The sequence below is a fragment of the Scleropages formosus genome, chromosome 16 (assembly GCF_900964775.1).
Source record: "Scleropages formosus chromosome 16, fSclFor1.1, whole genome shotgun sequence".
Classification (NCBI taxonomy): Eukaryota; Metazoa; Chordata; class Actinopteri; order Osteoglossiformes; family Osteoglossidae; genus Scleropages; species Scleropages formosus.
In genome coordinates, this window is record NC_041821.1 from 8897245 (window position 1) to 9041194 (window position 143950).

The window sequence follows — 143950 nt, forward strand, 5'->3', positions numbered from 1 at the left end:
GTATTTTTCATTACGCTACACAGCTGTGACATTCACATTATTTATATTTTTGGTAGTGACACACTGACATTCATGTTATTTGCAGTCTTCTGTTGTACATTCTTAAAAATCAATAACATATTTCTTATTTACTCATGCAAAGTATCTGGGGATGCATTATCCTGCCTTATTTGTTTTAAAATATGTTGTAGTCGATATATATCAGATTACCTTTCTGTGCCCTGAGATTTGTGTTATTTCAAGTTACTGCTGGAATATGGCTGTTTTAAGGTACCAGATATTGCCTCATTGTTCAGTGTTTGTTTTTTTTTTTTTTTAATTCTTTCTGATTTGTTTTGCTGTCACAGGTACATAATAGGTTGTGTGGCTTGATGGTGTTTTTTAGAAGAATTACAGTTTATTTGGAAAATGCAAGGAAGTCATCTGAAGACATGAAGGCTGTTGCACGATATACTCTTTATAACCGTCCTTGTGTGTACAAATTTACCTCTCACAATGGGCCAAGGCGCATTCTTTACAAAGTGCAGAAAACATCAAATGAGGACAGATTACTCCCAATAGATAAAGGTTTTATTTTATTTTAATTAATTTTTTTTATTTATTTATTCGTATCGTCGTCTTTGATGTGATGCTGCTTCTAGCGGGCTCTATGCTGCCACTGCCGCTGCCACCGTATCCTGTTTCAGACGAATAAAAAACGTTATTACCTTCCAGGTTGAAACCCAGCTGCTTTTGTCATGTTGCCTTAAATTTTGCAAAAAAGAAAGGCCTTGCTTAGAGCGAGTTTCAGCCTCGTAATTATAACTGCCACAAAGGAGCGGGAGATGGTTTATTTCTCGTAGAACGAAGCACCATGTGTGCTCCCGCATGGAAGCCGCCATCGTGGAACACAATCAAAGTTCAGCCAAAACTAAATTCGTCACTTCATAATTCATAACTGTTAACAATCTCCCTAATCTCTTCTTCTTACATTCACTAGATACCATTGCTCCACAAAACTTACACTTCAGGTTTGTACACTAAGCTACTTACAATTATTTATTTGTCTGCACACTTGTCTAGTGCTGGAATGTCTGGACACTTTTTCGGACTTAGACAGCGCCGTGCGGTCATACCTGTGAAGTATCGGGACCTTCTGCCCTTGTTTCATGTATCTGGACGAGTACTTCGGTGTACTGTTTCTGCCTCTACGCTGCTGTGACCCACCGTTCATAAAATTAATAAAAAATACAGCAGTCTGATTTTTACTGTATTAATCCAGGGTCAGTTTCGTGCTCAAGCGAACAACAGCAGGAGGAGTCCTTCAGACTTCACCAGGGCAGCACTGATGGCTACAGCACCTGCTGTAGGTGTGTTAAGGTAGGCCTTGCTACTAGGGGAGGGCGGGTGTGTTGTGTGTGACCGGAGCCGACCCCGCGTGCCGTTAAAGAGAAATAAGCCGAAAGAGGCGCACCTCATTCGGCAGCGGGGAGCTCACGCGGAGCGGAGAGGCTCTGTCAGTGTCACTGCCGTCCACGGTGAGTGACGGCGCTCTTCTTGGCAGGATGTTTACCGAGAGCTGTTTGGTCCTGCCTGGAAGGCGTGCGGATCTGGGCGCCGAGCTTGTTACCCCCGTGCCTTCAGAAGCTTCGTCTCACATGTTTGCCGCCTCCCCTCCAGCGGCGCCATTTCCCGCGGCGGTCTCCCATGGGCGCTCGCTGCTCTGTGTGTCGCGGGCCGACATCACACGCCTTTCTGATCCCCCGTCCCCCAGCCCCACGCTCGGCGTTGGCAGCCGCGTCGCTCGCAACCGGCCCGTTTCATCACCTGCTCCTCAAAGCTCCGTGCCGCTGCCTCGTGCGCCATCAGGTGTAATTGTTTTCATGTGGCTCATTCAACTTCTTTTTTTTTTTTTTTTTTTTTTTTTTTCGCAAGCACTCCTGCCGAACACGTGCCAAACTTTTCTCAGCAGCACTTGCTTCTACACCCCGAAGAGAGGGGGGGAAAAAAAAATCCCACACACCCAAACTTTCTTTTAAGCAATTCAGTTCTTGTTTTCTAAATAAACAGTTCCAACAAAAAAATGGACCATTAAATATCTTAAGAAAATTTTCTAATAAGAACTTTTTCGTTAAAAATTTGCTGCTCATTTTAGCAGTAAGTTTGAATTCAGGATACTTTGAAATTAGTTTAATTTTAATAATTTTAAAAAAGAATGTGATAGTGCGCACTTTGTTGTTAGATGCAGAAAGAGACACGTTAATATTGCTCACAATTTCTCGACTAATGTGATGTGCCTGTTAATTTGCTAGCTGGTGTTTTTTACATTAGTTGTTTAACCGATGCTTTTCTCCAAAGTGTATAGCAATGATTTGCCCATTTAGGCAGCAGGGCAGCTCTTACTCTATCAGTTCAGGGCAAGTACCATGATCACGGTACTACAGCGGGAAGCGGGATTCAAATGCGGGTCCTTTGAGTGGAACTCGGCTGCAGCTTGAGCAATTATGCCACGTGTTCCCTTCGATTAATTTTATGGAAGGAATCCCCCCCCAAAAAAAAAAACCATCTCGCACATGTGCTTCTTTTTATATTTGTAGATGGGTCCAGGAAGGTGCTTTTCTGGTTGACAGACATATTTAATTTTATTTAGTTCTATTTTATTATCGAAAGTAGGCTCAACCGAGGCCATGGCTGCCAACGTAGCCAAAGTAACAAAGAGCCATTTCGGGCGAAGGCCAATGCTGCGGCAATGTGCTTCCCCGGCCAGGTGCTGCTTAGCTGTTGCTGCAGTTTTTGCGGCACCGTGAGCAGACACAGCCCCCCCTCCATCATATCTGTGAGTGCGGAAGGGTGGCTGGGACTGAACTGTCGGCTGTGATCACGGCGAGGCGGCAGCGCCCAGGGCAACCTGATTGAACCGTCCGACTGCCTGACTCGGGTTAGCGCGGCAAGTCAAGAGAGACGACCAGACTAATTTCCTGAATGCGCCGTGACGTGCTGTCATTATCTCCATGGGGACCAGTCGGTGGGGGGTGGGGGTGACAACCGGGCGGGGAGGGGGGGTTGGCCCTTTGTTGACTGCAAAGGCTTTAGGTTGAAATGCGCCCCCCTGGAAGTTCCTAAAAGTTTGGCTTAAAACTTTTCTTATGTAATGACACTTTGAACAAGAGGATGGATTCCTATTTTAGGCGCTGACCTATTTCGAACCACGTGGAAAGACTGTGATACACACAATAAAGGAGGCAAACGGAGACGGAGACTGAAAGGCAGCGTCGATTGAAGACCAGATTCGGAACCGTTATTCCTGTGACTCGCAGTTAAATTGCTTGTATAAATAATTAATACCCTAACTTTCTTTTTATGTTTTTTGAGTTGTTTTGCACTGAAATTGCAGGGGAAAGCACAAAAAGTCAGTGTGAGTCTAATAAAAATGTGTTTCTGGGGAACACACACGCTCCAAGCATGCATTCCAATACACACTCCTGATATACACAAGAAAAATATTCCCAAAACCAATAATTAAAGGATGAAACTGGACAGTGAAACTGGCCTCAAGTTAAAGCCCTACTACACTTGTGATTATTAATTTATTATAGTACTCCTCTAACTCAAAGTCTTCTGTTTGTTTTTTTGTTTTAATTTTTTTAATTGACATTCTACTGCTACTATTAACTGCCCATTTCCAAACGAGAAAGAAGGGGCAGAAAAAAAGAAATCAAGGTTTATTTTCAGGATTTTCTAAATTTAGAAGGAGAATAAAGTTCCTTCTGTCAACAACACTAATTAGATTAAGAAAGTACAGTCATTCCAAAATGTTAACAAACATATTTTAGGGGTCGGATGGTGTTGAAGTGAGAAGGCAGAGGTGAACTAAAAATACATTCTTTGCGCAGTATATTTGTCTGCTCGCAGGAACTCTGATTTAATGTGATGTCCGTTTATGAATGCTTTGCTTTCCTCCTGCAAACGATTCGTATTTATCCAAGCAGAGCGCATCCCGTTGCTTCTAAATGTGACAACTATATCTTACCTCGGGACATGAATGACAAAATGCAAAGAAAAATGAAAGCAAACAAGGTCACTGTTAAAGCGCTTTCTCTTGTGAAACAGAACCAGAACTTGCAAATGTACATGTTCAAAGTGTCAGACCAGCATCCCTTTTGCACTCACGGAAAAAGTATGAAGGCAGTTTAATTGCATTCGGAGTGTTTTGACGTGTCGTCTGGGTGGTTCACGTCTCAAGAGCAATTTATTTCCTATTTTTATAAAATTGTAATGCGACAGAATCTTTTATATATATAGCGTATACAAAATTCATTATTTCGCCTCTTTGTCATTACTGATAAAAGTTTACCCAGTGCAGGTTCACAGTGGTATGGAGCCTATCCCAGAAACATAGGGCATAGATTTAAGATTTGTTTAATTGGCAAAATGGATGAGATAGTGTAATGAGATGTTAAAAACTAATTTCCTTGTGAACGTTTCTGAACTGACCTTGCTGCTGCTGCTGCTGCTGCTGCTGCCTGGCTGCTTTGGGATGGTGACCTCACTTATTAAAAAGTGCTTTAGTCTTCCCCTTTTACGGTTTCTGCACTTTTCCTCACTGTCGATGCCCCGCTCTCAAAATATCCCATCGTGCCGTGTCCTCAAACGCCCTTCCGGTGCGCTACGGCCCGTGCGAAAGATGCCTCTTACGTGTCACGTCGCCACTTTCCGAGTCTCCGTCCGCACGGCCCGCTTTCGCGCCGTTCCGCCACTCCTCATCTGAAGCACTAATGACATCTTAATCACCAGCACCGAATACCGTTGTGCAAAACACAGCGGAGCAGGCAGGAGCGAGCGTGCCATTAAAGACCCGGACTTGTGATCCGAACGATTGGCGGCTCAAGTCCCAGGATGCGTCCTGCTTTTGGACCTTGGGGGAAGAGCAAAACACTTTGGCAAAAAAAGAAAAAAAAAAACTGCCCTACTGCACACATGGGTAAACTCGAAAAGGCCGCGTAAGAGGCGTCGCATGAGTGCCCGATACACAACTAAGTAAAGCACAGCTCACACACTCGCTCACACATTTGCATTCACTGTGTATCTGTTTAATTCCCACAAACTTCCGAGAGAACGCTGGCACTGTCGGGGGGTTCCTGCGCTCCGTGCGGAAATATGTCATGCGGAAAAACGAATGGCGTTCAGAATGAAGGCATTCTGGGATTTTCTCGGTGTCACACGGATACAGCTAAAGCTCACACTCTTTTAATCCAGTTTAATGCCGATACAATCCACTGCCCACGGCCTCGCAAACTGAGCTCAAACTTTCTTTCTTTTGCACAATCTTTCTGAAACACGCATTATAAAGTGCATTTTTATTCCTTTTTGCCCATGCATTCTATAAATAGGCTTCATCTGGCATAAGTGTTCGCAGCTCCCACATGTCTGACTGATATGAGAATAAAGTGGCTGGAACATATTGTCGCATGAAAGAGGCGTGTCTCGCATCACAAGATTATTTCATTAGCGGAGGATTCATTTCGAGGCACTGAAATAGATCACTAAGCAAGACAGGGATGGCCAAAGCTAATGAGTAAAGCTAATTTTTATAACTCCCCCCATGCAATGACTCGCAATGAAGAGAGAGAGTGATGGCTGGAATGTGTGTTGTGGCAACATATTCCTGCATAACTGTTAATGTGATTTATGATAGTACTCTTATGATTTATATTTTTTCAATAAGAGAACCGTTGACTGTCCTTATTTTCTCTATGAATCCGATTTTTTTTTATTTTATTCATCGTAGACTAACGGGCCAAATAGCAAAATTGTCTTTTGTCCTCATATGTCCGTTGTGTTAGCCTCCGAATATGTCTATAGCGATGGATAAATCGCGCGGCTTGCTGGAAGAGCACAAGGATTAACGCGGCCGTACCGATTTTCTCTCGTGCTTCACTGCTGCGTCGAGGTAATGTTATACGATAATAGATTAGCGGGAGAGTGCTGGAGGATCCGATGTTTCCCAGCTTCCTGATGGCAGCTGATGAATTGATGTGCTAACGTATTTCCTTAAATAAACCCAAGAACTGTCAGTGGCCCACGGTGAACAATTTGCAGGCATTGTCAGGAGGGGTTCGAGATGAAAATGACTGCTGTATCGCAGCTTTGAATTTCCACTGGTTTTCGCCTCTTGGTGCTCGGCGATGAAGTACGACGACAACGTATTTAACCCTTGGTACTGACACCGGATATACCATACATATGAGCAGGAATCTGTGCCATGTATCTAAACGCACAAGAGTGAAGATACATGGTCATCACTTCGTATCTTTATTTCTTACTATTACATCTGCCGTTTTAATAGCAGTAAAATCTGTGATTTTCCAGTTTGATTTTTGAACCAGTTCAGATGTTGGCAACAGTGTAAATCACAGTGTTGTGGAGGTTTTATTTATTTGTATTTATAAAGCCATTTAATAATGGACCAGGTATCCAGGCATTTAACACAGTTCAAGGGTGCAGTGCTGTCTGCTGGGTATTGAGATGCTAAGAAAGCTTTCATGTAAGCAGCAAATATCAGTGCAGGGGCAGCCGATAGCATGGTGGTTAAGGTGGTTAAAGTGGTAACAGGTTGCTGGTTCAAGCCAAAGGAGGGTTTTTCCTGACACATTGTTCGAGTATGTATCCTTGAATTGCTTCAGTGAAAATATTCATCTGTATAAATAAATGAATTAAGGAATGCAATCACAGTTACTTTTTGATCTTGTGTGATGCCCAGCTGTTCCATTTCATAGGAAGGAAAATTGAAAACTAGCAGGCAAAAGTCCACATTTGAAAACTGACAAATTTGTGCAAATGAGCCCGTAATGAAAAATTAGTCCACTACAAGATTTTGTTTTCTTTTTTTGAAAGTATTAGACCCCAGGGTATGTAGATGTGCACGTATTTAACGGTTTTCTGATAAGTTGCTGCCGCACGAAAGTTACCGATGTACTCCTTCCTCTGGCGCTCTGACTGCTGCAGAACGCTTTTCACTCCCTGAGTTTATATTCCAGGCCAAAAAAAAAAAAAAATAATTGCAGTTTATGCAAAGTGTGAAATAAATAGCGAGAATGCACCTGTGCGATCACTAAATGTAATCTCCATCAGACCTTAATGAAATCCAATATCTCGGCTCAGGAGCTTATAATGCTGACGGGGGTGGCGAAATCAGGCCGCGTGCGCGCAAAGTATCTGCCGCAATACGTCTCTGTCAGCCTGCCTGCGTTGCTTCAGATAAATGATGATGGAGACGGCCTGACGGGCCCTTTTTACCTTCAGTTATTTGATAAGCCGAGCCCGTCAGCCGGCTACGAAACATCACGCTTTGGTGACTTTTAGCTGGATGCCGCTAATGAGTGAGATTAATTATGCTTCAAGGAGGTTCGCTAGACTGTCAGATCCCGCGACTGATACACCGGGAATGAGACGCGCGCCGAGACGCACGGGCCCCATCGCCGACAAAGGCCGCCCCATTTTCATTTCCCATTTGTGGGAATAAATAAATATATGAGTATATAAATAAACAGCTCAATTTAAAATGGCCGTTCGCAGGACCCGTGTTGGGGAGAGAGGCCGAGGATATTCCGGCGCCATTTGATCATTTTGCGCTTGGGGCTTTTCGTTATTATCATCGAAGCTTTTCGTTTTCTCAATCGACTAAATAAGTACGCTAAACTAAAGAAATAAAGAAATAAAAAAGTTTGAAAAATCCGTATCGCTTGGATAGCCGCGTGATCTACTTTAGGCTTTTTTTGAACCGTTTGCATCGGAGGGATGTTTCCGAATTGGATTCAGCTGCACCGGAGGGAGGAATGCGGAGCGGCTCCTTCGCCTCGTCCCTCCCTTCGTTTCCCAGAACTGTGCCGGGCCCTGTTTCGGCCTACAGGCCAAGCAGATGCTGGAGGAAGTTGAGTCGAGGCCTTTTCACGGAAACCGTATTTACCGTGCAACTCGGTATCTCCTGCTTGGAGATAAGGTGGGCCGGCGCTCGACTCCTCCAGCCCGAGTGTTTGTGTAGGTTCGCACGAATATACTATCTTTAGAGTGCCTCTTTTTTTCTTCTCGCGCGCACGGCGTCTTGGCGTCTCAGAACAGGCCGGCACGACGGTAGGAAGTGGGGATTGTTATCGTCTCTTGCTTCATCCTGCCCCGTCTCCCACAGCTAACCTGCAGAGTGTGTGTACAGATACCCTCCTACACAAACACAGAGGAACCGCAGCGCCGCCATTTAGGTCGCAGACAGATTACCGAGCGCTCGCCACAATGCATCCTGTTGCCGTGAAATACGGCTCGAGGTCGCCGAGCCGCGCCGTGCCGCATTCGCAGGCGCCGTTCTGCAACTTTCCATCACGCGCCGACACCGCAAAATGTGTTTTTTTTCTTTCTGGGTGCCTACGTTTTTTACACATACGCTAACTATGGATGATGCTGCAGTCTTCTTTTGTCAGTGTGTGAAGGGGAAGTGGGACTCAACTTCTTTCACAAAATTTTACTTAAAGATAGTCTTCTTTTTTTTATATATTTAGCTGGGGCTTCCAAAGCAATTATGATTTATCCATTGATGTCCTTACGTACACTGGGTAATTTTTCCTGTATCAATTCACATAAACTACAACTGCCTGGGACAGACCAGGGGCATGGGGGTGCGGGGGCACGGTGGTGCAGTGGGTTGGACCACAGTCCTGCTCTCCGGTGGGTCTGGGGTTTGAGTCCCGCTTGGGGTGCCTTGTGACGGACTGGCACCTTGTCCTGGGTGTGTCCTCTCCCTCTCTGGCCTTACGCCCTGTGTTGCCGGGTAAGCTCCGGTTCCCCTGTGACCCTGTATGGGACAAGCGGTTCTGAAGATGTGCGTGCGTGCGTGCGTGTGTGCCTGGGACAGCTGGTAGCATAGTGGTAAAAGATATTGCCTTCGCATTGAAAGGTTGTAGGTTTGATATCTGGATGTAGTACCCTCAAACAAGGTGCTTATCCTAAATTACCCCATTAAAAGTTTCCCAGTGGGGTAAATGCTTGTAACTGTAAACTTAACATTGTAAGTTGCTTTGGAGAAAAGTGTCAGTTACATGAGCAAATGTACCCTGATCAAGGATAGTTCAACAAAGGTGGGATTTGAACCTGTGTCTTTTAAGGGCAAGGCAGCAGCAATAACAACTGAGCCACCTGCTGCCCCTTTTCACAGGTTCTTAAGCCTCTTGGTATGAATGAAAATATACTCGTTTTAATAAGTACCGCTGAATGATCTTGTGTGGGATCGCTCTTTCCTAAACCGTAGACTGTATGTGGAGGACATTCTGTTAGTGTTCACGGTTAGTTGTATTGCTGTTTTTTTTTTTCTTTTTTAACATGCCTCTGTCCAAGACAATTTGTAATGTCAGGATAAACACAGTACGTTGCGGGTTATACGGGCACCATGGTCACAAATCATTTTGGAGTACAGTGCAGCATTTAGGGCTTTGGAATCAAAAATGTGAACCAATTCAGTAGGAATGCACCTAATGATTAATGATTCCCAGCTAGTACAGCTGTTCTTAAAACATCTCGAGGTGTCGCAAGAAAATACACGAAACCATTTTCAGTGAACAAAGGCTGCGCGCTCTGCACTTTTTTTCGCTTCCTCAAGTTAGCGCCCGGAGAAAGAAGCGGGTCGCTCGAGAAGTGCGGCACACTGTAGCCGTGTGAATGGCTGAGTCGGAGACAGTGTAACGGCTGCAGAAGCCACAGAAAAACAGGCTGCCACCTCGGTGTCACTCTACATAACCTCAGGTGGGAGCCGTGCGAGGCTCTGCAGAAGGGCAGGAAGGAAGCTGTAAGTCATGAGAGAGTCTTGGAGAGACAGAACCATCAGATTAGCGCTGCCCGCATGGCTGGAGCCTTCTGGACCAGACGCGGGGCTCGAGCGGCCTTGCGCCGGGCAGCTGCTGCAGTGAGCCGCTCGTCCTGTGACAGCAGTGCTCCAAAAGGCACGGGCGCCATGTATGCCTTGTGCATCATGCGCACAATGCCTCAAGCTCTGCTTACGCCACGCCTGGGCAGGTGGGGGGCTGTTGACGGGTGTCCATTCTTCTCAGCCGCTCAATTTGTCACCCAACTGGTGTTCGGGGGCTTTGTGCGTCCGTCTGGAAGCTGAGGTGACGCGGGCAGGCGAGCTTCCGGGCTTGGGTGATGGCAGCCACAGACACCTGCATTGCTGCAGCCGGTGATGGGCAAAGCCTCTGTCCATCTTCCAACTATTTATTTGGCTGACACTTTTCTACCAAGCAACTTTTAACATTAAGGTTGTTGGTTATTTATTGATTCATTTTATTTTTTACCAAGAGAATTCAGGCTAAGTTTTTCATTCCAGTTGAGCTGAATACAATTTCTATTTTCCAGCAAGTATCAGGTAATTTTTTTACATAATTTATTTATTGATGATGATGATGATGATGATGATGATAATAATCTGGACTCATCGGACTGGTGCAGGTGTGCTAGGGGTTTTCAGTCAAAGACCATGGTTCGAATCCCACCTGCTGCTGTAGTAGCCTGGAGGCAGGTACTTACCATAGACTGACACAGTGAATGTCACTGCAGCCCAGAAATGTATCAATGAAATGGCCCAGATGTATAAATGAGTAAATCTTTGTGAGTGGCGATGTTTTAAGTTCACAAATAAGTCTGAACAGTAACTTTTCAGCAGCAGCTGATCCTGCCTTTCCCGGTGCGGCCTGGGCCATATGCCCCGTGTGCGCAGGGCTCGTTTCCCAAGCACAACCGGCTCTGGTGCGCGATCGCACAAAGCTCTGCGCGCTTTGGAAATGCGCCCTCGCAAGAGAAGCAGCGTTCAGGCCTCCTTCCCGGTGGCATCAACAAATGCTGTAGCGTTATTTAAATGCAATTAAAAGTGCCTCGAAAGCTCCGCTGTCTTAGGGCATCTTTGATAAGGCGGGATGCGATGTAACCCGCGCGCGACCCGCGAGGCGAGCTGCTCTGTGAAGCGAGGCCGTGTCCGCCCACACGGAAAGCCGCGGTGTCGCTGGCTCCGAGCGCACGCTGCTTCGCCTGCCGTTTCTGCTGTGTTCCACGGCCCCGGCCACGCTGAAAGATTTGTTCGGCGCGCTCTCGGGGCCTTCCTAGGCATCTACTCATTCAAGGCCTGTTTAGCATCGGACAGAAGCCTTGCTTATGGATATTCATAAATGGTTACTTTCTTCATAGAGGGGGAACCCTATCAAGCTCTCGGTGCTCTCCTGCCCGGCATGTTGCGTGACTCACGGCGGAAACCAGCGAACCTCCTAATTTATTCATCCCGAAAAACAACGGTACGGGAAACAGGGAAAATAACTCTGGCATCTGAAGGAGGAGATGTGTGCTTAGCATTTTGAATGAATTTCAATGAAATATTTATCACGTTTTGTTCTTTGTTTGGAAGTAAACCGGGTGTCTTCAGAGCGCCCGGTGTCCATTTACCGGCATGACAGCAGCGCGCGCCGTGTCAGGTACGAAAGGTGCTTTGAGGACGGTGTTTCTCCTCCGCAGTGAAAAGGCTGTGCCTGTGTTAACTGCCATATCCCATCAGCCCGGGATCTGAGGCTGTATTATCATCACAGCTAGAGAGGACTGTGATTTTGCATAAAAATCTGGGATTTATAATGTCAAAAAAGGCCTTGCTTAAGTAGAGATTCCGCTTCAAAAGCGTGAAACCAAAGTTTCATATCTTCCATTTATTTATTTGTTTACTTTTAGTTCTTTAAAATTGAATTAATTCACAGAAACAAGAATTGGATCTAACAGAAGATCCATCGCGGTTTTGCCAGCAAAACCGACAGCTTTAGACGGAGATGAAAATCGTCAGCCTCTGGCCTCCGGTCCATAGCGGATGTCTTCGTCATTATTTTATTAGCGTGACCACATGTTCTGCGATTCCGTGTCCCATTAGAGTGTGACCTGCCTTTGCACGCCGCCCTGCCTGGTCTGATTACTTGGAACATATGCGGCCTTTTGTTTTCTTCAGCGACAATTCTAATTTCTGCGCGATTCACGTGATTCATCTTCTCAGGTCTGCGTGAGGTCCACCAGGGAGGATTACTGTAACTATAATAAGCCTATAGCGCAAAAACATTACAATATAAACAGGGAGATGTGTGAAAATGTGCCACAAGTCTTGAACAGTGGACGTCTTACCGCATTTTAAGTCGACCATGCAGTGCACCGTTGCATTATTAGCCCAAGTGTCTGGGTTGGTAAATAATTAAAACGTCTATGCATCGACGAGCACTTCACCGTAAAGGTGCATTAATGTTGCAAAATAAACTCAAGATTTCTTCAGAAAATTGTGAGCGAAATCCGAAATGCGGTTTTAAAAACGTATTTCGGCGTTAAAAAAAAAAAGCATTTTCAAACCCAGCGTCGCGGTGGCTGAAAGACACGCTTAACGATCAGAGACGTGAATCATCCCGTACGCGCAGTGCTGCTGCGGCGTCGTATCGTCTTCACCGCGAATCGCAATTTGCCGTTAACGTAAACGATGGCAGACGACGTATCAACCGCGGGTACCGTTAGAGAAGAAGCGGAATGATATTCAGAACTGGTGTTTCGAGTCAAACTTCGCAGACTCAGTCAGTTTGCAGGAACACGGTGCCTCAAATGTATTTGAACGGCAGCAATTAATCTCACCGCACAGAGGTGCGCTCACGAACTGGCTTCTCCCCTCAGGGTTTCGCACAACTTTTCCTCTCACGCTCCGCCTTCAAGCTCTGACTTACGTTTTTGTGCTAAAAAAGACAGATGCACCCAGCGAGCGCGTATGAGGTAATTCCAGAAGCGCTGTGACACATTTGGTCGCGCATTACGCCCGCGTGCACGTTTTTTTCTTTCCCTCGTATCATAGCCTGCGCCAGGCATATCCAGAATACGTGCTATGAGTCTTGCATGAATTATAATTGCGCAACTTATCGTTTTCCACGTATGCTTTTGTACTGTTGTCCTCTCTCTGCGGTTTCGTGTTTCTAGAGGGGCCTCTCTACACTCTTATGGACTGTGTGTGGAGGAGGGGGCCGCGGAAATGTGCGCGCGTGAAACTTTGGCGCCGTGGAGATACAAAGTCTGATTTGATTTATTTATTTATCTATTTATTTATTTATATATTGCGCCTAGCCATCTGCATCCATCTGTGCTCCGTGCAGCTAAGGAGTACAGTGGCCAACGGACCCCCGCCGGCATTCCTTCTGTAACCGCCTGGAGGTCGTCGGGTCAAGTGAGGACTCCCCGAGGGCGCATAGCTAAGATGCGGCCGCTTCCTGGGTCCTTGCTCGATCAATCCGGCGTTCCTTCTCGGGACTCATATCGGTGGAGACCATCGCGGAGTATCAATTTTCGCAGCGGTAAAAGTGGTGAGAAGCGGATCTGCTGCTGAGGAGTGTGCAGGATTATAGTAACGGGTTTGTTCTCTCTTAGTTCTGCATAGCTGGTTTCCCTCAGATATGGATTGTGATTTCTGTCCAATCCTAACGGGTCCAGTGAATTGTCGAAAAATCAACCACAGCACTTTTTAGGTCCTTCTCCAACTTTAAAAAAACCAGCATGAGACAGAAGAGAAATAGTCCCCGTTGTGCCAGAGCTGTATTTTAAATTTAGAGTCTGGGTCACACCATCGATCAATTTTGGAGCGCAGAGTTAATGCAAAGGGTAATTGCATTGTTTCTGTTTATTTTTAATGGCCTTCCAAAATAATAACGAGCTAATAGAAGTTTTTTTTTTTTCCTCTGAAGCCTCAAGGAGGCGTGACAGATAGGGGACATTACTGTTCACCGTGACAGTTTGCGCATTGCTTTAAGAGGCCGAGGAACCCGTTCTCGGTGCAGCGTTATTTAAAAACTGTTCCGCTAATTAGACAGGGACGCCTGCTTTACGCTTCCCTCTCGTTTGCTAAACTAGGCAGTTTTATCAGGAGGTGGAACACGCTGTCGCCGGGGAGCAACTTTATGACGGTGCAAAAATCACGAGCGTATGAGCGTGGCCGCAGTGGAAATGTCAGGACCCTGGTGATTATAACAGTGGCAACTCAGGTGGAGGTGTCTGCAAACAGGTCTTCTTTCTTTCTTTTTCTTTCTTTCTTTCTTTCTTTCTTTATTAAAATATGGGAATTTAATGGAATTGTATTTCTCTCATCCAAGTACAATGACAAGAAGAGATTATTTTATTTGTTGCCACATGGTGTTTATTTGACAGCAGCATCACACTTTTAGGACCACATTGATTTTTTTTTTTTTGGCCAAGGCATGGCTGTTTAATTACATTATCTCTACTGTTCAGAATGTGCTGCATCCAGCATTATATTGATTTGTGTCTTTGGAATTAATGACATAATATGACATATGACAGCCTGGTTTTGTTTTGAAGATCTGCTTCATTTCTATCAAGTGAATTTTTATTGTCCAGCGTTAATGTGATGATTTATGAAAATTTGCCATCGAATGAAAGCCATAAGGCCTGATATGAATTGAAGTCTGATGAATTATTCTCCATAAGATGATCATTGTGTTTTACCAAGTATCGACCGACTCATCCTCTTCGCTTTATTGAGAGCAATTTGCAAATTGCTATGGTGAAGGGGGGGGTGCGGTGGCGCGCTGGCGCAGTGGGTTGGACCGGGTCCTGCTCTCCGGTAGGTCTGGGGTTTGAGTCCTGCTTGGGGTGCCTTGCGACGGACTGGCATCCCATCCTGGGTGTGTCCCCTCCCCCTCCAGCCTTATGCCTTGAGTTTCCGGGTAGGCTTCGGCTCCCCTCGACCCCGTATGGGACAAGCGGTTCAGAAGGTGTGTGTGTGTGTGTGTGTGTGTGTGTGTGTGTGTGCGTGTGGTGAACGGCATTCTGTTAAGCTGCCGAAATCCACAGTAGGAGCAGGAGAAGGAACCAATGCAAGAAGGACCCTCCTCCACCTGCTTGGTGGTTCTAATAAACATCTCAGAGAGCCACCTTCTTACTTTTACAATTGCATTTATTCGTTAGGAGATGCTTTTATCGAAAGCGATGTACTCAGAAAATAAAAGTGTATTTCACCAACAAATAGAGAAATATAGATACGTATCTGTGGTGCTCAAAGTGGACTCGATTTGTCTGATGTCACCTTTTAAACCATCATACATTACATAGGTTGCTGCATATACAATTGGTTGAGAATGCAGTTTCTAATCAAATAACGTCAACAATAACATCACAAGTAGCAGCATATAGAACTTATGGGATATTTGAAGAGAGTTGTGGCAAAGATGTGAGAATGTGAAACCTAGTTATAGTGCTTTTGTGAAGTTACCCATCTAGGTGATTTTTACTGTATCACTTCAGGGTAAGTACCTTGGTTAGGGATAATACAGTAGGATAGGAGTGGGGATCAGAAGCCAGGTCATTCAGTTGCAGAGCAATGGCTTTAACCACTACACTCATGTATAACTGTCTCCAAGCTGACCTGGGGTGCGCTTACAGTAGACCTCCTTTTCTCATCCTAGATGCCTTGAGATTTTTTGGGCTTCTTTTAAAGCGTAACAGAGACCTTGTGACATAGACCATAAAATTTGGGTTACGGTCTATTTTTATACACAATATAAATCGAGATTTTCAAGCAGATCCTCCCTATACTGCTGGATTGTAGCATGTTTTATCTCATAACAAATGTATCATTTGTCTTTGAGGAGTAGTGAGATTTTTTTTGTCTGAACCTTTTAAATGGAACCAGAAGTGTATTTTGGATGAAACGGAGCAGGATGCCGAACGCGGCAGCGAGCGAGAGCGCGGGCTTTGACGCAAATACGGGCAGACGCGAGAGGCGATGGCGGGAAATAAGCAGTGGAACAACATGTGAGAAGCAGCTAGGGCTTGTCAGGGCGGTAATACGTTGGGGGAAGGATGCGGGCAAAATGGAGGCTGAAACCCGAGGCTTTTAGCAGAATGGCAGCAGGAGAGAGAGAGAGAAAGGGAGAGAGTGACAGACTCCAGAGACATGGAGAGGTTAGCAGCAGGGATCCACCTGCAAGAGCAGATAAGAGGTCACTTTCGGAAGGTTAACTTTAAGATGCTCGGAAAGCGCCGGGCAGAGGACATCTGACAGACCTGCTGAGGGTCCAGCAGCAAATCCCACATATCAAACAGGAGAGGCAAGGACTCGCCGGTCCTTAATTGTGCAAAGCATTATTTCTTTGGAACATGTAAAATATCTTAAACAGATCTGATGTAAGATGTAGTACTTTGATGTTTCTTAGTAGCGCAAGTAATTCAAAGCTCCTTTTCAATGAGAAAGAAATCCCATGTAAATTGGACATACTGTAAGGTTTCTATTTTTTATGTGTACCATGCCTGTTTCAACAATATGTAACATGTTTAGACACGGTGTGTAATAGGGGTGTCATGGTCAGAGCTGCCACCTTGCACTTGAGGGACCTAGGTTTGAATCCCACCTCCTGCTGTAGTACCATTGATCGAGGTACTTACCGTGAAAATATACAGTAAAAATGACCCAGCTGTGTAAATAATACCTGTAAGTCACATTGGGAAAAAATGCCACGTATTCCATGCCAACAATTACCTGATGAATTTCGAGTCACATGCAAAAAGCCCCAAAGGCACAACAGTAAGGCATGCTGAGACTGTCTGCACCTTTGCAGATTCATCAATATCTGTGCTTACATCCCCCAGCAGGCTGGTGTATTTACTGCTCAGGTGGAGAACTTGTAAGATGAATCAAAGGGTGAGAGCTGATGATCTGCTTGCCAAACTCAAGCGTGATCCCAGGCCTTAATGATCAGTTTCTCTGAGGAAGACAGAACTTTTAGAAGCAATTTTCCATACGCACTTACCCGCGGGTTACGCCAAGCCAACCCCCCTTGTTCAAAGGACTCGAGAAGTAATTATGTAACCATCACCCACATTTTGTATGGAATAATGGGTGCATATAAAGGATTTGCATGTCGTCAGTCTGCTCCTCCAATGCGTGCAACATGAAGAGAGGCGTTGTGATGAATAGTCCTGTCAGAATGCTGTGCCTCCAATTTCTGGTCAGTCATACATTTATCCACGGCTCGATGGGCGAAAACTCTTAACCTTATTTGTTTCCGTCAGCGGGCGGTGGGAGGAGGTCTTTAAGCGTCCTGCACCTACAACGTGATTGAATTGCAGCAACGCCGGCCCTCGTAGAAGCCCGGCTCTATTAATGTCAGCTATTACAAAGTAGCTCGTTCATCATAACCCGTTCTTTATGAAGACGCTAGCCGCAACGCCGGGAACGTATGTATCGGCAAACGAAGAAAAAACAAAAAGATTTAGGTGGCTAAATGCCCAAACAGAAGTGAAGGATGGATTTCTGTCAAGCTTGTTCGCCCAGCTGCTCCAAAGGGCCGAGATTAAGCGAACGCGCCAGTGCCGCTCTATCCTTGGGATTTAAATGCAATTTGAGATGGCTGCCCTGGCGTGTCATTCTAAAGCAACACGGCACCCACTTGATGTCCAATTGCTTTTAATGGTAATGCTCGCTTTTGGGCCGGGGCTTCCGTCACCAGCCATGCCGCCTGTGATGATGGTGAGGACCTCGCCTGGTGACGGTGATGCTATGTGACAACTTCGTTCCGGGCTCTGCCGGCCGCACGATGACTAGCCGCGCATTCCGCCGCTTAATGGGGGCTAGTCTCCGCTCCCCCAATGGGGTGCCACCAGTGGGGTGGTTCAGCAGGGCGCTAATTCCGAGGAACAGGACTCGATCCTAATTGTGGCCAGCCTCAGCGAGTCACCCTGGGGTACCTTTGTTAAATGCACAATATCACCACTGCTGAATTTCCCAACCTCCTGCAGGAAAGACATACGTATAATACATATGGAATCGACCTTATTGTCAGCACCCATAACAATTATCTTTTCATATTAAGAATAAAATGCATCCAGGAATAAAAGCTGAAGCTCATTTGCAGAATTTACTTTACGCAGTACACCTTCATGGGCTGTTCCCTGGGACAGATCTGCTGTGATTAAATTGAATGCCATTTCTGACACTTTGGCATATCTACTTTGGGAATGTGATAGGATAGGAGCCTTCTGCAGAGATAGTCATCAAGATATTCAAAAAATATCGCAACATTTTGCCCTTGCTTTATGCATATGGATTTTTTTGGGGTTTCTCGGTGTACTGTTTTTTCAGTGCTGTTCTGCTGTTAAAAAAATTTATGTGTTTGTCTTGTATATGTTTTAATTTAATTCGGAGCAATGAGCTTTGCTCTCATTACTGATAAATCACTGGGCCATTTTTTTAATTTTTTCCAATCATCACTTAAATACACACACACACACACACATTTTCAGAACCGCTTGTCCCATACGGGGTCACGGGGAACCGGAGCCTACCCGGTAACACAGGGCGTAAGGCCGGAGGGGGAGGGGACACACCCAGGACGGGACGCCAGTCCATCGCAAGGCACCACAAGCGGGAATCGAACCCCAGACCCACCGGAGAGCAGGACTGCGGTCCAACCCACTGCACCACCGCACCCCCTATCATCACTTAAATACTGGAGTGGAAATGGTCTGTATAATATGTATTTACTACCTGAACTTCATATTCTTTCTGTCTAAAACTTTATTGTTGTAAATGGGCTAATGCTGACTGTGCAAATTAACTATGATGAATAATTCTGACCTGATTATTCACCTTGCCATCAAACGAAAGGTTAATGTAAGACTGATTAGTGTTAAAGCAGTTCTACAAATTAAGTGTTTATTGTTGTAATTGTTAGTTCTATTTATAGTATGCTAATACTGACATTTTTTTTTCCATTTCTATACTGGACATGGGATGTTGTTAACTTGGTCTAATGGGAAACTTCAGATTTGCCTCAAGCTGTCTTGCTCATCTTTATTCATCTGTGAATCACTTAAAGGGTGTACTACTATATGTTAATTAACTGCATTTTGCCCTGCTTCATAACGAATTTGACAAGCCAGTATTTCCTGGTTCAAGCTAGTGCTCTGCACACTTTCGGTCGTCTGTGGTCTCCTTGTTAGCTAGTTACACATGCAGTTAATTGAGAAAAGAAACCATAACTGTTGCTCAATGCATGAATACACAAAATGAATGTCCCTCTGTAAAAAATGTGTATAATTTACGGTTTACCTTAAGGCTAGTATAATTATATAAATAATTATTACTTCATATTTTATATTGTACTTGGGAAAGCTTAACTATTCAGAATTTCTTTGTGTCCAGAGTAAAATGCATAATTTTATGTTGAAAGGCTACACGTGTAATTAATTCAGATTTTCATTTTCGGTTTCCATTTTTTAATAAAATAGTCTATAGAGCCAATTTCAGTTAAAACAATTTTTTTTTTTTCTGTTATTGTGTTTCTTTTTACTTAGTGTTTTGACATTGTTTGTTGAGGTGTCAAACATTATATTTGACCTTATTCTATTGCTAGAGGTTTCCATTGAGAAACGGGGGGCTAGCAGGTGGCATTATGGTGAATGACAGCTGAAACATTCCCTCAGGGTTATGAGTATGTGGGACAGATATATTGATTTAATACATTAAAGTGATTTAACATTTTAGTTAGCGTGCAGTCTATTGTTGCTTCCGTAGACCAAAATGTCATTACGGCACTACCTGGGATATACAGTAAAAACAGTTCAATTGAATTGAGCAATAAATTTAAAAATAGAATAATAAAAGTTGAACTGCTTTATCAAACAATACATTACTCAGGTCCTGGGTGTTCTGTAAAACGCATTGTCCACATTTTTTATGATACTTATTATTGAATAGTCAAGTGATATAAAGCATTTTAACGGGCGTGAAAATAATCCTGTTTCTCAGGAATGAAAGCAATATTGTGAGGTTATGAATCAAGGAGTATATTTCATCCTCTCCTTCTAACAGGCTAGAGGAGTGCACAACTAATTTTTTGTGACGGTTGTAAAATAAGCCTCACATAAGGTTTTTAGTAAAAAAATAAACGATTTGTCTGAAAAGACCGAGGAGGGCAATAAAGAGAATTCCACCACAGTGCACAGAGTTAGTCGTCTTTAACTTTCTAAAGTTAAGAATAATGAAAATTTGAGGAAAGTCAACTCAGCGATGAGAAACGAAGCCTTTTTTATTCTGTGATCTAAGCAGTTAAGAAGGCAGCTAGAAGCATATCACTGTAGACTTGGTTCTCCTCCACTGGGTACCTTGATGCTGTTAACTCCAGAAGAAGTGTTTTTACATTGTGAGATGCAAAAAAAAAAGAAATAAATAATAATAAATGCATTTTGATGCTGATAAAACAAGATTCCATTTGTTCTTGGAACTCAATGTTCACTGGTACGTTTGCAGGAGATGCATTTATTTCCATTGCTCAATGTGCCACTTCCTCCCACACATGTTCTAGTACTTCTTTGGACTAATTACAAGAATTAGTATGTGAGATGAACTACAGAAGCAAATTAAAATGTAACTTCTCAGACTGTAATGTGTGCTGTAATTAAAAAATTTGGCCATTTAAGAGCATCTCCATTAATGTGTAATGAAACCACGTCGTCAGTAGGCAGTTTACTGATCTCCCGATGTTTACAGCGACAGAATTCCTCAAGGTCATCAGCGGTGATATCAGACTCGGTTGTTCATTTGTATTCAAGCCACACGCTCGGCTGTGGATTTTCTATCAGTGTCAAACCCCTGACATCAAAATTAATCTCAAACTTGTCTCTTGTTTGACTGTTTCTATAAATGATATGTCAGCCCTGAGCCATTGCGTGCACTTTTCCCAAGCCTCATGTCATTGCCGACCGGTTGCCGGGCGCAAAGCAGCTGTCTCTGCTTACATGCTCTCGCACAATTAATAACCTCTCATATGACTTCTTAAACTTCCTTATATCTCAGAAGCCAACGCCAACAAAGCGGCTGTAAACACTGTTATCTTACTTAATGGCTTGTAAGACATCAGTAGTTTTATACCCATTGGGCTTCAGTAGTAAGTGGGTAAGAAGAGTGCAGCGAAACCTGGAGTTTGCCGGCTCATGACCCTTGAGATGTCCTGTTTGTATCCTTGAGAAAACTGACAAGCTGTGTAAATGGGAGAAATTGCGAGTTGCCTTGCACTAAAGTGTCAGCTAAGCAACAAAATAATAATAACCGGCTCACCCGCGATAACTCTAGATGTAAGTGGCCTTAGCGGTTTTCCGTGGTTCAGTGCTTTTCGATGTGCACCTCATTCTTCGGCGTCCTTCTCTACTACTCTGCTTGGAGCTGGAGTCCATGATCTCACTGCTCGGGTTACTGCTGCGACTTTCGGTACAAGGCATGGCTTTTAGTCGACTGCTTCGCACCTGCTGCCCCTGCTCTTAGCGCTCCTTTGGTGTTTAGTTGGGATTCACATGGGCAGGAAAAATCTTTGGGCAGCTTTGGTCCATTAGTAATTCTCTATAGACTTCTCTTGGTTTTATGGAGAAAGCTAGCTGGATTTAAAAAATAATAATAATAATAATAATAATAATGATAATAATATAGTTACCTTTCTGGCAGGAACTGGATCAGTTGGTCCAAAATACTATAAATCAACAAATAAATAAAGCTCAAATAAGCCATGATGAATAACATACACCAAGGAAAGAACATTTAGACGGGGTACAAACTGTCTGATCGGATCATATAAATGGGTACAAACCCGACCAAAGTGCTACCCAAGGTGTGGGTTATAATTCCATTCATACATCCATTATTAGTTACCACTTGTCCAATGCTGGCTGAGCCACCATGCTGCCTTTGTTGTTTTTCACTACCCACTGCGCCAGCGTGCCACTCCTTGAGTGGATGGAGCTGATCAACATACGATAGTTTACCATGTTGACTGTTCTACAGCTCCAGCCAGACCTAAACAACATTTTCCACTGAGAGGAGTGAATTTATAGGTCTGTCACATTTAGAGCTGAAGGAATGGTTTGGGGCAAAGTAATCAATTGAATGGACTGCCACTTGTAACTGTCACTTGAAACAGCCAAAAAGGTTAAAATGACAATTACGGACCTGCCATACATCATTGTCCTCTTAACCTTTTTCGCACGAGTCCCTGACATGCGGCGCTCCTGCTCATCAGGTCGCCCCGTTGGTCATCGCGTTGCAGGTGCCCAGGCAAAATGAAGCAAAACAAAACACACAAAAAGGAAAAAAAAAAAAAAAAAAAAACAGCAATATCTAAAACCCATTACTGCACACTTCAGTACGTTTGTTTGCCTGCATTACCCACAACAATGGTGTGCAATTTATTGAAAGGGATAGTTGGGAAAAAGCCGTTACAAACAAGCTCATGATTTATTTAATCAATCCCGTCAGTAGTCGCTGGGCTCATCGAGTATGCAGAGCACTGCCGCCTTGTAGGACAAATGACGTGTCGGTGCGAAAGAGGAATGGCTGCACTAAACTCGGAGTAATCAACTTGTGAAATTAAACATCAAAAATGCTTAAATTATTGTGTGTGGCAAAGTGATTTGTCTGCAATTAAGCCACAGCACATTACTCAAACAGCTGCGGTATATGGGATGTTAATGAACTGGCGTTCCCTATTAAGATGTTTAAAATACAGCATAAGCAAATCATAAAACACAGAGCATTAATAAGCAAAGGGACGTTAACAAGACTCAAGGTAATTAGTCCCTGGCTACTCTATTTGTCTGTGACCTATATCGAGTGCTTTTTTAGGGAGGAAGCTGTTGGAATTCATTGTCTTGTGCGTCACATTGATTTTGTTCTTAATTATAATATCTCACAAGTATTTTTTATATATATATATATATATATACACATTTAATTATGCAACAGCTTGTTTTTCACATTAACAGGATAGAAAATATGGAATAGGGTAGAATACAACATTCACTGCAGTGAGACATTGGATCGCATACAAAAAAGTATTTGTGTTTTACATATATTTGGTCTGAAATTGATATGTCTTACAGTAAATAGATTAAATAATTAATATCCTGCAATGGACTGGTGTCCCATCCAGGGTGTACCGTACATAGCCAGCATCTCCCTTTGCTTGTTGAATGGACAGTTACTGATAACAAGTCGGTGAGATTTTCAAAGTGAGAGTGAGCAAGATCAGTCAGATTCTGTAAACAAGTTAAGATGTATAACTTTATCATTGTATGTTACTTTTGAAAAAATGCAGGGTACATTTTTGGTAGTTCAGGTTAAGTATGTTGGTCAGGGGTCAAACGGCAGAATCCCTCTTTCTGGTTTCTCGTTGTTAACATTCTTATTAAGTTTTATTTTTCGGACTCCTTTTTCCAGGGCGACTTACACTGTTTGATCATCAACTTTACAATGGTTTTGTCCGTTTATACAGCTGGGTATTCCTACTGCATCATTTCAGGGTAAGTACCTTGATCTAGAGTACTACAGCAAGGAATCAAACCTGACTGCTCCTTTGATTGCAAGATGACAGCCTTAACAAGAATCTGACCCTCCTTCCACATTACATGTGTACCCCCACCCCCGTGTCCTTAACCACTGTGCTGTTCTTTGACACAAAACCGACTGATAAAAAAAAGTGTACAGTACAAGCCAAACACTGTTTCCATTCCATCTCATACTTTTTCTAAATCTCAAGTTATTAATATATTTCCTTTGCAGTGTGAAAAATAAAAGTTTCCCCTACTGTGAGGAGATCTTCTATTTTGAAAAGTTAAAAGCACTTCTGCCCTGTATTTTGGTGTGTATTGCAATTTTGATCAATATAATTTAGTACAATGCAGGGTTGTAACTCACAGTAAAGTGAGACACGAATACTTTGAAACAAGTTTAGATTTGCAAACACTGCATAATTCTGTCGTTCCCCGGTAATAAATTTACTACTTTATGAATGATTTGAATAGTATTTTACATAGATGGCTCATCTCATTCTATAATGGTGACTGCACTTTATATATTTATTTAGCTGTTTTATTTATTCATTCATGAATTCGTTGACGTTCTGGCAAAGTGTCCGTTTCAGAAATTTCCACCGCTGAAAATTTAATTGCAATTATGTCTGATACTTAAATATGTAGCATTGACATGAGGGGGCTTTTATTGCCATATGTGTGTTAATATGTGCATGTAAATGGTGAACACATGTTTAACAGTTTTTAATTCTATGTACTATTTTTAAGATTAACATTTCTCAGTTTTAACTGCATAACAAATTACTGTGTTAGTCAAATAGGATGTATCCTCATACAATTAGTCACTGTTGGCCATGCTAATTTGCTGATAAACTCTTACTACGCAGCTTCTACAGCTCTCCAGTGATGCGTGAGCACTGAGTACGTGTGAATCGGTCCTCTTTAGCACTATATCTCCATGACTATCTAATTGTGCAATAAATTACTGTATAACACCATTTCTATTGCGCATTCTATTGCGCTTTGAAAAATTATTCTTTCTAGGCTGACTGTGCATTTTTTTTTTCCCAGATGCGCAGATTATGTGGAATAGTAAATCAGTGTAAGGTCCTCGGAATCAGTTTATGCTACTTTAGCTATCCAACCATTATCAACAACTGCTGGTCCAGTGCAGGGTCATAGTGGTCTGGAGCCTATGCTGGAAGCATAGGGTGAAAAGCAGGGCATGTCAGTACATCGTTGGGCACACTCACACAGACTCATAGCAATTCAGAGTCATCACTCCCCAGAAACACATCTTTGGACTGTAGGGGGGAATCCACATAAACATGGAGAAAACATGCAAGCTCCACACTGATGAGCTCAATTCGAACCCATAGCCCAGGAGCTGTAAAGCATCCCGTTGTAGCCCCATGCTGCCCGACTCGTTTAAACAGCAACATGTAAATTTCCCCTCTTGTTAGACACATTTAAAACCGACTTTCCGTTATTTCGGTCATAACATTCTTAGCACCTTGTGTTTTAGGTGACATAGTTACAGTTCGACTTGACCGAACATGACATCATTGCTGAGCTGGAAAACACTCAATCACATCGCCTTTTAAGTCGAGCAAAACGCATTCAGCACGGTATATACAGTTATTACACCACAGTGGGTCAAGGGGTGTTCTTTTGCTTATTGTTTTTCTTTTATTTCATTTTGAACCCAGTAAATTGTCCCCGGTGACCCGGGGATTCTGTTTATCTGAAGCGCTGCCGTTTCGTGGAGCCCGTACTCTGTGTGGTTTGCAGACTCATCCATTTGCTGCGGCATTTATTGCTGAATTTTAATGGACATCTGTCTTAAGTGGCAATCAAATGGGAAAACATCTGCTGTAAATAAGCGCTGTGGCTGCCAGACAAATAGCCAGCCACAGATGTCAGAATGCTTTCCTGTGGCTCCATCCATCTCACGGTGGCACACAGGTTACAGCCACAAAGCCCCCAGTCCTGCGTCAGCACAGAGCATAGCTTGCCATAGCTTTGAATGGTGGTTATTCCTGTCTGTGCCTTGAACTCTCAAAAATATGTTTGATAAAACATAACATAATCGGGGTCATATTAAATCAAGAATGTTGATCAGTTTGTATTTTAAGTGTGGCCGTTGAATGTTTTATGAAATCCGAGATGTGGCGCTCCAGTGACTTTGTGATGTTTTATTCTAGTATACAGTACCGGTCAAAAGTTTGAGTGCATCTGAGGGATGCTTACGTTGGAGGAACTGGACAGAAGAGTCAAAGTAAAGCAGCACACAAGTTGCCCTGCTGGAGAACTGGGAAGATGTTTCATCATTCATCATTTCCTGATTAAAACTGATAATGGAATAGTTTTCAGCAAGTTTACTTTCATTTTTCACTGGTGCTTTACTTTTGTGTGCTTGTAGTGAAATTTCAATATTATTATTACAAGGACAACAGGTGAGCTCCAGCCCGACATATGTGATGTGTGCAGTCCCTTTTAAATAAACCCAATTTCATGCAGACAGGCAGGTTGCTGACATAACCAAAGGCCTTGCAAATGCACCTTAACAAATACTGTTCCGGAATGTCATTTAAACTTAACATCTTAATGTGTAAATGATGCGAAACATTTGGAGAATGTGCTCGCACTCTCCCTGGCTGAACAGTAGCCTGCAGTGTGTACTGTACATTTTTAATCTCATGGGTTTATTCGGTTATTGAGAGAAAATAAAGAGGAGGCTCATGAGTTAACTGGGGAAGAAATGCGGTCAGGTGGACCGCAAAGACCTCACTGGCTGGCGTATGGATTCGACTGTCACGGAGGCGTCGAGTTACAGCTCTGGTGCTGGTGGGAGCCAAGGTTTCTCCCCGACGAGCAACTCATCCCGCTCCGTGCATCTTTAATTAGGATTTACATTTGAGTTGTTTCAAGGCCAATTAACCACCTACTGGAATTAATTTCTCAACATGTGTAATAAATCAAAAAGTACTTGTGGATGCCAACTTCGGGCTTGGGAGTCTGGGAGTCTGGAAAGGAGATCTGGACACGTGATGGGGTGAGGGGGTGTTAAGTGCCGGAACATTTTGGAAGTATGATCTGTCTTAAAATGGAACTTTTATTTCCCTACAGGTATGCATTCCCATGTCTCCTATCTGTATCTTCAGGGATGGTGTTGACTGGATGACCCGCTGCGTCGAGTCTGTGTATGTGTCACACCAGAAAGTTCCCAGCTTGTCTCAGCAGGCCACAGGGCAGAGTGACACACTTTTCCGTGGCTTCGCTCTCCCGTTCTGCTGCAAAACTCCACACACACACACACACACACACACATTGACAGAGCTTGTTTTTAGTAACAGCCTGCATCTTGATGGCCTGCCTTACAGGAGATTTTTGTCAAGTGTCCCGTGCGTTGTTCACAGCCGCACATTTTTTTTCTCCCATTTCAGCCATCAGATTTTACAGGTCCTTCAAAGTCACTGTGGCCTTCACCATCGCCTCCTCCACCAGCTCCCTTCGTGCTTCACTGCTTTCGCATTTCGGAGGGGCGGCCTGATCCAGGCTGTGTCTCATTGTTGTCAGATGCACAAAGGGACGTTCTAGGAGCTTTTTTTTCTCTGGATCCGTCTTGAGACTTATTGATATTCTAAGTCTTCTGGACTCCGTGTTCAGTCATCGCATAAAATTCACTGTTGCGCCAATGACCCTCACTGCAACAGGTGTTTTTATTCTGAAATCACAAGTGTACTCCGCTAATCTACATTTATACTTATTCATTTAGCTGGCGCTTTTCTCTGCTTAAGAGACCAAGTGTTTGTTGCGGTTTTGAATGTTATATCTGTGAGCACCAGCTGGAAAAAAAATGTAATTACTATAAACCCTGAAGAAATAAGTAAAAATGTTATCAAAAAATAGCAGACAATAGACACAAATCTACACATGGTAGCATAGTGGTTAGAGCTGCCTCTTTTTAAAGGTTGCAGGCCTGAATCGCACCTACTGCTAGTACTCTTAATCTAAGTGCTTACCCTGAAATTACTCCAGCGGAATTACCCAGCTGTATAAATAAATAAATAAATAAATGAACGAATGCAGGCATCTTAACATTGTAAGTCACTTTGTCAGCTCAATTTATAAATGTCATTACTATAAATTTGTGCTGATAGCAAAATACAGGAATAGGGAATGTGCGGCTATCGCTGTCGTAGTGATCTCATTTGGAACCAATCACTTATTTGTGTGAAGAACAGTGTAAAGGTTGGTTGGAGCCCTGGGAAACTGCTGCCCCTCATCTCACACAAAGACTCAGCAGGGTTGCGTGGAGTAGCTTAGCCTAGCAGGAGGGCCTGTCTGCGCTGAATGCGCTCCTTGTGTTTCCTGCTTTTTTGGAGCGCTACAAAGAACTGAATGTAATCTAAGTAAGCAAATAACACTTCCCACTAAATGGGGTAAAGCCTCATCTGTCTTGTTTTGTAAAGTAAAAACTCTACAGAGCCATCTTTGTGCCGCTGCAGACCGCTAGCCGACCGTGCTAAACGTAGCGCAGCGTAAATGCACGTTTATGAAATCTGCTTGACGTGCGTGATATGATCCTAACTCCGTTACAAATTAATTAGGCCTGCTCGGTATTAGGACGTAATCAAGTGAAGGAAATCTGTCGAAAAAGTGTAGAGGTGTGTTAGCTTGTGTACCGACCTTTTCTTGAATTGCATCACTAGAGGGTATGTTCTGGTTATTTTTTACCAGTATTGGTTACCAAATTAAGATGTACAACAGAAGTTCCCAGAACAATGCAGAATTTTTTGCGGGCTCACCGAAGTCTCGGTAACACCTCGGTGGCACTGCGTGTGAAATTAATCAGTGTTACAAGGGTACGAGTGCAGCTTAGTCCCCCACACTGCTTAAAATAACACAATATTATTCTGCTCATTATTTCATTCATCACTGTCCTTCATACTTATTACCTCACATATAATTTAGAGCCTTGATTTGTTTCTAAATTTGACCTGTTTAATAAGAGACAGTGGAGTGTGACTAATGCCATTTGATAGCGTTTCCGACTTGCAGAGGAACGAGTCAGCATGTTTTACGTACTCAGGATGTGGAGTCACTTCAGGCAGCTCCAGTTCAGTTCAAAAATTTTAAAGAAGTTATTTAACTTTGTAAATATGCTAACTCCTTTATTGGACATGTACTATTAGAAATATAACCCTGATTTTTCATTCATGGTCATGGGATTTTTATTTATTTATCAGCTATGATTAACATAAAAAAGACCACAACAAAAAGACAATTACTTGATACAATGAATAAAACTAAAAAAAATAAAAAATAAAATAAAAAACGACGTGGGTGAGATGCAGTAATCTCTCAATCAAAAAATTTAAAAGAAAATTTTCTCTTTTACGGTGCTCACTTGTGACTACAAAGACTGAGATTAGTTCTTTGTATTTGTGAAACCAAGAATACATAAATTTGTGGTACAGTGGAAAACGTCAGTTTTGTAAGGGCAATTTTTTAATAAGTTTTTTTTACAACTTTCATTGTTTTTGCTTTCTTTTTTCTTTTTCTCTGTACTTTCTGCACATCCAAAAACCCAACTTTCACTGTTTATTATACCACCAGCTTTTTTTTAAACATCACCCTAACATTCATATACGTGCCTCAGTACGTCTGAAGTTTTGCATGCAATGAACGCAGTGATAATTACACACCCGCAGAATGTAATTTAGTAATTATTTTGTTGTTTTGTTTTTTAGAGAAATTACTCACAGTTGTCTCCACAGATTTCTCGCGCAGCTGGAGCTTGCAATCCGGAGGTTATCCGCTTTCCCCGTAGCGCTCTGATTGCTTCGCAGGCCGCTAATTTTCTTTGATGACAATCGCACACTCGAAAGCAAGAGGGAACCTTCAATAGACTCCAAACACGTTGCATCTCCGAACCTCTGCGTGGAACTGCACCGCTGAGGCTTCCAAACGTTTTAGGATCTGTCAATCTGTTGCTGTCGATTTACATTTTTTGACACTGATGCTTAGTGAACACTTTCATACATCAAAAATCAGAGTTTAGTCAGAGTGAACATGACGCTGAACATTAGAGGTAATTGAGCATGTGGCCCTCTTAGGTTTGAGACTTTTCAGACGTCTTGGTCCAAACTAAACCTCGTGTCGCGGGATATCCAGGATGTCATTTCTAATGAGATAACATAATCATGACAAACGGGAACTCTAGATCTACCACCCGGTCAACGGTCTTTGATCACGGACTGAAACGCTCTACCTGAAAATCATATTAAGCAAGCAGGAGCCCATTAGATAAGAGACTTTGCTGACTTTCAATTATGCACTTGGTTTCTGTTCTCTTCAGACAGGAGGCTTGACATGGTGAAATTTCAATTCTTCTGCAAGTTCATTAACAAGAGCTGAGAAACCTGAAGGATTTCAGTTGTTTTTTTTTTTTTTTGTTTTAGAACTACAGTGATCCTAGATCCTTTCTTGGATTTGCTCCAATGATTAAGTATTTAAGCGGTACAAGGAATTATTCTTTTGGTCCTCTAAAGCCATAAAACACTACTTATTATTATGTTTTCCCTGCCTTTTCCTGCCATACATGGTAGAAGACATCAAGGACATAGGGTGCACACACCTTTGACACACGGCCCTGTCAGCCGATGGCTTTTTATCACTCTGTGAGTTACTGTCAAGGGCAAGTAGAGGGGAACCGAGAACTGAAGAGTGATTCGTCTGTACGGGCAACAACCCGGCAAGTCCCAGCAGGACAAGGTGCTAAAGCTGGGGGACATTCACAGTAACCCAAGCCACATACGTGTCAGTAACATGGTGCTCCACAACTGGCAGAAGATACATGAACTACTGCTCATCAGCTGTGCTGTTGAGGGAAAGTTTTTTTTATTGTTGACAATGTCCTTTTGGGCCAGTGCCATGCATTTTCATGAACATGCACACACACACACACACACACACACACACACACACACACACACACATGCACACGCACACGCACACACACACACGGCTGTGTAGGTTTGCTTCTTGGAAATGGTTCTCAGTTCCACATCAGCTTCTAGCATAAAGTTGACGGAAGCACTACCACTGGCATGGGATGAGCCAAGGGTGATGGACCCTAGGGGGAGGATGGATGAACACATAAAAGCTGGATAGATGAAAACTGCAACAATAACAACAAAAACAACAGCTCAATGTGCGGCAAAGCCATGTGGCGCTTCGGCATAGCCCGCAGCAATGCCACTCGGTCACGGTTTCGCACCCAGAGCCCGGGGACTAAGTGTGCCAGGCCTCAGTCTGGCTTTGAGAAGCAAAGAGCCAATGTGAGCAAAGCTCCTCAACGGACCCTTTGAAACAGCTTGACATACACATCTGGAGTCTTTTCCAAACATTTGATGTGCCACATTTAGGTGCAAAGTGGAAAATATTCCCGATGAGGCTTTTGAAATACAAATCATGTCCATGTTTGTTTGGACTGAATGTTGATGGAAGGCATGAACAAACATAACCTCAGCAGAGTGTTCCAGACAATGTTAAGCGAAATGTGCTTTGTTCTAACGTTGTACTTCTCTTTGGAAAATTCTGTTTGCAACACTTTTTTTCATACATTCTCTGTAAGTGTGCGTGTGAATATATATGATCTCACCTACAGTTAGCAATGTCCAGCACTGTTATTTTCAACAAATTTCCGCACTCCAAATATCGGGACTGAGAATCGCTACAGAATGCGCATTTGCTTTAAAAGGTTTCAACGAGGTACTAATGTCACACTTTCAAAATGTTATGGGATGACATAAAACAGTCGTGGCATTTTAGTTAGTTCATGAAAGATTGTGCAGAACGGGGTGGCAGGCAGTTGGAGTGGACGGGGGTGCTGGGCAGGAGCTGGCCTTTGACAGGGTACCAGGACACACACGTCACACATATGCACACACTCTGTGTTTGAGCTGTGCAAGTAAACCCACATGCAAAACCCACACACACTGCAGCAAGAATCAAACCTGATCCAAACCACTCTGTCACTGTTATACAGAATAAAAAATTACAAAAATAACAAGTTGAAGTGCTTGTTCAAGATAATGTGTATAATCAATTGGTTGTTAAAGTGGCTTCTTAATTGTTATAATTTAAGTTTTTTTTTTTGTTTTTTTCTCCTGCATTGGGAATTCATTCCTTAAAGAAGATTGCGCAGGACAAAGGAAGCCTGTCATAAATGAATGAGGGGCTTAGCAATATTTTATTTTTCGTTCTGCCCTTGTCAGCTGAGACTTATTGTTTAATTGTATTTAATTTACATACAGTAACAGTCACTTTTCTGGTTGTGATGTATGTATCAAAGCATTAAAACTCTAAATCATATCATTTACTGCTAAATTTGTGCATCTTTACTGCATGCACTCTTTAAAAGGAGATTTTACTTCATCTGGGGCACTGGAACAAGAGGCTGCCGTGTTAGTGCTGAAAGGATATCACATCACATGGGGCAGTCTGAATCCCCCTGTGCTGTAGTACCCTTAATCAAGGTACTTGCATTGCCACAGTAAGAATTCCTTGCTACGTACAGTAAAGGGGTAAATCACTGTAAACTTGATCATAACTGTAAGTTGCCTTGGGCAAAGGTGTTAAATAAAGAATAATAAACATCAAACACCTGCAAAAGTAGGTAACTAAGAGTTTAAAGACTCAAACATGGAGAAATACTTCTGGAAAGACAAATATTCACGAGTCAAAGAAAAACTCAGAAGCATCAGTTAGAGAGGGGGCAAAAACCAATCCAATGAATCAGGTAAAGTACGGCTTCATGCTTTTTCTCTTTAGACTTTTAATTAAACATGTACTTGTCTCCTTTTTCTAGCTTAACTGCAACATTACTAACAGCAGTTGTGAATTAATGCGTTTCTTTACTGACTTTTTTGGTGAAATAAGCATGCCGTTCATCAAGGAGAAATCTATACTTTCCGGGAACTACAGTGATGAACATATAACAATCAAGTCAGGGGAAGAGTGATGATGTGATAAGTATTGATCTCGTTTGGTAATTACGCCGGGATTTATTAGTGGGCCAAAGCTGTTTGTCGTATTTAATTTTGGGTTGTTACTCAAGTTTGTGAGTGAACAAGGTCACTTTGCGCAGAGGTATATCATTTCCCTGACACTTTTGCTGAGTTGTCTTTCCTGCCAAGACCTGGCAATTTAGGCCCAGATTTTTTTCTCCCTTCTGAATATAAATTTTTTTTGACGATAAAAAGCAAAGTACTCTAGGCTTAATTGATGACCCTTTATGAATCAAGACCTTATTAGGTTTACAGGATAGAAAGGTTTTGGAACTTATATTTTTGTATTGGAATCCAGGTGTTCATAGCGATAGCACTGATAATTTTATGAAAAATATAAGGGACTGTGTGGAGACATAAATATGGAATGCAGTCAAGTCATTGAAGAGTACAGCAAACGTGCTGTAGGTTGCGCAATACATCCTTCCTGAGCAAAAGGGTCTTGTTTGGTTTACGTCTACTCCTTTTGGTCTTTATTCAGATCTTTAGTGCTGTTACCTTTTCTGGATTAGAAAAGTGTTCCAACTGACATTTTGCATCTTTAGAGTCCTCTAGGATGAACATTCATTCGCTGACCCCAACACCTCAAACACAAGAGTCACTTCAGCAAAACAAGTTACAGCAAAGAGGTTAAATGCATCTTTTCACACATAAGCATGACTCCGGTAGCGCAAAAAGGAGAGAAAAATGAGAGTTATATAATCTTTATAGAGAGTCCATGCAGGGTTTAGTGGATTGGCACTTAAAGACTGATTACATACATCCTCCACACAGACTAGGTTGAATTCAAACCCATGTCCAAACCCTCAACCCCCAAGTTATGAAGCACCAGCTCTGCCTGCTGAGCCACCACGCTGCACTTATTTTTTTGTAATAGAAGAATCATCATGTTGGATTGACGGGTTTTCAGCACAAGTGATAACTAACACCCTTGCAGGCAGAATGTGAAGGTTGATAGTTGTTAACATGTCAGGTAGGTTGCTGACTATGGGATTCCTGATTGGGGTTCTGCTGGCATCCTGCTGGGGTCCCGTACTTCCACCTAGAAAAGTTCTTCTACAGCTTCGAGGCATGGAGGTCCGCGCTACGTTCAGGTACAGCAGGTCAAATATGGCAGCAGGTAGATGTCGGGTTCTAAGATGCTTCCCCCGGGGACTGTTTCTTCTTCGTAGCCGATGTGCGCCGTGGTTGAAAAGTTTGCTGGAGTGTATCTCCCAAACCAGCCAGCGACACGACCAGATATCAGAGCTGCAGGGAAGTTGTGGTCGTGCACAGGGCATCGTCAAACGATACATTTATTGCGCCCCTCATGACTTACTCATGGAGCCTTACGCACTTTGATGTGAGAGTGCAGCACTTGTGTTGGTTCAGCCGTTCTTCTGATGCTCACTTTTGGCGCCGCAGCTACGCTCCTGCCATACGTGCATCTAAGCGGTTTGAGCCGCCTCTCGCCAGGTTTACACTTTGTACACTTTCCTGTGCAACGCGCTGGGGTATTTTGTAACATTTTGTACTTTGCCCCACATAGGAGCCTCCGCCAACTGGCAAACGACAAAGTAACAGCAAGTCCTCTCCTAGTAAGGCACTCCTACCTGTTTTTAAAAATGTATGCAGATAAGCGAGATGAGAGGGGTGATGACAGGGCTGAACGCTGCATTATATACTTCACCGAGTGATGCTCTGCACGGGCGCTGATGGGACGAGTGATTTCGGTCCTGGACGGAGAGCTGGGTTATTACAGGATTTGCTCGCCAGGTTGCTGTATGGCATAGATGGAGTTAGAAGTTAGTCAGGTCAGAGCTCGGGTGAGAGGCACTCGAAGTCAGCGTGCTTCCTCACGCTTCGTGACCCGTGGGCCGATACACATAACGACTGTAGGCGCTGCCACAGATAGGAAACCGGACTACTGGTTTCACTAATTACATTTCATTACAGTGATTAAGGTAAGTTAGCAGCTTAAATATTTTATTTTATTTTATTTTATTTTCTGCTCTCTTCCAATGTCCTGTTGCCCAGGCAACAATTAGAACTGGCATGTCAATTGTGTCCTTTTATCACATCACACTGCGTGATGGCAGCTTAGTTTAAAGAAGTCGACGCCAAGTCGCTGTGTCACCTCCATTTCCTTAACACTTGCTGGTTTTGAATTTTATTGTGAAAGACCGCAATAGCGCAGCGCTGGCCGGGACTACGAAATGCGTGCAGGTTCTGCACAAAAATCTCCTTAGCCATGGGAGCCGGCCAACTGGATTCCATCCCATTTTCAACGGGAAATTATACATCTGGATTAGAATTTCCAAAATATAAATTAATAAGATAGATATATTTACTGCTTTGCAGTCTGTTGAGTGACTAGTTTGTGTATATTGTTATGATTGAATTCCAGCACAGAAATTGAGTGTTTGTGGCTCTGGTTGCACGTACAGTTATGACATGGTTTTCCTCTTTTCCATTTTATTCGCCATATGCAAAGCAGTTGTGTTTATACCCAAGTCTGTCATCATTACCAGCCCTGTGTGGATATGCAGTATTTTTTTCTCAAGCTGAATTAATTAGGATATGGTCCATTATAAAAGATGCATAATATTTTGCACCTCTGGGGCTTGTGTCTATGATCTCAACGGTAATTTGTGCTATTTCACATTTCTCCTAAATACTTTCCTTCTGGCTCCGAAATAACTGTTACATGACTTCTTATTTTCGTAGCATTATGCTGCTTTCTAATTGTTGTCTAATTGATATAGAAAGGTGTACTGCTTGTTCTCCCTAATCTTTATTTCCACTAATGTTGCCTGGAATGCATTCTTTGCAAAATTTTCATTGTTAGTCTTAAATGGACATTATCACCAGGCCAGACTGATCATGCTATAAAAACAGAAGCAATCCTACTGTATTCTGTATGTTTATATAATTAGCACAGTTACCAAGGAAACACAGGCTACCTGTCGAGTCTTTGACTCAAATCACGTTAACTTTGAAACCTGTTTGCTATTTCAACTTTCTTAATACTGCTATTATTATCTCATATATATGTGTAGTACCCAGATTTTTCAGTATGACTTGAGAAATTTAAATCGAAACGACAATTTGGAAAAAAATACCTAAACTGAAACTTTATAAAATAGTTATTTGTGAATTTCTGTTTGTTCATAGTACAGGATCACATTAATATTTTCCTGTCTTTAGAAATCCTAAGGCACTTTTTTTTTTACGATACCCATACACAAAATACAATCTTTTTGTTTAAAGTTACTATCATTAATATTGATTTTATTTTAAACTGTTTTTTTTTTTTTTTAAATTTCACTAATGTGCATAAAATGATAGCAATATCTATTTAATAGCTCTGGGTTATCACAAACAGCTTTATTTTTTGGTTTTTGGTTTTATCAAAGCTACAGCGTGTATAACTTCACATTAGGACATTTCATTTCTTTTTGTTTCTTCAATGCCTGAGCGATATTATTCTGAAAAAAAGCCTTTAGAAAAAAAAAAAAAAAAACTCATTGTGCGACTTACAGCATCATGCAAGAGCATTGAGAAAAAAGTCTCAGATATGTGGGCAGTACTCATATTTAGAAGGGGAAAGCTTAAAATATCACTGTAAATGTTCCCTTATTAAGAAAAGTGCTTTAAAATAATGAAACAGACATCAAGGGGTGTAAGTTTTGCCTGTATATGGGGGGACTGATTGATTCATAAAAGTCATCTTAACTTTCACTGCAAAACAAACTCCTTAAGTTCATGCTGGACTGATACTGTCTGATCGACAGGGCACAGGTAAAAGTGTGCGTACGAGTAAATACGTGCATGTGTGTGTTTCGGCATCAGTCAACGTACGGATACATAGTTGTGTGTATCTCACCGCACAGGTGTGTATCTGCGCGTGTTTGTGTGTGTCTCAGTCTCAGTGAGTGTGTGTGTGTGTGTTTCAGTGTGTGCCACTGTGCCAGTATATATGCGTGTGCGTGATAGCTGTCGCTCGCATTCATCTTGCGGTGCGAACCGCCCCCGCCTCCCCTCCTCCGTGCTCGGTGGGATGTCGGAGGAAAATCACCTCGAGACTCGCAGTCGCACTGAACTCATCCAGGTTTCGGAGGTAGGTTTGCGGCCCTTTGCTCGCTCAACCTGCAGCTCTGTAGCGCGCAGAGACGTGCGATTTCAGCGGTTACATTTGCTACCCTTTAAAAGCACACACTCCCACACAGGCAGATGTACGCAGCGCTGTGGGCCTATAAATACACCGTGACTCTCGAGACTGACCTTGCTTAGTAAAGCGCCGCCAAGACACTTGAGTGAAGTAAACACTCCAAACACCATGAGCCCGGCGGTCGGGCAATCGAGACGTGTGCCGTTACAGGGGAAATTTGAGCTCGCTGGTTTTGGCCATTTTGTTAAGTGTCTGGTCAAATATCAAGTAGCACTTCAGTCACTAATGTGCGCTGGGTCTAATAAAATATTTTTTACCTTAACGGTGTCATGAAACATTAATGTCATTTTCAAGCATTTGCTCCTCATTAAATAACAAGAAACGGGCCGTTTTTTTTGGCATCGCAAAGGGTTTTGTAAACCTCAAAGGGTGCGTTTGTCTTATAACGTGTACTTTACGCTGCAAAATGAAAACATATTTTATTATAGATTTGCATATTTGTTGGAAATCACAAGACACAGGCAGGCTCAGGGACTCAAGATGCAGTCCTTCCTCAAATTTGTCACTTTTTAAGTGTATCAGATGTGTATGTTCAGCAGGCTTTCCCATAATAATTAAATGATTCCCTTTGTGATACAAACTAAAATTTCTGTCACTTATAGTGCACTGTTATGGTGGAAGATGATTTATAAACATGCGTTGTGTTAAGCAGTTTCCCTTTTAGAGCTGGTTATTGTCACTGTATGGAAACAGCATTAAAATTATTTTATTCCATTTCACTGTCTTCAGTTCTCCTAGAGTCTGTTTCAACATCACAGTTCAGATACATACATTTTGTATTTGCGTGTTTTTTTACGTGCACAGTAAGGGAAATTGTATGCAAAATTGGTGACTTTTAAAAAAGTTGCTAAGAGAAAAGTAAAAATTTTTTAGGGACCCTTACCGCTCTCAGAGTTGGAGAAGTGTTTTTTTCTTAATTTGTACAGTAATAAAGTATCTCATTGTGCAATAGTTACAGGAGGTTGTTGTACTTTTGCTGAGATGCACGTCGCTTTGGACAAAAGCATCTGCTAATTGAATTTATGTAAATGTAAATGTAAATGGAAGGGCAGAGATCCACTGGCCATAAGTCAAAATACATATGGATCCTCCAAGATAAGCGTGCATATGAATGAAAATGAGACTGTAATCATGTGCTTTTACACTTTTTATTGCTACATTGTTTTTTGGATGTGCACAGTGATATCGATGGTACTGCCAGAGGAAAATCAGTGCGGTAAATGAAATTTATGCCAATTCTAATTCCAATCTGACAAGTTTTCATGACCCCCCCCCCAAAAAAAATGAAATGCTGGAACTGTTCATATTGCAGCCATGCGGAATGTATGGAAATTGGTTCTTGCGAGCTTGTGAGGATTTAACCCAAAGTCCTCCTCGTGCGGTGTGCATTAGTGAAAGTGCGAAGTGCTGCGCGGGGCAAGCTGCCATCCCGCACGGCTCCCTGAAGCGTAAGGTCACCCAAAGGTTTACGTTGCCCGAAGCCGTACATTTTGCATTCAGCTGCGAGTCTAACGGAGTAGCCTGTCAGCGGCTGGCCCTCATTAGCATGTTGGTCACATACCTTCAAGGAAGAGCTGAAAACGCTGGTTCTAGCCCAGTTGTGAGCTTCCTCCTCTGGGCCAGGGTAAAATCAAGGCAACACCACAAGATCTTGTAACATATAATAGTGGGACTTGCCAGGGAGCTTATGTTAGACTTAAGGTTAAACGTGAGGTTTGTTGCTGTCTGGACCCATGTGGTCGGTGTCTTTCTAGCTAGAGCCTGCTGTTATTCTCCCGTAGAAGCATTTTTTCCATCCATAAACATGCATGTTAGGGGATCCGCTCGTCCGTCGAACAATGAAATAAAGGGAAAGGTGCATCTGTGGTTTTTTTCCCCACGTGTTTTTCGTGATGCGCCTCAATTCCCCCAAACACACATCACTCCTGCCTCCTGCATAAAAACAGAATTTTCATAACTAGCTATGGTTTTCATTCCACTTTGGAAACAAGATGCAGCAAATCGATTTATGGCCCTTCAGTAATGTGGAACAGAGCACAAAAAGACATATATCTGTCTCGTGCCCTCTCTCCATCCTCCTTGTCCCCTTCTGGCTCTGTGATTTGTCTCCTTCCCTTCCCCTTTTCGCCAGGTCACTATTCTTCCCTGTAAGGTATATAACAGATGGCAGCGGTTCGCTGCACAGAATTAGACTCGTGCTGCTCTGTTCACCTTGTGAGTGTGTCACCGTGTTTGTTGCACACCAGAGCCGCATCAAGGTAAAACATGATGTAATACTGTAAACATCTTATAGAGCCACGTATAAATCACTGAAATGCACTCTGTACGGGTTATTCCACACGATAAGAGCGCAATGTCCATCTGATCCACGCTGTCTGATTCGCATCTGATGAGAGGCCTCATGCACAACGCGGCACCGATCACATCTAGAATGTACCGCGTGCTAAAAGAATGACTATCGATCGCTTTAATAACGTTACCGATACGTTATCTTCGGCGGAGGATGCTGTCTCTCAGAACTGAGAGCCGCTGCGGGATTGTGCAAACATCCGTTTGTGCGCTTCAAGTTTCTCTTTGCAGCGTGGCCGCCGGTCGGCCGGCCGGTGCGCTTTATTTATAGCTAATGGAGTGGGGCCAAAGTGCGGTACGTCCAGCTTTCTGACCTAATCTAACTGTTATTCCAGGCCAAACTGTAGCCAAGGCCTCTCGTTTTCTCAAGTCGCCTTTCCTTGCTGTCAGTAGAAAGAAAACTGAGGAGGAAAAAAATGCAGGGACTGTACGTTTTTGAGAACTGCACCAGTACTTGTGTTTACTGCTACTACACATAACAGATTTAAAGTGCAACCGTCCATGACAGCTCCAGTAGAGAGCCGCATCTGGTAAGCCATTCGTCTCTCCGAGTAACTTATCTCCTCTTATCTGGTCACATGTGGTTGTAGATTTGTAGCTGTCGATCCGATCCGGTAGAACGTGTGAAGTTGGGAGCTGGGGGGGCCGCAGAGCCGAAACGCAACCGTGCCGGCGCCATCCCGACCGAAACCAACACCGCAGTAGCACGGGGACATTAGGGCTGGCATTCGAAATAAATAGAAAATAGGAAAAGGGCTAGCCACCCCATCCCACCCCATCCCATCCCACCCAGACCCTCCCCTACCCCTTGTGGCCGAAGGGGTTGCGACATCCCATTAAACTTATAATAGATTTGATAATGGAAATTTCCCTCTCCTTAATTCCATTTACTCAGAGGGTATAAATGTAGAGCGCGCCAGTGTTAAATTCTTTGAACAAGGAAATAGGTTTAAGTTGAGGGGGAGATAAGAAACAAATAGCCCCTCTTTCCCGTAGGATATTGGCACATTCGCGTTTCCTTCAAAGGAAGCCGCTGCTCAAATATGTGAATCGCGCCGATTCTGCAGTGGCCGTGTTTCATTACACACATGACGTATTTAATACTCAAGAAGCATCTAATCCCGGGTGGCTTCTGGGTCAAAGTGTCATAACTAAGGGGATCATTAAAACCCCTCTCTGCTGCTGTGTGTAAAAATAGATTTTGTTACTTAAAATATTAATGCAACTGTCTTTTGCTGCCTTGATTAAAGGATCCGTGGATTTAGTTGCGCAAATGAGTGTTGTAAATTCGGTTCATTTTTTTTATAAACACGATGGAATGCAAAGTGTGTGTGTGTGTGTGTAATATCCTGTTCCATATATATGTACAATTAATTTCTATAGAGCTCTATTTCCGCACAGTCAGATACAGCACTGAAAAGGGGATCAAGAAACATAACAATAATTATATATGCTGAATGTATATATAATATGCACTTAAGTGTAATATACGCTTAAGCCTTACTAGTCCCTCTCTTAGTCTCAGGCTGCCTTTTGAAGAGTTCTACTTGAAGAAAGTATTTTTTATCATTGCTTATGCAGTGCAAAACATTCACGCAATTAATGGGCCCTCTTACATTAGATCTGGGCATTTGCTTCACAAAGCAATTTCTCTGAATGGAAATTCACTTGCAAATGCAGTTTTAATAGTGATACATTGAGCGCTGCCGCCCAAGGGTGACGGTCTGCGCCGTGGCACGTATTTATTTTTTGAGATGGTGTGTTTGGAGCGTCACGATGGCGAGTCAACAGGAAATATCTGGGCGCACACTCGAAATGACAGCAGATCGAGAGATTTCTAGGAACCAATTGCGTCGAAAAATTAGCTAACTGTCGAGCAAAATTTCTGACTTTGCCAGAATTTCCTGTGCAAGCTTAAATATTCACGTCTTAATAGCATTCGCTTCAAGGATCCATGTAAAGTCACACAGTATAATAATTTCCACTTAAGGGGGTTATCTGAAGAATGCAACGTATAATGTGTTCTGCTGCAAATAGTTGGAAAATATCTCAGCAGCAGCAGCAGCTTGCTCTAATACACATATGCAAATAAGTGTAAATGTAAGCATATTTTCATACGTGCTAAGAGCAGAATTAAAAACTTTACTGGGTTTAAATGGGGGGAGAAAGCTAGTTTGTTCTCCTTAGGTCTTTTTTTTTTTTTTGTATGCTAATCTAAGCAGTTGATGCAACTGTTTCCCAAATTCTTGATGGTCTCTGTACAAAGGCCTACAGAGTTTAAAGCTTTTTTTAAATTTTATTTTAATCTAGGTGGATCTGGAGCACCTGCACCGGTTATATATAGGCACCCTGTCAGCGTGGCGGGCTTTGAGATGGGTGCCTCGATTGTTTTGATTCAGCAAGGCAATCCTCCCCCTGACAGTTATTTTTAGAGGGGGTATCGGTATTGTTGAGCCCTCGCCACTAAAACTGTCTGTTTCGCCGAGGCGCCGTCACAATAGCTTTCAGCCCTGCTTTGTTTGTCGATTTGAATGTGAATCGACGGGCGTCCCACCCCCACCCCGGCGACGCCACGGTCCGTGAACGGCTGAGATGGCAGGAAACAAAAACTTAAATAATATAAATTGGTGATTTATTTTGCGGGTGTAAATTTGAGTCATACGCTGGGAGCGGTGCGGGGCCGCCGGGGGGTGGGAGGTGGGGCGGGCTCCCACATGTTGCCGGTTCTGCACATTTGGCCTAAATGAGGCGACACTAATGGAGAGCGCAGGATGTATAGGAAGCTCTCTGGCGAGGGACCGTGCCTGTCCTTCTCGAACCGCTGCCTGCACGGTAGGGTGTGGGGGGGCTGTGGGGGGGGGGCAACGGGGACATGGCCTTCGGCTTCAGCCCACTTCAGGAGCACTGGCCAGCGCTGGCAGTGTGAGGCATGGAAGTCATGAACCTGGCTCTCTCTGTCTCTCTCTCTCTCTCTCTCTCACACACACACACACAATGCAGAAGGCAGGATGCCTTCGTTCCTCAGGGGTGCTGATTCGGGCCGCGCGAACCAATTGCGTCGAACTCGAGGCCTTACGGTGGACACTTTCTCAATGGATCACTGGAGCCAAGCTGCTCTACTACACACTGCTTGGGAAGGATGTGTGTGAGATGGCTATACACACACTCACACTCTCATACACATCATCGTTTAAAAAGAGCATCCTGCGATCAGGGCTGTTTCGTGTGTGTGTGTGTGTGTGTGTGTGTGTGTGTGTGTGTGTGTGTGTGTGTGTGTCCATTCAGTACGTAGTGCAGCAAAGCATCAGGAGGGTTGACCGCACATCCTCTCGCACTGATATCAATTAAATGCCTACTGTGCTTTTTTGAACATACAATTTAAAAAAAAGTGTGAAATCCCGTCCTCGGGTTTTGGGAAACTGTACACACACAGCACGTGCTGCTCGCTGCTGTCCCAGTTAGGGCTCTGGGACAGATGAGAGCCGGTCCCCCCCAACAGCATCGGGATGGGAAAGGATCGCGACTCGAACGCCTCGGCGGTGCCACTCGGGAGCGACCACATCGGCCGCGCGACGGTGCGGAATGCGTTCGCGTGCAATGCCCCCCCCCCGACTCCCCCCATCCACCCTCTCCACTGTCTTAAAGTGATACCGACAATGGCTCCTCGCCCACTGGAAAGACTGCCGTGATTAGCTGAAGGAATTGGCTGCTGGTGTCAATCACTCCCTCCCCACCACTCTCGCGCGCGCGCGCGCGCACACACGCACACACTTACACACAAACACTCGCGCGCGCGCATGCACACCGGCTCGCGCGCTACTTCTCTCAGGTGCGCGAGGGAGACGGCAGCATTCTGCGCGCGGGCACCGGCGCGAGGCCAGCAGCTGCCGGGCTCCTCGCGCACCGGCGTCCAGTAGCCCGCGCGTCTTTTCCGCCGCTATAATCCTTGTCGCGGAGAAAAAGGGGGAGGGGGGGTGGGGTGGGTGGGTGTGTGCGTGGGGGGTGGGGGGAGTCGGCGCGCGAGAATAATGGTGAATAGAGGCAGCGGATCATTCCAGCTGGCCGCCCTGTAGAGAATGGGACTGGAGCCTCGCGCTCTGTCGGCGGAGCAGCAGCCTTTTAAGGAGTTTCTCCCGCAAACTGGTCCAGATCGAGGGTCTGCCGTTGCGCCTCTCCTCCTGCTCCTCCTCCTCCTCCTCCTCTCCTCCCTCTCCTCCTCTCCGCCCCCCGCAGCGGGAGTCCCGCTCGGCTCGAGGTAAGCACGCGCGCGCGCGCGCGCCGGGCTCCTCGGGGAAGGATCGTCCGATGCGTGCCGTAAGTTTCCGAGCGCCTCTGCTTCTTCTGCTCCGTCACCTGTCCATCCATCGTCTCTCCATCACGTCCCCGTCCACGATCTCCGCTTCATGACCGTGTGCCCTGCCTGTGCGCGCGCGAGCCCAGCATCCTTCGTGGCGCTCCGGCCACGCAGACCTGCGATCTCCAGCTCGCATCGCACGGGAGCGCGTGAAGCGCATCACATCCTGCCTGCTTGTGTGTCTGTCTGTGTGTGTGTGTGTGTGTGTGTGTGTGTGTGTGTGTGTGTGTGTGTGTTTGTATGCGTGGCAGCTGCGGTCCAGCACAGTGCAGGGCTTCGCGACACCGGAGTGTGTCGGTGTGCCCGGGAGAAGCTGTTAAGAGTGTGTGTGTGTGTGGTCTCGCCGCGTAAGTGTCTTGAAGCCCCCCCGCGGTAATTGATGCCCAGTCTGTCTGTCGCGGCTTCCTCCCTCACAAGTGTTGCTTTCGTTTGGGTCGCTTGGTTTCTGGATGGATTTCGGAGGGATGCAGGACGAGGCACGCGCATCGCTTGCCGTTCTTAAGTAGTCACTGCGCACCGGGGACCACCTTGCAGGACTGTCCTCACCATGATGGTAAACAGGCTGACGGGGGCGTGTGTGCGTGCGTGCGTGCGTGACTGTCAACTTTCGCTCAGTCCTGTGTACGAGCTGCCCTGTCGCTTTACTTAACTTTCATTTCGTTGCGTTAAAAAAATCAGTACCGTGTGTACCAAGTTGCTGCCGGTGACTGTGTGTGTTTGTGGCAGTTTGGGAAAGTGATGGAAGAACAGAACTGGCCAAGGAAGGGGTAGAGAGAAGCCTCGACAATGATAGATAACGTGACTTTCGGCGGCTTTCTTCCTCAATTGTAAACTTATTTTTGCAGCCGCCGATGATGCCGCACACGTTGTTTCACATTGTTTCACTTCAAACACAAACCCTGCGCTCGAGTTGCCTGCTCCTGGGACGCGCTGGCAGGACCTGCCCCCTAGTGGTGGCACTCAGAGGGAAGGCGGTAGGGAGCCCTGGCATGGGGGTGGGGGTGGGGGTGGGGATGGGGGGGGGGGCGGGTATGATTGAGGGGCGCAAGGTGTGTGGACATCATTCACGGGCCGTCCGGATAAGTTGTACAGTGTGTTTCCAAGTTAACGTGACAGTGCAGAAAAGCGGGGGCCATATACCAAGTCCTGCCAAAGTCCTCGGACATGTTCCATAAATCAGACCCAGCCAGTGCGTGTGAAGCTGTTTGGTTTCTGTCCAGATTTACTTCCCACTCTGCAGGGGGAAAAGTAAGATAAGAAATCAAAAGCCCTTCCTTTGTGTGCCGATATCTTTGTTCCCCCGTACGCTTAAGTGGCTCTCGGAAGGGAAATTGCAGCACATCCCCGTGTTAGGAGATGAGTTAAAACGGGTCTGCTCCCACATTCGCGCCGTAGTAAAATTACTTTGTGAGATTTTCCCACAGATAGAGAAAAAAATAAGGCAGGCTGTTCTTTTGCTGCGTAATACCAAATTGCCTGTCTTCGATTCCGTGTTGCCCAAGTTACACTGCTGGTAATTCGCGCTCGTGATTTTTCTCATAAGATCGCTGATGAATAGAACTGTCGTGTGCTTCAACTGCATGCAATTTATGTGGCATGAATGGCTTTCGGTCTGTCAAAATAAAGATCATAAAGTAGCATAGCCACGCTTTATCGTGTTCATCTGAGGTGCGATATTCCAGTTTAGCTGCAAAGTAATGGAAAACAAATTTCCGTTGTATTTAACATTTTGTTTCTCTTACTGGATTAATTACATTGACCGGTGTTGCTATTAATACGCTTTTTTTTTCCTGGAAAGGCCCCTTTGCGTGATTTAAAATGGTTTTCCAGAAAGATGTGAAACCGAATTGTCGCGCCTCTCTAGTTCATGCGTATAAATCAAACTACCAGTTGCTGTTATGAAAAGCCCACAATCCCCAGCTGAAATCTTCGTCATGTAATATCAATGCTGGTGCCACCCTCGGGAGCAAATGGCCACAGCTGGCATGTGGCAGAGTGTCTGTTGATGGAAACGCCCTGGAGGCTGCAGGGCTTTTCCCGGCCCTCAGGATTAACCTCTCCCCAGACAGTTTCGCTCGGCAGCTGCGGGACGTGCACGACAACCGCAGCTCAGGGCGGCTGCCGCTTGGCCTGCCCAGCAGTCGAAAGCAGCCCCGTCAATCAGTAAATAACACCATCGGTTTCCTTCTCCAGGCTCACACCGCCTTTTTCTCTTCCTGTACCCCCAGATAACATCCAGGCGACTGCATCAGGCTTTGGCTGCTGGAATCGTCAGTCCACTTTCTACAAGAAGGTGCGATCGCCCGACGGTTTGCTGCTACCTCACCCACCCCGCCTAAGTTCCTCCCTCCGAGCGGGCCGCCTTTGCCAAAGCTCCTGTAGGACAATCCTTCATGCATTGCAATGGTTACATGAATACATTTTCACTGCCATAGAGCCCTGCAGCTTCTCCACCGTGGAACTGCTTTCAACAAGAGCTGCAAAGAGCATCAAAGATCAGCATTGTCGAGGGCTGAAACGCCGTCACTCTCCCAAACATGAACTTTGTCACCAAGATGCGCAGGAACCTGCGCCGCCTGGTGATCCTGCTTGCCACCTTCTGCACGGTCAGCATCCTTGTTTCAGCCTACTATTTGTACAGTGGCTACAACCAGGAACTGGAGCTCTCCGATAGGGCGGCCGCCATGGATTGCGGGGACCTCAAGCTCCTGCCTTATAGGCTCCTGGAGATGAAGACGGCGAAGCCCATCGACACATCCAGGAAGGAACCTGTTGTGCTCGTCTTTGTTGAGAGCCAGTACTCGCAGTTAGGCCAGGATATCATTGCTATTCTGGAATCCAATCAGTTCCAGTACCACTCGGAGATTGCGCCCGGAAAAGGTGACATTCCGCCCCTTACCCACAAGGGTAGAGGACGGTATGCACTCATCATCTATGAGAACATGATGAAGTACATCAATATGGACGTGTGGAACAGGGACCTCCTAGATAAGTACTGTGTGGAGTACAGCGTGGGAATTATTGGTTTTCACAAGGGCAATGAAAACAGTCCACCAGTTGTGAAGCTCAAGGGCTTCCCTCTCTACCTTCACAATAACCTCGGCCTAAAGGATTGCTGCGTCAACCCTCGCTCCCCTTTGCTTTATGTCACCAAACCAGAGGTGGACAGGGGACCTTTGCCCGGGGATGACTGGACCGTTTTCCAGTCCAACCATTCCACATATGAACCGGTGCTGTTGGCCAAGTCCAGGCCGATTGAGAACGGTGCGGCGCCAGGCCTCAATGTGCTGTCCCTCCATGTCACGGTCGTCCAGGACTTGGGCCTCCACGACGGCATCCAACGAGTCATGTTCGGGCACAGCCTTAACTACTGGCTGCACCGACTCATCTTCGTCGATGCCATCTCCTTCCTCTCCGGGAAGAAGTTGTCCCTGTCCCTGGAGAGGTACATTCTGGTCGACATCGACGACATCTTCGTCGGGAAGGAAGGCACCAGGATGAACGCCAATGATGTTAAGGTAAGGAAAGGGAGAACTTGCGAGAACGTTATCGGGATAAGGGCCCCATCAAGAGGGATAAAGGGCTGAATGGCTTTCATTCACACGTTCTCACGTTCAGGCACTCAGACCCCACTGAGGCAGCCCGAGGGCTCCACTCAGGCCTTTGTCTCCTGACTTCATGACTTACCGAGCCTCTTTCAGGCCCACGGCTGGGCGGGTGACAACAGCATAAAGCCGTCAAGTTATGCAAAGTGATCCTCCCTCCCCATTGAGAAGTGGCAGAAGCAGCGACTATTCTCTAGAGGTTATTACGCTCCGGGGTGGCCGCAGAATGGGCTCGATTCCACAGTTCAGCGCGAGTCCCGACAGTGCGCCGACGGCCGTGTCGCGACATTCGTACCGCAACGCTGTTGTGAATAACAAGCATTTCTCACTCACTGCACATTTATTACGTTTATTTTATAGGTGGTTCCTTTATCATTTACCGGGAGCATTTGTATGAGATGTGGAAGTTTTGTTGCCATTTTCATGTTATTTGAGGTAACGGCAAAAAAAAATACTCACATTAAACAGCAGAAGAATGAAATACTGCAATGTGGAGCTCTTGCGAAATTGTGTTGCGGAATGTTCCATATTACGATCCCAAAATGTCCGAGATACAGGGCAGAATTTAAACATAACATTTAAAAATTGCCATTACCCTGCATTCAATTGTCCTGAGACCTGAAAACGCTAAAGTAATATAATGAAATGTGAAAGGCCCCATTGTTTCATTAGGGTTGCTGGGTAATGGGAGGTCAAGTGACAGGGGACTTCCTGTCTCTGGACGGGGACAGCGAGCTGGTTAATATCCAGAGCATAAAAAAAATCCAGCTTTCACCATGTGATTGTGTGATTTGTTTGCTACAGTTGCACTAATTATTTTTTCCCTGCATGATTGTAGTTTGGATTTTTGGTCTCAAAAAGCATCCTTAAGACCATGACCTACATTGTTGGACGGGTCTCATGTGTTCCAGGGGCGAATCTCTGCTGGACTATTAATTTAATGCATTCCAGACTATATTCATCCACTGAAATCCTTGCTGCGGATTCCGTTAAAGGCACACTTAATAAAGATATTATATGTCTCGAGTTCTAAATGAAATGACTTTTAAAGGTCTGACACGGTGGTGCAGTTCAGTACAACAGACAAGGAAAACAGTCAGAAATCATTTTAACAAAGATCTGCGCTGTTTTTTTTTTTTTTCTTTTTAAAGTTTCTTTTTTAATCCATTAATGTATTAAAAGGTTATCTGCATGCATTGTGACTCACCCCCCCAAATTTGGCATTAGCTCAGAATGTGCCCTGTCACAATATTGTTGGAGCTAATTTAGAGAAAGGATATAAATTGCCTTTTGCAACAGTTTTGTGCAAGGCAGATGGATCACGCAGGAATTAGGCCCATGTGCCGGGCAGACTGAAATGTCAGCGTTAAACTCCCGGAGTGATCACAAAAGCAAATCAAATTAGGTCCGGGAAATTGTGCGCCAGTCCCTTTTTTGATCCCATGTCCATCGGCACATTTGCATATCCCACTTCCCCAACTTCCGTTGCGCCATCTGTTTTCGGGTGGGTGCACGCCGGCTGTTTTTGTTTTCTTCCTCCCCACTTTAGAAACAGGTGGACAAAATCGCGAGGGCGGAGTCAAACCCCTGTTTGTTTCATGTGCCTGCTATCTTTAACTAAGCCACTGGAAGGAGATGAAAGCAGGTGGCTAATCAATGAAAAGCCATGTTTGGTTCTGGCAGGAGCCAATAAAGGCTCCCGAAGAAGAAAGCAAAACCCAGAAGACACATCCAGGCACATAGAAATATAAATGTGTGTCTCTCTCTCTACATATATATAGATAGATAGATAGATAGATAGATAGATAGATAGATAGAGAGAGAGAGATTTATACGTTATCCTTATATTGCACTAAAAATATGATATACATTCTTTGGTATTTCTTAATTTCAGATAAAGCTATTTAAACTAGTTGGACATATGGCTATATGGGTGCCAGCAGGTAGTGTAGTGGTTTGCTGCTTTGCAGTGTGAAGGTTCCTGGTTTAAATTCCTCTCCTTCTTTGGTGCCCATAATTAAGGTACTTTTCCTGAATTGCTTAATAAGAAATACTCCTCTGTATGAAGGGGTAAAGAACTGTAAGTTTCTTGTTGGGACAAAGAGGTCGGCATCATGGAGGTAAATATACAAAATTGTATGAGGTACTTTTATGTTTAATTAGAATTCAGTTACAGGTACTGTGGTGTTTCGGAAAGTTGTCTTGTAACGTGAAGGTTGCTGGTTTGAATCCTGCTGTAATACTATTGATCAAGGTATTTGTCCTGAAGCGGTTCAATAAGAATTCCCTGCTCTATAAATGTGTCAATCACTGTTGTTTTTCTCACAGTGTGAACAAAATAAATGTTCATAATAATGTGACATTTCTGCAAGCTGAAAAGTAGTTTTTGACTGGGATTTCTCAGTTTATCTGTGGTTGCAGTAAAGCCCAATATAATGCTTATATAAAACGAGGTGGGTAGTAGAGTGTGACTGGTCACGTACACTTTGACTGCATAATGATGGCATATTGCTCTCTAACTGTATGCAAATTTTCCACCCATCTGATACCTGTCAAAGTAATTTCTTCAATATAGCACTGGCATATATGCAGCTGTGTTCTGCCATACTCACATATACAACTTTTCGTCTTTCTTTTGCAAATCTACAGCTCAGAAGTGAAACTGTGCAGGCGTTCTATGCGAAAAGCACAAATATAGGTATGTCGGATTACATCCATTGGGTGAAGTACAATTAAGTAATAAGATACACTGAAAATAACCCACATGCGCAGAATTACGGAACGCGTCACAAGCTCTTTCTTACAATTAACTGTGATGATTCAAAAAGCAAAGTACGTCAGGTCTAGACGTTTTGTTTAGACCTGAAAAAGAAAAAAGAAAGGCATGCATTTGAAGACGTTCCAGGGCTTCGCGTATGTTGTCAATTTTCGAAGCGTTCCTCAGGAAAACGTTCGGTAAAGGCAAATGCATCAAAAAAAAGACCTGTTATAGAGCGGTTGCCTGCTAACGCTGTTTCTCATCGGAAGGTTGTGTCCTCATCTTGTCCATGTAGTTGCTGAAGTAGGACGGAATTCCGTCTATTCATTAGGCTTTTTTTTTAATGAGGGAAACTGATTGTACCTGCTGTGTCCACACCTGTGCCACGCTTCTGCATGGAAGACTCTGCACTTTCCGTGTCATTCTGAGTTAATCACAGCCACTTGGCGTATTCTGGGAGACGTGGGAAACTGTCGCACGCCGGAGTGGCATCACGTTCGGGGAACATCGAGCATTTTGACAACAAGGTGTTGTTCAGGAGGTGTAAGAGCAGGTTTGAGTTTGGAGATGGGTGCCAGAGTCTGCCAGACTTCGCTGGTGTCTCCGACGCTCGGCCCCCCGTGGTGCAGCGCTAAATAGCCACTGGATTCATCTGCACGTGTCATCAGTCAACAGCGGATGCTGGAGATTAGAATGTCACTCTCCCGCGCTCCGCTGACATATCCGCACCATTATGGCACTGAGTAATGACTCGAGCGTCTTGAGGCCTTTGACAAATGGGCTCCGAAATTTTTGACCAAGGTCTTGCGTGCATAAAATATTTTGCTGCCTCCCCCGGCCCCTTTTGCTGTTCCTTCCACAGTTCGGGTCTGGGAAACTTTTGCTATTTGTGCAAAAAGTAGAGACCAGGTCAGGTGATGAACACCAGGGTTCAAGGCGATGTCTGAACCTTGCTTTCACTCAGGCCTTCACGGTTGCATTTTATAGTGAGACACCGCCGCATGCATATATATGAGGATTATGGGAAAGAAGAAGGAAAAAACTTTTACGCAGTTTTCTGACACGGGAAACGCGTGTCTTTGTATCTCGCTTCACCTGATTTTTCTGAAAGTCAGAGTGAGTTGAAAGTCAGGCCCAGGGGAGAGTTATCAGCAGGTAACGAGGATGAAAATGAGGTGAAGAGACAGGGATGGCGTTGCTAGCGTACCGCTCGCTCTAGGCCACAAGTCGTGTTAGAGAGGTGGGCCCCATCGGGCCTACGCTCGAGATTTCGCCAGTAACCACTTCCCAGGTGTTTGCGACATTTGAATCAGGAAGCCTTAGCCAGGCCTACTGGTTCGACATATCAAGATATCCAAAAAGGTGAACAGTGAAGGGTCAAGATCAGTAGCAATCAGACTGACCAATCACAGCTGTCCATTGTGATCCCTTGATAACCTATTATAAACCTATTGATGGCCTATTATAAACACACACACACAATTTTCATTAGATGCAGTGATGTTGGCAATGAATAGACCTGTCACGTTGCAGTCAAAAAACCCAGATTTGAATCCTGCTCTGGCAGTAGTGCCCTTGAACGAGGTGCTTCCTCTGAATGCATATATTGTAACTCAGTCTTTTGTATAAATGGTTAAATAATTTTTCGTGGCTTTACAAACCCCATTTTAAGTTGCTTTGGATGAAAGTGTCAGTTAAATTAATAATAGCAGAAGCAGTATTTATTGTAGTCATTATTGATGTATCTTAAACAGGGGTTTTTAGTGCAAGTCAACATTCCTTTAGCTAATACTTTTTCTCAAGAATTCCTTACAATGTAACACTGCTTACAGTGCATTCTCAAGTTGTACAGCTGGGTAATTTTTATTGCGTCAATTCAGGGTAAATACATTGATCAAGGGTGTTTCAGCAGGAGGTGGGATTTAAACATGGATACTTTGGGTGCAATGCGTTAACCGCTATGTCAATAGCTGCCCTTACAGTATACGGTTTATGGCTGTACACATTACCCCTTTATTCACTGTACGTCTACCTCACTGATTTGGGTTAAATACCTTGTCCGAATGGTACAACAGGAGGCCTCGTCATGGCGGTCACCGTGCTGCTGCAGCCTATTTCCACCGTGTGTTATGTGTGAAGTGTTAACAATAGTGGTGCCCAACACGTGCATGCAGATGAATGCTCGTGAGGCGACAGGTGTGTTTTCCACTTGACGGATTTCACATTTCACTCCTGCCGTCGGTGCTGTAAAGCGACACCTCTTGCCTCTGGAGCGAGCTGGAGCAAGAAAACAATTTATTTAGGAGAGGGAGCTGCTGATTAGTATGTATCTTATTACTGAATGCAGATTAAATTTAACACTGTCATTCGTTGGTTCTGCCCGGAGATTTTATGATGCCCGCATCTCGGTCGAGGGCCCTCAACGGAGTTCATATTCCACAAGATATATTTCGGAATGAGGGTGTATACGTAAAGGAGGGTGGCGTTTGAATGTTTCTCTGCTTTTACTTTTCGTTCTGTGGAATTTTCTGTGAAACGTGCAGAAAAGTGCACCGTGTTGTGTGTTTTACGGTCCATCTCTGAGCATGTTGAGTTTCCAGAATCCCTGGTTTAAAGGACCGCAGTAAAGTCGGTGCTGCGCTCTGCAGTATTTTCAGGGTTTTCTATCATTATGCCATCCAGCCGTCGCACCTGGGGCCGAGACCATGCCGTGGAGACTCCAGAGAGCCCTGCCCGGGCGGGAGGCGACCTCCGCGGCGGCATGGTGGCGCAACTCTAGATGCCCCATCAAGTCCACGTGAGGGACGGAGCTTTAGCGCACGTTCTTCGGCGATCCTTTCTGAAACATTAATCACTGAGGCACGGTACGTGGGGGCCCGGGGTCGCTGACGGCTCCGCGAAACAAACGAGCGTCCTGAACGGAAACCGCGCACACACGGCACGGCCCTTCACCACCACTTCATTAAAACGGAAGCGTGCGCTGAAAGAATCGGGACAAGAACACGGGGATTTGAAAGACTACAGATGCGAGTTTGCTCCGTTCCTGCTTGTAATTGTGCTCCGGGTTCTTTTATTCAAATGCACGGAGGCCCTATAATAGACCTGTAAAGATCTGGCTGGAACAGACAGCTCCAGAAGAGCTTGCTGCGGCGTTTCAGATGTTAGCGCCGTCGCTAACATTGGTCTGTTTTGGATTCTCAGCCCAAAGGCTCCGGCTAATGCCGTTCAGACTGGAGAGGTGGTTTGGCGTCGCTAAGACAGTCCTGCCATTCTTTTTTTTTTTTTTTTTTTTTTTTACAAATTACATCTCCTAGCTGCTGAGGGGGAAGATATAAAACCTGTCCAGGGCATCCAGACAGACATTCCCCAATTCAGCGAGGCCAAGAGTCATTTTTCCATTCGTTCTGGTAGGGAGCAGACTATAGATCGAAAAGTTGGTCTGAAACTGTGCTGTGATCTCAGTGTTTTTTTTTTTTTTTTTGTGTGTTGGGGGGGCAACTTCACATTCCAGGTCACTTCTTTTTTCCCTTGTTTTTTTGATGGATTTGTTAATATTAATTTCTCATGGACATCGGCTTGCTAGAAGTTTAGAGAAGCTTTAGCAAATATACAGTCTAATGATGTTATACAGAGGGGGTGCGGTGGCGCAGTGGGTTGGACTGCAGTCCTGCTCTCCGGTGGGTCTGGGGTTCGAGTCCCGCTTGGGGTGCCTTGCGGCGGACTGGCGTCCCGTCCTGGGTGTGTCCCCTGCCCCTCTGGCCTTACGCCCTGTGTTACCGGGTAGGCTCCGGTTCCCCCGTGACCCCGTATGGGATGAGCGGTTCTGAAAATGTGTGTGTGTGTGTGTGTGTGATGTTATACACCTATGGAATCCTGACAGGTTTAAATGACTTATCGTGATAGAAAATTTTTAGTACATATGTGTGATCTCTCACCTCATCAGCGAAACCTATGTGTTACTCTCTGTGAGAACAAGTTCCTGAGTATTTTTGATTGCAGATGCTATGATAATGTGGATCGTGTACATGGGAGCTGTTGTCGTTGTTTATTTTTACCACCATTCTTTGTTTAATACCTGGACATCGTTTCCCCTGTGCTTTATTTGACTCGTAACAATATTATGTAATTAACTGTGCAGTGATTTACTGTAAATACAGCAGGGTATTGTTAGTGTGTCAGTGACTTTTTACACACCTCGTAAACACTGCATTCAGTTGTTGGAGTGGGATTTGCACCAGGATCCCTCAGATTATAAGGGAGCAGTCATAACCACGGTATTACTTGCTGATTAATTTTGTTTTCTTGATTATGACATGTTTGTTTTTAAGAGGCGCTAACTATGCTCTCGTGCTGTAATTGCTGTTTGTGCTAGTTATGCCATCTTCTTGTGTACATATGTAAAAACTCCCTTTCTGAGCAGCCCTACTTCGGCGCCTTGGGACCCGAGGGGAACGTCATCGCCGGAGAGAGAGAAAGTGGAAAAAGAAAGTCACGTCAGATATGGATCAAACATTACGACATCTAATAACCTGGCCAAAGTTTGCGGTGGGAGTTTGCCAAATGTCAGACTGCGCTAAAGTTATCCAGCAGCCAAACATTTTTTTGAGGTTGTAAGGTGAGGGAAAGGTCAGAGCTTAATTCAAAGCTCAGGAGTGTCACCCACACTTGTTTTTTTTTTTTTTGCTGTTATTTTTTAATAATGAGGTTTTATACCTGTGCAGCGGAGAAGATTTTGAGAGCGCGGTTGCGGGTTTGTGGCTTTTGCTGGGTGGCGAGTTAGAAATAACTGGTTTTTGTCATTAACAGTTTGGTTGTTTTGCTGCCCGGCTGGGTCAAGCTAGTAAACATGGAAACAAACCCATGTGCCTGGTATTAAATACATGTTGTCACTGTGACTGGATGTACGGAAGGAAAGGCAGTTCGCACAAGCAAATTGGGTGTTCATCCTGAAAAGATACGAGCAGTTGAGTGAGAAAACAGTTTCTGTGCTTTGCGCGCATACACACACACACACACACACACACACACACACACACACACACACACACACTCGGAGAGTTAAATCGTCTGAGCACAGTGTTGTTTCCTGTTACAAAAATAGAGTTCTGAGATGCATTTTCATCCTAGAAACCCATCTTACAGCGAAGCCTCTTGGCTCAAAGAATTCAAAGCCCGTAATGGCGGCGCAATCACGTTTCGCCATGTCACACGCTCGGGTGGTCACTCTGTCAGCGGTCCATCGCAGACAGCATTTCTTCGCAGATACACAGCTCAAATGGTTCGATTAGATTAGATTAAACCTTTTTCTTACCGATATTCTCTTTGCTAAGCCAATGTGACTTTCATCCAAAGCAAATTTTCATTTTTTTCCTATAAATACAGCAGGAACTTTGGGTGAAGATACTTTGCTCAAGGGTGTGACAGCAGGTGCTCCGGTAGCACCCGTCTTTAACCTCTGCGGCATGTTGCTAAATAACCTTCTGTCACCTTTATACTAAAGACCTGTAAATACTCCATCTCAGGGTGTGCATGCAGTTTTGTCTGGACTCTACACGTAGAGAGGTGACTTCACTTAATAGATGAAATATTTAGCTGACATTTTTTTGCAAAGCAAATTAGTGTGAAGCTGAGTAATTTAGCCATTCATACCACTCTCTAATATTAACTAGAATAATTCAGGTTAGGTAATGCTCAAGAGCACTACAGCAGGAGATGGGATTCAAATTTGCAACCTTCAGGTCCAAAGGTGGTCGCACTAACCGCTACGCCTCCTGCTGGCCTTTTGAGAAGTGCCTCGCATTATATCCACTGATGTTTATTATAGAAACTCACCATTTCCAATACACAGGATCTGGATTAGAATGTAGTATCTATATGTGATCAATATGAACTCATTTTTCTTATTTATTTTTAGCCGTATATATTGATTTCAATTTTTTATTTTTTTTTTTTGGAGGAAGTAATTAATTAAGAGATCTCTCCTCAGTTTAGTTTGGAGCCTAGATAATCAGTCATACCAAAATTAATTAGTATTGATTTCATCTTCAGACGCTCACATTTAGTTGAGCTTTGCGCAGGTTTTGTGCGGACAGCATGCAGAACGTCATGGTTCTCTGGTTGCTCTTTTATCACAAATGCATCACAATAATGCGCTTAATTAGTTCTGGATAATTTAATCTCAAACTCTCAGAAACAGGAGAGGGGCCAAAAGTCTTTTAAACACTGGAAGTAATTGTAATCCATGAAACAGTTTTGGGTTAAATTGTAAAAATGCGTACACAACATCTGCAGTGTCTTGGTGTGAGTGAGTGTAAGAGATCTGTAAAAGGGAAATAAACGAACATTACATGGCGCAAGAAATGTTACACATTGTCTGTCCTTTTATTTTACATATTGTTAAGGATCTGTACAAAACCGGCTTTTATTTTTTTATTGAAATTCATGATGCCTGTTTTTCCTGAATAGAGAAAGACACGGGTCATTCACATCTTTACTCAGATTGTTACTAGTAATGTAAATGTATTCATTGATCTGTTGATGAAGTTCTGTCTAAAACATGTGTGCTGAGGTATAGTGCAGTTGTTTTATTCATTTTGGTCCTTGGAATGAAAAAAAGTTTCAGACTGCTTATGAATTTTTGTATCATGGGGGCAAGACATTAAGCGTAGCATATAAGGAGCATGTTTAAGTGAGTTTCCATTGTTCGGAAAGTGTCCTTTTCTGTAATATTACAAGAAATGTGATTTCCATCCCTGTGATAATGTGCTGCTTTGAAGGGCTTGAAGCTGTGATGTAGTTTCAGAGATCACAACAGGCCTGTCACTGCTATTGTGGAGCACTTTAACCATTCAAAGCCCGACGTCAGATCAAGTTGTGCAGAGTCTGATGCGATGTCAGACATCATCCGACATCAACTGGAGCTCTGCTTTTGAACAGCATAAGAGAAGAAAGGGCTGTGTTTTTTTTGTTTTGATAGGAAAAGAAGATTAAAAAAGAAAAATCAGTGTAAAAAAGTGTCATAAAGTGGGACAAATCTAAGGAGTTTGAGTAAATTATTAAATAGTTTGTAAACACAGTGCATTAAGCACAGTTGTACTGATAGTGAATTAGAAAGACTCATATCCATCTGTGCGTGCATTCATCTATGGATCCGTCTGCACACCCCTAGGTTTCTGATCGCAAAGCTGAAAGTTGTAACAATTGTGGTAAGAATAATTATTGAATATAATACGTGATAATTAGTTTTTGAATATTAATTACTTGAAGTGTTGCACAGAGGTGAGGTTATGGTTTGGCAAAGATATGTCAGAACCCCAGTCATGTCTGTATTTTTATAAAACCCTTCATCCATCCATCATAATAACAAAATTATTAACAATACTGGAAATAATTACATTTTATTATTTCCAGTTAATAATTTGAACGATTGCACGGAGGTGAGTTTGTTTTTTTTTTTTCTTTCATACATACAGCCTTCTAAAGCCTTCTGTATCTTCAGTTTTGTAAAACCATCTATCCTTCCGTGCATCCATCATCATTACGAAAATATTAATGGTTCTGATAAAATAAATTATTTTATTGTAATTTATTGACTTGAAAGATTGCACAGAAGTGAATTTACAGCTTGACTTTATTACATCTTATTTTCTTTAACTCTATGTATTTATAAAAAAAATCTAAAAGGATGCTGATTTAAATTGCAACGTGATATTTCTAACATATTTAATTAGTGTTTAATAGACAGGTCTCCAGCTATCCTCACTTGTACTTCAGTCGCTCTCAATAAGAGGCAGTTGTTCATTTCCTCTACAGGTGCTCATGGCGCTCATTGCGATGGGTCAGAACCTCTTGTCGGAAAGTCCTGCCACTGAGCATCACTGCTTCGCCTGATTCCATGTGATCTGCTCGGCCTACCGGTGCGAAGATGTGCCCCCGCTACCCCACCCTGCCCCCACTTACTTATTTATTGACATTCTTCTTTTGTGCGTGCGGCTCCCACCCTCTGGTCTTTATCTCGATCGGGAAGCCCAAAGCCGGAGTCCTCGCACTCCAGGAGCCCCGCTAAGGGCACTCCGTGCTAGATTACACACTTTACAGCAATCCACTGTGTATGGGTAGCAATTTTACCAAGACGCCGGATTCCTGGAAATGAGGACGCGGCTGCCGCACGTCATCTTGAGAGAAGCAGTCCCGGAGCAGATTGTTTTCATTGTCGTCCTCTGATATTTTATGGCTAAGTTAGCATTGAAATATGACTCAGAGCGCAGATGCTGCGCCGAGGTAAACCAAGGTCGCAGAGACCTCGGTGAGTACGGCACCCTTCTGGTTGGTGCGCGCGCCCGACAGCAGGCCGCTGCTGTCTTCTGCATCTCCTCAACGTCTCCTCAGCATATCCTCAGCCATTTTCATATCCACTAATGAATTTTCTGTTTCTGCCAGTGTGACTAATGTACAAAATCTGTGTCTCCGACACAAAGTGACGTGCCCCCCGTATTAAAAATCATCCGTATTGTCTCCGCTTATACTTCTGCTGCTCTCCGTGTTTTTAAAGCTCCCGACACTTCATTTTTAAATAATTCGCACTGGACGCCGAACGAATATTAAGACAAACGTCCAACTGTTGCAAGGGGAAACGTTGAGTTAATGAGATGTCTATTTGTATTTATTTGTAATGTTTTATTGAAAGCATCCATGAAAAGCCTATTTGGAATGCACTCCAAAAATAACTGGATGTTTTCTGGTAACTCCGAGTTAAACTGTTGCGAGGTGTTTTATTTCGTGTTGTGCCCAAACTCCGAATGCCAATTTGCATAATTTCCCAGCCGCTGGGTTTAAAGAGGTTAAAGTTGTTTACAATTCAAACTTAGTTCAGGTTCTGCTTACAGTTTGAAGAATCCAGTGTGGTCGTTGGAGTAGTATTATAAAAAAATAATTTCACTGGAAAAAAAATTGCAAACATTGTGTGTTCTCAATGTATGGTGGTTACTGGGAGTGTTTTTATATTCTTTTGTCTTATTTTCCTAGAAATGCTCAGAGATAATCGGTGCAGGAGATGTTTTTTTTTTTAATGTAATATCGGTGGAACAGAAGGGTAATTAAGCTGACACTCTTGGCCATGTTCTTTGCTCTGCCCATTGGTTCGGTGCGCTCTCTATATTTCTTGATTTAACATTAGGGTGTTTGGTGCACTCCTGCACTCCGCCATGTGCCCATATGTCTTCATTTGCAGGAAGTTATTGGAATGTTGTTGATGATATCACGCTTCCAATATGCAACCCTCCCATTGCTAATGTTCTCATCAGTGGCTCCTCTGGGCGGCAGGGGGAAATAATTCGCCAGCCTGGTAATGAAACCTCACATGTGTACTGTAATAGCTATCGGTGTTGTTTCGGCCTCCCTCCCCAACAGTGACATTTACTTCTAATTAAATTGTTGCTGACTAGTTTAATTACGTGCACTCCATATGTCATTACATGCACAACAGTCAGACTGGGAACAAAAAAAAAAGATTGTTTTAGAAATGACAAAAAGTAATACCATCTGGGATGTGTCACTTATTTTTTTATTAATTAATAAAGAGAGTGTGCGTTTTTAGGAAATGTATAGTAATCATAGAGTATGTACCGTATCGGTGCGTGTGGAGTTTGCGTGTCCTCCCTGACTGCGTTTGGGTTTCCTCCCACAGTTGAAAGACGCGTTTCAGGTCAGTTCGTGACTCTCAATTGCCCTTAGTGTGTGTATGTGTGTGAAGTGTGTGTGATTGCCCTGTGATGTCCCCGTCATGTACTGGCACCCTATCCATTGTGTAGCTTGCCTTATACCCAATGCTTCTGCGATGGGTTCTGGCCCACTGTGAACCAGCATTGGACAAGATATAACTGTTGGATGGATGGGATGGATGGGATGGATGGATGAATGATGAAAATATATATGTTACATATGCTATTTACATATGCATGTTATAGCATTTATAAAGCAAATAATACAAGCGCATCTGTAGTGGTTTCTTGGAGGAAATGATGTCATAATCGTAGAGCACAGTGTTAGTATAAGGGCGGGTCTGTAACAACCCATCACGGTTGAAAGCCAATCGATAAATTCACTGGCTCTTGCTGGAGGCAGGATTGGTTTCGTGCCCTACTGAACTCTTCTGGGATAATTATCGCCATCACACACCTCTAAAGGAACACTTTCACAAATAATGCATTGTGCAAACATACATTTTGTCGACAAATATACATGCCTGGCTTCCTTTCCTTTCATAAATGACGAATGGTGAACACGTGAAGGCCTCGCTCCTGGATCAATGTTGTTTGGACCAAAACGGAGCCGCAAAAAAAGGCCGTGGGAGTGACTGTCACGTTGTCCTGCATCACATTCTTGATGCAGTGGCCTGTTTGTTTAGTCTGCTGCCTCTTCTGATCATGCATGGCGGGGTGCTGGGAAGGGTTGAAAGGACACCAGCGTGTGTCCGTGCGGTGTGCGGTTCGGGTATTGACTACCAGCACCGCTTCATTCGATCTCCGTCCTGACCAAAGATCAGCAATTCCCCGGGGAGCTGTTTTCGCCTTCTTCCCTCTCAAGGCGCTTTTAGCTCCCTGTCAAGGTTCCAGTACGTTCTTTTGCGTGTGTTGAATTGATTGCTATGTATAAGCGATTTGCATGCTTCCGTAACCCCCGCCCCACCGCCAACCCCTGCTCAGCTAGTGCCCGTGTTGCTTTCTCTTGTTATTCGTGGTGTCAGTGCAGCACGTTGACTCCGGAAGACCAGCTTCTGCAGCATCCTTCCACTCGGAGGCCTGTAGCCGCAGCTCCTGCTTTCATTTTCGAATCCGAGGAAACAGCGAACATAATTATTTCATAATGAATAAGGCCGAGCTGGCTGGTCCTCAGTATAAATATGATTTGGTTTAGGCTTAACTTAATAAAACTGGGGATTTCATTAGCTTTGATTATCTATTGCCTCCGGTAAATTAGGGAGCTATGTCCCCTTGAAACTGGTTTAAATTTCATTTTATGATGCTGTCAAACTACTGATTCAAAATAAAATGTGTAGGAATTACAGAAAAGAGGCAATACTGTTCATGTTTTAAAATCTAGGGCCAATTGGAGTTTGCTGTGTTTGTATGCTGTAAGGTCCAGTATATTAGTCAAGGCAGGAATGATGCAACACAAGCCAAATATTTTACAGGAATGCAATGAGAATTTAGTTAATTGCAAAATTGTATTATAGTGTAATGTATCAGTGTATTAGCTAAAATGAAATTCATTGCTGAGATTCCTGTTTTTCATTAAAAAAAAAATAGAAAAGAAGGTATCTAGGATATATTTTCACATATTTGAGTATGACTGTATTGCAGTATTTCTTTTATAAACTGAAAATTACTTTTTATAATGATTTGTCAAACAATCAATCCATTTGGGGATATCTTTTTGCCATAATGAAATACTAAGATAAAATGACTTTCCTCTTGCACAATATGAAAGGGGAAAATGTGTTTAAAGTGAGACCACAACAAAGAAGTTATATATTACGTGGCTGAGGCGATACAAAACCACACCATCATAACAGCACCAGAACAATGTGTAATTATTATAACTGTGTGGTTAACTTACATGTGTTTATCTGATGTGTTTCTCCTAAGTGACTTACGGTGATTTCCCCATTTATACACATGGGTAATTTTTACTGTACCAGTTCAAGGTAAGCACCTTGATCAAGGGTTTTACAGTTGTAGGAGGTTGTGAACCTGGGTCCTTCAAGTGCAAGAGAGCAGCCCTAACCCACTACGCCACCTGCTGCCCTGTATTTGTCAACCCACTGAAAGGGATGATGACATTTCTCTTTGTAACACCTGAGACGTACATTGTTTATCTCAGTGCAGATATCACTCGGCACTTGGCAGACTCACTTGGACCAGTAAAAGGAAGCAGAGCTGTAGCAAGCAGATTGGATCAGTTGAAAGTGTGTGACACACAGCTTTTTCATGTAGTCCACCAGCTCGGGAAGAACAGAGCTCTTTGTGCAGGATAGGTGTGGCTCCCATTAGTGTAATCTTCTGAACTGTCTTTATTATTATTATTATTATTATTATTATTATTAGGTGCTGCGATGGTGCAGCAAGTTTGCCGGGCCTGGGGTTCGAGTCCTGCTTGGGATGCCTTGTGGCAAAATGGCATCCCTTCGCCGTGACCCTGCTATTCTTATTATTATTATTATTATTATTATTATTATGCTACCATATAGTATATTCTTTATTCTCAAAAAGACATCAAATCAACTTCAATTTGTCATTCTATTCCCGTGTTTCCTCCGTTTTGAAATGCCGAGTGTCCATCACAGACTCTCTCAGGATCGCTGGGAACATTAAAGCACATTTTTACAGGAACTGAATTTTTCTGGGGAGCTGTCATATTCTGGTGTCAGAAACAAATATTGCGCTGCTTAGCACATGTACCCGAGGTCGAGTGCGACATGATCAGTGAGTTGTGAACAGAATCATCAGAACATTACACTCCAAAGAAGAATTTGGATGGGGAACATGCAGACAGATCATCAACTCTTCTCTCCTCCAGAAATTGCTACCCCGGTCCTCCAGTTTTCTCATATAGCCTTGGTGTCAGAAACGCACATTGAATACCATGTGGAGAGCACACAGTGCCTTAGGGGGATGCTGCTTATGACACAGGCTAACAACCTTGTTGCTTCCTGTAGGCTGCTTGAGGAGAACAGTAGGCATAGAGAGACATGATCAGCCTAGTGGAAATTTTTAAGAAACCAGCTTCCGCAAAAGAAGTCATCAATAAAAACAGACTGGACCAAGTGCAACACTAATGGTCCGGTTCTGGGAATCATCAAGTGTTCAGTTGAATGTCGTGGGGTTGATCAAGGGAACCCAGATCTTGGAGGAGACTTGCCAAAGGGTCTCTGGTGATGTAGCGTCCTCCTCTCGGCCCTGCAGGTTTTTGCTCCCTTGTTACCATTGCTGGTGATGATCTACCGAGGAGACACAATCAGACAATCATTATTCCACTCGAAACTGTATAAATGCAATTAAAAAAAAAAGGAGGGGGGGGGTTGTTTGTTTTTTGTCTGTTTTTTACAATATGAGATGAACAGAACTCAAAAGGATAAAAATGTTGGTGGAGAACTTAGCTCACATAAACACTATATTTTATATACTGGTTGCAGTGAAGGGAGGCCAAGCTCTGACAACTGCCTTCAGTTTGGGGAGATCAAGCTATTATTTTTTTGTCATGTGATTTATTGAAGCTGCCATGCAGATGCTGAAGGTGCAGTGCACCCTTTGGGAGCTGCTCTCATCAAACGTACAGTAACTGAGACGTGCAAATGTGGGCCCAATGGAAAGCGTAGTTCACTGAGCAGCAAGGTGTAAAACTTTAACTGCTGTGTTGCCCACCTTGCGAACATAGCATGTTCACGAAAAACCCTTTGTAACACAAACTCTCATAGTTTCTGTCAGTTTCAAAGGCAAAATATGTGTATGCTTTCCTGAGTCCAAAACTGACTATGATTTATGGTAAAAATGATCCCATTGACATTGACACTTAACAACAGTTAACATTAGTTATAATAACACAACTCTAATATTGTATTGGTATCTCTCAGTGCTCATTGTACCTAAAACCTGAAGTCACCTTGGATAAAGGTGTCAGCTAAATACTAGCTAATAATCCTAGTTAATAAAATGCTGGTTAATAAACTTTGAAAGAAATACTCATGTGATGGACACTGGTTCATATGGGGGAATGTGACAGATGGACTGTACTCTGGAAACATGTGTCTGCATCCAAATCTGTCCTTCTGTTGATGTGTCACGCTGTTTCCCCGGGGTGGGTGCGTTGAACCCAAGCGCAGAGCAGAGGAAGCTGGTTCAAGGGGCGATCCGTAAGACATGGTCGAGGAGGCAGGCAAGGGTAACCGATGTGCGCACGTAGTCCGAAGGGAGAATCCGAGAGGCGTAATTCAAAGACGGGCAAGGAGTCGAGGCCGACCAGGGAGTCGATCACTAGGAGCAGGACGAGGAGCAATTGCTAGGAGCGGGAGTGAGTCACGAGGCTGAAACAAGGTTCCGCGGCTTCCTAAGGTCTGGGCTGCCCTTTTATGTGCCGGGAGCCTGATCAGCCGCCGGTGTTGCTTGTCGCTGAGTTCATGGGCGTGACATGATGTAATACACTCTTTGTATTTTTTTTTTTCTGAGGCATGTGTCACTTTGGAGGAAAACGTCTAATAAACAAATAAACGTAAACGTAAATGCGATTGTTGGACACTGCTTTGGAGAAAAGCATTAAAACTAAAAACACCTCTAAATGAATAAATGTGATTGTCTCGCGATGCTCAGCTGTCGGGAGACACGTAAAAAAAAATAACAATTTTGTCGAAAGAAATGCCACGTAAGTTGAAGCAGGGTTCTTAAATGACACCTGACACAACGGCACATCGTCAGATCTCGAATGGGCATATCTTCAAAGATGACTGTATGTATGACCTTCATCATTTACAGGTAGTGATCACTGACACCAACTGATATGTTACTCCGCTAGAAACATAATTTTATTCATAACAGGCATCATCTGACATATAGTGCACTAACCCCGTCCACATGAGCACCACACGGTTGTGAAGAGATGAAGCTTCGATTTTGTTTTGACATTACAAAGCAGCTCCTCGCCCATGTGGGCCCGCTGCATTTGAGGACAAACACACTGAACGCTGGCTTCACGTCATCATGGCTCAAACACGGAACAAGCTGTTCATGACCAGGTCTCCGTCGGCCACTCTCAGCATTATCTGTACCGTCTCTTCCGATCTGGATTTTGGGTTTGATGTCTCCATGTAACTCGCCATCCTCTGAGGTCCACTGCTACAAATTCCATTTCCTGCACTTGGCGTGTGTCCACTTCCCTCCAGCTTCACACCCCTAACACTCATTCTCATAACGGTTATCTTTGCTTTGAGATGTAATGTGACGTAATCACAATTTTAATTTTGCCAACAGCTAAAAGTGTAAAAAAACGTAAAACGTGTTGAAACAAAAAGATGGTTCAACCGCGTAATTTCAGTTTTTTTTCCAAATAAAAAGTATGGATACGCATACTACAGAGAGGCAAAATAATCGTACATTTGCCCCTGTTAGCTAGTTCTGATTTCTTCCTAAAGATAGACCAAATAATGAAAAACCGGATAATGAAATGACTTACTGAGCACTTTTGAAAGGTGGTCTCAGTTTGTGATGCCATGCTGAATGTCAGGCCTGGACTGGATGTATCTGACCACATAAATGACAATGCGGACTAAATTAGCAGTAAGTGGTATTAATAACCTCAGCCTCGACACATGAAGAACCAGATTCTATGAGATCAAATTGTGCGGATGAGCATATTTCAAATTAACTTAATTTGCATGAAATCCGGACGCGTTTCGGCTACGTGCCTTCATCAGCGTCAGGTGCATTGCATAAAAAGCGACACAAATGCAGTGTATAGAACACGCGCTGTGTGTACATTTGGGATTCCAGCACCCAAGCTTGTTCTTTAATGTTGTTGGTCGAGCTGAGCTTATCTTTTTGATATTTTTATTTCGAAACTGTCTAGTCAAGCATGGCTGTGTAGAACATCAAGGGCAGTAGATGACAGGGAGACAAATTTGTCAAGATTTCATGTATTTTGAGCTGGCATTTGGTTATTTAAACAGTAGTGCTTGTTTCTGAGGTGCTCAGGATGCTGTTTCAGAGTTGTTTACACTATTGTCAATGGGAAGTTCGATGGGTAATAATGCTGTAGCTGTGACAATGGCAAGTGAGCGCGTGTTTGGATACCCTACCACGGACTATTGTCCTGTCCAGGGTGTACTCTTCCTAGTCCCATGATTCCGGCACAGGCCCTGGATTGCCATGACCTTGACCCTGATGTTAATGACGGTGAATGAGAAAGAATGTAACAATAACACTAATTCCCACTATCACGCATTGTTTAATTTCTCCTTGTTCTTTAAGCGCTCATGTGGCAAACAGGCTCAGCTCGTTCAACTCTCGGCTTTCCGCGCGTGGAATACACGCTTTCAGACGGAGCTACCTCTCGGCTCCCCGTGACCACATGCAGAGGTGACGGGCTCGAGCACCATGTCATGCTTTTTCATCACTCGCTGCCAGAACCAGGGTAGCAGCGAGGAGGATCTCGCAGTGCCGCGTCTGCCACCAAAGAGCGCAACTCCTCTGGGGCCTTTCCGTGTCAAAAAGGAGCCACGTTCACTGTTGTGCGAGTCTCTTTGAGTCAGGAGATAATGAACAACACCATTGTGAGATTTTGCCCCAGAAAAGATATCTTTTCTGGAGCAAAATCTCACAATGGTGTTGTGAAAACAAGGAAAACATGTGAATTGGTTTCGCTCTCTCTCTCACTCTCTCTATATATATACAGAGAGAGAGAGGGAGAGACCAATTCACATGTTTTCCTTGTTTTGCAGAATCCCGATGTGGGGATTATTGTGGCGCATGTGTGGCATCCTATGGCAACGAACTTCAGTGTGCCAAAGATGCGCCTGAGATATTAATAGTCAGAAATGCTGATGTTTCTCGGCATTACCGTTTCCTTCGCAGAAGCCTATTTCCGCTTCACAGTCACATACTTTCATTCGTATTCCTTCCACTTGCTCTACTGAATCTGGAGAAGAAAAAAAAAAAAAAAAAAAAAAAACACAGTCATTTTGTGCGAGAGTTCATCTTTATTGTTATACAAAGCAAAGGAATGGAGAAGTCAAGCATAAAACTCTACCTTAAAGGCTGTTTCATTTTTTGCTGACCCGGCCAGTGGCGGAGTTTTTACGTGCTACACTAAAAAAAATCACGATTTGCAAAAAAAGATTAAAAAAAAAGGCAAAAAAATGACACGTCACCAAATCATATCAACAACTGGCCCCTCGCTGTGCTACAGCACACTGTCCTGATCATATTTTGAAATGGTTGGTCTGTAGGGGAGGCATAAACACCTGCAATAACCCGGCAAAATATAACGAATCAATGCCCACGCCCTGTCTGGGGCTGATGTTGTCATGGAGTTCCAGATTTCGGGTTCTGACCGGCACACGCTGAAGGTAATCGCATTCATTACCTTTTAACAATTCCACACCACGGCCCTTGCGACAAAGCCGTCATCTTCCCCCCGTGTTTGTTTTACGTACAGGATACAAAAGGAAGATTTAATCTCCGCCAGCGTTCGGATGACTACGTGTGACGCATAACGTTATGAGCGAGCGCTCGCCGCAACGTTTACCTTTGATGCCGAAAGTATTAGGGTAAGGCGGCAGGACAACTTGTTAACAAGCGAGGCAAACGATGCCGTTCGGGGACTGCGGGAAAATAAACAGTGAAAAGAATGTTTATTATTATTATGATTAGTAATTATTATGTTGTTATAGATCGCGAAAAATTGCGCATCGCTGTTGCCATGCTGCGTCTCGCGGTGGATGACACTGTTTTCTGTCAGAATCCTATAGAACGGTTGTCATAGTGAGAACTGCCAATCCCACTCACACTCAGAATTTTTCTCCCGTCTTCGTATTATAACATTACATATAACTGACACTGGAGGGGCTTATTTGTTTCCGTCTACATCCCTGTCCATCATACCCATACGTTGCTGTTGGCCTTTCCCTCAGAGGCAGTTTGCTGCGGGACATAAATCCAGGTGAAACGTTTGCCTGTTGATTTCATTTGTATTTCCTACATGCCTGCTTTTCATTACACGGAGTGATTTTGTAATGGTTGTCCAATGTTCGTTCATTAACAAACCTTACCCATTCTCTTCAGAATATATCCATAAGGTCCCAGGCACATGAGCATGATGAAATAAATATTCATGCGCTTCTGCTCGCTGGTGTCTCTAAAGCAATCATATTCTGATCTAAGTATATTGGATTTTACAATAAGCCTCCACGCAGCCATTCATCTCGGAGGCACATATTACTTTAAATTAAGAATCCGTCAATTAAGACCCCTCTATTGTGTTAGAATGTAAAACACTGTGACATAGTCGGGAACAATTAAATTTGTAAGGTATTTACATGCGTTGTAACAGAAGTCTCTGTTCAACAGGAACGTAAATTAATACTAAAAATAGAAATCTGACTCTGCGTGTAATTTGCGGTAGAAGTAGGTCCGATGTCGGTAATTTTGCGAAGAGGGACGGAATTAACACTAATGCAAAGAAGTCGGCCACTTGGAAAGGTATTGTGGAGTATTCCGCGTTCTGGTTTCGTGCATAAATTCTGCACTGTCCTGTGTTTTTAACACTGTACACACAGCAGACATAGCTGAGGTTTTCTGTTTAGCGCAGATTTTGCTGGGGAAGCATAGTGGCTCAGCAGGTACTGCTGGTCCCTCACTTTCCTGAGCTGTACATTTTGAGTTGGGTTTGAATCAGACCCAGTCTGTGTTGATTATGTGTTTGCGTAGGTTTCCTTTTGGTGCTCTGGTTTCCTCCCACAGTCCAAAGACACATGTTTCAGGTGCACTGCTGACTCTAAATTGCCCACAGTGTGTGTATGTATGTGTGTGTGAATCGGGAGTTCAGGGCAGTGCACCTGTCACTGTAAGTCAACGGTAAGGTGTCAGCTAAATACTAGTTAATAATCTAGTCAGAAAATAATCGAATCAGAAAAGTGTCTGATAAGTGACGCAGTATTATCGTCACGGTTATGATGTAGACCTTCCGCTTTGGTGACGGAGTGCTGAAGACCACGAGCGGGGAGCCGCTGCGGCTCGGCTCATCTCTTTTCTCGCTCCCCGACCTGATCCGGCCCGCTGCCTCGATGAAAAGCCTGGCTGACGTCTTATGCGAGAGAGACTAACAAGTGTGTCACGCCTCCCCATGCCCACTTCAGTCATAGCACACACTGAGCAAATAGCCCTGACAGTCCCCAACCCTGCCCCTGGGACACACACACACACACACACACACACACACACACACACAGTCTACACCCAAACACATAAAATGCATGCTTTGACAACATGGTAAAATAACATTAATTACATTTGCATCACCCCTCCCCCATGCACAATGACAAGAAATATATAAGAATATTAGTGCAAGCTCCATTAATCTGGCAGCTGTCATGCACGTTCCATAAATCATCCTGGAGCTGTATTGATCATCAGGGCCCTTCGGCTGGGGAGGAAGACGCTGTAATTACTTTGACTGAATTTGACTTTTGGATTTGGGCTCGACTGGGCTGATGGGGGCCGCGTGCCGCTCTGCCGCTCGGGTCTCGCTCATGGTTAGTGCGCCCGTCCCGGGAGAAGAGGTCTTTTCTGAGGCCGAAGCCACAATGCAGCCTGTTAGAGGGAAGCCCGGAGCCTGGAGCCTTCTCCCGGGCTGCCTCGGGACGCCCAATAAAAACCTCAATTTGCCTACCTTCAGGAATTCTGACCTTCAATTAAAGGAAATTTGTTGTGTTTTGTCTAAGAGCCAGAAAATAATGAACTAATTAAAATGGAGAAAAAGGTTTGAAGCCTCTCTGAGAAGGCCACGCCAAACTCCCCACACACACACACACAAAAAAAACATTCTCAGACCGTCTAGCGCAGTTGTTGCCGAGCTCACCGATGCGAAAAATGTAAATACATTTAAATTGGCCGAGGGGTAAAAGTTAATCTGTAGATATGGAGAGGTTGAAACACTGGTCAAGCGCAGGGCTGCGTTCGCGGTTCCCAGCACTCCTATCAATATCAATATCCTGCCCATGAAAAGACACTCCATTATTCACGGCGGAGCGCTTCTCCATAGTCACGTGGAGACAAACGAACTGGAAGCCGAAGAGACGCGGGCAGTCGGTGCACGCGCAGCTTAGCCGGTCCAGCTCGTTTCGCATAAATATGCACCAGTGATGTCACAGTCGCTTCGCTATATTATGCAAAAAGTGTTCCTTTGTGTGGTATGAATTATAGGTGTCTTAAAATGTGATTTACGCTGGTTTCTCCGCCCATTTTCTCCAGTCCCTTTAGCGCCTCTGTAAACAACACACGCACAACTATAATTGCACTAGCTTTTCTCTATGAACAGTATTTTACTGCCTTTCAGGTTGTAACATTTCTCATCACAACTAAAGTTGACGTTTATGAGGATTTGGGATGAGGTTCTCCAGTAACTTTTAAAAGTTCACTTTTGAGTCCAAAGCTTTGACATCTTCCTTCTGTGTCTTGTCTGTCTTTGTGATTGTGCTCAGGCCCTGCTGGACACGCAGAACCTCCTCCGCTCTCAGATCACCAATTTCACGTTCAACCTTGGATTTTCCGGAAAGTTCTACCACACCGGTAAGCCCCGTCGCCGCATGTCATTTCGGCTCCTGTGCGTTGACGACCGTCGTGTCCTTGGCCTTCTCCGGCACTCCTCAGACTATCGACGTTCCCAGTATTAAGCTATAGGGCCGAATGCGGTAAATTATTCCCGTAACTGAGCCAATCAAGTGCTTAAGTGCTCAGGTGGGGTGAAAACCTGCGTCCCTCCAGGACCAGAAGCGAAGGCCTTGTGTGCAGCCTATAATTGTTTGTTTCTAAAGTTACGTGCATCTGGGAGATTGCCGTGTGTATGATGTACAGTGAGCCTTCATGGGAATGGTACTGCTGCCGGTGCTGTAATTGCCAGGTGTATTAAACCCTAATCGAGCCACCTAAGTCATTATGCTTTGCCCGGCTGTAATTGACATTGCGAGATAACCCCGAACAAGCCCAAGCCCTTCAAGTGTTATGCAACGGAGGAGTGGCGGGTTATGAGGCTGAGAGGATTACACAGAAGAAAATGAAACAGGCATCAATTACTTCCAGACTCACGAAACTAATTGAGTGTTCTTTCAAATTATTTCCATAACCCCCTTTGCTCATGCTGGCTTATGGGCACTAACTGATAATTCCTTTTAAATAGGCAAAAGTTGGAAACATAAAGGTAGAACGAAGAAGTAAAATGGCTGTTTGGACGGTATTATGATAGCTAATAATGTTCGAGTGATGGTGGGGGTGTTCGGAGCTTGGGATTTTCTTTTTGTTGAATATAGACTCTCTGTTCAAGCCTAAAATGTTAGACATTTTCCAAAAACCGTAAATCTTTAATGACACATGCAGTGTATGCCTTGTTGGGTTTTGTCTAAAAATAAGCGTAGGTCGTGGAAGAAAATGTGCCAAAGCAAGTCAATGGCAGTTGATCACGGCAACAGGCTTTAGATTTGGTGTCAGCTGGCGTGACTCCAACCCCATTGTTTGGCAACTTTAAAGCTGAAACTTTTATTTCTAAGAAAAATCTCGATGTGGATCGGTGCAGGAACGGAGGCTGAGGACGAGGGCGACGACCTCCTGCTGAAGTACGTCGATGAGTTCTGGTGGTTTCCCCACATGTGGAGTCACATGCAGCCACACCTGTTCCACAATGAGTCCTCGCTCCTGGAACAGATGATCCTCAACAAGGAGTTTGCGCTGGTGAGCTACCTGCATGTCGGCCCATGTCCCAAAGATCAGCACATGCATGAGAGGTCACTCACTCTGGTGCTCTTGAAAGATCTGGAAAATGCAGTTATGACTCTTTGCCCTGTGATGAAGTGGCATCCCATCCAGGGTATACCCTCCGTATGTTTCCAGCATAGGCTCTAGATCACCATGACCCTGCTGTAGACAAGTATTGAGGGAAATGAACAAAGTTTTGACATTTAAGTATTTTACTCCCTTATGGAACTACCATATTTAAGTAGCAAAGCTTCATTTTTGAACCTAAAGAACATTACTGGTGAATTTTGTCTTGATGTAAAAGAATTTTTCAGAGTTCACATTAGCTGTCGCTGATGGACGGGTGCTACAGGAGGAACTGAGACTGATACCGGAATAAAAGTCTTCACACTCATTAACGTGTCTCGATTTTCCACCTAGAAACATAGCACATCCTATTAACTTTTCCAGTTTTTTTTCAACGCTTGAAGATCAAGGATTTCCAGGCACAGACAGATACACACACATATATATTACATATGTGTGTTACATTCTGTATACTAGTTAGGACATAGATTTAAATTATTCATATGCTTTGTGTGTGTGTGTGTGTGTGTATATACAAAATCTGATTTTACGCACACAGACATACATAAATATATATCTATATATACACACACAGTCTGAAGTCGCTTGTCCCGAGCAGGGTCGCCGGAGCGTAACACGGCAACACGGGGCGCAGGGCCGAAGGGGGAGGGGGCACACCCCAGTCCATCGCAAGGCACCCCAAACAGGCCTTGAACCCCAGACCTACAAGAGAGCAGGACCCGGCCAAAACCCCTGCGTCACGCACACACGCACGCGTAAAATCTGAAAGAATTCTCTCATAAGGTGTTATCCTGATATTACACTCATACATTCCTACGTCTGAAGGTGGTAGCCCTCATTTCCACAGAGTGAGTCCGGCTAATGGAAGTCAAGTAAAGTCGTGGCGCGCGCTCGAGAAGAACTGATGTGGTGCAAGGTCAGTCAGGCCAGTAATCAATGGTTTTCACATCTGGAGCAGTCAGACACCACCGTTATTCGGAACTATTTAGAGAAAACCATGACACGCTGTATCTACCAGTCATATGGTAGATTTTTTCTCCAGAATTTTCAGAGGCGCAGCAAGGCTTTCGCTGACGTCAGGGTTGAGACATGATGGAAAAATTGGTGGGAACTTTGGAGATCGGCATATGCAAAAGCATGGATGTGACATTGTTAAATCGCTTTGAAATCATGCATGGAGTCCCTGACCCACATTTTGCAGTTATATGAATAATACAGCCTGATTTACTGATTCCTCAGTGTCACAGCTTAGCCACACAACCTGGCCACTGGTTTACCTTCTGCATTCAGGCAGTAACTGGGCAAAGGGGTATTTGAGTTAGAAATGGCTGATCACATTACAGTCGTGTCTCAGATCACCTAGGTTTGCCTGTGTGCCAATTATGAACATTAATGCACAGCGAGTGATTCGAGTCAACCGGAAATATAGCAGTTAATTTCATCATGAGATGGAAAATGGAGAAATACACATAAATATATCACAATTCCTTTATTGCCATGCAGGTAATTATCTTATCACAATAAAACAGCTGCAATATAAATTTGTTAGTTGCGTAGCTGTGCCTTCGCATAAACATGCAGGAAAAATGGCACGTAAAGAATAGTATTATTATTACTTATTCATTTTAACGGAATACGGCACACTCATGGGATAGGGTGCATGTACATAAAAAGATCCTTATATGCATTTAAACTCTGTCAGTACTTGGTAACATAAGGCTCTTAGTAGATAACATTAGATGAAGGAAATTTGAGAGCAGTGTTACAGTCTCTTTTATATTCTCTTGGCAGTTACGCAAAGCCATATTAAATAATGCAATGTAAATATTGATGGTTGCCACGTTTTGTATAAACGACTTGAAACTTCTAATGTGTCAGTAAAAGCTGTAAAAAATACGAACAGGCCAAAGAACACTTAATGCACTTCCAAGGAAAACAACAGTAGAAGTACAATAGGCTTCACAAAGGGTATGAAGTACAGTGCAAAAAAAAAAAAAAAAAAATCCTCAGAACACCCCAGATGCGAGATTTATAAGGTCACTTAATTATTTATCTATTTGGAAATGCCTAAAAGGTTATCATGAATATTTCATGGTGAATAATCCTTTGGATTTTCATTCTCTTGTTTTTCAAATCCCATCTTCTTTGGGGAGAATCAGTTGAGGTGACTCCGAGGTGAGGCGTGTCGTGCTCCGAGAGGAGGTCAGCGTAGGGGGACCGCATCACGTGGTTTAGTTGGGTCCAAGCGAGTGAACGTCGGTGGATACGGTGAAGGAAACAAACTAACCATACTTAAGAATCACACTTCTGCAGCCATGTCTCGTTCTGCTAATGTAATGCACAAATTGTATTTTCTATGAGATGTGCGTCGCTTTGGAGAAAAGCGTCTGCTAAATGAATAAATGTAAATCTAAGCAGGTGTACCTTTAGTTCGCATAGGTGATGCCTGTGAGGGTGTAATGCCATGTGATTGTCTTTTACCACATTGCACAGTGGTATTAACACACCAAAAGGGCGCCTTCGTCTCAAGGTCAAGCTGGTGATGTTATGGTCAGAATCATCCCACTGGGAGTTATAAATAATAGAGGAATATCTCCCATTGTGTTTTAATGTGTTTCCCGTCTCTGGGAGAAGGAATTATTAGGGAGAGTAAATCGAAATTCTGAAGCTGTAGCTTACTGTACATTTGCATACTGTACTCCTTTGTCCTTATAAAACCCTTTTGGAATTTCTGCATCTAAAATATCAGCTGAAGGATTTCTGTCTTTTTCAGGAAGTCACCTCACAGTTAGCAATGTCCAGAATTGTGTGTTTTGCAGGAGTATTTTCGGAACATATTAAGAATGCTAACTCATATGACAGACGCAATGTGTGTATTGTATACGTTTTTTTTGTGCACTTTATATGCAAATTTGTTGTGTGTGTTTGTGTGTCCTGGCAGGAGCACGGCATCCCCACGGACATGGGTTATGCCGTGGCCCCCCACCACTCGGGCGTCTACCCAGTGCACATGCAGCTCTACGAAGCCTGGAAGAAGGCCTGGGGCATTCGGGTGACGAGCACAGAGGAGTACCCCCACCTCAAACCGGCGCGCTACCGCAAGGGCTTCATCCACAGCAACATCATGGTGAGCTCCTCACCATAATAAATGAATGCAAACTGAAATGTAATGGGAACTGCAGCACAAAATGTGTCGGGGGTGGGGGGAGTGTGGACCGGCCGTGGGGCTGAGATGCGGCACTTTCTCCATCCCCCCCAGCGAAGCATTTCCTCAATTCAGCCCAAGTCCTGTGGCGGAAGGATCATCTTTCGGTGATGGCGCTGCCTTGGGTTTCAATCGAGCGTCACCTTCCAGGGCATAGGGGTCCTTACAGTTGTCACAGGCAGCACTTATTTTTCCACACATTAGTAATAGGGATGCCAGCCCCAGAACTAATTTTCCGAAGGCCGGGACAGCCATTAAACCAAAATAAACGCATTTCCGCTGTCAGCAGATCTGACACGCTCCAGCTCTCGGTCAATAATTTTGAGGGTTTGGCTGAATTGATTTTGGTTGTTTGCAGTTTCAGTTTATATATAGGCTTTATATTTTGAAGTTTTTAAGTTCTTACTGTTTAAATCCACTGTTAGAGATGGAAATATTACATGTCTCTTTAATAATGCCATGTTTTTCTGCAATCTCTGGCATTAGTATATTTACAGTTAACTGGCAATTTTCTTCAGAGACACTTAGAATATAAAGCTGCTTGCAATGATTTACCCATTAACACAGCAGAGTATTTTTAGTGTATCAATTCAGGATTAGTATTTTGATCAAGGGGTCTACAGTAGGAGGTAGGATTCAAACCTGGGAGCTTCAAGTGTATGGCAGCAACACTAAACACTGAGATATCTGCTGACCCATGTTGTTCATTTTTGTTTTTTTTATCTTTTTTGGACCTGAAGCACAATTTTTCTAATTGATATTTGACATTCAGTGTTAAAAACTCAAAAAAAAAAAAAAAACTGCAAACTCTAATCTCGGAACTATACTGTATACATATGAATGACATATTCTCTTAACATATTCTCGTGTGTGTTAAATTCTCACATTTCAGTTAAACACAGTTAATGCAAATAGAAATGAATGTGTGACACTCCAAGGCGTACCTGGGATGGGCAGCAACAAGGTGTACAGCAGCAGCAGTTAGTCTTAAAGTTGATTTTATTAAAACAATCTGTACTTAGATTTCAAAAACACAAAACTTTCATAAAAATAAACAAATAATGAAATGATCATTCAGCTCCAGTACTGCAAAGTAAAAAGGGAGAACAAAAGTCTATGGAACATTAGCAGAACTGATGAATTGATCGATACAGTCATCCGAAAACTCCACAAGCTTCATTGTCAAAGCTCGTTTCAAGACATTGTTCAAAATCAAAATCTCCCAAAAACGCTTCACTTCAGACAGTATCCCTCACCCCATATTATTAAATATAATATTTATCATCAGTTAGTGGTAACTCACCCCCGGTTTATAAGAGTTATTCAGTGAAAGTCTGTGATTATAGGGTTTTTTTTAACATTGTGTTTTTCAGTCTTCCCCATAAACAAACTCCAATATTATAATTGCTTGATTTAAAACTAAAAAACAAAAGAATGTAATGACCAGCAGCAATTAAATGAAATTATTTCACCCAGTTCTGAAAAGGACAAAAAAGTGGGTCGGTGGAATTACTTCTGCATTGGAACTGAAGAGGACTGGATTTGGACCAGCGGTAGAGCAGCACTCAAGGTGCTTTGCAGCATCTTCCTCCAGCCTGTACTCATGAAACTCATGAAATATTCAACGCCCCTGACGCTGGTTGTATTTAAAACAAAGTGGTTTACTTTACATCTTGTAGGCTGCAATCAGCACTTTAATGCATGTGTTGGTGCCACGTAAATGGGACTTATGATGTAAGGAGAGTACCACTGCTCAAGGTGGCGAAAAGACATATTATCTTGAACCAGTACTTCGGCATTCGCACGTTAATTTTTTTTATTTTGCGATGAGATCTGTGGTTGCACTCACCCGAGTCTCCATCGGGTTGGGTCAGAGCTCAGATATCTCATGGTGTTAAATGTAGGGTTTTCTTTGCTATTGCTGAACATCGGGTATCAGACATTTTTTTTCCACAATATGATAATCAACTTTAAAGTCACTTCTTTATAGTTTTTATAATTTCAGGGTAAACACTTTGATTGGGAGGCACTAAAACAGAAGTGGAATTTGAACCAGGAGCCTTCAGACTAAAATACAGCGGCTCTGACCATTACACCACCACCTGCCTTCTCCTAATTGCTTTGTATTGTACATATTGAGTGCAAAGTCTTCCGTGGGCATGCTTAAGCCTGCAAATTTGATTTTTTTTAAAAACATTTTACTAATGTTATTTATTTGCCCCGCTCCCCATGAAATTGCTGCTATACATCTTCCGGCAGCGGTCGGAACCGAGCAGGCTTCGTTTGATGCATTTACGCTTTTTAAGAAAAACCAAACTACGTATATCAACACAATACAATATTCAATTTGTTTATTTTTTTAAGAGCCTGCTCATAAATGAAATAAAGCTATACCACATTCCCGTGCGATACATTCTGCTTTCGTGACAGCCTCTAGATTAGGTTCGAATGGTGCTGTTCTTTCTCGAGGCCTAAGTGAAAGAGGGAAATATAAGGGCAAGGGTTGGCCTGGACTTCTGAAGGGGGTGCGTGGTCCTAAAAAACGGAGCCTAATAAAATCACAGTACCAATCAACACTTGTAAATACTTGAGTATCACCGTATCACCCCGTTCGTCATGATCAGTTCTGCATATGTTTACCCGGACTGCTCTCTGGACCACAGCTGAAAGGTTTTGATATACAGATGCAGTACTGGCAGGCCATCGCCGCTCCTTGACATTATGAAATGATCCGCTAATGGGTTTTAGCCGGCCTTAATACGTATTCGCTATTGTCAGGCCAGCGGCGGCCGTCCATGGAGGCGTGCCTTAGGTTGTTTATGAACGTTCTCATACCAATGACTTTTCGCAGAACAAGAACCCAGACTTGTGACTGCGGCATACCTGCGACAAAGGAATTTAACGGAACTACAGGTTGCAGCGGGCGAGTGTAAAATTTGAAAGCATCTCAGCTGCTATAGCAGTAAGCTTTTAGATAGATACTATGGTATTCTGCAGGAAACAGAGTGAGAACCACATCGTGACAAAGTCCCGTTTTAGCGAAAAGCGGATTTATTCACATCAGTGTGCAGATTGGATGCCCTGAACTGTTGTCTTGGAGACGGGGGAGACTAATCGTTTACACTTGTATGGGAGGTAAAACTGACGTGCATTTTATAGCTCGGGATTTGAATGTCAGTTCCCACACATTTCATAAACTGATGTTTAGAGCCGTGACAGTGTCTGAGAATGCACGATTATCAAGTGTTATTTATTTGTTTGTTTGTTTGTTTATTTTTACCCTTCCCCAAAACTGCATGTTGCAGTAATTTCACTGAATAAATTGGTTTCTTCTTTTCCTGCCACTCATAAAACACAAGGCACAACTTGCAATCCCTGGATTGTCCTATGGACTAAGTTGCACTGATCGAACCCGTCTTCATTACCGTGTTCAACCGTGCTCACTTCTGTCTGCTCCCAATACAAATGGTACGTTACACCTCCGGTCGGGTCATGATAACTTTTCTCACTTACCAGATCCAGTCAAGTTTAACTCTCTCTCATTCACAACGGTATTATTACGGAATAAAGAGATTTTCTTTTAATTTTAGTTCTTTTTAATACATCTGAATAAGTCATTTTAACAGAAATGTCTTTTTTTTTATATATCAGACTCTTGCCTTATCTGCCTAATATATACTGTAGAGGTGCTAATTGAAGTGAGATGACTGAGCTATATTCTCATATGGATGGCAAAAGCCAGTAGTCTCCGTTACTGCAAAATGCACATGCATATACTTGCTCGTGTGAATTTATATTGGTGTACAAGTAGTGACGTTAGAAGTAAAACAAAAGCTTTAAGCATCCTATACAATCATCATTGTCATCATCTTATGGCCCATATATCACATTTAACATCTTTAAGCAGGTCCAGTGTGCAGTGCTCGGATATTAATGACCGAGTTAAAGATGCTTCATTATCAGAAGCCATGCCGGCTTCCCTTAATATTCTCAGATCCGCGCCAAAACAGCAGCACATTTACACTTCCGCAAGAAAGTGGAAGTATCTCAAAGCCAGCATGAAGGAAGGAAACACCGGCCAAAACTATTCCATAAATCTCACGCGTGCATTCCGAATGAGGGATTTACAGCATTTTGTGCGGAATTGAATTTTAGGGCACAGAGTAGATTAAAATATTAAATCATAGCCACATGCTGATTTTTTTTTTTTTTTTTAAACTTTTTTATAAATCATGCAGCTTGAGCCCACTATGTAAAGTTTCTAATGTCTTGTGGCCTCGGCTCTACATGGGCTGAATATCAATGAGGCACGGCAGCGTGTGCGAGGCAGCCCGCAGAAGAAGAAGTCGAGATGGAAGTGTGAAAGAACACAGGATGTAGCTTCTGCAGACAGGGACCAGATCCATGCGGAGTCACGTTTCCCCGAGGGACTCGGTTAGCGAGAGCGGCGGCACGCAGCCTTCTGGGGAAGAACTTCACTTCGCTTCAGGTCTGCGGGCATGAGGAGCAAAGAGCTGCAGCGCCACGATTGATACAGGAGCGCGGAGTTATAAAAGCTCCGGAAAACACCGTGATAACTTTTCACGGAAACCTAAATTTCAGACAGTGAACTCCATACCAAGTTTCGCAGCTGCCGAAAGAAATGGTTACATGAGCTAATATGTTCCCTGGGACGGTTCAATTAATATGTATACCTTTTTTTAATCAGCAACAATGAATTGGGTTTTAGTGAATTCATTTCCAATCGATGATTCCAGTGCCTTTCATTGCGGATCTGTTCTCCACGCATATCGATTCGCCGAGGCATTTGTTTCGCACCCGTGCAGCTATCGGCACGGTTAGTTAAGGAAAATCTTCAATAATATCTCTGCCTCCTTGCATATCGCTGGAACTTTTAAATCTATGCTTTTCGAGCCCTTTTACTGACGTTAACGGTCAGGAGCTGTCTTCTCCTCCGTCCGATATCCTCTGCCAGCATTCGCCTTCCCAGCATGCTTCATCAGATACCACAGGTAGAGCCGGGGGACAAATATTAGCGACTGATGTATGCCTCTGTCGAGGGTGAGGGAAGGGACAGAGAGGAGGAGTGTTGGGAAACAGGAATAAAAGTGCAAGCTAAGGAGGAGAACTTTCCGCGGCGCAGCCGGCGACGTTGCATCAGCACGGAACAGCAGGAGTCGGGGGCGGACCACGATACCCTAGTGGGACTTCTGGAGAGCTGGTGTCAGGTTAATCTCGCCCCACTCTGCTTTTTACCTCCTGCCCATTTGGCCTGGCCGCTTTTCCCAGCCCCAATGTGAGAAAATGAGATACGCGCTGTGTCATAGTGATATAGCAGTGCTGCCGATTTGCCCGCTGCGAGAGCATTCAACGTCGTCGTGAGAGGCTTGGAATTGTGGCGGGCGGCATGAATGGCTGTCTGGAAGCGGCAGCGCTCCGATGGCTCTTCTGCAGGATGGTGGTCGTGGAGGAGGAATGTACAACCCATTTGAGCAGATTGAAAGGCTTCCTTTGTGTTGCAGGAGATATAAAAACAAGCCAGGCTAAAATATAGCTCTTACCATGACTGAGCTGATAAAAAAAGGTCTTTATAGCATCAGTGTGTGTCTTTTTGATTATTTTTTTTTTCAGGGAGGAATTGCAGCTTTGAGGTCAAAGCCAATATCCAGTCAATCACTGCTTCTCCAGGCACTCTTGAGATGGGCCTCTGTGTTCGGAGCTTCTCGAAACCTTGTGCTGTGGCCGCCGTTGTCAAGCAGTCTTGCTTTCCCATGAACAACAGGCTTATTTTTTGTCTCAACATCTGATTCTGTTTTATCTGATTCCGTCGTCTTGAAGAAGGACGTGGGAGGTGTTCAACCCCGTCAGCTCCCTCCTGACATCTGCCATTGTAACAAGGCCTCGCTCTTTCGTCTGTGCTATTTTGGGTGCTCGTTTCCTTCAGAAGCCAAAGAGCAAAGTTTTCTTGCCATGTTATGAATAACCAGAAGTTCCCTAATCAGCAGCATGGAGAAGGAATGAATTATGTATCGAAACCAGTAGACACAATCCTGATAATGCTCGTGTACGTATACCTGTTGGTCGCACAGCTGACTGACTTAACACTTCTGACTTAATGAAAGTGCTAGAATACCGGAAACATACGTACATTTGGATCCCGGGTAGGGAATCCAAATCGAATGAAAGGCGAAACAGGCAAAACACCCAGAGGGGAAATGGCAAAAAACTCGTTTTTGACAGTTACCCTCCGAGGACATCAGCCCATATTCCCTGGCAGTCAGAGCCGCTATTATGCATCATTCCTGCTGGCTTGGTATCTTACTATGCTAAAGGTCTCTTCCAGATGTGTCATGAAAAAAAGCTCTCTTACAGCACCGGAGGGTGGAAAGTACATTGGCGGTCTTGCGGTTTCTTTATCCAAACAAAGGCTTTTCAGATGTGGAATCAGAAGGTGCACATGTGTGAGGAAGGCCCTGAGCTGATTTCATTGTGATGCCATGTGTCCTTAATATACACCACACTGTAGCAGCTGCTACGGCAGAGCTGGACAAATGGCTCCAAAATCACGCTGCTGGGGATGTCACAGTGGAACGCCAGGCCCTTTGTGCTGCATTGTGGTCTTAATCACCGCGCTAAGCATCTTTGCGTTTTCTCAATTTTCTCAAGACTCGTGCTTCTGGGGGGAAAAGAAGAGAATTTCTGTGAATCGCTCAGAACAAACACAGCTGTTTCCCAAACCCGTCACTCATCTTTTGGACGGAAAGCAGCCCTGCCGATCTTAACGGCTTCCCAGCAGCTACTTTTTCTTCTTGTCCTTCGGTTAGACTGGTAACTTAATATATTTAACTTGGATATATTCCAGAAAACAAATTAAGGAACAGCTATTTTTATCAGTTGTTGTTTCTCTCCCCCCCGTCAATTGCATTTGGTTAAATCCTACCACTTTGTCATTCAACCAAGTTGGTAGATCCTGGGGTCTCACAAGTTTTTTATAGAATTTTGTCATTTTTTGCCCCTAAAAGTAACCCATTGACAAACACTGTTCCATTCCCACAGGTCCTCCCTCGCCAAACCTGCGGTCTCTTCACCCATACCATTTTCTACAAGGAGTACCCCGGTGGCCCCAAAGAGCTAGACAAGAGCATTAGAGGCGGGGAGCTCTTTCTGACTGTGCTGCTGAACCCGGTAGGAGTCCTTCCGCATGTCACCTCTGATCACTACTCCGCTTCCCACGCAAGGGGGTTGCTACCATTAACGACCCTTTTCAGAGGGAACAGGTATCACACTTTTCTTCTTTAATGTATTCATAAAACCAACATTTAGTTCCCACAGTCTGTTGATGGTTTTGCACGTGAGATCACATTGAAGAAGCTTGCTGAAAAAATTTGTGAATATGCAAATTAGCACCAGGTACAATTTTGTTGTGACCTGTTGTTGTGGAACCAGCATGTATTTTTGAGAAGAAAAGAATGAGGTCAGGGAGTAAGGCTGGGGTGTTATATGAGACAGCACTGCCCAAGGCTCCCTCGTCAGCAAACTGTACTGATGAGGCAGGTGAATTTGTGCGGCACCTGGCCCTTCCTGGCTCAGCAGAGCTAACGCATCGATGGTCCTCCGAGGCCAGACCTGTGGCTCAGAGACGAGCCTCACCAGCCATACGTGCCCCCACCGTCTTGCTTAAGGGTGGGTTCCTTCCTGCTGATCACTGGCCACCTGGGCCGCATTCGTCAGGTGAGACCCCAGGACCTGTCGTCCAAAGGAACTCGGTCTCACCGCCCGGCTCGTTCCATTATGAAAAACATTTTGCAAGCTCAGGCAATAACGTTCCGTTAAGTGGGGCGGTTTTTCCATTTGAGCAAAGTGTAAGCAGTTTCTACCTAATCAACAAATGTCATCGTGTGGACATTATGCGGACCATCTTGATAATCGAGTCTCGGTCCAAAATATATTGATTTCAGAAGCCATGCATTTCCATAACTGCATTTAAAGCCGCAACATATATTACTATTACAGAGCAGTGGCAGATCAGTAAAGGTCAGCTAAGACAAGGCTCCATTAGCGTTATTTTAGCCCATCCGCAACAACTGTCTAAACTTCCACACTTGCCTCGCTCAGTTTGGGCTGATCGTTCACGTAATCCAATTCATACATACATACACATAAATACTGCATAAGGTTCCTCTGCGCTATTGTGTTATTCCTCTCTGCTGTCACGCTGGTGAGTAATCGACTGCCCCCGTAATTGTGTTCTTCTGAATCCACATTGCACGAAATATAAACAAGCACCAGTGTCAGCAGTAACTTGCACAGCGAGAGACTCTCGCTCTTCTCTTGTAGGTCTCATGGTAATGTCTTTAGAGGAAGCCCACACAGTGGGGTTTTGCATTTTTGTTACTCTCGGTGCTGCTTTCCGTCAGTGTTCCAGAGCGAGCTATGAAATTAAAGCTATGAAAATAAGTGCCATTCTGTTCACGCTCGCCGTTCGGATTTTTTTTTTTTTTTAAAAACCGTGATCTCTACAAGCAGTCTCAATTTGCAGCAGGCAATAATGAAAAGTTTGTGATAACTCTTTATTTCTCCTAAACTGTCAATAAAAATGAATAATGCAGGACCTTGTTTAGGAAGCTGTCCAGTTAAATTAATTAAACACACTGCTTTCAGGGAGAATCTTCATCGATAATTATTCGCAGGGATGGTGTAGAATTGGAAAAGACAGTCAAGAGACGCATTTCCAAATTAGATATATTTACAACACACAGAGAAGCAATGAGATCGTAATGATATTTCTGCAGTGAGATTCAAGTTTTCCTCAGCGATTTAATTTTCTCTCAGGATATCTGCTCTAGACGTCTTCACATCATAGGTATAACAAGGGGGTTTGGAAGATATGCCCCCCACTGTTCAAACAAACATGCGTATAGCCCCATTATGCAGTTTTGCTAATATTCTGCCGTTCCCCCAGCACCCAACAAATTGATATTCCCCTGCTTAACATTAGTTTTATGTACTGACAAAATAAGCATAAATTTGGAGCTGTATTGCTGTCTTATAAAGTAGTGATGAATGAAAACATGGCTATAATGAGACCTTAATACACATGCACCATCTGAAACCGCTTGGCCCGAGTGGGGTCGCGGCGAATCGGAGCCTAACCCGGCAACACTGGGCGCAAGGCTGGAGGGAGAGGGGACACACCCAGGACGGGAAGCCGGTCCGTCGCAAGGCAACACAAGCAGGACTCGAACCCCAGACCCACCAGAGAGCAGGACCCAGCTAAGCCCGCTGCCCCCCCAACATCTTTATAGTACTTCTCAAAAAGTTTGTACATACCTGGGCAACCTGGGAAATACTTGTATGGAACAGAAGAGTTAAAGTATAGTAAGCGTCACGTGCCCTACGTCTCTGGGAACTACTGCAGAAGAGCTGGAGGACATAGCAGCTCATTTTCTGATCAGACTCGATAACGGAAAATCGATGCACCGAGTTGTTAACCAAATTCTGACCGAACAAAAACTTGTTTCCAGCACTTGAACGGCAGACTTGAAAGAAAACTTTGCTCTCTTGCTCCGGATCCATAATGAATATAAACTTTAATAAGAACTTGACAAAGGTCTTCTTGATTTACATTTAGCTGATGCTTTTCTCCAGTGCAGCTTACATTAATAAGGTTACAATTATTTACCTTTTTATACAGCTGGGTAGTTTTACTGAAGCAATTCAGGGTAAGTACGTTGTTGAAGGGTACTACAACTAGAGGTGGGGATGAAACCTGCCACCTTTAGATCCAAAGACAGCACCTCTATCAATGACGCTACCAGCAGTCCCTCACTTTGGCAAATGCCGACAGGAAAGCTGGTCGTTTGTGTAGCTGAGACTAGCGAGCATGGTAGCTACTAGGGGAAAAGTGCAAGTCATCGGCAAACACTGAAAAGTCATTGAGAGAAATCTCTGACAGCCCCCTCAGTCTAACAAACCACCGCATCCACCATTTAGTTCAAGTCAAGAGGACTTGATTCAATTTTCTGCACTGCTTCTGCCCAAAGCCAGACAAAATAAAAGAGAAGAAAATCAATAGCAAATTTAAAGGGAGGGTAGATTTTTGTCACTTTGTCAATTCACATCCTGAAATTTGGTAGGAAAATATCCAATAAATATACCAGTAAATCATTTAAATTCTTAAATAAGATTTTTTAGGAGTTTCTGAAGGATGGCTGTGGTTCACTGAACAGCCCCTAGTTAACAGAGCACCCGTCCTGCTGTCTGCACCCCCCATCCATGGTTTTATTTATTTTTATGCATCACTGGAATTTTAATCTTCCAGATGATGTTCCCAAATGCCTTACATCTTGAGATCTGTGGTGAAAGGAGTCGGGTGCCCGATGACGGTTTATGTAAGGTCTCCTAATCTGAATGCTGTCAGACGTCAGGAGGGGAGGGAGACCAAGAAAGTGAGGGTAGGATTCAACCTCTGACAGCTCGCTCCCGAAGTATGCCAGCCTCGTGCCGGAGCACAGATGTAATCAGGGCCTGGGGCAGGACCCTCGCCAACTGGAGCGGCCAGGAAAGCAGTCTGGGCCAGTCGGACGTGTGACCTCCCCACAAGGGGGGAACCTCCTGCAAAAATCGATGTGTCTTCACCCCGCAACTCGTCAGATTGAAACCCATAAAGCACGATAAAGACTCGGCTAGATGATATCCAACCCCTTATCCCGGCGCTTGCCGGTCACGTAGCTAAATGTTAGTTTCACCGCCATCAAATTCTCGATTGTTCTCTCAGGACAGATGAGTTCTGCTAAATGAAAAGGAAAATTTGTTTTTATTGAATCCTGTTTCATTTATATGTACAACTGCTTTTTGGAACTTCATGAAAATGGTTAAACTGTATGATCCACACTGATGGCGACAGTAGTGGTGACACGAACCTGTCTCTCTCCCAGTCGCTCACCTCCGTTTGTCACAGCATCCGATGACTTCTTGACGGAACACAAAAATGTCTGTTTTGGAGCTGTGCCTTAGAGCACTGCAAAGTATTTGTAGATATTTCAGTCAGCCATCTTATTAACAGTGCCAAAACATTTAGATGCCTTTTTTAAGGAGTAGCTGATGATTGACATGTGGTAGAACTATGTTTTGCAGCAGGGGAAATCGTACGCGTCGATAATCCTGGTTGTCGAACAGGCGGAGGTACACTTCCACTATAATTTTTCATTATTAAAGGAGTCCTGAAATGGCAGGATTTTTGTGGACGTTTGAACAGGCGTCTCGTTTGCGTTTCGCCTTTGACACCAGAGGAGCACTGAGGCAGCGACCGTATGTGCATGTCAATGTCCAAGTCAAAGGAGAGCTTCTCTGTTAATGTCTAGAGTGCAAGTCTGTTCAAGTTTCTGGAAACTTTTCCTGGAACAGGCACAAGGAGCAAAAGCACTCCCAAAGTGACCTTGTCATATCCCAATGGTAAAAAAAGAAAAAAATTATATACATATGTAGAGTCTATGTATGTTTCTTAGCGGAAAGCATGCTTATTTTTATTCAAGTGTGTCTCTCTCTATGTTTCACCAGGTAAATTCGTCCCAACTTTTAAACTGGGGTCTGCCAGAGAAATATAATCTAGCAAAGAAAACAACAGAGATAGAAAGTTTAGTATGGATATTATCCCATCTGAAGCAGTCCCATTGAGAATACTGAAATATATGATGTCGACGCATCTATTTTTATGAGCCAAAAGAACTAAAAGGCAGTTATATATATGTACACATAGGAGGGTATAGTGGCACAGCGGGTTTGGCCGGGTCCTGCTTTCTGGTGTGTCTGAGGCTCGAGTCCTCCTTGGGGTGCCTTGCGATGGAGTGGCATCCTGCCCTGGGTGTGACCCCTCCCCCCCTCCAGCCTTGCGCCCTGTGTTGTCAGGTTAGGCTCCGGCTTGCCATCACCCAGATTGGGATAAGCAGTTTCAGACTGTGTGTGTGTGTGTGCGTGTGTGTGTGTATATATATATATATATATATATATATATATATATATACACACACATATACATACTGTATATTTGCACGTATGCTTCGTATTGTTGTTCATATCTACTCAAAAATCAGATTTTGTGGAGCAATTTTCTAGGTTGGAGAGCTTAACATTAAGCAGCAATATTTTTCAGTAAGAGGTCTGCTTTCTAAGAGCAATATTTTGGTACGCTTTTGTTTTTCTATGTTTGTGAAATATGAACATTGAGATTAAACTAGGAACACAAAGGCAATACAGGCTAAAAGGTTTTACAGCATGCTGTCAGATTAATCTAACTTGCAATGTTGAAACGGAAGGTCTTGAGGCCGTAACATAATAAGTATTATATTGCTGTGGATGTGTACAGTAAATCTCAATTATCATAGAGTTAAAACATAATGTCATGCCCTGTTACTTTGTATGCATATTCTGTAGTCCATGGCGAGAGTGTACGTAGAGCGTAGAACAATGGAAAGGAGCTCTTCCATCGCCTGCCCTTCCACAAGCGAGAACGTTCACTCCCGGCACTTGACAGTCTTTGATTTCCGTCTGAAGCTGTGCAATGGGTCACTGATGGGAAAAATTACTTTTTTCACTTTATTCCTATCTCCTCTTGCCAACTGCCTTTGTTGTCTTTTCGAGTTAGAGCTGGAAGTCTCCTGCCTCCAGGCACACTCCCTTTGCTTAAACAAAGCCTTATTAAATGGGAACTGTTTACCTTGTGTACTTTGTAGTTTTGTCTTGTAATTCCCTCCGCTTTATGACTGCTTTTAATGATGTCTCGGAATCAATTAGGCCTTTCATAACTGGAGAACTTTAATTATTAATACAAACAGGTTTAAGAGTCCTGGGTTTGTAAATGGGTCTGCTTGCTTGTCCTTGCTGAAGAATTTAAATGCACTTATTGTATGGTGTATGCCGATGGTATAATAGCTTTTTAGACATTCTTAATCAGCCGGATTCGGAACGTTGCAAGGGTTTCTTGTAAGAGGTTTTCAAGGCCAGATGTGTCCACAAACATAAAGCAAATGTATATAGATCTGTGCTGTAACATTCGATAAAAGAATGTGTGGCTATGAACTGTGTTGCATGTATTTATGATAAAAAAAGAAATAGATACTTCCACATGAATAATGTTCACAGTGCGCGCAATATTGAAAAATGAGTACTAAAGTGTTGTTTTAAAAATCATTTTCATCTGTTTTTATCATTATGCTTGTGTGATTTTTTTATATGTGTTTTCTCCAGTGTAATATTCACATATTTTTGTATCGCAACACAAGATTGAAGCTCTGATACAAAAAAAAAAAACCCCACTATTTGTGAACCATTTAAAAAACACATTAAGTGTCACAATCTGTAAAAGCACATTAGCCATAAAAATGTATTGGCAAAATGAGTATTCTACTTCCCTACTTCGCATTTACCGTACATCCTTTTTTGGGATAAATATTTTAAGAAGCGTGAAACAGATGACTAGATTGGTGGTGGCGTGAGCCAAGGCTCACAGTAGCTAGCGGAAGAGCAGCTCTGGGTTCGGGCTCGGCAACAATCACTGCGCCGTGCGCTCTTACATTAAACAGCCATGGGATCGATAGCTCCAGCCATGCTGCAACAGGAATTCAATAGGGTCAGTCATTAGTCTACAAGCCAAAGCAACGAAATGAAGTGATTGTAGAAGGGGGGGGAAGGGTTGGGGGGGGGGGTTGCCGTGTGTACTGTGTTAGTGGAGGCTTGGGCGAGGCATTTTGGAGCGGTAGGGGGTCCTAGCCCAGACAAATCATTACGACGGTCAAATAACCGTCACTGGATATGACAGACCCACACACCCACCTCCTTGTTGTGACCTGCCGGCTGAGGCAAGGAAAAAGGTGGCTGGATAAATCCAGATGGATTGAGCGACAGTCTGATAACCACACCCCCCCAGGGGATACTCTGCTGTACCGCACAGCAGAGTTTAGAGGTCGGAGCTTCACAGCAGCCGTACCAACCTCGCCCTCGAAAGCCTCCGCCGCCTTCGCCGTCGCCAGCGCTGTCATTTCTACCCCGGAACTAATTATGCATAATGCATTATCATAGCATTCTAGAAACACTGCCTTGAGATCAATAGGTGTCACAGTGTTCGGCGATGCGAGGCGAGGGCAGAAAACTGATCGTTTTATATTCCTTCAGTCAATTGCGATACTGTATATTAACAGGAGGGAGAACCTTTGTTGCTCAGAAGCGGAGCTGTGTGAAATAATTCTCTCGGAGGGCCCTTTTCAGCCCGAGCGTTCGTGCGGCTGTCACAGGAGTTGTATAAATGAATGAGGCTTGACATTTAGTGGTTAGCAATGCTGCCGTGCTTATTAGAAAAATCCCAGATATCAGCAGAATTTCTTTCCCGCGTTAAGCTGAACTCGTATGAAGGAGGGCTCCGTTACGGCCCCCGCGCCGCAATGGCGGGCTCCTTTAAGCCTCTCGCGAGCGGGACCAGCGACACGTTGTAAGATTATAGGCTGCGCGAGAATAATTTAAATTGGTCATTCATTATTTAAATCATGTCATAAGTGGGGGGCTTCTGCCGGATGCACCCTGTGGAAGAAACACTGGAATATATTAAGTAAACAGACCGGAAGTGACACTGAAGAGACACGATTACGAGAGGGGGAGCTGCGTTTCCCCGCGTACGAGAACTTTTAATGTTCCTCTTATTGCACTCGTCCCTCCGAAGTAAGGCTCGTACGACTGGCGGTGACCCCGTGTCGCCGAACCTGTGCTCTTTTGTCGAGCAGGGATGCCGAAATTGCGTAGCGTGAGAAGGCAGGACCTCTTAAACATTCACTTGTCTCCTGCCCTGTTGCTCATACACTCAGTCTGTTTTTTGCATTCATCCTCTCTCTGCTGTTCCGAATGTTTGTTTTATTTTAACTGTTATAATCTGGGAGCGGCACGGTGGTGCAGTAAGTAGCGTGGGTACCTCTGAGAGGCTGGGTGGTGCAGTTGGACTTTTGCTTTGACCCACACTCGGTCGGAGCGGTCCTAGCTTGTTCTCCCTGTATCTGCATGGTTTTCCTCCCTCGGGCCAAACACCGAGGTTTCAGGTGAATCTGGGGGACTGAATTACCCTTAGCGCGCGTGTGAGATTGTCCAGCAACGGACTGGCGTCCTGCCCGGGGCATACTCTGCGGCGAGCCCCTCCCCGTGTCTCCAGGATAGGCTCTGGATCATCGTGGTTACCGGTAGTGACTGACTGAGTGTTATAATCTGTATTTTGTGTATTTTGTAATCTGTATTACTCCATGGAATCCTCAGTCACATTCTGAACACATTCGTCGGTTACCAGACAGCCCCGTATTTGTATCGAACGTTAATTGTTCTCGACAGGAACACAGCCTGGCTGTCTAAGGCCGAGTCAGAGACGAAACGCGAGGCTGGAATGGCGCACGTGCAAAACAGAAGCGCGTTTACGGTAGCAACCGGTAGCGTAGCGGTTAGAGCTGCTGCCTTTGGACGTCCCAAGATTCCAGGTTTGAGTCCCACCTCCAGCTGTAGTACCTTTGAGCAAGATACTTTCCCTGAATTGATGCGGTAAAATTACCCAGCTGTGTAAACAGGTAAATAATTGTAAGTAGCTTAACATTGTAAGTCGCTTTGGAGAAGAGAAGAGTGTCAGCTAAATGAATAAATGTACATTGGGGTTTACAGAAAGTGCAGAACAAATCTAACTGGCATCCCCCGCTGCACTGATGTTCAACTTTCGATGATCCCGAAGAGAAGGAGCTGAGCGAACGGGATTCCCGCCACAGCGACGGAGCGAGGCTTATGCTAAGAAGCCATAAAAATTTCAGTCAAAAAGAAATGTATCTCCAGCTAAGTGCTCCGTAATGAGAATGGAGTGTCCTATCACTCCTTTTTTTTTTCTTTTTTTTTTTTTTTTTTTTTTTTTTTGCTAAACGACTGAAGGTTATATGGCAAACTGCCCAGAAGAGAAAGAAATAAAAAATCAAGAGCAGGAGAGAGCGAGAGGGAGGTTTTTACCTGCAAGAGAAATTCCAAAACAGCAAGCCTGGGGGCAGGCTTTTCTACCGCACGTCACACACTAAATGAGGTGATGATCCGAACCCTATTTGACTCACTTCGCTGAGGGGAGAACGACGCCTGCGATGCTGAAACGCGATAAGCCTGTGAATGGGTATAAGCACAAACACAGTTAGTCATCCTGTTGCCGGCTTCGGTCCAAAATCAAAACACATTGTATTTTCTTTCTATTAGTATTCTTTGTTGTTATAGAAACATTCGGCACATATGGGTCAATGTGACCCTCGCTAGCATTATTTAAATGAATTCCCGTGCCGCAAAATGCCACGGTGTGAGGTGTTCAAGCAGCACATGTTCGACTTTCCTTTCCTTCCGCGTTTGAATTTTTATTGCAGCAGGATCTTAATTTATTGTGCATGTCAGATACTTGCTATTATTTGCTCCCCAACTCATGATGCTCACACATCAAGGGCGCCACTCTTTACGAGCACAATCGCTTTCCGGTTGCAGCACGGTAAACCAATGTAATTTTGCCATCGAGCATAAACAGCAGCAGCTTGAGCCGGAAGGGGGGACCATTACTTGGGGCTCTGTCAGAGAAAAAGACACGCTATTTGTGTCTTGTAAACAAGGCGGGGTGATGAAGGAGGCGATTAAATCCGTTGCGTGTTCTGGTGCCGTGGCTCCTACAAGTAGGTCAAGCCATGATCGGAGTGAGGGAAATTGATTTGGGCAGCGGAGGACTTCTGTGATGCTCAGAGGCTGGAAGGTTCATCCTAAAGCGTTCGCGATGGGCCTCTCTGTGTGCGGCCGTACCTCTACACGGCATGAGTCAGCAGCAGATTTAAACTCAGCCTGGCTCCTTTCAACCCCCCCAAAAAGGATGGAAGAACCCAGCAAAATAACATTCTTTTCGTACTATAGTAAGAGTAAATGCCCTCACGTGCATTTTAAGGGTTTGTACTCATTCTCATTAACCACTTGTCTTGATCAGGGTCATAGGGGGTCTAGAATTTATCTGAAATCAAGGTCAGAGGGGGTACACAGCACACACACACACACACACACACACACACACACACACACACTGCAGGCAGGTTAGCATCACCAGTTCACTTGAACTGCATATCTTTGTGAAAGGAAACCCATGCAGACACAGGGATAACATGCAGACTTCACTAAACTCAAACCTACACCCAATCAGCTGAGACACTGTGAAGTGACAGCGCTGCTAGCTCCCACTTTTAATATTCATAGCTGTACTCTATACATTCTGTTACACACACACAGTCTGAAGCTGTTTGTCCCAAGCAGGGTCACAGCAAGCCAGAACCTTAACGCGGCAACACAGGGCATAAGGCCGGAGGGGGAGGGGACACACCCAGGACGGGACGCCAGTCCGTCGCAAGGCGCCCCAAGCGGGACTCGAACCCCAGACCCACCGGAAAGCAGGACCCGGTCCAACCCACTGTGTGTTTCTGAATATTTATTAGATAACAGGACACACTTCACGCAACCAATTCACAAGCAGGAGCACAGATGTTCTTGTTGTTTATTGGACCACAGCAGCAGCCGTCTCATCAGTAAAGGTTTGAAATGGAGAGAAAATAGCAAACAGCCTGTTTGTGTCATACATGAGACCACTAGAAATTATTTAATCTCTTTCTGCCTTTTTTTTTTTTAAACTTTAACAGTTTTCTATGTGATCCAGTAGTCCATTGACACTGATGCAGGTTCCATAAGAAATAATAATGTGAAAAGCAAATATTACAGTCAAAAATGTTTCAAATATTATACTTGGAGCAATCGTTTCACTGTTCCAAGTAAAAAAGTGTGGGAAACAGACTGCAAGGCGACAGCACACCACCATGACAACAGTGCTGGGCAATGGCAAATGATAAAGTTTTGGTGTCGATAAACAAGCAGAAACACTCATTATTGACATGTTTTCATTATATTCAGAACAGCTATGGTCAGTTGCGATTCCAGTAAAGGGTTTAAATAGAGAGAAAATAGCAAACGGCCCATTTTCTCGTGACATTCATGAGACCATGAACTGTTTTATTTCCTTTATATTTTTTCCTTTCACATTATATGTATAACCCAGTAGTGAGTAACAATTAAAGCCATTTCCTCTAAAAAACAATATTGTGAAAAGAACATCCAAACAGTTTCCAGACTCTCAGGGACAAAAATTCAGTGTTATTGTCATTATTAGTCTTTATTTAGCCAGCACCTTTGACCAATGCAGCGTACAAATGAGGTTCGTACTTACAATGATTTACTCATTTATACAGCAGGATATTTTTACTGCATCAGTTCATGGGAAGCACTTTTGATAAAGGGTCCAACAAAACAGGGAGGGTATTTGAACCAAGGACCAAGGCAACAGTCCTGACCACTCTGAAAACTGATAAAAGACCATGATAAATGATAAAGTTTTGTTACAAATAAACAATTGCAAATACTGGTAATTTGCGTGTTTTTTTTTAAATTGTAGTCAGAAAAGCCTATAATAAATGGAATATTTTGTCTTCTGAGTTGACACACAGAAGTGCAGCATCAGCACTTCGAACCACCTGGAAGGTGGGAAAGCCTGCGTTAGGGCCACAGAGGAGCCGTAAACTTCCGTCCCTGAAGGTGGAGCAGCAGGCGGTGAGATGGCAGTCAGTGTAGCAGGTCTCTGTGAAATACGATCTGCATCTAAATTCTGGACTCGGTACCGACAAACCTTCAAACATGACCTCAGCGCAGCACAAAACTTTCAAACTTGGTTTGCACCGTATGTACCAGATTTCTTTACTTTAAGAAATACATGCTAATTAAGAGCAGTAATTTACAGCTGAAGGATGAAGGAAACTGAGCGGCTCAGTGATGGAATGATAAATACAACTGTTATTGTAGGGAAAGGGAAGAAAAAAACAGATGGGGGAAAAAGCTGCTGGAGAATTTTAGTCATTAAGTCTAGAATGTGCTCATTTATTTATTTACTCGGTTGTACCCACTAACAAATTTATATATAAGTCAGTCGGGCAACGGTTTACGCAAATTTTCCTTTAGCGGACTTTGTGTGTCGTCTGCGGCGTAAACCTCCGTCCCAGATCCGCCTTGTTTCGCATTAGCAGTAAACCAAACCTGGAGAAAACCTTCGGCATGTACCTGTTTCAAGTGAACCAATGTGTTTGGATCCTCTTTAAAGAGCGCTGCCTCATGTGGGATGTCTGATGTAAGAGGAGAGGAAGCGCCGCGTTGTACGGATTTATATGATCACCAGCCGCCCGTGGACGAAACTTCCCGTGGTTTGATTTAGTGAGACTGGTGCGCAGATGTACAAGGCCGTGCGGCGACGACCCTGTCCGAGGGGGGTCCCGTCCATCATGCCTCATGGAAACGTGCATGTCTGCCTTATACCTTATGGCTGTTAGACACGAAGCCCTCTACATCCAAACTCCTAATAGGCTGCCAAGAAGGAAGTTGGAGGGGTGGGGGGTTGTGGCAGGGGCTGATGGGATCAAGTCAAAATTGGACCAGGGCTTGACAACCCATCAAGGTTTCAGCTACTCAACCTGACCGTCACTGGCTCCTCATCATGGGTTCTCTATGGTATATTGACACCCTCCATTTCTGCTGAAGTTGTGTTTTACTCCCCACTGTTATTATAGCTCAGTATAAACCCTTATCTAAAGAGACTGTTACAGCTTAGAATTTCACGCTTTACGGATTTATATAGTTGGATGTTGTGCTGAGGAGACTCGGGCTGGACATTTCGCTTGGTGGCACAGGGCGGTGGACGCTATTGACTCTGTTCTGGTACAGCGTCAGTGACTGTTTCTGTAACATTTCGTCTAATTTTCTTAACCGCTACTCAGCATTCGGCCTCATGCTGTTCCTGAGACCACTTCTTATGAGCGTGCGAGGTGTGATCAGAACGAAAGAACAGTGCGCATACATCATTTTTATGTGCTGTCCTGCTCGCAGTGATCTCCCCCGTTGATGTCCCTTCGTCCTCGAGTTTTTGCTGCTTTCGGAAGCGGTGCTGAAAATCCTCAGCTGTGACGCGAATAAGGTCTGCGTTTACATTATTATGGATGCTTGGAATATCTTGAAATTTCCTGCCCTTCAGTTTCATTTTGATTTTTGGCAGCAGAATAAAATCGCACATCAGGTGAAAAAGGAGGGTGTGCTATCACAGGAGTGTTCCTTCCCCACCCCCATTGTGAAGAGTGGGAAAATGGTCAGCAGTTTGCGCAACAATTCCTCTTCACACACTGCCATCGCTATTCAAGATTTGGCAAAAAAAAAAGAAAAATTAAGTTTGATAAAAAAAAACTTTTTTTTTTCATTTTTAAAGAAATAAGACTTTTTGATCACATACTGTTTGGTATCACCAGGGTGGCTCAACTAGGTGGCTGAAGCACGGATCGTTCGCCGCTGCTGTTGGCCGATGTCTTACTACTTCCCTCCAGCCTTCGAAACCGTTCATTGTTCCCGAAAACAAATCCAGTAAACAGCATCTCCAGTCTGAAGTCTTCTGCGTTTTTTTTTTCCCCTCAATTTTTTTGTGCGTTTTTTTTCAAGCCGGAACACCCGGACCGAGTGCGGTTTTGTGTCGGATTAATTAAGGATCAGCCTGAGAGCCACTGATGAAGACAAAGTGCAGACATGTGCAGCTCTCTAATATTCATAACCAAGTCCGGCTGCTGCCCTTGCACTTTTCCAGCAGGCTGCCGCCTTTTGTTTTCCTAAAGCCACGATGGATGATTAATTTACTTTATTCCTGAGGACTGGAAGAATGAACGTGACCCTAAACTCATTTATTTATGCTGCTTCACTTCTGCCGGGGGACGTGAGCGGTCACGTGACCGTTTCGTCTCTCATTTCATTCTCTCATTTCATTCAGAGGGATTACGGTCTGGTTCTCCTCTACCTGTTCTATCTGGTGGGTCTCCAGCCGGGATTTTCCTAACAGCTGCTCTTCCTGGAGCGGGTTCAAGGCCCGGCAGAATAATAAATCACGTTCTGTGCTTCCTGGGAAGTTTTCTCGGGATGGACTGCTAATGAAGGCCCATCCAGTTCCAAGCTTTAGAACCTCAAAGACAAAGTCTAAGAGGAAACAGGGCCGGGCAATTTATGGCGGATCTTGTGCACAACACTTGGCTAAAGCTCACGTAACCTTTGAGCAACTTACTGGAAATAATAGGCCAGCAACAAAGGAAAGCAGGGAATCGCTGGTCTCCACATGAGAATTCTCTGCTCATCCTACAAAAAAGGGAGACGTGTTCACAACTTGCAATAAAATGTGAACTGAAGGCAGAAGACAGACGTTGCAAACTCCTCTCTCGATATTTGCTGTCTTTATGTTCAGATAATACATCAAAGTGTCAGAAAGCAGTTTAATGGGTTAATTATCATACAGGAGGCTGGAGGGAGGGTAGTGCTTTGCGGCATTGCCCTGGGTTCGAATCCATGTTCCTGTTCTTGTTGTCATGCTTGCAGAGAGGTGACGGACGCAGTTGCAGGTGCACCGTTTGTTAGGAAGCGTGGGTAGACAAGGGACAGGCGAAATGACATGGTCAACGGACAGGCAGTAGGTCACCGAGGAGCTGACGTTGTTCTGAGGAGAATCCGAAATCGTGGTCCAGAAGCAAAGCCGTGGGTCGGGATGCCAGGGAGACGTAGGCACGGGGTAAGGAGTCAAGAGCACAGGGACACCGGGGAACTCGCAGAAACGTGCTGGTGCTGAGGTTGCGGTGTGCTCAACTGAGGTTCCGCGATCGAATGTGTTTGGTGCAACCCTTTGGGCAAGGCCGTCACAGTTGTAGTACCCTTGAGCAAGGTATTTACTCTGAATTGATACTGTAAAATGTACATAGCTGTACAAATGGGTAAATCACGACTGACTATAGCTGTTCTGACTATAATAAAAACATGTCAGTAACAAGTGTCTGTGATTGTTTATTGACACCAAAACTTTATCATTTGCCATTGCCCAGCACTGTTGTCATGGTGGTGTGCTGTCGCCTTGCCGTCTGTTTCCCACACTTTTTTACTTGGAACAGTGAAACGATTGCTCCAAGTATAATATTTGAAACATTTTTGACTGTAATATTTGCTTTTCACATTATTATTTCTTATGGAACCTGCATCAGCGTCCATGGACTACTGGATCACGTAGAAAACTGTTAAAGTTTTAAAAAAAAAGGCAGAAAGAGATTAAATAATTTCTAATGGTCTCATGTATGACACAAACAGGCTGTTTGCTATTTTCTCTCCATTTCAAACCTTTACTGATGAGACGGCTGCTGCTGTGGTCCAATAAACAACAAGAACATCTGTGCTCCTGCTTGTGAATTGGTTGCGTGAAGTGTGTCCTATTATCTAATAAATATTCAGACACATTCTCAGAATGGCCAGTATGCAAATCCATCAGAGGGCATTCTCATCCAGTTCCCAAAAAAGGAGGGATTATGTGTGTTATTGCAACAGAGTGGCTTGGAAAAGGAGGCAGTAATTATCATGGAAACCGTAGTGACATTTTAAGTTACACCTCTAACATGTCAGACAAATGGAGGCTCACATGCAACTTCTCTTTCCTCATTCCCATAAAACGCAAAGAGCAGCATAGTCTTTCAACGCCATACGAAGGTAATGTGCTCCTGAAAAACCCTTTGCAAGGTTAATTCTTGTAACTCGAAGATGAAATTAGTTTCAGTGTAAAAGTTTTTATTCTTGAGCCCCAAATCTGATGTCAATCTGTGCTAAAATATTTCCAAGTCCAGAATAATTGACCCAAGAACTTGAGTAGTTAAGTTTAGTTATCATAAGACAATGTAACAAGGAAGATTCCTTTCATTACATTTTAATCCTGTATGGCTTATAATAATAATAATAATAATAATAATAATAATAATGTTTGTCTACCTGTGGAAATTCAACTCCTTCATAACTATTACTAACTGTGCAATTAAATGCTCACCAGCAAAACATACATACATCCAAATGATACTTAGTGCTCATGTAGTAATTAAGTCTTTAATGTAAAAAAACTAAACAAGATAGTAAAGCCAAAAAAATGTTTGAAAGAAATGCAAATAAATATACACTCACTGCGCAAGTTCATGTGGTGCCTCCCAGCTCCCGGGCTGTGGAACTGGATGTGGGTTCGATCCCCTCTCAGCTTTAGTGGAATTTTTATGTTCTTCACATGTTCACGTAGATTTTACTGCTGACTCTGGATGGCCGGTAGTTTGTATGTCTGTGAGTGCGTGTGATTGTGCGTGTGCATCTCTGCAAACGTGCTGTACGGAGGCACTGCATAGTGATTGTAAGAAGTTAGGGCAGTGTTTGTATCCCTAGAAGTCACCCTGGATGAAAGTCTCAGGTATATACTAAATAATCTTTTTAAGTCACTTTGGAGAAAAGTGTCTGCTAAATGAATAAAAAAATGTCTTGCGCTGCTCAGCTGTAGGGAGGCGCAAGAAACCGGGACTCATTCCTCATAAACGTCAAGAAATGACTCATAAGCTATTGAATGAAACTCCTTGTGATATAGAATTCTCATGACTCAGATGTGCATATTCCTCTTTATGACTGTGTGCTGAAGTACTTAAGTATTTAAAGGCTGAATACCGGTTCAGAAGTGCAAAGAGTACATTGACTCCTCCCATTCTCAAAACTGCGAACATTTTCCATGTTTTAAAATTTATTTTAAACTTCATTTTTTTCACTTTCCTGTTTTAAAGAATTTATTTTGGAGGCAGATCAAACACATCTTTTATTCATGTCCCCAGCCGGTAGGTGGCGGTGAAGGGGGTCCAGCAAAGACTCATCTCCACGGTCCTTACAGCTCATGTCTGGTGTTCCTGTCTAGTGGTGATGAGTAACAACAGGAAGGACAAAGAGCACATGTTTATGGGATGAATCAGTCAACAATCGGCACTGAAAATTAGCTTTTTTTTATTTCATTTTTTTTCTTATTAAAAATTTGTTTTAATTTTCAAGTAGCTCAAAGTTAATAAAGCATAAAAGTCTTACAGCGTAGTTTTTTATATTATTGCTGTTCTGGAGTCATTTGCAGAACTTAATCCATGAATTAATTGAGGGACATCTGTACCGTTACGCTTTTATTGATTGTGATTTTTATGGTTAAAGTGACCTTGGAGTTACAAAAAACAAATTATAAACAGAATTCCATTCCTAGTTGTGTTTATAAGCTGAGACTTGCTTTGTTTTGTTTGGGGCAGCTGGTTTGGGGCAATGTAGTCGATAGTGTTGTTGCCTTAGGACCCAAAGGTTGCAGGTTCAAATCCTGGCTCTAGATCCTTTTATCAAGATATACCCTGCATTGCTCCAGCAAAATTACCCAGTTGTATATATGGGTAAGTAACTGTTAGTCATTTTGGAGAAAAGTGTCAGATAAATGTTTCATTGAGATACGATACATGAACAATGTCATTATGAGAAATCTCGGAAACAGCAGCATGGGTACATGTCATGCACAAGTGGGCTATATCGTTAGGGCTCTTCTCCCGGATCTTTAACCGTTCGTTGTCTGTCTTGGGGCGAGCCCTTACAGAACTCTTAGAATAAAGCTCTGCTGAGTCCTGCCCACCTCTCTTTCTGCATAGCGGCTCTCGGAACGTTTAATGCCTCTGATTTTTCATGGTTTTAATAACCACGGCAAACACCGCATCTCTCCCTCCCCAAGGTTTATTGTTTCCTTTATTAAAGTGTGAAATAAACTTTGAGACGTGACACTTTGGCGTAGCTTGCAGACAGCCAGGATAAGCTGTCAGGCGCCCGAGCCGTGGTGATGTGAGGACTTAATGGGAGCAGCGCAGAGAGGCTGCCTGCACTTGTTTACTCCCGCCTGTCCTCCCTGAGAGGAAAACACGGCTGCTTTTCAAATATGTCCTCCCTGAGCTCTCCCGCTCTTCTCTGTAATCTTTACAAGGGCTATTTATCTTAATTTTCCATTTTTTTACCTTATTTCCAGCTATAGTGGCTGTTTTAAAAGTCATACTAATGCTTTGCAGGTTTTATAAACTGCCGCTTTTTATCTTTAGCTTTGTATCCGGAGTAAAATAGCATGGAAACTTCTCCACTGCTCCTTTTTAGCGCTTACCTGGCTGACATTAATAGCGCTTGCCATCTGATGGTGCTCTTTCGAGACACCAGGTGGTTGTGCATTCAGCACCTCGGGACTCAGAGAGGCCAGAGGTCACATTGAGAGGAGTGATGGGCGACTGGAGCGGTCCACATCTACACAATGAGAATGGACAGGTTGTCCTAACAGAGGTGTGTCTCGGTAATGGACACCAGTAGGCTGTGTGTCTCACACACTGACACATGGAGAAGAGCCAAGAAGCTGTTCTTAAGTGACATAAATGCAGTAATTGCTATTAGTTACATAACTCTTGGAATGTATACTTATGTAGATGATGTTGAATTTAGCTGCATTGTGCGTACATATCTGACATGGACTGGTGTCCAATCCAGGGTGAACCCTGCTTCACGCCCTACGTTTCTGAGATAAGCTGTGGACCATCGTGGCCCTGCATTGGACAAGGGGTTTCTGATAATGGATGAACATGTTTACATATAGACTGCTGGGGCAGAGATGAAAGTAAAGTGAAAAACACTAGAAAAGAGAAGTAAAGATATGAATACACAGAGCTAATTAAATTGTTCTGATCCCCAGCTGCTCCGAACATACCTGGCATAATGTACAGGTGGTGATGGTATAAGTTGTTTGCGGTATCTTAGCGGTATCTGTGCATCTGCCCCCTAGGGGTGTGGCAGTCACTTCCAGTCGGCGAGGACTCGCGCACAACGGCACACTGCTCCAAGGGGGATCGGAGGTGTGATGGATAGCCACAGGCTGACAGCTCTATGTATTGGACAAGCCTACCCTCCAGACCCTTGAGGTTTTCTGCCATTCCTGGGGAAGCTTAGTGGCTAGCCCAAAAAAAAAAAAAAAAAACAGAACACTGGATAAAAAAAAAAAAACTTTTGATTTGTTTAAATAAAAATTAAAAATGAATGAATAGCACAGAGCCGTGTTTGTTTAAAAATCCTCCGTTTGTCGGCCAAAAGTACAGTAGTTGTCCGCCACGAATATTTCTTGGCAGCTCTTAATTTAGAGCAAGCGGTTCTCGCCGAAAACTGTCTCCCATGGTCTCAGAGTGACTTAAGTTGAAAGTGCATTCTTAACTTCAAAAGCCATGTAGAATTAACAAGGGTATTATTGGAAGAGATCCCTTTGTATTGCATTGAATGAATCATTGCCCTTAAGAATTGTTCGAAATTCTGAATAGCTATTAAGAGTCACCATATTAATAAAAGCACATTGATGCAATCATGAATATAATTCTGCACCCCAAAGTTCTTGTCGGCATTCTATAGCTGATGGCCGTGTACGCACACACACACACACACACACACACACACGCACGCACAAATTTCCAGCGATAAAATGGGAGTTACACGTTCTGATGAATAGCTCCAAAACGAAATGCTTACAGCTGATTACATATTTCTGAAGGCCATTTGAACCCTGATTAGTGGAATCGCAAGCAACAATTACGGATGTGTAATGAGCTTTCTGATTGGTTTAACGGTCAGGGACTGACGCTTATATTGGCAGCTCACCTCAGATCCATTGCAGTAGATGCATGATCTGATTCCGCGTCCACTGCTGTCATCTGCCACCGACTCCCCCCCACCGCCAGCCCAAACCCGCACCTCCTCCTGCGGCCAAATGCCATCTCCACCAGCATCTATCAGAGCCATCAGTCACCACTGCCAGTCTTACTTGTCAGGGCAGCGAAGCGCCTCGAGGATGTATCGCCCACATGAGCCGCCACACAGCCAAGGGAGCTTGTACCCCCAGCGTCCACTTTGCTCCTGAGACACATACGCTTTTACTCCCTAGTGGAGGAATCTTATCAGTAAACAATAAATATCAAATGAAATCCAACTGCAGCTTATATGCAGAAGATTCCCAAAATTGCTCATGTTTGTTTGTTTTCATTGAGAACGTTAAAATATGAATTACATTGCATCATTAACCAGTTTCCAGAAGCGTGCATCAGAAAGAGCAGGTTTATTTTGAAAGGAGTCGAACCTCTGACTGACAGGAGCCTTTCACAGAGCGAATGTGATGCTCCTGATCGTATTCTCTATTATTATCAATTTAATGTAAGTGTTCAGGAGTCATGTTTAGTCACTATCAGTGTCGTTGAAGACCATTACTGTCTGCAGTTCCATTCCTTGAAAATATCGACGCTCTCCTTGGGTACCAAAACAAAATTTAAAATGCAGCCTATTTTTTTTATTTTTTTTTTCTTTTAGAAACGAATATCTGATAACGCTCTGCAGTGCAGTTTAATTTTGTTGTTGCAGAGAACATTTTGCTGCTGAATGTGTTTGGTGAAGACGATGCTCTGGAAATTTTATTCTTTCACATCTGTAGCTATATCTTTTCTTTTTTTTTTAACCTGATAGGAAACTAATACGTGAATTGTGACTTCCCAAACAAAAAAACCAATTCAGCATCTGAAACATGATGTCCCAAACTGTTTTATTTCCTATGAGAGGAGCATTTCAACTGACAACAGCATTCATTATTTTTGGAAGCACAATCCCGCTGTCTTAATCACGTTTTCTTCCGAAATGTCACCGGCGAGAGCTGTGAATGACCGCTGTTAAATGTTAAGAGATGCGGTGTTCAGGTTTACGTGCTTCTGACAGCCGCCTTTACACTCCTCTTCATCAGCAGGTGAAACGGATGATCGAAAGCTTAAGAGCTGGCAGATGTGGCGTCGTGGTCAAACAGAGATAGATTTTGCGAGTGCTGGTCAGACTATAACTATTTCGGGAAGTCCTTACTGCCATCTCTTGGAACAAAGCGGAAGTGCTTAATTTATTTATTTATTTATTGGTCCAGAGGTCTTACGGTGATGTTTTTCTTCTCTTTATGGCTCCCTTCATAGATAAGCATCTTCATGACTCATTTGTCCAACTACGGGAATGATCGCCTAGGCCTGTACACGTTTGTGAACCTGGCCACCTTCGTGGAGTGCTGGACCAACCTCAAGCTGCACACGCTACCGCCGCTCCAGCTGGCCCACAAGTACTTCCAGCTCTTCCCTGAACAGAGGAACCCACTCTGGCAGGTGAGCTTCCCTTCTGCCAGCAGTTTTCTGGAAGGGCAGACTGCAGAAAGAGGTGGACCCAGGCCAAGCGCGCTGCCTATGCAGATACCCAGTAGTGCTGATACTGTATAAAGCACCTTTAGGAAGCATTATAGATCTCGTCGAAGAAGTGTGTAATGGGAGCGCATGGCATGGAGCGATCATCACATGGGGAAGGACAACTTATGTTTTTCAGGATTGCCCATTCAGCAGCCATGACTATAGACAGAAAGCATATAAATTTGTGCATATATTCTCAAATATCTATCTATCTATCTATACATTTTGGATCAATTTGTACGTGTGTCTCTATTGAATTGTATGTGTGTGGGTATAGACTGACTGGCAGTCAGTTAATTTCCCTGATTTATCATCGGTGCCGTCAGAATCCCTGCGACGACAAGAGACACAAGGACATTTGGTCGAAAGAGAAGACCTGCGACCGCTTGCCAAAATTCATGGTGATAGGGCCTCAGAAAACCGGTAGGTACCACGGTAACAGCGAGCACATCATCTTAGTCAAATGACGAGAAAGTAATTTTAACTCATATCCTTTTGGCAGAGTGGCTCTGCCTGGATGTCCTAGGTGAAAATCCACCTTAACAAATATGTAACAGACTGTGGATTAATGTGTTGGTTTAATGAACAGATTAAAATAATGGAGGGAGATTAATGAGAAGTATTATCTTCAAATTGACTTGGGTGATTTGCTAATCTAACCCTCACGTGTCTGTCTGTGTCTGTGTGTCTGTGTGTGCGTGTTTTACTATGGTGTCTTCTTTTTCCCTTCAGTTTTTTTTTTTTTTTTAATTCTTTGTAGAGCCGTGTATTGTTTTTAATGCGTGCATCAGAGGGTGAGTGGGAGGAAAAACAATGGCAAGAGAGTCGGGGGATGGCACGAAACAAAAGTCGCTCTTGGTTGAAGTCATTGGAAACCCCATTCTTGCTGATTTGTCGCTCAGGGCGGGCGCCCTAGTAACACGCCCGCAGCAACGTGTTTATTAAAGGCTGCAGCGTAACACTGAGAAACGGAAGCCGTCACTGTAGATGAGCGTGCGTGTGTTTTCCTCACTCTCCATTGTGTCCCTTTTGTGTCCCGATCCCCAGACGACCGGTTTAACATGAATTAATTTCCGAATGAAAGGGAACGGTTCAAAAGGAATTTTGTGGACATAATTCGGTACAGTTGAGAGCAGGAGCTGCGGGTCTTCGCAGAGATGTGAGCGTACCGTGGCGGCTCTCTCGGACACCGTCCTCGACAGTGTAGTGCCACGGCCTTTGTTCTGCTCTTACCGCGCCGCATTTCCAGGTCCGTTTGCATTTAGAGTTAATGGCTCGTGTCTTCAATGGCTGTAGGCCCCTCTCCCTTTTTTGCATTTCCACACCTGTTCTGTTCCTCGTGCTGCTTCACCGTGTTCCGACGCGTGGAGAGGTGCACGCGCCGTGTCACTTGTCTCGATAAGTCTTTGATGGCATAAACCAAGAATCTAACAAGTATCCCGGGAGGATGGAACATGCAGAGATCTCCCAGTTTCTCACTTAAAAGAGACTGCTGTTGTCAAAGAACGTGTTTGTTAGAAAGTGTATCACAGGGCAAAATCATGTAATATCTGAGCTCGTGGTGAAACACAGGAGATTAATTATAAATGGTAGTTTCATGGCGGTACGTGGAAACTTTGAAAGTTTATACTGATGGCAACATGTGGAAAGTTTCAGCGTGTATTAATTTTCCTCAGTTGCTGTTTTATGTGTGGATTTTGTGTTGTGCTGTTTTGTGTTCCACGCTTACGTTAAGAAAAGGAAAAAAAATAGTGAAAGTGACTTTTCAATGTGTGCAGAAATCCATTTGAGCAGACTGTGATTGCTTCAAGTTACAATAATGCAGAATTTGAAAGCACTCCTCTAGTATTATGACTTGTGGTTATGGGGTGTTTCAGGTGGAAATAGGAACAAATAACGAGTGCTTGATTCTTCTCAGTGACACAGCGTTTGTGTCAAAATTGTTCTCGTCCAGCGCTGAGCGAAGCCGAAGGGCTCCTGCTTCCCGAAGGCTGATGTGAGTATTTGTATCATAGCGTGACATTCCTGTAATATCGCCTTCTTTGTAGGAACCACGGCATTGTACCTGTTCCTCATCATGCACCCTTCCATATCGAGCAATTTCCCAAGCGCAAAGACCTTCGAAGAAGTTCAGTTCTTTAACACCAACAACTATCACAAAGGTATTGACTGGTAAGTTGTGCCTTGCTCCATAAATTTACATCTATTTAATTTTCAGACATTTCTCGAACCAAAGCCTGAAGGTTCTCGGTTTTGGCTCCAGTGTCGTGGAATGAGCTGCCTCTCTCCCTCAAAACTGCTGAATCCTTCTCTGGATTCAAGAAGAGTCTCAAAACACATCTCTTTCACACTCACTTCTCTTCATACGTGCAACCTGCTCCACAAACCTTCACTACATTAGCTGTCACGGATTGCTTTGTATTCCCGATCATTTCTACATACAGATTACAATATGTAACGTGTCCCATCAGAAATGGTGGTGTTGGACCAAATGTGTGTGAAAATGGTGTGTCCGCATCTGCATTTCTTGGTCTATTGTTGAAATACGGTTTTGTTTTGTTCTGATTTCTTGCTTTGGAGAAAAGCATCTGCTAAATGGGTCAATGTAAATGTAAGAAGTCTCAGTATATCTTTTTTATTATAATGTTGTGTGTATTCAAATGTGAAATGCCCTGTAATGAGCTGGCATCCAGCCCGCCTCACACCCTGGGCTTCCGGGATAGGGACCGGACCACTACAACCATCGATGATGGATATTTATGTGTGAAAAAAGCAATATTAGCACTTTAAATGAATTTAATGTTCAAATACATTTTCTTATGACGTTTTTATCGACAAATTATGAATTATCATGTAATCCGAACAATTTGCAGACTTGGGACGTTCTGTTAGTGAAAAACACTGTAGAGCAAAGGAGGTAGCTCTGTATAGGTTGTGGAGGAGCAATGATACAGCACCGTGTCATCCATTCTGTAATGTGCTCGATGGCACTTTGAATAGATGGGGAAATATGGCAGGTCGCAGACTGAGACGGGGAGGAAGGAAATGAGCCGTCGTCGGCAGAGCCGTGTTATACTGCAGCTATCAGGCTCAGTCAGGCCTGTCAGGGATCTCAGCTTGGGGGTGCAAAGCCACCGGACCAAGGTCAGCCACCGCCACAGGCCCAAGCGGTACTGTCGACCTCTGCGCGACTCAGCCCGATGCAGCCCGCTGAGCGCTCAGAGCAGCTCCCCGAGGTCCCATTCACCTCAGGTTCCCGTCCCGGGTCGGCCAACCCGAGACCAACCACCTGAGCTTCAGCGACTATAGCTACGGCGCGCTGCCATTTCACTCTGCGGCCCTGTTAAGCCTTGATAGATTGAAACAGGTCTATAAAGGTCGCTTTCCCGAGCCGGCCTTTCGTCACGTTGTGTTGTGGATTAGCATAAAATAACACAGGGGGAGGTTTTAAAATGTCACTGTGCCGCTAATGAGATGGCGATTGGTCATATGTATCAGTGTAGCGGAGCTCCATTTGCAGCTGCACAATTAAACCTTCTGTTAGTTATTGCTGCTCTCGTTCAAGGGAACCATTTATATATTTATTTATTTCAATTATTTACGTATTTGTCACCCCAAATCGGGACGTCATGGCCAGAATGAACATACCAAATGACATTGTACTGGGGTCTATCTGTCAACCATTCCTTATTTACACACTTTCATTGGAGATAATCAATTCAAGTTGTTTTCCATTTTTTTCCCACAGTGCGTGTGCATGATTGATTGGGTGAGGCTATGAATATATTTTTTTCTATTGTTTTCAGAATGCCAGAGCAGACAGGGTCAAGCAATCATATTGGACTTTAGATTAGTTTTTTTGCTTTTTTCCCCCTCAAGGTTTCACACTAGACAGATTTACTTTAACTTCTTACGCCCTTGGCAAGGTAATCGAAGGATAAGCATTCTGGGTCATTTTATATATGCTGTCATTATCTTACGTTATCAGCACCCTACCTTGTGTTAAATTGCGATTTATTTCAGTTTTTTTTCCAACTTGGACACCAGTTGGTTATTTGCAATATTGTTATCCGTAACAAATTGCATCACTTGGATACTACACATATGAGGAGAAGGTCCATATTCAGTGCCAGCAGTGTCTAGTAGTCCAGCTTCTGGCACATTTGCTCATGCTTCCTCTCCGCGCACCCCCATCAAAAAAAAAACAAAAAATTCATAAATTAGAACCAATCAAGCAAAATCTTTTAATCAACTCAACACAAAAATTGTGGTAAAAATGGACAAAGGATGGCGTAGTGGTTGGAACGGTTTCCTTCCACTTGATTGTTGTTTGTTCAAGTTCCACGTCCCTAGTAGCACCCCATAATCAAACACCTATACCTGAGTTGAAATAATAAAAATTACTATAGTTACATAAATGGGCAAATCATGGTCTGTCATGCCTGAAGAAAATCATCAGATGAATGGCTAAACAATTAATAATACATCATTTTAGTAATTAATAATAATCATGATGATTTAGTGTTTCATACAATAAATGAAATTATTTTATTTGTTGTGCAAAAATGTTAAAAGGAATCATCAGATAGTACGCTTGCACAGAGGTGCAATGGTATAGATTAATGCATCTTTGTTTATTTGTCAAATACCCATATTATTAGGGCACGCAGCCTTATATTCCATGCAGTGATGGTAAATCCAGAGATGGTGGATCCAGGAGTCAAGTTCTGATAGAGAAAAGGAACAGGCCCAGAACAGAGCCTTAAGGTACCTTAGTATAGACTGAATATGTTTAGGGTTTTTAAAAATCTTTAAAAATTGTTAAGCAAATTGAGACTGTGGAAAAAGTTGATAGATTCTTTGAAGAGCCTGTTGGCTTCTGATGAAAGAGTACTTTTTGGAGAGTTGAAGTAGGTACATCCAGATATGAGCGAGCAGGAGGTTTTCGGGATGTCCACATTCAATTATGGATGAGTTATTGATGAGTTTCTAGAGAAATGTTACTGAAAATAAAACAGTACTTTGAAGCTTCAAGACAAATTCCTTTGAGTGAACAGACTGCAACCCATCGGGCACAAGTTGTATGTTAATAAAAGATGACTGAAAGGCCAAAAGATTAGAGAAAATGCTTTGGAAAGTGACCTTTGCCATAGGGATGTGAGGGGAGCTTACACTGAGCTAATAAATCTGAGGTCTATGTAGACTTAACACAAGATTGCAAGCAGGAGTGTACGGTAGCCACTGTAAACAACAACCGCTGAAGGACATGAAGTTATTGAGTCATCTGAAAGCACCAAAGGTACTAGTTAAAACTTAAAAGATCGGTCATAGTGATTGGTGCTCCTCATTAGTAAAGTCTTAGGGGTAAAAGGTGGTATTGTTACCTTGCAATAGAAAGGTCCTGGGTTCACATCTTCATGCTATAGCAGACTGAGGAACGTCCTCTGAATTGATATAGTTAAAATTATCCACCTGTATAAAAGAGTAAATCATTGAAACTAGCTTAAATGAACAAATGTAATGTCTAATGTAAATGTAATGCCACTTTGTCAAGTAAATTAATAAACGATAAGAATGTGTATTAGGCTAACGATCTAAATGATGGGTTTGCTCTTGTTTCCTCCCAGTCCAAAGACATCTGTTTCAGATGAACTGGTGACTCAAAATTATCCTTAGTGTGTGAGTGTGTGTTTCTTTGCTGTGCAGTTAAAATGGGTGAATGATTGTAGGGAGTTTACTGTAGTGTATTTAGCACTGTAAGTCACCTTGGACAAAGATGTTAGGTACTAGTTAATACTAGTTAGCAAATTTGTCATAGAGGGGAGACAGTGTACATACATAAAATAAGCATACGGCGCAATAAAGCCAAACTGAATTTAATGATCATGTCTTCATGCTTTCTTGTGAAAAGCATTCCCGTTCCTTTGGAAGTGTTTTTTAACACCTGAGTTAGTTAAACACATGAGTCAAAAGCTTATCGGGATCCTATATGTACACTCGGTGTTCAAGAGCTTTGATTGTCTTTGTTCCTCAGGTACATGGAGTTCTTCCCTGTTCCTTCCAATGTGACTACAGACTTCTTATTTGAGAAAAGTGCCAACTACTTTCCCTCGGAGGAGTCGCCCAAACGGGTGGCAGCTCTGCTACCCAAGGCGAAGATCATCACCCTGCTCATCAACCCGTCGGACCGCGCTTACTCCTGGTACCAGGTGAGAAGGTCCCACCCCTACTGAACGCTCCACTTCCCACAAGGCAGCTTCTTTCAGTCCAAAGGGCAGGATAGCTGTCAGGATGCCTCAACCGTGGATGTTATTGCTCGCAACCCTTGGCGGAGATACAACCAAATGGGTTCTTCCAGGTTGAGTATGTGGCGCTCAGGACTGACGGTGTGTAAGAGGGCAGTGCAGTACATCGTGTCTTCTTCATTTCAGCACACATCTCCTATCTATAGCAGCTTAGAGAAGGATTCCTTGGATGGGAGGCTTTCAGCAGAACGGATCTGACCTTGCTTTCAACTTTCATATTCTGCCTTTTTATCGACCGGCAGCCTCAAAATTCATCAGCTAGAAATGCAAGTGCCTGGATCCACGTGGGGGGAGAAGCAGGGAACGAGTGCATTCCTTCTGGAGCCCCTGGGCAGCATTAAGGTTGCTTTCACTATGTTAAGGCTTAATGGCAGGAAGGCCCAGGGAGGCACACTCACTAAAGAGGTATTTTTCTGAATGATCTCCTATAGGAAGGGTCAGGTCCTAGGCTGGCATTTCCAAAGCGTAGCACGTAGTATTCCCGACTCAAAGTCCTCCTATCATTTCCCTGTGAGGCTTGTTTGATTTTAATTAGATGATTTGTTTCCCATTCTTGAAATGTGTGATGACTAGTAGCTAAAACCGGCTCCGAGAAGCACATCTTTCAACATAAGCGACGTCGCATACGAATGTTTATGACTTCTCTTCCCGTAATTTATGAACGCAATGGCTACACTTTGCGTTATATGCGATTCACGAAAGAAAGAAAGCCACCGGAGGTCAAATCAGGTTTGCTGCGGCGGATGCCTGGCCTAATAAAATATACGTTATGCACATAAATGTGGAGATTAGCGAAGTCACAGCAGATGTGTTTGCAAACTGCGCCATGCCAAGGCATTCGCGTCTCTCCGAGGATTGCGCTAATGCTTTGAGCTGAGTCCCGCTCATGTGGCGCGGAGCCACGCGCTGCAGCCGCGCTCACCGGTGGGGGGGTCCGAGGTGTGACTGCAGAAAGGAGAGAAATCTCATCAACAGCACGTCCTGCGGGCCCCGCGCGCGATTATTACCGCCGAGAGAGGGCCGCACTCACCAAAGCTGTCGCTTTAATTTCCTCCGCTAATAGATGAGGCTTCATCTGAAATGAATTTTATCAGTCCCCTGGAAGTGGGGAAAGGGTGCGGTGTCTGGTGTTAATTGACTTACTGTTCACTTATGATTTTCTGTCCTGATCTTAATTGCGTCCGTCTAAATTAACACCTGTGAGAACTCCCGGGGATGGCAAATGCAAGTCGGTCGGTGACTTTACCGCGTGTTTGGGCTTTGAGTTGTGTTCCGCGTCGTAAAAAAACTCGCTGGAAGACACGGTAAATGTCTATATTGTTGTTTTTATGGCAGAAAGGAGGTTTTATTGGGCATTTTGCCAGCAGTGTGTAAATACGCGACTTTCTCGGACTTTTACGGAAGCCGGTTCTTAATGTTGTGTGACTGAAGATGCTTGCGGTACCATTCAGGAAACAGTTGCTTTTTATGTGTACGTCAAAGCCTGTGGGCAAAGATGGTCTCTTGTAGATGCCTCGCTCTCCCCCCGCAGCACCAGAGGGCCCATGAGGACCACGCAGCTCTTCGATACACTTTCTACGACGTGATCTCAGCGGGACACCACGCGCCGCCGGAGTTGCGCTCCCTGCAGAACCGCTGCCTTGTCCCGGGCCTGTACGCCATCCACCTCGAGCGGTGGCTTACCTACTTCCCCCCTAGTCAGGTGAGATGCACCACCACCTGCTGGAATCCTCCGGAAATACCACACTTATCTGCAGTTTGTTTGTAACACAGCTCCTGTATATTTCAGGCAAGTTTTTGTTCTGATTGTTTTTTTGTAGGGGTAAAGTACCTAGAGGCAGCAGGTAGCGTAATGCATAGAACTGCCGTTTTGCACTGAAAGGACCCAGGTTCAGATCCCATGTCTTGCTGCAGTACCCCTCAGCAAGGTACTTTAGAGTTGTTCTAGTAAAAATACCCAGCTGTACAAATGGGTAAATAACTGCAAGGAGCTTAGAGTAGAAACCTAACACTGTAAGCGGTTTTGAAGAAGAGGACTCACTACGTGAAAAAAATATGGATGGCCCCCACCTGGGACTTGAACCCACTACAAACCCATGTCCTAAGCAGTATATTATCCACTGTCTATCCCACGTGCTGATTTCAATAATTGTAGTAAGAGAGTAAATTCGGTTGCCCAAGGACCATTCATCAGACATGTCTTGGAAATAATCGAAAAGAAAGGCCAGCTGCTAAATGTTACGATGTCTGGGAATTTAGTTTAATACATCAGTTTCTGTGATTCTGCCCTGCTGTTTAATGTGTGCCTCCCTCTGTTCATAGCTTCTCATCATAGACGGCCAGCAGCTCAGGAACGACCCTGCAGCAGTCATGGATGAGGTCCAGAAGTTTTTAGGAGTCTCTCCATATTACAATTACTCTCAGGCCTTGACGTGAGTTATCATTATGGAAATGGGATTATCCTTCATGCCACTGTAATTAAATGGGCTCATTTGCTGGTCTGATTTTTCTTCGCACATTTAATTAAGAGACACTAGGAAACACCGAATACACCCTGTTATAATATTTCCACCTAATGTAATGAATGATGGAGTTTATCGACTACCCAAACAAAGAGGAATCCTCGAACAACAGACAACAGGGCGGAACGATGTATTCATTTCAATTACAACAGGCGAACAAACTTGTCGAGGTCTTACGGTACGCACAGGAATGCATCATCCGAGACAGCTCGAGGAGAGGGAGCGATGGCAGCTGCTCTTTGCCTCTTTAGAAGGTGGTGCAGCACACAGCAATACAGATATCAGATATCAGCTTATCGTACAGTCGGGAAGCTCTTTCGGAGCACGTTGCATCAGGGCAAGGGCCTGCTTGCGCTCTGCGCTGCCGACAGGTCTATCAATCATGTGCCGCAGGCGCGCTGTATTAATATCTCCCTATGCTCGCCTGCTGAGTCTTGTGTGAATGAGGCCTCTCGCGAAGCCGCGCTTGTCGAAGCACGCGGTCAAGGGCACCTTCCCATGCCACCCCCTCTGCTGCAGACTTGGTAAGGGCACGGAACGCAGTGCTTTTCAAAGAACTCAAGAGTTCTGCCTAATAGGCGGCCGAGCGGAGTCCCGTCTGGTAGCTTTTAACTCGAAGCAATTCTCCGCAAAGCGTGAAATTCCACTCTCTGATCTTAACTCTCAGCGCATGGCCGAATGCGAGGTGCCGGAGGCGGCGAAAGTGCGTTCGATGGCCGACTCAGCGATGATGCAATGGGGGTTACGGAGAAGTCGGGGGACTCGAGTGGACACTCGGGTGGCGAGAGACAGAAGAAGCACTCTGCAGGGTGTCACAAGCTCAGGATTTTTTTTAATCAGTTTCTGATCCCGTCAGTTCGCATGCGGATAAAGTCATCGTGGGTTTCCCTTTTTTTCCAGGTTTGATCCTCAGAAGGGATTTTGGTGTCAGCTGCTTGAGGGAGGAAAGACGAAATGTCTGGGGAAGAGCAAAGGGCGAAAGTATCCCTCCATGGACACCGAGGTACATTACTTTCTTTTTACATCACATTTCGCTAAGCTCTCTGCCTCTGGATCACGTTCCCATAGCTTTAATCAACAGAATGAGAGAGGCCTTATGTTTTAACCATCACATAGCTCTGCTCTGGTCTCCAGGCACGGGATCTGGCGTACAATGCTCCAATCTTACGAATAAGATATTTTGAGCGTTAGTTAGCGGCGTGTGCCGTACATTGCATACGCATCAACGAACCATAATTTGTTTCCCTCTCGTTCAGCAGTGAGCAACTGTTAAACTGTGACTCATTCCGAAGGATCATTTGCGTTCATACGAGAAATAAAAAGGCAGTTCAGTGTGGATGGAAGCAGATCATTGACGCGCTGCCTGATGATAATGCCCTGTTACTGTTTTTTCCCCATCGCACCATGTGTTTAACAGTGTGTTCTATCGGTTTCGGCGTCGAGGGGCAGATTTGCTAAGGCAGCTAAAGGGCACGCTGGAAATCACGCAGATGTTTAGTGGATTGCAGACATAAAGCATTTTCCAACTTTTGGGGAATTTACTACAGTGAGCTGTGCGAAAGGGCATGAAGAACTCATTTGAATATTCCTCCAAATCATTCTGGGAACTGGGGAATGTGAAAGACCTGTAAGGCCATGAGCACTTTTCACAGGAGCTGTAATGTAGATAGGATCATCCTTTCGACTACGGAGAATGAGAAAATTATCTTTCAACAGTTCCTTTAGAAGTGTGAATTCATAAGTGACTAAAAGTCTATTCGTATTAATGTCTTTTAGCAGAAGTATAAATTGAGAAAGAATTCCTTACAGATCTTTCTCGGTAAGGTGGCATACTTCCTTTGAACATAAGCACAGGCCTAAATATAAAAATCAATAGAATATATCTGTAACAATAACTGAATTGCTTTTGTTGGGTTTATGTGTCTTTGTGATTTAAGGAGGCAAAAAATCCAACTGGAAAAATAAACTGACCCGGTTTGTATGGTGTTGTACTCGTATTAACAGCTAGGTGTTGCGAACAAGCAGACATTCGGCATCCTCCAAATAAACGGACTCAAAAGCCGTTAGGGAGCATCAGTGGGAATTGTAATTAAAGAGAACTTTTTAATTGCGGATATTTCGTACGCACCCGCAGTCATCGTTTAGACGGTCCACTAAAATCTAAGCTGTAATTTGGCACTCGGCAGTAAAAGCGAGCCACGTATTGTAAAGGAGGATTTAGAATTTAAAAGGTTTTCTCGAGTTTATTGATTAGTGGGAGTTCACTCCTCCACTGTGTACTGAGGAAAACAGGGCCAAAGCACTTCAGTACTAATTAAGTGATTTCCTCCTCGGTCAAATTGAATTCCCCTCTCTGGCAACAGAAGGTCCTAATAGCCCCCTCTGACTATTTTACGACCAAATGTAGCTGTGTGCCGGCCTCGTACATAATGATTCTTCTGTCGCCACATGTTGCGCAAGATAAATGACTTTCGGAAATGTAACGAAACGCAATAACGGCCAATATGATTTTTTTATTATTTTACCGGCGACGTCACTGTGGCCTTGCAGTAGACTGAGAAAATTTAATTGTGTGATTATACTTGGGCCGGTGACTTTGATTGCTGTAATTGCGGCATCCATGTAGCGTTGCAAGCTTTCTGGATAACTACGCCCGCCGCCGACGACGAGAGAGCAACCATCAAAAAGTTATAAGCCAGCCTCATTGATTAGAGGTTCTCAGTGGATGTAATCACCCCGAGGAGGGAAGGAAAATAGGTGGAATAGCACTTCTTTTTCGGGAGCGTTTCGGTACACAAAGCTGTGGGCATCTTCAGCAGACAAATCGTGTTTCTCTCGACGTTGCAGTTATTCGGAAATGCCAGAAACACATCTAAGGTTTTTGCGATATCTTGGTAGATAGTACCCTACATTTTTCAGAAGCAGGTTAATGTGTAATTTACCACAAAAAAAAAACTGTGGTACACAAACATTATGCTTAACAAATAAAACACAACATAAATAACGTGGATATCAACGGCTATTTGGCTGTAACACCTCCAATGCCCATTTATTTTTGCTTTCCTTACAACTTTCCTTTCTGTAGTTAAAATTGTACCTGCAGTCAGTATAATAAAACTGTTTTTGCCTACTGATTTTCTGTCCAAAATATGCATGTGTTTTGCAAATAATGAAACATTCGTTATAATCATTATTATGGCCACGCTGAAGGTGTCCCCAGTTAGTTTGGCCGTGGTGTTCTTTCGTTATTCACTTGCACGTTTTTTTTTTTCTTTCTCAACTATATACCATCACCGTTTCAGCAGGACAGTGTGATTTTTCTCTTCTGATTAAAAACCTAGACTGAGCCTCATACGGCTCAGCTACTTTCCAGCCTGTTATTCTGAATCTTTCCGACTTTTGACAGTCTTCCAATGTGACATTTTGCCATCACGATGTCGGAAACTCCCCGAGGACGCGAGCATCTGGCAGAAAATCAAACAAGGGGGGTAGTTACAACCTAATTATGAGGAGTCATATTGCCTCTCGACTCAAGCCCCCCCAAGCCCAAAATGACTATAGATAGGGATCAGTCCCAGGACACGGCAATCTCATCCAATGCATAAATCACAGCTCTCGGGCAGGCCAGCCCGCTCTCTGCAGGGCCGCCGCAATGAGAGATTCTGTAGGGCTTCTGGAGGAATGACCACAGGGACCCCCAGCTATCCGCTCAGATCCGTGGCCTTTCGGCGAGGAGACGACAGGCACCAGCAGCTAGATAAGCCAGCTGAGACTTTTGCCGGTGTGCTGTCGATTGCCCCCGCATCTTGGCCTGGCCTCCGCGCTGCCAGTAATTACAATGCGCTTCCGCTCCAGCAACAGGAGACAGAAGGGAGGCTCAACTGGGTCACGGGGAAAGTGCTGTTTTCCGGATGTTACCGCCAATCCCTGCCGCCCCAACCAGTTCTCTCTCGCGATGTTCATTGTTCATTGTCATGGTTACTCGTTTACCCAGCAGTGCAGATTGAAGTGAAGGGCGACAGCTTGAAAGGCTCTTTCGCAAACAGATTTTCAGTACATTATTTGTGTGCATGCATTTGTGGTCACAAAATTGCTAAATGAGAAAGAGCCATCCATCCATCCATACATCCATCTATCCACCTGCTCTACTTATACAGCAGAACAATGAGGTAGGATGGAGCCCAGCCACTGGAGTTACTTCAAAGATGTGTGCTGCGGTTTCAACTTTTGTATTTTTATTTTTTTTCCTTTGCAGTCTAGGGCCTTCCTGTCAAGGTACTACAAAGACCACAACGTGGAGCTCTCCAAGTTACTGCACCGTCTGGGCCAGCCGCTGCCCGCCTGGCTCCGGGAGGAGCTGCAGAAAGTCAGATAGCGAGAGTGCCACCCGGGCAGAGGACTCCATTCGTCACAGGCGCTGCAGCAGGCCTCTAAAGCACCTGCCAAAAGCAAACAACAAACAAACAAACAAACGAAACAAAACGAAACCACCCCGCCCTGGACTTTGAGCACCTCTTCAGGAGAACAAATCCCTGTTTTAATATTTCCATGTGCTGGCATGTGGTGTCACGAGTACAGAAACCTGTGGGGAGAAGATAAGGTGTGTCGCCTGTGGGGGTCCTAGGAGGGGGGGGGTGGAGAAGGATGAGCGTGGCGGTGCTGGGAGTTGGGGAGTTGGGCGCAGGGCCCGCTCGGTGGGAGAGGGCCGATTCCCGAGGAGGGTGCACACTGGCGATGGCGGCGGTGGCCTTTTTTAGTTATGGTTCCAGTGCAGTGCTGGCAAGCTGTCTGGTTTCCGCGGTGATAATTTGCACTAAGTTCCGTTCCACGCCTCACTCACCGAGTGTTTCGAGTTGTACGTATGGAAAGAAAAATGGTGAAGACACAGGCACACACACCCACGCACACACGCACACACGTACCAGTGCTTGTAAGTAGTTCATATGGGTGTAGGAGGAGTAAACAATGGCAGGGGACTCCGCCTCGGATGCTGGGAGACGGGCGACCGCCGCTGGTTGGACACAAAGCCGTCCTGGACGTCACCTGCCAGGAAGTCCTTCTCCGCAGAACATCCAGATAGAGGGGCACCCGTTTGCGTTTGTCCCGCTTTGCTGTGAAAACAGACGCATCGCATGGACTGCACATTTAGTATCCTCGGCGAGTGCCGTAGCTGACACTGGTCTCACAAGCGACCCCCAGGAGAGCGAGAGCGAAATCCCTCTAAGCCTCCCGCACCACAAAGCCCGCTTCTTCGGGCACTTCAGGCTGCCCTCATTCTGCAGTCGGAATGGATCTCGCGGGTGGAGAGCGTCCTTCACGGCGGCTCCGGGGGGCTCCGTGAAATATCCGTGTCCGTCACCTATTTTGCATAGATGTACGACCTGTATAAAGACTTACCTTGGTGAACTCACGTGAACTCAGGGAATTCTGAGTGTCCCGACACAAGCGTTCTCTCGTTTCTTTTCAAAGACACCTATTTATTTGTGGTTCAGTGTCTTATCGGCATGTGGACAATCATTTCAATGGATCTAGAGGACTTCATGAAGCCAATGAAATGACAGTTCTAAGGAAGAACTATATATAACCCTCATCAGTGAATCGTCCCTCTGACACCGTTGACATTGTTCCTCTGGACTTGCTGTACGTCACGCACAATCGCTTTTCTCAATGAGCACTGGAAATTTTCACCGAGGTTTCGTTGCCGCAGTCTAGCCGGTGGGTGTCCCTCAAGTCAGTCGTCGAGATTGTTGTGGTTTTGTGGTCCAAACTCGGAGCAGGGAGGGAAAGAATACAAGGTGGGGTTTTTTTCAATATTTTTTTTTTTTGTTTTTAAATTTTTATTTTTGTTTAATTATTCCTCTTCCCCAGTGGCACAAGGCAGAGAATTTATGTACAGAAAATTCTAAGAATTCTACAAATTGGAGACACTTTGTGTATTTCAGTTGCCAGTTTAGCCTTAGCGTTGCTTTCTCAACAGCAGCATATTTTGCTGGTTGGTTTACTTGTATTTTTTGTTAATAATTGCCTCAATTTTGTGTGTAATTGCTTCGAAAGAGTGGATGTATATTCAATAAACACTGAACTGGTTAATGTTTTAGTAAACTGCTCTGTTCGGAGGGTCTTGTTTTACCTGAGTAGCTCGCTCGATTAGGGCGGCGTTCGCATGCGTTCACGTGGCCGCGAACTGGGACCTTGGCGGTTCCGCTTCCGTTCCGGGTGCGACAGGGTCAACCATGCGGTTAAAACATCGGTCAAAGAGGAACTCTTGAGAAGAACATGTTGGCATGTCAGAAGTGACACGCTGAAGACGCTTTGACAGAGACCATAGTCAACTGGAACCCCAAACTAACACGAGACCCCTGCCAAACAAAACGTTGCCTTTATTTCAGACTATAAGCCATTACTTTAAACTCTCAAAAAGCCTGTGAATATTTTGTCTTGCAGATTCTGAACGTTCACATGGAGTGCATACACTGCGTAATAGATTAGTTAATTGACAGTGATTCAGATGACAAAATAACATGAGCACATTCATTGCAAAAGTGAACATGGCAATGGATCGGTATTGTGAGGTTTGAAATGCGTGAATTCGGAGATGTTTCTCACAGAGGTATCACGAAGACCTTAGGAGGCAATGAAAGACACGTGTGTGATGTCCAGACGTCCGTCTTTGTTTACCGGTAAATAAATATCCGGAGCTCACATTCCGGTCGCATCAAATCACGCAAATCCCATGGAAATGTCTGAGTCATTACAGTGAAACATGGGTTAATTTACACCTTATATCTGCAAAAGGTTTTCAAGGCTGTACCTCATTAATGAACTGAAATTAAAAATTGAAAGAAAAAAAGACATATGTAGTTTTTTGTGCATCTGAATGCATCGGTCAGGTACGTTTAAAGGGGATGCCTAAATAACACTTTGCCAAAAGGACATAAGCAGATAAACGTCCAATTAATAGTGTATTAAAAATTGTTGAAACATTTGCAGGGGGGTGGATTAGCAGCAGTTAAGGAAATAGAACAGATGGTCTCAAGTTTGTCTCCCAGTATCAAGGAGACCCCTTGATACCGCTTCATAAGAACCTTACATTAAAATATTGAGAAAAATAATTTTGTATTTACATATATATATGCATATGCATATAGAGCCAGCTAAATAAACTCCATGTACCTGTTTCTGTAGAACTATAATGCCGTGTTTACTGGCCTCAGTCATGCTTCCCTAATTCCAACCTTTGTTCCCCTCACATAAGATTTAATATTAATTAATGTCCAAAACAGCTCTGTGTTTTAGAGCAGTTCTGCTTAATTGACTCAAACATTTACTTTCCCAAAGCATTCGCAATGAGGAGAAATTATTCATAAATGGCCACGAAGGCCTGCGCAATGGATTTAATAAATTGTGTTCTGTGTTATTAAACTCCAATGTGGTGCACAAAAAAAAAAAAAAAATGTTTATTTTTATTCGGCTCAATCCCCGCAGAGCCTTTTTGTGGAAAGAATTGGTTTCTAAAAGGTGGTAATACCAGATGGCAGTACATACAGTGGGCTTATTTCAGGGCTTATTTTAAAGCTGGAGGATTTCTCGGAACCACCTGTCATAGTGGATGGGCACGGCGCCTGTTGTTCGGAGCGCCCCGGACCGCTCTCTCATGTGCGAGTTCTGCGGCCGAAAAATCCCCCGCCTTCCTCGGGAATTATTCATTCCGCGCGCCGAGGACCTGTCCTTTATTGAGGAATAGGGGTCACACAGTCGGACTAGGATGCAGAGGACTCATATTCCGGGAGGCCCGCTGCCTCGGCGCTCTTCGCCGAACTGTTTACTTGGACTGATTTAGTGTACATGGAGTGTAATTCAGTTCCCCTCCTGAAGCATGCCTCCACAGGAAATGAGAAAGACAATCAAATTATAGTTTGTATTTTCCATGCCACCTGCCCTCGTTTTACCATGAATATGTAAATCTTTGAATAGCTACCAGTCATTTATTAACTTAGGGGGCACTTTCCTCCGAAGCTGTTGTGTATGTTATGCATACAATGTTAGGTATACTATACCCAGCAATTTACAGTGCTTTACCCTTTTATGTGGGAAGGTATTTTTACTGTACCTTGATCAAGGCTACAGCTGGAGGTGGGATTCAAACCCTGGTTCTTCAACTGTTAATGAATGGCTTTAGCTATGAGCTGGTAGCATAGTATTTGCAGTTGCTGCTTTTGAACCGAAAGATTATGGGTTTGAATCCCACCTCCTGCTGTAGCACCCTTGAGCAAAATACTTATCCAAATTGCTCCAGTGAAATTACCCAGCTGTGTAAATGGATGACTAATTGCAGTGAGATTAACGTTGTAATTCCCTTTGGAGAAAAGTGTCGGATAACTCTAACCACTATGCTACTTAGTGCCCCTTATACTATGCATTTATTCTTATATAATATGAAATAATAATATGTATTATTCTAGTTAATTGCATAAAAATATGGATTTATTTCTTTAATATCATTAACTTGCCTTATTGTTTTTGTGAATCAAGTACACGTCGTTCAATATGATTCCTGCGGGTGCCAGTTCAGAATTGTTACTGATGTTGTATTACGCCCATAAAAATGGGAGCTCGGGAATAATATAACAAGGGTGCATTTCTGCTGTGTGCTGGAAATGTGTAAGATGTGATGGCAGCTGGCACACACACACCCACACACACACACACACGCGCTCGCGCGCGCGAGCACACGCCATGCGGGATTGCAGGTGATTGCGTACACGGTGCTGGCCTACTGTTGCTCAAAACAAAGAATTACAGTCGTATACGAGAAATCTACGCTGTTTGTTGGGGCCGATGAAGGATTTTCTTTTTGTGATGATTTGTTTTTATTCTGGGTTCACGAGATTGGCACCGCATGTGCGATGGTATCATACTGCCCTCTACTGTTGGGCACCATGGCCTCCGAGTGCCACTGCAGTGATTTCTGCAGCTCAGTTTCTGCTGCCTGGCACTGATGGGTGTCATTTTATATATGCACTCTAATATGTGCTTTTTTAATGCTGTTATAATTATTTCATGGTTGTTATAAATGTGTGATTGTAAAACTCACCGGGACACTGTTCGTTCTTCTATAATTTGTTCATTTTATTGTGTCTGTGATCTACTGTTCGTTTTATCTTTTAATGGCCCACATCTTCACGCGCGTGGCGTTCAGGGAATTTCAGTAACAGATTTTACCACAGCGCTGTATTTACTTCACAGGTTCCTACTAACAGAGCAGCAGTGGGTAGAATAGCGGTTAGTGCTCCAGTCTTACACCCAAAGGACCCCTGTTTGACTGCCACCGGGAGTCAAGCAGCATGGGGTCCTGGGTTCGAATCACACCTCCTACTCTCGTTCCCTTTTAAGGTGCTTACCTTGAATTGATCGATTACCCTGCTGTATAAATGGGTTAATCTCTGTATGTACCTTAAAGCTGTAAGTTGTTTTGGAGAAACGTGTCAATGCTGAATAAAGGAATAAATGTAAATGTGACCTGCAGTCATCTGAAGGCCATTAATGCCATCCCGCTGTGTCCTGCAGCAATCAGAGCATATGTACGTGGAGGGAAACGTTGGATCTACTTTGTGGTTGTGCTGAATGGCTGAATATGTTCCACAACAGCAAAGCGAGGTAAGGTTTTTGCACTACCGTTCCAGTCTCTGACAGTATAGTAAAGATGGTTATATAAAAGAGCAACCAGCCCAGTACATTGCAAACACACACACACACACACATTTTCAGAACCGCTTATCCCGTACGGGGTCACGGGGAACCGGAGCCTACCCGGTAACACAGGGCGTAAGGCCGGAGGGGGAGGGGACACACCCAGGACGGGACGCCAGTCCGCCGCAAGGCACCCCAAGCGGGACTTGAACCCCAGACCCACCAGAGAGCAGGACTGTGGTCCAACCCACTGCGCCACCGCACATTGCAAACACACATGGGGGAATGTACTGTGCACTACATATGGTATAGTACTGTGCAGTACTATAGTACAGGTCTTGACCCCAGGATGTTGACCTCTGACAGCTCTTCAGAACACCGCATCCGACCCAGAATAATCCGAGTTGTCAAAACATACCAAAGCGACATTTGGAAGTGTCTCTCTGGCTTCTGCTGTCATTGTCCTGGAGCTGAAAAATGTCCCACTAAACAATGACCTTCCGCCGATGTCGAGCTGCTGAATTTCGCACCCATTTACCATGGTGTAATGAGTGCGCGGAAAGGCCAAAGCGATGTTGTGTGACCTGTTTGTGCGTCGTGGTTTGGCAAACAAGCACTCGGCAGAACTTGCCAGAATACCTGAGCTCAGGAGAGCTGACAGCTGGCTGACGGGCCTGCAGATGGCGCTCTTGGGGTACCTGGCCAGCGAACGTGGCTCTCGCCCCAAGCCATCTTTCTTAAATATTCCTGGCAAAGAAATGCTGGCGACTCTCCTGTAATAAATCCGCTGTGGTCGAACAGCGGCTCTTTACAAATGCGTCACCTGGCCCTCGTCACTGCGGGTTTTCAGAAATGAAATTATCGGAAAGGTTCGGTTTGATTACGGAGGCATTTTTATTGTGATATTCATTAAAAAGATCCACCACATTTGCATATTAATCACCCATCCAGCCCCTATTATCGGTAATACAATGCAGGATCTCGGTGGTGTAGAGTCTGTTCTGGAAGCACTGGGCATGTGGGACACCAGTCCATCACTGGGCAGTCTCACACACACACACATACACACACATACACACACACACACTCTCACACACACACACTCATTAGGTCAGTGTTCCACCTGAAAAATGTCCTTTGGACTGAGAGGGAGGAAACCAGAGCACCTGGAAAAGAACAAAAGAAAACCCACATGGACTTGGAAACATGAAAACTCAACTGAGTTGGATTCGAACCCACAGGAGCTGTGAAGCACTTGGACTCTTCCAGAGACAGCCACTAGGTGGAGTAGTGCTCAATGATTTGTTGTCCAGCTGTATCATCAGCACTCAGGTGAGCAACAAGCGAGGCTTTAAGGTCACCGTTTCACACACCAAAGTCTTTGATATTCAATTAGTATTCAAAATAGCTTCCAAATGAGATTCCGTCTGGGCTGGATTAGCAGGTAATCTCGGGAGGGGGCCGTCGCTGCGAGTCGGGCTCTTAGCGGCGCTTTCGGAAGATTTGCTGCCTTTTTAAAGCACAAGTGAAGACAAGCTGAACAATCCACACCATTGTCATCTTAAACAAAGGCAACCTTTGAAGTTTGCTTCGCTCCAAATCTCGTACCCGACTCTCCCAGCTTGACTTTCTGCTTTATTCTCAGCTTGATTTTTTTTTTCTTTTTTGCTGAAATTAGTGGAATTGCATGAGCCATTTCAGACAAGGCAATATTTAAAAGAGGAGAGGAAAAACTCCTTTCTTACCCTCAGCGGAGGACTGTGACGATGACGGCAACTTTGAGATGCGGGTCTGGGCCAGCGGTGCCTTTGTTTGCTGGGGGTCTCTCCTTGTTCTTGGCACGCACCGCAAACACACTTTTGTTTGTTTTGTTTGTCCAGTAAACACTGCGGATGGTTGTCATTCTTCCACATATTGTTTGGCACTCACACCATTAAGTACCTGAGCAAGAAACACTGCTTCCTCTTCTGCGGGAACCGTCAGGGTCTCACCGGCAGCGCAGAGGTGAACAGGGGGGAAGGAGGCAAAAGGCCTTCCGAGGAAATGCCCGTAGTCAAGTAACACGGGGTCCTGGGTTCACATCCCACCTCCAGATGTACTTCCCTTGATCACGGCACCTACGCTGAACTCATACAGCAAGAATTCTCTGCTGTATAAAAAGGTAAAACACTGTTCTAATACTGCAAAAACTAACACCGTCACCTTAGAATAAGTAGAAAATAAAGATGACACAATGTAGCTGAAATTTTATGATGTTGATTTCTTTGCTTTTTTCCATTGCGTTTTGTTTAGATTAAACATACTTTTGGCATTAGTTTGTACACAGTCTTGAAATTATTACATTTTGGCAGATTTTGGCACTGCGTTCCAAGCATCAAATATTCCAGTACTGTACCTTTTAGGATCTGATGCTTTCTATGATGGCTTTGGTACTTTGGTTCTGATGCCTTCTAGAATCTTCCGATGGCTGTGAAGTACAGAACTAAACCTGATACTCTAGAAGAAGTATTGGTATTTTTGTCATCAGTAAACTTTAACTAATCATAATCAACGCAAAAATCAACATATTTAAGAACTTTGAAAAATTGTGTTGCGTTGTGTTGTTAACAAAAATAGAACAATCCTTTGCAAGGGCATTTTTGTTTATCTGGAATAGCAGAAGCTTTGTATTATTTCTCATTATCTTCAGGACTAAATACATTGTGGTTGAAAAGTTCAGCAAAGGACATCGAGCTGATGCTTCTTCTATGACGGGGAATATTTCGGTATAAAGCCGGTAGACGCTTGGTAAGTCCAATAATGTATAATGCATGGCTCCTGCAACGCGAGCTGTGATGTTTCTAACATTTAAAATTCAGGTCCATAACTTATTAGGACAGGGGATCTTTCTGTATGTCTCTGGAGAGGTGTGGTATATATTTACAGGACCGTGCTGAATTTCCCTCACATAAGACTGGCCAAATCCCACACCATACATCAGCGATGGGCAACGGAATGGGTCTGATTGCTGTTGTTCCTTTCATTAGATCAGTGTTGCTAAGATGCGGCCCATGCTATAATAAGTCATTTTATTGTCTAGACACACACGGCGACAGGGACATGATGAGATCTCCGAGCTGTCCAAGGTCAGACTGCTTTACTACGGTGAAAGTGAATCTGCAGCTTGGCTTGCCTGTCCGTGTCCTTCTGCCTTATACCTTTCTTGCATTGTAGTACAAAGCATTTTTTTCTTTTTTTTAACCAAGTCCTACCAACAATATTTGCAGGTAAATACATAAACAGTTCTTTCTATATGATGGGCAGCATGCAATTCTTGAAACATTTTCCTACTGGAATATTTCATGTTTATATTATTTTCACATTGGAATATTCCTTTCTGGAGCAACAGGTTGTATCGTGGTTAGAGCTGCTGCTTTGTACTGGAAAGACTCAAATCCCAGCTCCTACTGCAGTACCCTTGAGCAAGGTGTTTGCCTTGAACTGAGACAGTAAAAAATACCCAGCCACATAAATAGGTAAATCAGTGTAAGTAGCTTTGGAAAATGTCTGATAAATTTATATTCCTGAACTAGATATGCAGGACATGGGATAAGGTTTAATTTTTTTAAAGCAGTTTATATTAAAGAAAAGGTTTTAAATATTCAGTGAATCTTAGCTGTGATGTTTGTGATGAGACATTTCAGAAATGGGATTGTCACCAGAGAAAACAAATTAAAAATGGCTTTCAGTGTTGCACTCTGAATGTTTAATGCTGTATGTTTAGTACAGTTTCAGTAAATCATTACACTTTACTTTTTGAAAGAATGAGTCATTTTCAAAACTGAAATAATACATTTAGCTTTTTGAAACGTTGGGCAGTAACACGTTCATAATTAATATAAAACCCTGGCAACCAGACACTGAAGAAGGTAATTTAGTGATTTACAGTATATGGCATTACTTGAAAATGTGTAATGAAGATTTTTATTTCCATTTGTAGTGTATTTACTGAGATGTTCATGACACACAAACTATTTTATTTACTGCAAAAAGAATTCACAACTGGAGTATCACAACGATGATTATTGCACAACACAATACAGGAGACATAATATGAGTTAAAAATACTGCAATAGCACCTTATCACAGTCACAGTCACTACTGGATGACCATAAATTAATACACTTAGAAACAATAACGTACAACAAAATAATTATTTAAGAAATTAATTACGAATTATTTGATAAAATTATCCCTTTTTTGTACATTCCTTTTCTATGTTCCAAAAGCCCTAAAACTGCACCCTATGAGCAATCAGTTGATTCTTAATGCCTTAAAGTGCAAAGTTTATAAATTCATGTTAGGAATTAAGAAAGCATGTTTAAGTTAACACTGTATTACTGCGCTTTTGTACTCCAAAGATACACGAGCTCCTCCCTGTGTTTTTTACATGATCTCAGCATGTCACATGTAGTGGTCCCTTTTACTAACCAAGTGCTGATGAATACATACCAAAGGAATACCATGAAAGTAGTTTACAGCTCTTCTGCAACCTGGGATGCCCTGATTCAGCGGTTCGAGGACCGTCCACATAGGTCATACCTTTGACTGTCCTTTCAGAGCCCGGCCACCCGCTGAATCCAGGGTATGAAGGCCGACACTTTGGTGTAGACCCCAGGGGAGTCCCGCAGGCGGCAGGAGTGACCCCACGAGGTAATCCCGTAGAGTGCCCACCCATGGCCGGGTCTCTCGCACACAAGGGGCCCCCCGCTGTCCCCCCGGCAGCTATCCACCCACAGCTCGTCCGGAGCATTTCCGGCACACAGCATGCGGCCTGTGAACTGGCCCTGGTACCTCAACTGGCATTGGCGCTTATGGAGCAAGGAGATGGAGGCCTGCTGCAGTGTCTTGGAGTAGGACCTCCCTGAAAACGGTAGCAAACATACAGTCAGAGACACGGGACCACGGTCAAATCCAACAGCACAGAACACGGCGCGATGGTTAAGGAACCAGTTCGGTGCTAGAAAGGTCACCAGAAGAGCAAGTGCTGTTGTACACCTTGAGCAAAAGGCTTGAAATGTAACAGCTTCAAAAATAATACACAACTGGACTAATGCATAAACTGTACAGATCACTTTGGGCAGAATGCTTCCGTTAGGCAATTAAAACAAATGAAATAACACATATAAAATATTCAGGCAATAAAACTGTTTTCCCACATAAATACTGAATATTTTATCGATAAACGCTGCCGTGATTTATGTTCGCTTCAGATCGGACATCTGAGCGCAATGTGGTATTTTTCAGAGACGTGCGTGTACCGTTGAGTCACAGGGAAACAGGGTAACTGTTGCCAAGCCCTCTCTTCTACCCATTCAACTGAGCAGCCAGCCAGATGTCAAGTGTTTCTAATGCTAACTCTTTCCCCGTGGACTTTTTTCCACATTATCGAGTCTAAATAAAATGGCCTCTTGTCACGCATGAGATGGTCTGGCTATTAATTTATCATGTTTGTGTTCAGTAAATGTTTCAAAGCTTTGTATTAATCATTTCAACAACTAATATATTTTTTTCTCCATCTGAATTTGATGGGAGGTGACCGTTATGCGAACAATTTTTTTGTATACTCGAATAGTATTTCATCTGTTATTGTTTGCCATACGCAATATTTCATTGTCAAAATGAGAAAATCTTGTTTACTCTGTCATGGCTTAAAAGCTGCAGAAAACCCTGCTGACTGGACCAACAATAGTTTTAAAGGATCAGGGTAACAATTTGCCTTTGTCTGTGGTGTGGTTATTGACTGGAACAGGGAAAAGGAACGATTTTCTGAAGAAAATGGCAGCTGTGAGATTGTTTCTGACAGGTCAAAGTAGCGTGGACATGTTTAATGTGAAAGGTTTTTTTTTTTTTACTCTGACAGCTCTTTGTCTGTCTAAAATGTCAAAAAATGGAATTGCTCAAATAATTTACAAAAAATATCTGTGTCCATGTCCATCAGCTGTCAAGAGGGATGCAAACAAATTCTCCAGACAGGAGCCGGTGGTAAAGGAAGAGCTGTTTAGAGGCCTGGTGTCGCTCAGAGCTGCATTCTTAATTGAGCTGGAGGCCAGTCGTGAGACGTCTGCTCCCAGTTTGAGAGCAGCAAAATTAAATTCTGTGGATATGCTTGGCGGGTTCCCAGTAAGAAGGTGGATTTGTTGCCATAGTTCCCAAATTAGATGTGCTGAACCTTCTGGTAGGTCACATACTTTATTTGTTCTCCCCAGCTGACCGTGTTAAATGTGAACAAACGGTGGTCACCGTCTGCTGTATAGGAACGGCAGACAAAATCAAGGTGTTCGGTACATACGTTTCCATCATGCGTAAAGTGCTGAAATCCTTCAAGAGCTGGGCGAGCAACCGAGCATGAAAAATAGTCTCAAGTCTCAAAAGGCTTTAAGGATTTCTCTGATGTTTCTGAACATCTCATGGTTTGGCAGACGTCTCCATCACGGTTTTTAGGGTTCAGAGTATTTCAGTGGTTTGGAGGATTTTTCTACTGTGGTTTTGAGAGATTCTAGGGTACTGATGATTTCTCTGCTATGTTTTTGATAAAAGTTTCAGCAGATGGCAGGCCTCTTTTAGCATGGTTTTAAAACAAGAAAACCCTGGGGCCAAACTGACCTGTGTCACCCCACCCAGTGATGAAGCAGTTAGAGGCCGCCTTCAGCACCTTCTCCTTGTGCTGTGGCAGACAGGCAGGCAGCACATGGCGGCTAAAGGACACACAACGGCCGTTACGGCCAGACATTCGTACGAGTGCCAGGTCGTAATCGTTGCTGTAGGTCCTGTAGTTGCTGTGTGGAATGATCTCCTCCACCGCATACTCCATCTCGTACTCTTCTGGCACCAGGGTGTGATAGTCCCCCACTCGGACCTTGTAGGTCTTTGTGTCATTACCATACCTGCAAGAAAAGAATATGCTATGAGGTGTTAAATGCTAATAATGCTATATTAATCTGATGCTTTTCCCTAAAGCAATTTACAATGCTAAACTGCCTAAAATTATTTATCCATTTATACACCTGGTTTTACTGGAGCAACTCTGGTTAAGTACCTTGATGAAAGGTACTATCACAGCAAGCAAGATTCAAACCTGCAACCTTCAGAGCTGAAGGCAACGGCAGTAACCACTACACTATCAGCTGCCCCATAGTAAATGCAGAAGTGTATCTGTAGCAGTACAGTAGTGAATTACAGTGCCAGTCAAAAGTTTGAGGACACCTGCCAAAAGTTAGATTTCCCTTAACTTAAACCAAGCAGAAACTGGACTTCTGAGGAGTGTCTTAAAGACTGATGACTCAACGTGTTAAATATTTTTGTCCTGCCACTGAGTAAACATAATATACAGAGGTTGAGCACACACGCTGTGTCCCCATGGTTCCCACTGTCCAGCATGGAGGTGGCAGTGTCATGTTGTGGGGATGCTTTGCTGGCCACAAAGTTAGTGATAACAATTCCATGGCAATCTCAGCCAGAATGGTTACCAAAGCATACTTCAGGGGCACACCATTTCATCAGGGTTATGGGTAGTTGGACAACCCGTTATTGTTCAGCACGTTACTGGCACAAAACACACCTCAAACTTGTGAAATAACTATGTGGTAAAGAAAGAAAGTGAAGGTTAGCTTAAACTAATGACCTCGAGTGTCCAGCAAGTGTACCGAGACAATTGACTGTTACTATATGACATGTGTCGTGCACACAAGGGCCGGAGACAGGAGGTGGGAACCAAGTGGGAGATCTTTTATCCGTTGTCCAAAGGGCAAGGCAAGAATCATGGTCTGGGGCAAGCGTGGGGCGAAGAATCGAGGAGCGAACGTCATACTGAGGGATGATCTGATGTTGAAAAATCAAAGAACAAGGCGAAGGTCGTAGATGAGGGCGGCAGGATTTGGGAACGAGGGATCAGGACAAGGGAGATGAAGCAGGAACACAGGGCGAGGGACAAGCCAGGCGAAGTGGCAGGTTGCAAACGCAGAGGGGACAGTTGTCACGACTGAGATTCTGCCACCTAGGAGCGGTGGAGTGGCTTCCTTTATACTCGCCCTTACTGATTTCTGTCAGGTGCATTCAGCTGGGGTGAGGTCGGGAGCATGACAACATGAGTGTGCTTCCTTTCCAGGATGCTTTATTGATATAAGTTGTACATTCAATTTTACAGTGCACTGATAACTTGGTGAGAAAATAAAACCCCAGATACTTCCTACAGGAAGTCCTGTGAGCTCATGGAGTAATGTGAGTAACACGGGCATGTTTATTCCTGTAACGTAAAGCTTGGAGATTCCACAGCTGAGGACGAACTAGAAGTAACTGAGTACAAGCTCGAGTGGATCATTTCCGCTCAGTAGCTGCCAGCACACCTCTGACACTGCGAAAGGAAGCGCCTGAGTAGAGCTTCACAATACGTGTCAAACACAGACTTACCCTTTAAAAATCCCTTAGATGGAAATCTCAGAAGCCTGCCCTCACCATGGATTTGGCACTGACATCCTGCATACCCGCCAAAGTCATTTTTGAATAGATAGCTATTTGGTTTCCCGAATCTTTACAGAATATATGTCATTTTGGACTTGGATGTAATGCTGGCCTAAGCTTATTTCTTCTCTCTATCCACTATAGACCCCTTGTCAGAAAACAATGATGTCCAATGCACTAGAAGTGGAAAGAGGGGAATATTCCACCGCCAAAGCAAGTGTCTTGTTACGCCGTCATGGCCCTTCCGGAAATAAATCTTCTCCTTGGAATCCGAACTTCTTTCCGTTGCTCGATGGCAATGAATCAACAGACCTTCTGCTGGATGGTGGATCATTGACATCGCCACAGAGTCTGTACTGAAAGGCTGAAAATATTTAGACCAAAGCGACCATAACCCGGTTACCTTCGGAAAGTTGCCCCTTTAGGGTTTAACTTAGTCCCTATTGCTCAGGATCAGCTGAGAGATATGGAAAACATTCCTTATTCATGTTTAAATCAATTTGTGATAATCTTTTCAGCGCAGTACATTCTTTGGCTGAAGGCTAGAAGTTTTTATTATCAAGTCAAACATCAGCAGTGTTATTGTTGTACCTGAAAAACGATGCATAAAGAGGCTCAGAATTGTCTTTTTTTTTTCCCAGAAATCTCTTAGCAAACAAGCAAGGGGCTTCTCCTCTGTGGGCTGTGTCCAATACAGCCACTGGGCCATGGTTTCATTATCCTTGGCCAACAGCCTAAAGCAGGCATGATGCATAAAAATAATATGACATTTGGTTTACTATGTCCTTGGGCATGTTGCACAGGGGTTCTGTCATCAGGCTATTTTTACAAAACGTTTTGAAACATGAAGCGTTGCAAAGCACGCAGTTACACGGAAGTTGCAACCAAACACTTTCTTAATGTGCCCTCACTACAAGTTTTCATATTTAATATATGCTTATTTTGACATATGTTCCAAGATTGCACTTTTTACTTTGCCAACTGCATGTATACACCACATTCTTACCTCTCTAAAGGAAGTCGTTTTTATTTATTCATACCTTTCATATCTGTCCTGAAAGAGGCAACGTACCCGAGTGGAAAACCTAAGCACTCTTCGGTGTTTCTGCATGGAAGGTAATTTGTCTAAGAATGTCTCGGCTAAAACAGTTTCTACTCAATTATGCTAATTGGAAGACAAATTACTCGCAAGGAGTCAAAAGAGCAGGTCGAAACACAAACCAGCGTGGGCTGTTTCCTAACTGAAACAGAGGCTGACAGGCCATCGTTACATGTTAGTAATCTGATATAAACACTCAGACGTAAACTGCAGTTTGAAAGAGGTTTGCCAGGTGTGGAAGGAAAAAGTAAGTAACCTGATATTGTACATATACTATACCTACACACATATGTGTGTATATAAAATTAAATACATAAAATAATTTAATATGTATTTTATTTATACATATTTATTTTTACAACTGATTTATTTTTCCTAATTTATGCTACTAAAGCGAGCTTGAACGTTTATATAATTTTATATAATTCAAAGTGGATCGCCTTACCTTAATCATCAAAATTAACTTGCCCGTTTTCTCTCATGAGGATAGCGACAAAGTGGAAAAAGATATGTGTCCTGCAGTTCTTTTACCTGCTTAAGCACCCCTGAACATTAGAGCGTTAGTAACTGGTACACCTGATACCGAAGCGTGTATGTGCTTTAGGAGTTCCACCTGCTGGGATTAATGGAGGTTTAAATCCCTTCTGTACTAGGAGAGTCACTTTTCATTCCTGTGACCTGTTGGTTGTCCACCCTGTGTCTCTGAGACTGTAATGAGGAGTTATGAGGAGAGGATTTACTGCTCTTCAGGCAGCTACGCTTCAGCTCCACTGTATGTGGAGGCTGTAAAGTGCAGGGATGGGGCATGCAGAGGCTGAGGGTTGTCACCTGTATTATAGCTGACCAGCTGAGACGATGGAAATGGCGCTACACCGTGCCATCCCGTGCTCCTTGGAGGGAGGCAGATATTTACAGTGTCGGAACGAGGTTTGCTGTTCTGAATGGCACATGTGTTTTCGAGAGTCCTCCTACCGGAGCTCCCATCTGGAACCGCGGCTTATTTACACACACAAACCGTGAGGATTTGGAGCAATTTACCACTCGGTACACAAACGCACGCACGCACGCACACACACTCTGCAAATGGAAATGTAAGAAATAGTGAGGCCCATTTCCATTTGTGTGACGCTGCTGATCAATACAGCTATATTAAAATAGAAAGGAGGGATCATATTGAGAGGATGGTGGTTTTTGGGATTCTGGGTCCAGTGGTTGAAGTGTTGATGCGAGACCACCCACCTCTTGAAACAGTGCGCCGAGGTGAGGACCCAGCAGCTGCTGACGAGCGTTGCCCCGCACACCAAACGGCCGTCTGCCTGGGATCCGCGCAGCCGGATGGCGGCCTGCCAGGGCCACCCACCCCTGAAACAAACACACACAAGCGCGCACATGCCGCAGGTTGGTTGGGATTTATGGAGTTTACTCCTCGTTTCACGCGAAACACATTTCCGTCGCACGGCGCTCGAGTTCTATCCATTCGGTTTTCCACAACGCGCCGGCAGAGCGCCGCCACATTTGGTTTTTATTTATTTTCCCCTTGGTTTTCAACAGCACAGCCTTGAAAAAGATGAACACATTCTAACAATAAGAAAAACTTCGTTAAATGTGTGGTTAACCTGAACGGCGAACTGCCCTGCAGCTTTCTCTCACTGGAATGCAGTTGAGCAACATAAACAGGGCAGCTGTTTCATATATATCTAACATCCACATCGGGCCAACGTGGTGGGATGGATTTTATTTACGCCGGCGCTCTAAATTAAAACCAACAGTATTCCAAAGTTCGTGCCTTACCTTAAGGAATTCTCGCCCCCTATGATCCTTTTCTGCCGTGTGTGAACCATTCGCAGGCCGCACATCGAGACGCCCGTGTCTGGAAGAGACAAGACGTTTATGTAAGGAGACACTTTTGAACTTATAATCAAAACAAGATCCTTTTTAAAATACATATACATTCAGTACGCAGGTTCTACTTTACTGGCAAAATCATTTTGCAGAGATTAAAATATAACGAGAAAACCACAACGCGGCCATTCTGAGGTTATTCGACTGATAAGAACAATAAATTAGAGACTGGTTTCCCTCGGCGTGCCAAGGTCTGAGCTGAGGCCCTCCTCTGCGGAAGCCCGTTTCAGACACATTCTCTTACACCTGTTTCCACATTCCCCCACACATCATACGATCTCTTGCAGAGAGGTATGGAAATGTAGCCGAAACATCCATACAGCATGCAGGCATATCCCAGAGTGCCACCTCATTGTGCTGCCATGGAAAACTATAGGTTTTTCTCATTAGTTCCTCATTACTACTCCATCTATACTAAACACTGTGACTGTGTGATAAATGTAATCATTACAAGCAACAATATCTATTATTTCATTGCAGATGGTAACACGTCAATCAAATATACCAGACAATAATAATACATATATAGTACTAATATATGTTATTTTTGGTGCATCAGTTATATTAGTATTTAACAGCAATTGCTTCGCAACGAAAGGAGCTGGATATGGATCCCACCGCCTGCTGTAGCTTCGAGGATCAAGGTACTTTCCTGACTTGACACAGTTCAAATTAGTCAGTTGAATAGATGGGTGAATAATTCTAAGCAGCTTAATGTACAAACCAAACATTGTAAGTTGTTTTGGAGAAAAGTGCCAGCTAAATGAATAAATAACAATTTAGTTTTAGGATATATATGAATTGTGGGGGGCGCAGTGGCGCAGTGGGTTGGACCAGGTCCTGCTCTCTGGTGGGTCTGGGGTTCGAGTCCCACTTGGGGTGCCTTGTGACAGACTGGTGTCCTGTCCTAGGTGTGTCCCCTCCCCCTCCAGCCTTGCGCCCTGAGTTTCCGGGTTAGGCTCCGGTTCCCCACGACCCCGTATGGGACAAGCGGTTCAGAAAGTGTGTGTGTGTGTGTGTGTGATGTATATGATTTCAACATATGCAACTACTTTCATGTAAGCAAATGTTTTCATTTCACATAACAAGCTTTTAATTATTCATCAAGCCTGCCATTGGTGACACCCTTTTACTATAGAACTGCTGATCTTTGCAGAAGTTTTTGGGAACTGTGGTGGAAAAGAAGTCAGATCCAACCATTGGCGATGCCGTGCTGGGCGTAGTCGCAGATGACTCCCGCGTCCTCGCTATGGCGACAGTTATGGGTGCCCAAGGGCTGCTTGATGCAGTCCGCCAGCGACCTCTCGCTCCCCGTGCACTTCACGTTGTCCACGTGGATGGGACCCTGCCCCTCGCCAAAGTAGGCCATCGTTCTCGCCTTCGCCGGACCCCTGGGGACAGAAAAAGCAAATGGTTCACTTCATCAGTGTTACACTCTGGATCATCTTGACCCCCAGGTGGGTGGACGGAATTCTCCCCCAAGGTAATTATCTTTATCAAAATACCTTTGCACTGGAAATACTAGAGGACAACACAAAAGGGTCTCAATGTTCCAGCTGGGGCATTTTCTTCTGTCCGATAAGACAAACCGATAAGATGAAAGCACAACGAAATTATAGTCCCATCTGACCTCGATTCATACATGCTCCATTGAGTTTGGCTGGGTTCTCCCTTGGGCATCTCATGTTAACATCGCTGGAACAACGACAGGGAAATTGGCATAAATATAACATGGCTAGTTTAGCAGCAAAGAGCAGACCAACCCAGGGGTCCCTGACGCAAGGCTATGAGATATTAACAGTTTCACCTTGTAGTCAAACAAAAAATAGTAAAGTCAGCGGCATTTTCTACCTTGAGTTTTCACATATTTTAGTTTGGTAAAAATTTTGAATGTGAACAGAGTCACTGAATCTGGAAACCAGGACAGTGAAAGACGTAGAGATCCTCATTCTTGGAAAAAGGAAGAAATATGGTGTGACTTATGAAAAACATGTTGTTCTCAGGATTTTTTTGGTGTCTAGAAGTTGGATAAAAAGCTTTTTTTATGACGGGAGGCAGAGGTGTCTACGCAGCCCAGATGATCTGACAGACGTTGTATCAACCTTTAATAACCTTCAGAGGACAATTAATACTCTTCTAGAAAGGTGCTGCCCCTCGTCCATGGGGACCTCACAAATATGTAGGAACCCCCCCCCAATGAACCGCAGCTGGGGCTGAACAGTGGTGATCCTTATCAATGGTGTGTGTGTGTGCTAATGCATTTACACACTGATGCTTTCCAGATGTGTTATTTCATCTGAAACACACCTCTCAGAAAGAGCAGATTGATTGTCTCCAGCAAAAGGAGAAAAAAAGGAGGAAAAATTCCTCTTGGCACATTACTTATTATAAACTAACATGGCATGATAGAGGCAAATGGCATTTCAATGAATTTCAGAAGCAGAGTCTAATTCTGGTGCCGCTCATTAGTCCTAATTCACCTCATATTGAATGGTTATTTGCATAAATGTGGAAATATTGACTTGCTAATGTGCTCTGGCAACGAGTGAGGCGTGCTCTGCCGTGCTCATGGTTGAAGCGGTTGTAACAACTGCCAGCTCGTCTCAGCTGCGAGTGGTGTGCGAGTGCAGTCCTACAGCGTATCAGGAAACTATTTCCTGCTGATGACACCACAAGAATGGTGCCTCTGCAGCCACGCTTCCCAGAGAACAGAATGACAACAACAGCTCTCCCTAATTCTGGTCTTGTACACACTTGCTGTCAATGAATATTGAAATACGGAATTTAAATGAAAAGGTTTAGTGAAAGCTAGCAATACTGATTGTATCTATTTTTACTGAGGAGTAACAGCTTCAGTAAAATGCCCATGTTTAAAAACTGTACAATTATTATTATTATCATCATCACTACATTTCAGGCACCTTAAGGTTTACATTTATTTATTCAGCTGACACTTTTCTCCAAAGTGACTAAGAGCGTTAAGCTACTTGTCAAAATTGATCAATCTAAAGAGCTGGATAGTTTTTATTGTATCAGTGTATGGTAAGTACCTTGCTCAAGGGTACTACAGCAAGAGTGGGATTTGAAACTGGGTCCTTCAAGAGGAAGGCAGCAGTCCTAAACATTACCTGCTGCTTATTTTATGTAGAATAAGTCTACCTAAAAGGGAAGAAAATCTATATGGTTTAGTATTAAAGTTAAATAAAGTGTACTTAGAAAAATTTGAAGACATAACCATAAAAGACAAGAAGAGGTTTTCAGCCATTGAGCAAAGACCCATCCACCATAATTCACTCCTTAATACAGCGAGCGGTGATTGCATCTCATGTAGAGCTCATTTAAACCACATCAGTTCTCACCAAAACTGGGATGTGGGATCGTGATGGAGAGAGGGAGGAAGAGGCCTCTCACCATCTCGCTTCACACGTGCTCCATGTCAGAGAAGACGTGCGTTCTGTGTGTGGGAGGGGCGGATGAGCGGGGGTCTCGAAGCGAGGGGCCGCGGACCCCGTGGGAAAAGGCTTACGTGTAACCGAGCTCCCGACACACCACATCTGCATCCCTGTCAGTCCACCCATCATCACAGATGGTGCCCCACTGGCCGTCAACGTAGATCTCAACGCGGCCCTCCTTCTGGTTCTCCCCTCCCACCAGCCGGATAGGTATACCTGTATGGTCATAACAGATATGGAGAAAACACATGGTGAGCTCTGTGTGTGTGTGTGTGTGTGTGTGTGTGTGTGTGTGTGTGTGTGTGTGTTATTCGAATTTCATTCCCACAGGAAACACCCACAACGCTGTGGATGGAACACCTGCCACTCCTCATATATAATGCATATATTCCGGAAGGCAGAGAAGGCAACTAGGCGTCCTGCAGAAGCAAGACAAGCTCATTCCTCATCATTCCGTCTGAGTCCGGAATGTCTTCACTAATGAAATCATTTCAGTTCCATAAAACAGCAAATAATATACACATCATAACAGTTTTGATGCCGAAAGAGATTTATGAGGTCTTAAGTGGGTTTCTACCACTCTCTAAGTAATACCTGTGAAGTATTAAAATGAAATGCAATCCAGATACGGTATGCAGTGTAATATAGTAAAACCACGTTGCACTTACCGCAATGCTAAGAGAATCATGTCCTCTGCGGGGATTTCTGATGACATTTCTTAAAAAAGCCAATTAGACAGTTAAGAACACGACCTGGGAAAAGGCAGGGGCTCAGTGTTGCCTTATGAAGGTATATACTATGGTACAAAACAGGGTTAGTTCAGGGTTCACAGAGCCAGTGGGCTTTTCAAGTAGTCGATGCTTTTCTGCCAATCCAATTACAATACCGGGTTTGTACACTAAGTTACAATTATTTACCCATATATAGAGCTGGGTGAGTCTTGCTGCATCAGCTCAGGGTAAATTCTTTGCTCAAGGGTACTACGGCAGTAGGCAAGATTAAAATCTGCAGCCTTCAAATGTGAGTTACACCCAGGTCCTTCCCATAGCAAAGCACAAGTTCGAACCACTGCACCACCTGGTGTCTGCAGGATAATAATGGAAGATTAACACTGAGTGCCAAAACTCATTGTCTCAAGTCTGTCAAATAACTAGTATAGTTTCACATCTTGTTAGTACTTTCAGAATCGGGGTTCTGTCGAATTCAACAAGACTGCCGTGCACATTTTACTGGAAATCTTAAGTGACTCAAAGAGGATTACATATTTTATGAGCTAAAACATTCGCCAAGGCAGAACGATCAGCAAGTTCGGGGAGGTTTGCTTTATTCACAGAGCTCCCTTGACAAACAGAGCAGGACCGAGTCCACACCTAACACCTCCAGTTAGGGGTCCAAGCCATAACTCCATATCAAAAACAAGTCCAAAAGGTAACAGCATACAGTGTATGCTTGAAAACTGGAGTGACAGCTTTCCAAAAATAATACGGCCCGAACGGTATGAGCTGCCGTCGACACTTAAACCACCGCCAGCCACCAGCACTTGAAGTGGTGGGAAGTTAATGGGGGTTCACATTGATGAAAATGTCCCACAGAAATGACATCATGTTACGCCGCTCGGGGTCATGGGTCACACCTGCACGGCCACGGGAGAGCATCCAGGTTCGTTAACGACTTCCTACAAACGGTAAATGTGGAAACGGTGAACTCACTCCTCCTGCGTTGGTTTATGGTCTTCAGACTGGTCTGCTTTACGCATTGCTTCCTTATTTTATAGGGAGAGGAATAACCTCAGCCCTGCTCCTCTGGGCATCCTCATCAGAAGATGCACATGACAGGATGAAGCAGCAAAATCATGAGATCTGAATACCGACTTTAATAGACAGAAAACCTTAAGTCGAGCAACAGCTGTGTCCATTAAATAGGCACGGCCGGCATTACACTATAAATAGCTATCTATTTTACTGCTGTTGTTAATTGCTAGATATTCTTTCTATATTTATATATTTATATTTTAAATTTTTCCATTAACTCTACCAGAGGGTGTGGGATTATTTCGCCGAAGGACATCTTTAAATGTTATACATATTGAAGTTTGACATTTTGAACTATTATCTTTTAAAAGGTCCCGATGGACAACAAAAATTTCACTTTCAGCAATGAATGTCTTCTTCATAAAACATGAATTAGTCAAAGCACCGCTCTGCTTCTGGAGACCGAGCAGGAATCGTCTTCTCATAAAAATCATTCATTACTCAGGAGAGAAAACAGTAAATGTTTTATACTTTATTAAAATAATAACTAAAGACTCAGTCCATTTTGGTGTATTCCATGAGGAAAACACTGTAATTTCTGCATGGCTGCCACATACATGAACTGTTTAGCTGGGCAAATGTCAGCTTAAATATTGTGAAAACTTTTGTGATCACTTTTCACTAATTTCTGTCAAGATATTTTGCAGAATATCTTTTTTTTTGCATATTGTTTTGTTCACTGGGCAGCAGGAACCTGAAAGTGTCCTCGGAGCACATGGAATGCATATATCTGTGGGCGTCACTATTATAGCTTCCACTCTGGAAAAAAATTGGGCCATTGTGAAAACCAGAATGATTCTGACAGAAAATATTTCTGAATTAGGTCACCATCATATGGAAGAACAATCCATTTATTCCTGATAAAGTGTACATTGAAGTAATCAGTCATACAGTAAATGTTAAATTTATTACCGAAATGGTTCATCTTGTATTTTGGAGCGGAAATTATGGGTAACTGCACAAGAGTTTAAATGTTAAACTAGCTAATTATTTTTTCTAGAGAAATTATGTATAAAGCGGTCTTAGTATGAACAAAGAATATAACTGGCATGAATAATTTTTTTTAAACAATGCAACAAGAATTACTCATCATTTTGTGAGAATTAAACTATGTTCATCACTGAATCTGTGTTCTTTTAAAGGCTTAGTATAAACAGCAAATTTTGAGTATTGACTGTGGAAAAAAAACATTTGAAGATGTCATCACAGACACAATGTTGATGTCTGACATCAGATGTAGTTTCAGGACACTATCTGGATTATTACCACGGCAATGTTTTTCAAACATGCTCAGAATGTGTTTACTCGCTCAAAAATACGCCTGACTCCTCCTCTTTCAGTGAATGAAAAAGGATTATTTTTTTTCTTTCATTTCTGTTTTTCATTTATACGTGGGTGACTTGGTTGGCTATGGTCTCTGAGAGATTCAGTAAATATCCTGCTAAATTCTTTAACAGAATTTTCTTCTGATCAAATGTCATCGCACACACGTAGCTTCTGATATAGGTGTCAGACCGGAACGTGAACCTGAGATCAGTGCTCAATGTCTTCCAATAAAAGATAAAATCATTCTGAAATAAAAGCCACTCAGATGTGCAAAAACTGACAGCAGGTTCTACAGTCAATTACAGTGGATCTTGCCACAATCTCCTAATTTAATGATACATACAGCATGTAAACACAATCTTGAAGATACGATACGCAACCCAAAAAGACTTCTTATTAAATATATTTTATAAACACTTTCAAACCATCCAAATTATTTTTTATTGAAATAAAAAAAAAATATCTCAGTAAAGAGGAATTTTTAGAACACTTCTTTTGTAAATGGCTCATTAGTCTTTGGGTGAAAGAAACTGCCATGTATAATTAAATTCACTCACTTACAAATGGGTTTTCTGAATTTTGTTCTGCCATCTGTACTGAATTTAGAAAACAGATTTAATTAATCTTGGACATCAGTGTATCTGTGCTGAAAAGCATTCAGTGGGTTTAAATAGCAGTTAAATAAAATCCTGAGGATGTAAACGTTATTCAGCCGACGGGCCCAGTGCTTTGAAAGAAACATATCCTGATTGAAAAATCAAATTTGGTCATAATTACAAAATAATTGCTTCTGCACTGGGGACGAATGAAGCTCCTAAACAAGTCTATGCTCAGCTGCTTTCTGATGAACCGCACGGCAATGAGCGGGAACCCGAAGCCTGCCGTCGAATCGCTACTGGAAAGAGGAGCTGGCTTCAACTTGGTCTCTATTTTTAGCGAATCAGCCTCCGCACAACCAGCTTTGAGGCTTAGTTGGTTATTTTTTGAAGAGCCAACTCTGACAGCTAAGTACTCTTCAATAATTACGACAATCACGGTAATTATAAATGTCTTCATTCTTCTGCAACCAGATATTTAATCTAAAAATGCCATTCAAGAAAAAAGTATAGCGTATACTCCTCGATGAAAAGGTTTAACAAGATTTTCCTGGCAAGCTTCAACACTCCCAGGTTTATGGGTACATTCAGTTGGGTGCATGCAACAAACCTGACTCTTTATGTGTTGTACTGTAGTACAGCCCTGAGCAATCTCATTCCTGCTCTAACCTGTCCAAGGAGAGCCATCAGCGGAAGCCCAGAAGCTCAGTATCAAAAAAAAAAAAAAGCAACCAAACTGGTTTTCTGGGTTTTTCTCCTGAGGTGGAGACCACGGTGAGGGAACTCCACTGAGAAAGGGTATAATTAGCAATTTAGTCCTATGCGAGCACCATAATTATCATACCAATTCGGAATTACTTCCAGAGGCAGAAGGGCCAGGTTTGGGGGTTGGGATTAGGTGAGGGGTGGGTAGCGAGAGTGGGGGTGCACTTACTGGCTGGGACGCCATGGCTGAGGCGCTCGGGACTGCAGGAGATGGAGACGTCCTCACGGTGGGTGCAGTCGTGTTTGCGCCACTCACGGCGGCCGCAGTGAGACAGGGCAGGCTCCTTGCCTGTGCAGCTGACATCGTCCAGCAGGATGGGGCCCACGCCCTCTCCAAAGCGCTGGTCGGCGGGGCCCTCACCATACCTGCCGACATCACCCAATCATGGCGTCAAACCTTGAGAAACACACAAGGTGCCTCTCAACTTCAACAGCTCAACTTCATAAATCTCTCAACTTCTAAGTGTGAGCTTCTAATAGCTAACACCAGCCAGTAAGGCTCTTCCCAGAGAATCCCTTTTGCCCGCATGCTACATGTGGGGACTAAGGGGTGAACAGCTGGTGCTGAGCTGATTCACAGCACGGTTGGCCTGATTGCGAGAAGACCCAGGCCTGTTTGCAATTACATTTTCATTTATTCATTTATCAGACACCTTTCAACTCAAAGTGAAGCATATTTCACATACAGATGAAAAGCTTGAAATACAAATTCATGACTGTCAATGGGCTGTTACTTCATCCGGTACCATTGTTTCTTCACGCCACATATTACACCGTTACCAACCTATAGAACTGATAGCAAAGTGATCATGGATCATGACAGATGTTGTGATACAGCTTTATGGAGCTGTTAGGAGATACGAAGAGAAGTGTGTATGAAAGAGATGCATTTGAGACCCATTATACCACATCGGAGCCAAAAACGAGAACCTATGGACTACTGATTTCAGACTTCTTAAGTGAGGGACCACCAAGCAGCCAGAGGTTGAGGATCATAGAGCTCTTGTTGGGGTGCAGGGAGGGATCAGGCCCCGAATGTGCTGTGCTACCTGAAGCCCAGCTGTCTGCAGGCCACCTGCGTGTTGGAGTCCGTCCAGCCATCGTCACACACCGTGCCCCACTGGCCCTTGTAGTAAACCTCCAGGCGTCCTTGGTGGAGCCCGGAGCCGTTCACCAGCCGCAGGGAGCCGTCTGGGGGTCCGAGCACCACAGGAGCAGATTATTTGGCTCATTCTTAATCAATATCTGCTTTATTCTATTATTTCTATGAAATCTCAAAATATTCTGAAAATGACTGAGGAGGCATTACTACTCTGTTACCAGTGTAAAGGTCACACATCTCCATGACAGCGAGGAGCATCAGCTAGCAGTATGGTTAAAAAATGCAGCAAAAGACGAACCGTTAGCCCATACCTGTGAGGGGGGTGCAGGAGACGCCAGCGTCCTCGCGGTGCTCACAGTTGTGCTCCCCCCACAGTGCCTTGGGACACTGCTCGATGGACAGCTCGTTGCCCGTGCACCGCACCTCATCCAGCAGTACCCTGCCTGACCCCTCTCCGAAGTAGGCTTGACCCCAAGCCTTGGCTGTCCCGCTGCAGGGGAGGAACGAGACCCCGATCATCCATCCACAAGTGCACTTCCAAGGTCACGAGGCAAACACAGCTCAAAGAAAGCTAATAAAGGGCCCCAACTGAATTTGATTTAAAGAGAATGTTGTGTTTTGGTAATTACTTCATTCTGACACTCCGGACACAAATCATACATCATCCACATAACTGTAAAATACAAAGCGCTACTGCTAAGACTTGAGAGCACCACTAACCGTAAAGCGTCTTTCCGCCAAGGCTGGGCTGTGGTTAGGGGGTCTTCAGCTAAACCCCGTGTCCTGCCCAGGGGTTTTTAAACAAACATGTACGCCTGTTTGCCATTTGCGTGTGAGCATTTTAGAGGCACCAATAGGAAACAAAGGGATTGATTCATAGCCCGACCTCGTGTGTTCAAACTTTCCTTTACTGTGTTCTCCATGAAGCCCTTGGTTGTGTCCGAGGAGCTCCTAGTGAGCATAGCTCACATTCTTATGCATATGCTGAATGGAACGTTTGTGAACGTACTCGCTGTCTCGTCATTTGTCTGCTTTTCTCACCACACAGGTCACTCAATGGTTTTTAAAAATTCAACCAAGCTTGTGTATATGATCATGGTCTTTGTTTAATATCCCACACGTTTTTTATTAGTTAACTGATGTGGCATGAAAGGAAGTGTCCCGTTTGGGCCAATGAAAGTCTACTGGGTAACAGCTAAAGTATCAGCGAAATGAATTAATAACAATAAAAAGAAAAGAACACCACCACCAACAATAACAACAACTATAATAATAATAATAATAATAATAATAATAATAATAATAATATTGGTGTCTTAGAGTGACTGAGCTGTGAAATTGTAGGTAGGTTTGTTTCCCGATAAGCCTGTGTGTAGAGTTCACATGTTCTCCCCGTGTCCATGTCGGTTTCCTCTGGATGCTCTGGTTTCCTCCCACGGTCAAGAGACATGTGTTTCGGGTGAACTAGGGGTTCTAAATTGCCCTGTGTATGTGTGTGTATGTTTGAGTGACTGTGTGTGATTTGACTTAAACTCAGCCTAGGGTGTACTCTGCCTCACACCCTATGCTCCCGGGATAGACTCTGGACCACCATGACCCTGCATTAGGACGAGCGGTTATAGATAGCGAATAAGTGAGTGATAATATCAATAATAAAACTAACAAGTAAAGATTTAGAATGCAATGAAAGGAGCAGCAGGTGTATAACAGCAAGGAGGGACACAAAAAAGGGGACTTGCCTGAGGCCCAGCTGCCTGCAGACCACCTCCGCGTCTGCATCATCCCACTGGTCGTCACACACCGTGCCCCACTGGCCAGCGTGGTACACCTCCACCCTGCCCTCGTGGCCCCAGCGGCCGCCGGACAGGCGCACTGGAACAAACACAGCCGCTGGAGCAGAAAAGACACGACGCTCGCTTACTGCACGTCTCCCACACGGCTCCCCAACGCTCCTGACCGATTCAGGGATCGACCGCTGGTTTCTTTGCGCTGGTCCACTAAATATTCCCTTATTTCAATTTCATTTTTATTAAAAGAAGCAATATCACCACAGCACAAAAATACTGCGGAGAGA

The 143950-nt window shown here is 43.8% G+C and overlaps 2 protein-coding genes across 2 annotated transcripts in view; one reads left to right on the forward strand and one right to left on the reverse strand.

Moving 5' to 3' along the window:
* The first annotated feature begins 43022 nt into the window (after positions 1–43022).
* Positions 43023–117598, forward strand: ndst3 (N-deacetylase/N-sulfotransferase (heparan glucosaminyl) 3). Its single transcript, XM_018735639.2, has 14 exons — positions 43023–43329; positions 45598–46887; positions 69978–70065; positions 71066–71220; positions 74273–74458; positions 81593–81721; positions 102547–102729; positions 103134–103230; positions 104856–104979; positions 108842–109016; positions 110644–110814; positions 111435–111544; positions 112535–112637; positions 115890–117598. Exons 2-14 carry the CDS (start codon positions 45907–45909, stop codon positions 116007–116009), a joined length of 2622 nt encoding a protein of 873 aa, XP_018591155.1. The 5' UTR covers positions 43023–43329; positions 45598–45906; the 3' UTR covers positions 116010–117598.
* An 8140-nt stretch (positions 117599–125738) lies between these two features.
* prss12 (serine protease 12) overlaps positions 125739–143950 on the reverse strand; it is a 23513-nt gene continuing 5301 nt past the window's right edge. The window contains exons 4-13 of the mRNA XM_018735755.2: positions 143616–143766; positions 142188–142366; positions 141824–141965; positions 140944–141140; positions 136351–136492; positions 134022–134215; positions 132714–132792; positions 132162–132284; positions 127970–128250; positions 125739–126227 (exon numbers count right to left, since the gene is read on the reverse strand). Of these exons, the coding sequence (XP_018591271.1) occupies positions 125920–126227; positions 127970–128250; positions 132162–132284; positions 132714–132792; positions 134022–134215; positions 136351–136492; positions 140944–141140; positions 141824–141965; positions 142188–142366; positions 143616–143766 (1796 nt within the window). The 3' untranslated portion in view covers positions 125739–125919. The remainder of the gene's footprint in view (positions 126228–127969; positions 128251–132161; positions 132285–132713; positions 132793–134021; positions 134216–136350; positions 136493–140943; positions 141141–141823; positions 141966–142187; positions 142367–143615; positions 143767–143950) is intronic.

What these genes read in the sequence shown, in the direction of transcription:
- ndst3 (XM_018735639.2), top strand. Translation starts at nt 45,907, where the DNA reads ATGAACTTTGTCACCAAGATGCGCAGGAACCTGCGCCGCCTGGTGATC. An exon ending in TGAACGCCAATGATGTTAAG is followed by an intron (nt 46,888 to 69,977) that starts GTAAGGAAAGGG and finishes GATTGTGCTCAG; the next exon opens with GCCCTGCTGGACACGCAGAA. An exon ending in AGAGGAACCCACTCTGGCAG is followed by an intron (nt 102,730 to 103,133) that starts GTGAGCTTCCCT and finishes CGGTGCCGTCAG; the next exon opens with AATCCCTGCGACGACAAGAG.